General features: G+C 46.6%; 1 protein-coding gene across 1 annotated transcript; it reads right to left on the bottom strand.

Annotated features, from left to right (window-relative positions):
- Positions 1-71,699: 71,699 nt before the first annotated feature.
- Positions 71,700-118,632, bottom strand: LOC119147169 (RING1 and YY1 binding protein). The gene is made up of 5 exons (XM_037385808.1): positions 118,416-118,632; positions 117,368-117,493; positions 80,203-80,379; positions 79,995-80,093; positions 71,700-75,763 (listed from the first exon to the last, which is right to left on the bottom strand). The coding sequence occupies exons 1-5, from the start codon at positions 118,445-118,447 to the stop codon at positions 75,511-75,513; spliced, it is 687 nt and encodes a 228-aa protein (XP_037241705.1). The 5' UTR covers positions 118,448-118,632; the 3' UTR covers positions 71,700-75,510.
- Between the last annotated feature and the right edge of the window lie 3,264 nt (positions 118,633-121,896).

A 121,896-nucleotide genomic window follows, 5' to 3' on the forward strand; every position in this document is an offset into this window, starting at 1 on the left:
GCTGTGATGCATCACACTGTGCTCTAATGTCTCACTAATCTGCAGCTCAATCTGCTGTTAAACGGGCTCGTGATGCAGAAGCCGCTCACTAAGGCTGCTTGATATTCATCTGTTGATTGAATCATTTGCTTCTTGTGATTTTCAAATGCGCCAAAGAGCCAGAAGCCCTTTTTCTTCCAGAAAAGTTAATTGGATCAGCATCCTGCACTGGCAGGTGGTACCCTGCTCCTACCCAGTCCTCCACTGCCTCCAGCAATGCAGAGGGGCCACCTAGCAGGACAGGGCTATGGGGCCAAGGACACCGCAAGGGACAGATTCCCCAAGTGACTGCTTTCTGCAAGAACGAAACTGCACCGATTTCTTGCAGAGGCCTCCAGCGGCCCAGCAGAGATGCGAGTTGCTCTGCTCCAGCAAGGAGCGATGCCCCTGTCCTTCAGTCTCATTGCAGCACGGGTACCCAGCAGCAGGGCTGGCCACCAACAAACTTCACTTCAATTGCATGCTCCCTATGATGAATTTACCCCTCCATACTTACACCCTTATTTTTGAGAGCTAATCATTACCAGCAGCCCCTTTCGACGCATCCCACCCAACTATGCACAGGTACCACTACTTCATGGCCTGTAAACGAAGATCCTGCTTCAGCAGAACTTGGTTTTAGCTGGTTTTTTAATACTCCATCATGCAACACACCATTTGCTATCTTCCTCAATAATTAAGCAGTTAGTGCCATTGTCAAAGAAGCACTTAATGACATTTCTATGAGGTTTCCAACCAACTGAGGTCCCAAGCAAGGACATATCAGACACCAGGACCGCAGGGCTGCATCTCTGTGATTATCTGGCTGTAAACAGCACCTCAGAATATATGGTTTATTGTGGTGATAACACACATTTTGTAGGTTACATAAATTGGAGCAATCCTGCTGACAGAGGAAAAATAGTGGTGTGTGATGGTTTCCTCCAGTTGCTAGGAAATAGAGTTAGTGCTCGGATCCTTACATGCCTCGGTGCACACTCGTGACAGATGATAGATTTGGCACATGTGTGGAACCCAGCCTGTTAGCAAGCCCTGACTGAGGGGAAAACAGCAAAGCAGTGACAGCAAGATCCATTTAACAAAAATATATGCATTTTTCATTAAGAGAATTCCATTTGTTTGCCCAAGGCATTTAGGAAAATGTAAGCAAAGAATGAAGTTAGATCTAAAGAGACAGGTGGTCCATGTAGACAAACCCAGAGTGGCTACACAGATGCACAGGATGGTCTATGTTGAGGATTTTAACACCTGGCAAAAGCCCTAATGCGAACAAGCCGTGATTTTTCAAAAATGGCCTTTTATATCAATGAAAATCCCACAGAGCCCAAAGGGCCAGAGCCAGCCTCTGCCCCGTGGTCTCCCCAGTGCCACTGGGGCTCAGCACAGCCGTAAGGCAGGTCCCTCCCCTCCGTATGTGGGGGTTATAATCTCTAGCACTGAGAATCTCAGCCTGGCTCCTGCTTCTGTAAATGTTTGCTAAGACAAATTACAGTTTGTTCTATAGGTCTCGTGCTCCAATTTGCTAGAAATAGCACGGCACTTGGTCAAAGCACATGGAAAGTTGTCAGAGAGCGGCAAACTGGGAGCACTTTTATATATATGTGTGTGTGCGCGCATCTGCTTTTTAAAATATAAATATATAAATACATATATATACAGATGCACACATACATACTGGTAGGTCAGCTGATCTACCACTCTCCCTCAGGGCAGACGCAGCTAGCTCTACCAACCCATCTAACCTGCTTTTAACCACAGCAAAGATGAATTCTAAGGACAATGTTAAACCATACAACCAAAAATAAACAACTGTCATGATTACAGCTACACCCTGCCCACAGACAGGGTGTTTCATACACAGCCAAGGAAACCGATGTGTCTTCCTGTGCTGTTCTTATTGCCTATATCACGGTGTTGCCATGTCAGGACCACGCTGTACCAGCAAAGTGTTCTACAGGTGCAGTACTGGTGGCATGAGCCTAATTTGCTTTTTAGAGTGATTAAATTCTCCTAAGAGTTGTTCTTAGAGTAAACTGGTCTCTCTGTGCTCTGTCACCAATGCAAACCAGGCATCCTCTGCCAAATTCAGCAAAGCAAGTTCAAAGGAAATAAAAAAAGGGTTAGCAGGGTTGCAGGCAGCTTCGTTCCTATAATTAACTATTTGGCACAGATTGAGGGTCTTTTCTTTAAAAGATTCTTAACGATTTGCTGAAGTGCAAATGCAACAGTGGTGTTTCCTGAATTCCTGGTGCTCTTTGGTGTAAAAGTCCCTCACTTGGAATAATGTCCCAGGGCTAGGCACCGCACCATGCACGGGATGCAGCGGCTAAAGGCTGTGTTTGGGCTGGGATGGAGTCAGAGATCGGTTAAGCGCTTTCTGCCTCAAATCCAAAGGGTTTCTCTAGCTCACCACCAACTAGAACTTGGGATCTCCCAAGTTCAGTGTCCAACCGAGGACCAACCTCCTGGCAGGACTCGGCCCCATGCCAGCTGGGGCTGTCACACGTTGGGAGGCAGCAGCAGAGCCCACTTCTATAGCCTGATGAAAATGTAATTTAATCCCAGCAACACAAAACACTTCCCTAAACCTCTGAAAGGCCTGCTAATCCTTGATTTGCCCTCAAAGCTTGAAACTCTCCTAAAGAATGAAGGGTGCTTTGTTTATCAAGTGCCCCTATGCTTAATGAGGTTATTAAGGCATATTAGGGTGCACAGAAACACATTCTTTCCTGGCTTTGGCACAGTGGAGATAAGGGCTTTTGTCTCCCCTAATCCAAGTCCTCCTAGTCTTCTGCTCTGCCACTCACAGCCCCCACCCTGCAGTGCCTTGAATTTGTCCCTGCTTGTTGGCAGAGATGGCCATCGCTTTGCGTTGACATCACTGGAAAGCTCCCTGAGCTGACTTTACCATAGTGCTTTTGTTATTATGCCTTCAGGTGTTTCTGAAGAGCATTCTATGCCTTTTCCTCCATGGCTGGAAGATGAAAGAGGTCCACAGACCCAGATGTATACCTTGGGGTCTGTCAGCTGATACAGAGATTTATTTAATTTTTGTTAAGCAGAAATTATACTGTTTCCACAGAAAGCACAGTGCTTTTGTGTACTGGCATACACCAACACAGCAGCCCCAAACCCTTCACCTCCTTTAACAGGGAAGGAAGCAAGGGTCTGACTCGTGCCCAGCATCAGGACAAGAGGACAGCACAGATCCACGTGTCTGGCTTGCCTCCATCTTCCGTCACATCCATATGGGAAAGGGAGCGTGCTTAAATAGCTGGGGGCTTGAAGCAAGCATTTGCTTTCAGCTAAAGTGAGACATATCATTTCCCCAGGATGCACCATTAAAGAAGAAAACCTTTGCCAATGTTATGCTTTATAATGCAATGATTTTCATAACAGCCCAACACGGTTCATCAGCATGTGATCTGGCATGGCATCGGATTTCCCTTAAACCATCCGAATGGGCTGCAAGAGGTGGGGGGAGAGCACAGACACGGTATCTGGTTGGGTTTTCAAGCAATCCTTACAGCAACCTCAGCGCATCTCAGCCCACACCAGCTCGCACCTTGCTCAGAGCAAAACTTAGCCGCAGCATCCCATTCCTGCCTCAGGCCAGAACTGGGCAACCTCACCTCAGCATGCCGTGGGGTAGGGGGGCACACCCCTAGCAAGCCTGGAACCCCAGATTGATAGGATCTGTTTCATTCTCAGCGAGAGGCTTGTCCCCAGGTGCTTATCTCTGTTTAAAATGACCACAGTTAGCTAACTACCTAGCATCTCCTGAAAATTCCGGTTAGCAACCTTAAATAATTTAATCACTCAAGAAGGAAGAGAAGGGCTGCAATACCAGCCCTGGTAGCCGCAGTGCTGGGTCCCCTCGGTGAAGCCTGCTCTAGGACCACTGCCAGAGCTGCTCGGAGACACCACAGAGGTGTCAGCACAACAGCATCTTCTCCTAGGGCAAAGCCCATTGAGGATGTTCCTAAGCACCAAAAAAAAAAAAAAAAAAAAAAGGAAATTTTCCTCTCCCTTTTTTTTTTTTTAAATTCAGCTCTTTTCAGTCATATGATTAACAGAGCAGCTTGCAAACTATTGCTGTGACATTAATGGATGGGGTGGTAAGGTGTGAAAAACGGGTGAGAGAGCAAGGCGCAGGTGGTGTCCCTGAGGCCAGCCCTTCTGCAGTTACATGGAGCTGTGCCCTGGGCTGTGTCTGGGGGAGCTGCCAGCAGCCACAGGACCTATGCACACACATGCTCCTCCACCACTTCTGCCTTTGCATCAGGATGATGTTTTGGGAAGCAGGAGAGGGAAACCAGCTGCTGGACTTCCTAGAATTAAACCCGTGCACCTTTCCATGGTGCAGGGTTATTTTAAATCCAGATGATGTCCCTGGCTCAGCTGGATTTCATACCAGTGAGGGAGGGTGGGGTGGGAGCCAGCACCCAGAGATGTCAGGGGAAAGGTCCTCAGGAGGGAGGCTAAGGAGGGCTGGAGCAAAGCCCCAGCCTTCTAACCCCCCCCCCCCCCCCCCATTCTTGGCTTTACAAGAGCTGGAGCGTGCTATGCAGCACGGTTTGGCATGCAGCCCCATGAAGGCTTCAGCAACTGGGAGACAAAATTCCCTGAGGGAACAAGGAGCTTTAACTTTTGTAGCACAGCAAGCATGGAAACGCAGGATCTTGAGGGAATAAGGAAGATAAGTTATGTCATTTCATCACTGTTCTTGGAACGAAGACAAAAAAGCAAAAGAAAACAAAACAGAGCACCCCCTGGGATCCATAAAGAGGAAACTAAAAAATATGATAAATAGGCTGGACCATTATTTTCTGAAGATGACATGTTGCAGCTCATGTTATATATCTAGATTCCTATTGTCACTAAGGATAAAAATTTTGGCACGAAGTAAGTAAAGGAGAAAAGCTAAATTACTGCCATACCACAAACTAATAACTACTGGTAAAGAGCCATCTACTAAAAACACAAGCCAGAAATTCCAGTCCTGCAGGACACAAGAGGAGGAGGAGAGCACCAGGTTTCCCTGCCAACAGCAGGCAAAGGGTTAAGCAAAGGTGTAGTTCATCATGCTAGCTTAAACATTAAGAGAATTACAAGATCAGAAAATAACTGCAAAGTGTGTAAAGATAATCATAAATTCGAGGGAAATAATACATGCTAATAAACGCTCAGGAGATTATGCTAAAACGCATTCTGGTTTTATAATCGAGCAGTAAGAGCAGCCGGGTACCCCACTGCAGCAGGGAACACCATGGCCTGCGTTGTGCTTTACCCACAGAAAAGACTCCCAAAGGAATCTGGGGATAAAGCAGAAGAGCGGAAAGATGAGTAATATTAAAAATAAATTCAGAGAAGGCAGAAAGCTGGAATCCTTCATGCAATTTTAAAGGTACAACAGCCTAACAAGAACGGCAGCTGACAGGGATGGGAAACCCCTCTTTTAGAGCTGTTTGGCACCAGGTGTGAAATCTTCAATTTCAGATATTGGGGAGGAACCTATACTTTAGCACATTGTGACAAGATTCAACTTCCCCTCTGGCATTCCCAGAAAATAGGGGTCATGGAGCCAGCTTGTACTTGGAGCTGGGGAATTCTTCCTCATTTTCTTCCTGACTCTGCTAAGTTATCTTGTAGCAAAACCTCTCAGTGTAACTGCTGTTCCCGAAATGGGACTGGGAAGGTTGTGAATTTGTGGGGTTTTTTTGGTTCCTAAGGCTTAAAACCTGTTCCTGCTCCTTCCCATCCCTGCTTGGGGAAGTGGGTGGGTTGGAGTAGAGCTGGCAGGATGCTCTGGGGCAACCGGCCAGTCCCCAGCCTCATCCTGCCCCAGAGCCAAGCATCACGGGCTTCACATGGGCTTTTGAGAGATCTGCTGAACAGCCAGAAAAATCTAACTTCTTATAACCTGAAGTTTTAGCATCACCGAATGGAAAAATAGACTCAGGAGTTTTGGCTGCATTGGCAAAATGCCACATCAAGCACAGGTTAAATTAGAGCACAGGTTTGGTGCTGAATGTGAAGGTTTTGCAGTACATCATGAAAATGCCTGTTCAGGTTGGGTTAGGGTTTTTTTCTGGATTAAACAGCTCTGAGTAAACGATCCGCTACCAAAACCAGCATGCTGCCAGGTGCGATACAAGTAATCTGATTTGCAACTCAAAGGTAGCTGCACACAACACAGGGCTGCAGCTGCCCCAGCCTTCAGTAGATCTCCTCCAGCAGCACAAAAGTAGACACGATGCACAACCTGCATGTGAGCACCAACCAGGTAGCCAAACCACCCAGGACAGAGCAACCGTAACGTGAGCGTTCCTGCCACCACCCTGCCATCCAGCTCCTCTAAGAGGCACGCAGCCAGGTCCCAGCAAGCTCAGACACACCGGCACCACCGAGAGCAAGCCAAGCCGCTTACCCAAATGGGAAGGAATGAATGCAGGCAATCACCTTTTTCTCTTCATTCTGGTGTTTCTGAAACCTTTCTTTGCCAGACTCATGCATTTCAGAAACACGTATTTCACAAACAGCATGCATGGCTAAATAACCCATTTAATGAATGGGTTAATGAAACCCATGTCTTTGATTTCCCCAGGCACTACGGGTGCGGCAGTGCTAATTCCTGAGGGAGAGGAGACGCACAGAACACATTCCCCTAATGAGGCTCCATAGGAAATCCCACCCGCGAGTGTTTTTCCCCTGGCGCAGAACAGGCAGTTTGATCCCCGCGATGGGAAGAGCTCACAGAGCCACCAGCAGGCTCAGCCCAACCTGCAGCTGCATCCTGGGCACTCACGCAACACCTCCCCTTCTGCGTATTAAGGAAAAATCCCCAGGTTACAAACCAGGTTACAGCTACGCCTTTGTCTCGGGGAGAAATGGAGTACCACTGAATACAGGATAACCCTTGAAGTAAAGGTTTCAGCACGGTTTGGTGAAAAAGAGCAAGGGGAAAGAAAACAATGAAGGAAAGGAGATGACCAGCTTCTTAAAGTAACTCCTGTTTTCAGCCTTCTCCTCCCACCCACTTGAACCAGCTCTTACTCACCTCTGAATCCTTTTAGGCTTTAGGAAAATACATGTACTACAGCCTTAGCAGGCTCCAAAGAGTCACATTTAATCTGGGAAGTCTGGAAAAAAATACAACAAACCACCAAAAAACCAACCAACCAAAAAACTCCAAATCCAAGTTGAGTTTTTGCATTGAGTCTAATACCTGGATAAATCCCTATGAAACATCAAGGGAAAAAAAGGCAAAGCAAGATGTGTAATAAAGTTATCTCATGTAAGCCATTGTTGCCCCTTTATCCCTTAATTTCATAGCAAAAACACAGCCCCTATTCACACTGCAGAGTTTTTCAGATGAAGTAAATACTGTTACATCCATCCTTCATTCATCAGAAAAACATGGACCTGCAATTTTCACGGGGGTTTACTTCCAACACTATGGCCCCATCCTGTCTTGGAAGTAATTTCTTTTCTTAATTACACCTATAAAATAAAGGCTTACTCCTTACATAATTAAAAAGGGCACAATTGATAGATATCTATTTCTGGTCAGTGATCTCATTTTGTTTATGTAGGAAAATTTCCAGAGGGTTAAAAAAAAAAAAAAGTTACACCCCCCCCCCCAAATTATTCCCAGACTTCTCCAGTCTGAATGTATTTATTTGCAATAATGATTGCGGCTTTATGCGAGCAGATGGGCAGTCCCTGAGAGGATGATTTGTTTCCCCTCTTTTCTTACTTCATGATGTATTTCATGATTTCAGCAGGTCAGTGGCTGCCATGTGTTTCTTTCTAATCTGCGAGTGCTTTTCGTTTGCCTCATTCTTGGCAGCCGTCGTATTTACCAAAGAGATCAGACACGGACAGATGATGGCAGAGATCCAGGCTCCTTGAGAGTTCAGCGCTGGGATGTTGGCAGCAAATAAAGATATATGGATTGCTGTTGTTGGTTCAAACTTACAGGGGCTTTTTCCCTCATATTTCAGTTTATATGTGCACATATATGTGTGCATATATATATAGATGCGTGTGTGTGCTCACACACATGTCTTTAAATTCTCTTTGTAATACCCTCGACCAGATAGAATACAGATGAGCTGTTATACAAAGAACAATAGATGTCAACTAGATTACTACCCCCTCCTTTTTTTCTTTTTTTTTTTTTTTTTCCTCCTTCCCCCCCCCTTTTTTTATAGGCCTGGTTTGTTATAAATCCTCCATGCCCATTAACCTCTGAACTGCACTGATGATATCTCTTCCAAGCTAAATTGCCTGTATTTCCAGACATTTGTTTGTTCACTTAGAGGTCTATTGGCAGCAGGAGAGGGAAAACAGCCCATTGCTGAATAGGTCTCATGGATTATAAATGAAAATTCTTTCTCTCCTTGTAAGACGATGCTTTGAGATGTGTGGCAAATGTACAGCTTTAGTTTATAAGCTCACAGGTGGAAGCCAACAGTAGAAACCTAATCACACCGATACCAAAAATATCCCAGCAGCATAGTGGGAGTACTGGATCCATCCCCATAGCTGCATCCTAACCAGCAAAACCTCTGTGCCAATACATGAGGTCACCTGCTGTCACCACGCTCTTGCCGCAGCACTCACGGCGCAGGGCCGAGTGGGGCCAGCCGGCTGCCCTGCAGAGCCAGGGATGGCAACACAGCCCCTGGAACAGTCCAGAACTGGGACACGCTCCTGTCCCAGGGGCACTGCTGGATGTAGGGCTGGCCCCTCGCCACCAGCAATGGGAAAGCTGCAGGTCTGGTCGGTCTGAGAAATTGGCTCTCCTTATCGCCCAGGAGCGAGCAGCCTGCTTGTCCCTCGGGGATGCAAAGCTGGCCGCAAGGATGCGGCACACAGCATTGCCACCCTCTGCCCCTGCACAGGACCCCAGTGGCTGGGCACAGCCTGCTGCCAGGCTCCTCGAGCATCTCTGCCCCGGCTCTCCCTGCCGCCCACGCTTTGTGAGGTTACCTCAACTCCTCTGATCACAGAAGCAGATCACAAAAACGTAGAAGCCTTTTTCTTCTACCAGGAGGAATAATGCCTTGACAGCTACAGGGTTGGTTGGGTGTTTTTTTAAAAAAGAACAAAATAAAATGTACAATGCAATCACAAAACTGAGAAGCAACATTAGATGTCAATTTGCTTTTCCTTCCCTACAGCACAGTATGCCTCTGCTAAAGCACAGGCTTGGTGTAAGCCACAGGCTTTGTCCTTTGGGTGGCTTTGCACAGAGTTAGGGCACCGAGCTACCTAAGATAAAACTCTTGGAGCTTCCAGTAGCTCCCAAGCAGCCTCCAAGAGGACCTACCATAAAGTTTCTTTGTAAACATGGCCTTAGCACTTCCAGAAGGGATTTCAGCTCATTGGAAACATGGTGAACAGCATTTCCAGTATCCTGACTTAAAAATAAACCTTGGAAGCAGCAAGTGTGCTGGCATTTCCAATGCAGACCTCCTGCTTTCGTTACTGTTATATATATTTAAACGTGTGGTTCCAAAATAACATTTTACTTCCATGCATCACTACACTCATTTAAGCACGTCTTCCATCTGATCTGTTCTGCAGCCAATTCCTCAGTCTTCCCTGCTTGCCATGGGTGTGGGTCCCCGAACGCTGTGGGTGTGGGAACAGGAGTAGCTCCCCCAGATGCTCGAGCACCCTCCCAGCCCCCAGGCTTTGCATCGAGGACATCCTCCACCAGCCACTGATGGCTTATAGAGACCATTCCCGACTTTCCGCCCCGGCCTCCTGGCTCACTTTGCTCCCTGGGAACAGCTCTGAAAAAGCCTTCCAGGTGGGCTACTCACAAATAATTTGGGAATTTCGCCACCTAGGGTTTGTCACACCCTGCTCAGATTCATATCAGGCGCTTCCCAGCTAATTTCCATGTCCCAGTTATAGTTCATAGCTGCTCTGAACTGGCCAGCGAGCCAAAGCCAAGAGCTGCACTGAGGAGCGTAGGCTGCACGCGCCCCCCAGATGTACGTACAACTGCATACCTGCTTCTCCACGCAGCTGCGGCAGGAGCACACACAAACCTCTTGCCAGCAAGGAATTAAACAATCTGGGGTGGGCTTTTTTGCATAGCACAGGGTAGGACGCTATAGCAATCCATGGTTTTTCAGATCATTCATGTTTTTCCTGGTCTTTCAGTAACAACTCCTGATTTCCATGGCAACCCTTGCATACTTCAGTATGTGGTACTTTTTGCTTATGTGAAGCACTGTTCCCACATCCAGGGGAGACCAAGCTCCCCAGACAGCCAACAGAAAGCTCCTGAGAAAAACACTTTGCCATCTCCATCCTGCTGTCCTGGCCGTGCATCTGCACATTTCCCAGTGCCTGGGAGAGAACGGTACCACCAGGATATACACTACTGTCTGTTCCCCATCCAAAAGCTCATTTTAAACTTGGCCGTGGTTTCTATTTTAATCCCACACAGACATTTTTGGAAACACTTACTAAACCATTAACACATTTATATGAAAGGAAAGATGGTGATTAGCATTTCCCCCCCATCATTTCTTTTTGTGTCAATTTTTTGGCTCACATGCTGCAGCAGAACATGGTTACAGCCGTGCACACAATTCTAGCGGGTGTGAATTCCTTCACAGCATAAACTTGATTTACCTCTGCCTCACTTTGCTTTTCCTCCATTTCTACACACACTATTTCACCAACACTCCTGTGCTTGTAATAGGATGAACATCATGAGCTTTACCCAAAGGGCACTGAAGCCAACACGAGAACTTTGGTTTCAGTGTGGTTTTTTTGATAGGCCTGTGTTAATGGTTCATTAAGACAGACAGTTGATTCGCCTGGCCGGCCCTTATGCATCTCCTTTCTACACCTATTGAGATATTTCCCTAAGTCAGAATAATTTCCAATGTAAAGAGGCAGCAATTAGTACATTTATTTATTTTACGGTAATTCGTACCACAGCACTAGCCAAGAATAAATAAAGTCCACTTGAACTATCTTAAATTTCTCCCATATGATGGGTCAGATGAAAATCAAAGCTGCTTTGGGATCTCTGACAACACGAGATTGTGCATGCAAAGATGTAGTCAATAGGGCTGTAAATTAGTGGAGAGGGCTGGGGAGCAGTGCTAACAAAGTGCAGCAGCTCAGAGCTGGGGAGGTAACCCAGCCTCCAAGAGCTCCGCAGAGCCTGCTTCTTCCTTTTGACTTAATTTCCAGTTGCATTTTTAGTTCGCTGCACTGAAACCTTGTTTGACGCTTCCTAGCAGAGGAGCAGCAGTCACGGTGGAGGTGGTACCCGTGACTAAGGGGTCGCAGGCACAGGCAGGGTACTGCATCCAGAGACAGCAGAGGAGGGTACAACACAAGATTCTGCCCCAAACAAGAGCACCACTGTTTCTTTGGGTAATGATGGCTCTGAACATATCCCAAATCCACACTAGCTTGAACATGGGGGCCAAATCTATTGCCTGTGAATTTAATATAATGAAGTTATGCAGCTTACAGGTGGGGTTTGACCTTTTGATTTTGTGGGCGCTTCTAATTTTGCCGGTAGAGGCACAGACCACTGGATTTTGGATTCCCAGCAACAGGTTTGCTTCACTTAGCTGCCTTTCATGGGCTCCTTTAAAGTTCCTCCAGGTCCTATGGGACATGGGGCTGGGCCAGCCTCATACTCTTGCTTCCACAGCAAAAGCTCAGCTTTCCTTAGGTTTCCCACTCTAACTCCCAGGCCGGCTAGTAGAAAGAAAGAAACATCTAAGAAAACAGCATCCACCCACATCTCTTGGTATTGGCACTCACCTGAGATGCTGGGACACCCTAGTATTTATGATTAGCATAGGAAATAAATGCCCTGAATTGCAAACCGCATCGTTCACCTGTAGCACTGAGCTGGCAACGTATAACTAGGAGTACAGGCTGGTTTAGCAGAGGTGAATAAAACCAGGTGCACCCAGCCAAATCCCATGGTCCGCCATCAGGCATAGCCAGATGTGAGCGTGTGAAGGTTCGGGTGGGAGTCTCTCCATCCTGCATTTTCTGTGAGTGCAGCCAGACTGCTCCTTGCGGATGGACAGTCCCTTCAGGACAAAAGGCCCGGGTGGCCAGGAGTTTTATCTGCAGGGGATTTCCAGAAGAGACACATCACGCAAACGCATTCTAGAAACAAACCCCTAATTCTGACATGGAGGCTTCATCAGAATAGTCTCTTACAACCCTGAGGCATCTTTTTTGTGTCCAATTTTCCCCCTGAATTTGATGTATAGCAACAAGATAGTAAGAAGAGGTGCTTCCACATAAAGCCTACTACCTTCCCTTTCATGAAGAAAGGTTCATCTATTCTAATCATTGCTGAGACAGCAGAGCAGTCAGTACAGAGCCGAGCAGCATAGTGGGGAGAAAGCCTACCGCTCTCCTTATGGGTCTGCACAGGGCAGTGCAGAAAACCAATGTATTGATTAAAAGCTCAAGGTCTTTCCCTTGACTTACATCAACTACAAGAACAAACAAAAGCAAGCTCATTTTGTAATAAGCCGCTCTCAACATCTCTCATTTGCTTCTGGCCCTGGAGGGCCTGGACTCCACCTGCATCCTTTGAAAACCTATTCCCACGCTGTTACATTGGGTGCCGTGTTGTCTCCCACCTCCCCTAAGGCTGGTCCTTGACACTGGGAGAAATCTCACATATGCCAGTGATCCTCAGAGCTGCACTGGCAAGGAAGGACGACTTCAGAAGCTGAACTTCAAGGAAAAGGTATAAAGCTAAGGACCACACAAGAAATCATGCTCTTTGGGCTGGGGGAGTTGAGAGACAGGCCAGTCAATGCGCTGTAGATCAACTCTTTTAGATGAGAGTCAGCAAGGCAGCCAGCAAACGTTACTGCAGACAGGGCTGACAGAGCCTTGTCATAACACATTTCTTAGACAGAAAGGAGTCACTCACATTTACACTGGCATTCAGACAAAGAAATGTGGAGAGATGGGTCTGTATGGCCTCCACGCACACATGAGGCTCCAGATCACGGCAAGAAATCTCACAAAGTGGAAAACAAAGACAGAGGTTGGACTTCAGAGGTGGGAGTCTTCGGCATGTTACCACCAGCTACAGGTGGCCACCACATGAGCAAGTGGAAACGTGCCTGCCAGTGGAGCGATGACAGGTCTACAGTCATGAGCAATTTTCTCCAAGATGCACTTAGGCATCTGCTCTAGATTAACATTGTTTTACTTAAAATGAGCATTCTGGAGATATTTAAGCAGGTAAGTGGCTGCACTCAACCGTAAGGAAGAGACATTAGTAAGCAGACATGGGGACATGATGAGCTGGGTGAAGCCAGTCCCATCACCAAGATAAACACCAGAGCGCACTGCGGACCGAGACTGGGGACATGACGAGCAGCAACGGCTCAGATCGGCGGTACAGGATACAAACAACAAAATACGGAGTAGTGAGGACTTGGAAGAGTTTTGAATAAGATAAAGAGGATGAAAATTGTTGGTCTGCTTCAGCTAGAAACTGCGAAACCCAGACTTAATAACTTGGAGGCAAGAGTCCTTTGTGTTTGTGGCAGGAGAATGGTGCAGACTACTTGTTCTTTGTAATTAAAAGTTTTGCCAACACAGCCTGGCTGGGAAGGGGTCGTGAGCTGGTATACTCAGGCTTTGCTTACCTCAATGTTCTGCAATATCCAAGTTTATTTTTAAAGCCCTATGAAAAAATCCTAAAGCCTAAATTAATAACTACAGCATTCAGACTCACATAATACTCAAATACAACCAATAACCGTGCGGATGAAGGAACTAGACTCAGGTACAGGACAGAACAGCTTCAAAGGCTGAGTGGTAAGATATACACAAACACCTAATAAATATGACAAAAACCCCATTAGACCAAGAAGAGCCGACCTGACCTTGAGGCCGAGGAAGCCGCTCACGTGGCTGAGCGAAGGGGATGTAAAAGCAGGCAAGGCGCTTCCTGAGGGCCAGCGCTGACAGCGACGGAGGCACTCGGAGCAGGGCAGCGACACAGCTCGTCCTCAAAGACCAGAGCAGGTTTGCTCCTCTGCCAAGTGCCCAGTCAGAAGCGAATGCTTTTGTCAGCCAGCGGCATGCCATACCGGGGGGAGAGACAGGCTAAACCTAAACCCTTTTTCTGAGACAGAACCCAACAGAAGGGGACGGGTTTGCACCCACAGAAACAGTCCCTTCGGTTTTCAGCATCAACTCACCCACAGCCACAGCAGTAACACAGCCTCCAAAATCCAGCTCCTCCACCTGCACCATCCGACTGCCCCAGCGTGTGGGGATGTCTGGTCGTAACACACACTGCCACGCACTTGACAAGGGAGGACGACTCCAGGGACCGATCGCCCACGTTGTCTCAACAGCACGGAGGCACCGGACAGCACATGGAGAGGTGGCCAGCCATGGAGCAACAGGTCTTTGAGGCCTCTCTGCTCCTCCCACCCTAAGCCCATCCAAGCACAAGCAAGAGATAAGGTACCACTTGCTATAAGATCACTGCTGCGCAGCGGCAGGGGCCGTGCCAGGCTCTCTGGCCAGCCACCATGGTGTGGGTGGCACAGGTCCTGCAGACTGGGCTGTGCAGGAGTTCAGATTTTAAGTTCTCAATGGCACCCTTCAAAACCCAACTCTACAAGCACATGTAGAGCCAGTGGCTGCCAGCAAACAGGGAGCAGCTCTTGCATAGCCCCCTGCTGTCAGTCTTTTTGTTTCTTCAGCCTGAACCGTAGGGCACGGATGGCAGTCCCAGCCTGCTCTTCTTCAGAGGCCAGAGCACAGGGATTTCACATACATGTTCTAGTTCATGTTTTCCTCTCATTTCTTTAAGAAACTTAATTCCTTCAGTGCTTAGATCCCAGGATTTTAATGGCTTTAGCTCCATTTCCCCCTTTCCTGCTCTGCATCTAATACTTCAGCCCATAAATCTCTGCAAGCACACAGCACAAAAACAGATAAGGAAAGCCGTGTAGCCATAAAGCATGCTGGAAAGAACCAACATAAACCCAGTACAAGGATTATAACCAATGGAAGAAGAGGCAGAGAAAGTCAGATTAAGTGCTGCTGTCAAAGTTTAAGTAAGTCTCAGTAAAGGTGTTGTACGATAGTTTAATTAAGCTACAGTAGATCATAATCAGCAATGTATAATTTTGTTAATGGAGAAACTTCAAAAGAGCAGATGAATACAGGATAAGGTAAGTTTGGGATGTGTTTTTAAATATGTAAAGATGTAAGTTTTTAAATATGATGCTGTGCTAATGGCTGAGAGTAGTAGTCATTGTGTTCGGTCCATCCCCCCCCACCCTCCCCGCCACCTCCCACAGCCCTGTACAGCCCTCTCCCAGGGACACACATTTGGAAGGGGTCTGATGGACCCATCTTATTTAAGGAGGATGTAAATGCCCATGCCCATCCCCATCCCATCAACCTTCCTTCAGTACAGTACACATGCAAAACCTCACATAGCATGGCCTTCTGCGTCTGTGCAATGATGGCCACAATTAACATTAATAACTATCTCACTCCATAGATTTAGTCCTTTTCCTCTGGGTAATTATGATCTTTCTTCTTCTCCCCAACACTCATTTCAAATCCTCCTGGGTAATGTGCAGTCAGCTGATTTGACATTTATCTCGGTTCTATTTGTTTGACACATTTCAAGCAAGCTCTGCTGAAAAGTGCTACAAAGCCAAGAACTCCTGCTCATTAATAACATTCACATCACCTCCTTCTTAGCTTCTTTAACATGCTGCTTTTATTTGGTCTAATTGCAACTCTCAGTGTGATTAATCACAACATTTTTGCAGGGAGCTAGGGAATTTGATATCCCTGTCCTCATATGGATCTGATCACATTCGTGCTGAGAGTCCAGGCACGTTTCCTGCAATCTTAATGTAAAAGCTTAGTGTCAAACAATCCTCCTTGTCTAGTACACACTAATTACTACTGCTGCTACATTCACCTGGGTCCCAAACATAGACTGAAGATTGAAGCTAGATAATGTGGTTCTGTCCCAGGAGATGAAGCTTTCCTCTTACAAAGGTCTGTCTTCTTGTATGTAGGTCACCTTTCCTCAGTTTCACCTCTTGGACCTAGACCATTCACCAGGTAGAATCACAGAATCATTTAGACTGGAAAAGACCTTTAAAATCATCGAGTCCAACCGTAGGATCAGCAAGTCCAACCATAATAGGTTAGCAGAGATATCAGAAGTTTAAAAAACTAAAATTATATCCAGGAAGACCCTTGATCCAAGGGGCTGAGTCTCTTCGGAGAGAGGCAGCAAAGATGGTAACAGGCGCTATGGAAAGCAAGCTCAGAATTAACACGTTAAGTTTTTACATGCAGAAAGGGAAACATCACCAAAGAAGCCTCCACAAAACAAAGTTTGATTCTTGTAATAGTTACACCTTTAAATAAAGTTGGGGGGTTTGTTTTCATTTTGTACTTCTACTGCTGAAAAGTTCTGAAATTGGCGAACTAGGAATATCAGCTTTTCCTTATAGGAGGCAGTGGCAAAGCTCCAATGGATTTTAAAGAAACATGAAAAGCATCCGTGTACATTTCTGAAGCATCATCTAGAGGTCAGACATTAATATTTGAAGATAACACAACCTTGCTTCCCACTGTACTGGTAGGAGCAGCTCAACTGTTGTTAGCTTCTCCAGTACAGGCTGAATCTTGCCCAGTTAACTGGTGATGTAGTGTCTTACCTACTCCTCACTTTCCAAACCCCCTCTTTCCCCCTCCCCAAAAGAGCTGGAGAAAGGTCCCAGGTTGTTGCTGTGAGTGGACTTTCCACCCCCACTGGCTTCCACCGAGGCAGACTGTCAGACCAGATCAAAACCACACAGACACCAGCAAGCTTCTCCTACCCACTGCTCTCCCAGGCTGCATATTCTCCACATCATTTGCTTTACAAAGCCTTTCAATTAAACAGTAAAGGCCCACTGATTATCACCTGCTCTAAAAACGTTCGAAATAAGGGAATTAACCGCAGACTCCTACTCGGTAGATTTGGAGTTTCATCTTTTTCCTGATGCTCTCCTACAAGTGCTATTCCCCTTTTGGTGTTTCAGCAGATGTTATTACCACTTCTATGCTGAAAGGCTGAGAAAGCAGAGCTAAACGTGGGGTACAGCATGGCGTGGGAAGGAAGGGGCCCTTTGGCATCAAATCAGGTTGGGTACCTGACATTGCTGAGCCCACCGGTGGCTGCACACACGAAGGGGTGGCTGGTGCAGCATGGGCAGGGAGCTGTGCTGCTGGCCAGCGCCTGTCCTCGCTGAAGCCCTCAGGACACCAGTGGCACACAAGGGCATGCAAATGGGCATGAAACCTGTATTTGAAACCAATCCCAGTGCTGCAGACAGGTGCTCTGCAGAAAGGCAGTTCCACTTTTCCAAGCAAACATGCATGAAGCTGGCTGGCAGCTGGCTGGTCACCCGCTTACCATAAATCACCCCTGCTCCAGCCAGAAATAGCTGACGGGGTGATACCTGCACAGCTGCAGAAGGTGACAAGCGTGCAATAACAGGATGTGATGCTCCTCAAATCCTCCACCTGAAATCTCTGGTTGTTTACTGAGTCTCTCTCACACACCCACATCTGCAATTCTTTGTAGCCCTGACAACAGGCTGCATATGAAATGGTATCTCCGGGTTTAAGGTGACAGGCCCCCCAAAACAAAATAGAAATACAGGCTCTGAAAAGCCCTGCAGAGAACAGGGTAGCCCTGCCAAAACCAGCACCTCACAATTTCTCACTTATCTCAGCTGGTCTCTGCACCAATGCCTTTTCCAGGTGCCCAGCTCCCAGCCTCCCCCCACCAATGCTTAAGAAGGATTTGACTGTAACAAACATCCCTGAAAAAGCACTGCTGCTCAGAAATCACGTAGTTTTGTTTGTGCACTTGAGTTCTTTAAGAAACAAAGGCTTTCCTCCATCACATTTAAAAACAAACAAACAACTGAGTCAGCAATAATATTCTAAAATACTCTTCAACTGCATTTACACAGGTATGTATCATCATGCTCTTGACCATTACTTGCAGAAAGGCAGAATCCATAGAACCAGCTTGTGTCCCTTCTACCCAAATAAGTTCGAAATAAAGTACAAATAAAATAATCAACATTATCTAGCTACAAGGAATATAAGGATCTGTAACTCTCCCTCTCTAGCCTGTAATTTATTATCCAGCCATCCCCCATCTCAGAGTTCCCCGTTTAGATCTGCCAGGTGTAAGGGATGGCACGAGCCATGCATCTTCTGTTAATGCCAGGCAATCGGGAGGGTTAATGGAAGTTTTTGCATTCACACAGAGCAGCTGCAGGTCAGTGCCTCATCTCAGTCACACCGTCCCCACCACTCACTGCACAAAACACAGTCTGAGCAAAGCAGGAAAATCAGCCAAGGCTGGGACTTTTTTTTTTTCTTTTTTTTCCTGCTTTATGTTATGCTACACACGGTCAGAAAATCTATCAAAGTAAATGCCTGAGCAGCCCATTTCAGCTTTTAATGTTGCTTAATATAGACTTCTAAGGAGTATCTTCAGTTCAGACACTGCTAACTCGAGAGCACAGCATGAACGTTAAACACAGGCAGCTTTGAAACACAGCAGCACGCGGAGCGGCAGAGCCCGGACCAGCATCAGTCCCTGTCAAGCTGGAGAGCTCTGCCAAGCATGTCCCTTGTCACCACCTACCCCACCGCCAAAGGGCTCGTTCCCCCTCCAACGGGCAGGAAAACACCTGTAGGTACACTATGTGTCCTTGTTCCTGCTACACACCACATGCCTCTTTCTGCTGATTTTATTCCCCTCTAACCACTCAGACAAGCACATTCCCAGGTGAGTTGTGTCTGGAAAGGAGTGCAGAGGCAGCAGCAGGAGGTACAGCTCTCATAGCACACCGATGGCAAATTCAGTAATGGGCGAAGGCACGAGATGTGCCCTGCATGCTGCTCTTCGTACAACCAAAACATCCTCCTAAAGAGACACTGGAGCTATCCTTCCCTGGATAAACATCAGGGCCAAAATAGATATAGATTACTGAGAGGATATCCTCAGGGATGGCAGCACAGACCATACACCAAATTTAGCCTTCTTTCCTTCAGCTCAGCACAAAAGGAACCCAAACAAAACAAAACACCCAACACATCCTTCCTCCCCACCAGCACCCAGCCCACGGGGCTTCTGGCAGATTTTGGATGTAAAAACACACGAGCGGCATCCGTGTTTCTCATGGATAGAGCTGTGCACCTCGTCCAGGCTGGTGCAGGCACTGGATGTGGCCGCCTGTGAGTGGAAAGGATGCTGAGCAAGGGGGGGGACTGCGAAGGGAGCAGAGTATACCTGACCCTCTCAGCACAATCCGGGTGGAAAACAGCTGTTATCATCTGTCCCAGCACACTGCAAGGGTTCTTGTGGGTTTTTGTGAAACACAGGAATGCAGGTTGTGTTGGTTACAAGTAGACAAGAAGAAATAGCCAAGATAAAAGCGATGCTCAAACCAAACCTTTCCGATTTCTCTGCACAGACCAGAACCTTCCCAAGCAGCAAGGATACAGGCAGTTTATACCAGTTTGGCCCAGCATTTTAGCTGGAGCCCCACAGGAGCTCATATTGTTTGCTCCATCCTGGCATGTGTTCAGACCATCCATTCACCATCCGCACTGCCGGGCCCTGACTCACCTCCCCGGGTTCTTCTCTTCCTGGTGAGTTCAAAGAAAGTTGCTCCTTCTCAGGCAATTAGCACATCAAGCAGTCATTTCTGTCCAAGCCTCTCCTTTTATCAGTAGCCCCTTTCCTACAAAACAAGAAAGAAAGAAAAAAAGAAAGAAAAAAAAAAAAAGAAGAAAAAAAAAGAACATCATCAAACTGCGATCTGGTTGTTCTCTCTTATCTTTAAAATATTAACTAGACATTGACATACTGTAGTACTTGCTGCGTGAAACCTGCTGCAATTGGGGATAACTGGGACATTACAAAGGGCTATGAATCAACCCAGCTACAGAGCCTTCAAGTCCTTTTGCTAAGCAAAAGTGAAATATGTTCCCTTACAACCAAGTGACCATTTCAGTATTTTTTCCAGTTATCTCCAGAACATTTATTAGATTAAGAGGTTTTATTTATGGACTCTGAAACTTTGCTGTTTCCCAGCAAAGAGGGTATTATCTGCTAACGTTCCTTTTGTTCTTCTGGACATTTGCATGTATTTATTTTGATTCATTGCTGCACAGGTACCAGGCTCCAAGTACCTGCCGTTTTATATACACTCACAACACACACATCTTTGACGTTTAAAATGTCTTTCCCCTAATAGCCTCCCTAGAGCCAGAATATCTCCATTCCCAGGTGAAACCTAAGCATCCTTGGATCAAAACTGCTTACATATGACAGCTAACACTAAACTTTCAAAAACACTCATGTGAGCCTAGGCAAACATGTGTCGTAGTTCGGCACATTTATGGGGAAGCCAGAGCTTGTTACAACTGATTTATTTGATATAAGGCTTCATGGATAGGACTTATTTCTCCAGTGCCTCTCACTAGGATGTTATTTATCCCCCAGATAAACCCAGCCCAGTCAAAGCTGGCCTTGCTGGCAGGGAAATTTCACCTGCTCATGGGCCTTTGCCCGTTGGCAAGGTGAAAATGTTGCCAGTGTGCCTCCAAGTGATTTGAATTTAGGACTGAAAGCAGAAAAATTTTGCCTATACCCAAGCCCTCAAATGTGCACACAAGTTTTAGGTTAAATGATCCATTTAACACTGATGCAAACCGAAACCCAAATCTGAACTGTACCAGAGGACCAGAGCCCAAGCAAACAGAGCACCTACTGTGCTTCTGCCATTAAAAAAAAAAAAAAAAAAAGTGTGGAGCAAGTTTCCAATGGAAACCAGGCATGAAGAATGTTTCCACCCCAAAATACTGGGTTTCAGCTTTTGCTGGATTCAGGTGAAAGCGTAATGTAACTGAGCATCACTCATCAATCCAACAGTGCTCAGTAGCAGTTTTCCTTTGAACGGGTGCGATGGGTGCACATGCATGCCTGTGCCTTACATTCAGACTTTCTTAGGTGCCATGTGCACTACACCTCTTTAATGTATATTTCAAATTTTAGAGGTGTTTTTAATGCCTCTCTCAATTCGAAAAAATCTGGAACCAAATAATACATGAGTACAAGCAACAGATACAACATGGGATTTGCAAATTTTGGTGGGATTTGGATGTAAACTCTGGGGATCCTTGATGTCAAAGTTATTTTAATTAATGTAATTAATTAATTTAATTAATGCAACCAATGTATTTGGAAAAGCCCTGTAAAACAGTTGGAAACTCATTATATCAGGCTGGTTTGGAGGGCTTTTTCCCCAGCATGACTACCTGTGGTTCAACAGATGGTCATTTGGAAAAACAAGCAGGAAAAGGAAGGCACAAGAAGAACGTATTTCCCTTCCCCCAGACCCCAACAGCAGGGAAAAGAGAACACAAGGACAAGGATTTCCAGGGAACTGGGATGTGCTGGAAGTTGCCAGTCACCACCCGCGTGCAGGAAGGGCATCTCAGGAAGACATTGGGGCATAGGAGGGCTCTCTCCCCATGGGGTGAACCAGGAAAAGGGCACACTGGGAAAGCACGCCTAGGGCTGGCAACACCAGCCTCTGCCTTATGCTAGCAGCTCGAACCCATATTATCTACCAAGAATACCACCTGGAAAACCACTAATAAAGCAAGCCAGGCTATTCCCCAGAGGGGAAATTAGAGCTAAGCACAGAAAGGATGCCTTCCCTGCCCATTTCAGATTGTGAGCACAGGCAGAAGCTGCTCACTGCAAGTTTTGAGTTTACTACTGTCTCGGTCTCTGAACAGAAACTGCAATTGCTCTAATTTCTGTGTTAATAGCATTCAAGCATCACCCCACTGCACAAGGAGCTGCCGCCCTGACATCAGCAGGCAATGCCACCAGGCCCACAGTCACAAGGATGTAACCACAAACAATCAGGACATTAAAGGAGTGGAGTATTACAGCAGAGGCATATTAAACCTTAGCACTTGGTAGACGTCATCCTGCTTCACAGACAAAATGCATCTCCTGCTTTTCAGGCTTTCTCTAAGATCTCTTACTATCTTTACCAGCACGCCAGGCACGCAGCAGGACGTCCTCTATAAACAAAATCATCCTTAGCTGTGATGATACCAGCTCTACCTTCGTTGACTCCAAATTCTGCTTTTGAAGATGGCAAGGAAAGAAAACACGAAGATACAATCCTGGCTGCTACTCTACAACCATCCTTTTTTCCCCTGCTTATCACATTTTGCATATGTAAAGAGCTACAGGCAAGATATCTCTGAAAGCGAACAGACATGAGAACATGCTGTATCCCCTCAAAATCAGTGGCCAGTGCAGGCAGTTTTCATTCAGTCAGCAGCAAGTTTTTAATCTGTGTAAAACTTAAAGTAGGGGGGCTAGGGACCACTTCTAGCACTAAGGATCAGGGAGGATCTACTGAGAAGCTTTAGCTCTGCCATGATCGGTGATGGCTGTGGGATTGGGTGCACTGCCCACTTCCAGGTGGGGAAAGCACTGCTGGTCCTTAAGCATCGCCTGAGCAGAAGCCTCACCGCCGTCTTTCTGACAAAACCACAGAATGGGCATAAAATCCTTCACTTGAAAAAGACAGGAAAAAATCCCCCTATACAAAACCAAAGGATTAGCTTTTGAGCCCCTTTAAAAGAGGAGTAGCTTTTACAACGTGAATAACGTGGCTTTAGATGGAGAGCTGTGTATGGACGGATGGGACTGAGGTTGTCAGAGATGCAGGTGGTGAAGGAGAGTGCCTGAAAACGAGCCGTTCTCCATGTTCAACGTTTCTCCAAACGTTTTCATATTAGCATATCTCTAAGTGCATATAATTTTCACATCAAAGAGTAATTTTTTAGGTATTAAAAAAACAACAAAAAAAACCCAACAAAAAAACCCTAGGATTGAAGTAGAGCGTAATTTCTTTGCTGAAGTCTTTCAAGCAGCTCCTCTCTATGGTATGACAGAAAAATTACAGAGAAGACAAGCATTTAGAAAACTCTTCCCTGGAATTCAGATTATTCTTTAAGCATACAGTAAAAAATGTTCAGCCAAATTGTGAGAGAAAATGGAAAGAAATCCCTGGGAGCACCAGCCTCCTGGCACCTTAACTCAGAAGCAACCTGCATCCTCAGCCACTTGCTTTAGGGGCTGAAGTAATCAGCATCTAGGAGCTTGTGGTGGGGAGGGAAAACTGGAGACAAGTTCGAGCCCCTCTTGTTTTCCACCAGTCCTTCCCAGCTGGAGCGGTCCCTATGCAATAGCCCAGAGCATGTCTCACCCCTTCCCTCTACCCTGCTCAGCCTCTGCTCTGCTTTCTACAAAGCCCTTTTACTCCTCTGGGTCTGGACAAGAGCAGCATGGAGAAGTATCAGGAATTTCTCTCCAGCCCTAACCAGGTCCTTGCAGGGACTCGTTTACTCCCCCTGCTTCTTGCAGCAGTTCACAAGGCTGGCCTTTGGTGCTCCCTTCCAGCAATCTCAGGAACCGGGCTTGGGCAGGAGCTCTCCTTTAATGAGATTTTATTAAAAGACTCTATTACAAATAGCCACTTAAGCAAGTGAACCTTTGGAGCCTTTAGTCCATGATGTCAGTCCTGTGGCTGGATGTTTCCTGGGAGTATTAAACCTGATGCTAATATAGGGCTGTTCTATATGACAGCTATAAAGCTGCTTAAGCATACCAGGCAGGAGGCCAGCAGGGCTTTTTGTTGCCTATCAAGGCTTGGCTAAAGGTCTCCGGCAACAAGGCAGCAGGAAGCAGGGATTCAGCTCTCCCTCACAAGGCTGGAAAATCCCCCGAGGCTGGAAAAATCCACGTAGCAAAGACTGCGCAGCAAAGCCTTTGCACCCATACCCACGTCTCCTTTGCTGGCTGAAATTATCCATCACTGTGCCCAGCATGTGGGGCTCCAGCTGGAGCAAGGAGGCCCCAAAGCAGTGCTGCATCACCACCGTGAAGTCATACAGCACACCTCTCCCTCCACATCCTGACCGCAGGCATATCCAACATTTATCCTGAGTGGATTTATTGACACATCCAGTAGCGCCATTTACACAAGCCTGACTTTTAGGTCTGCCCTCCCCTGCTCTCGGGGAGCAGGGCAGCCTACCTGCCCTCTCTGCACATGCATCCCCAGAGCTACACGTGTCCACCGGCAGCTGCCCGCCTGCAGCAAACCCGCTTGTTTGCAAATCACACCCAAGGTACATGAGGAATGCAAACCATGTTTGCCTACGGTATCCGATAGTAAAACTAACAGTAAAACTGGTTCGACCCACCTGTCAGCAGGGGAATGATAAGCAGAGGGCATAATAACACACATTAATCACGTTATAATCTGCAATTTTCCACCAATAGGTGGCACCAGCAAATTTTGGATACGCTACAACATGGTACTTCTGTTCCCTTGCCACAAGGCATCCAGCCCATCAGCCTCCCACGCGAGATGGATGGACCATCTATTGCAGTGGCAGCATCTAGCCTCTCTCTTTTTTCATTCGAGTTTGGGAAAGGTTAAACCCCCTGCAAGACAGTTTTTACTTCCCCAAACATATTTTCAGGTATATAACTTGACTGAGTCTTTCAGGGCACATGACTCTCGAAGCTATATGCAAATAGATCATAAAACTTTGTTAAAAATGGAAGCACAGACCGAGCCTCCATAGAAGGCAAACAGCAAGCGTACAATTTAACACAGCAAAAGCCAAAGCTTTTCATAACTGAGTCTGGCCACGCATGTGAAAACATCCAAATTACAGTCTAACACAGTTTAAATACATGTGGTATAAATATGTTACCTTGACTCCAGCATCCCACAGAAGAAAACATCAAACCACACATGTGTCCAAGACACACATCCTCAATCCCTGCGCACAGCGTAAAGGAGAAGCAGCCCCAGCCGGGTCAAACCGAGCCTGCAGCCAGCACAACTCTGCCAGAAAAGCCCCCCCCCCTCCCTGCCCTTCCAGACCAGGCAAGGCTGGAAACCACCGACAAGCAAACTGGCATTGGCTGTCCCACACCCACTACAGGTGCATGGCATCTAACGGCTTCAGCTTACAGCTCCACACAGCTGAAATCAGCCTGTATAAATTATTAAAGAGTCTGCAGAACATTACACAGTTCATGTAGTTAATGATTATAGTTCAGTGTCTAGGTCAGATATAATTAGATGTTACATTAAAATAGCTTCACAGAGCCATTTATTCTGATTTAATTACTTAAAATGATAGTATAATGAGCATGCTTTCAAAGAAAAAAGAAATCTTCTAATGAGCTCATTTTAAGTTAATATAAGGCAAATTAATCATTTAACAAAATGCAGCAAAAAGACAAGTTCATATTTTAAAACATGTTGTGCCTATGTCAAGGAAGTTAGTTTATTGCCGTACTGGGAGAGATACACAAACGGGTTGCTCTTGAAACAGCACAACATCCCAAATACCGTACATCTGGAACATCTTTAAACCATGTTTTCTTCCTTCCCCCGATATACCTGCTGCGTCAAACCCCTTTGAAATATAACCTGAGCAGCAGATTTATGACCATCAAAGTGTGTCTTTATCCCAATGTGAAACAGAGCAATAGCCATGCAAAACAGTTACCCTGAGTAGGTGAGCTTGTGCTGAAGGGTTAATCGTGGGTTGGTTCATTAATCATTCATTCGCTGGCTCAGAAAATTAGCTTTCACTTGTTTGTTTGCTCAAGAAGTGATAAGCCCATTCCCTTGCTAGCTCATCTATTTTCTTCCCTTTGCATTGTTTTAGAGATTTTAATCCTTTCCAATTTTTGTAATCAGTCATTTTGGTCTTTTAGCAGGAGCATTTCCAAGCAAGCAGCAATTATTGGAGTGAAAGCAAGCAACTCTCTGCAGGGAAGGCAGCAGGCTCTGGTTCATAACCTTGCCAGGAGCCACATCCCTGGCCTTGCCACCCCGCCTGGCAGCTTGCACAGCGGCCGAGTGGAGGTGTCCTCTGCAGAGCCAGAGCCACCCCGCTCCTACTGCAAACAGGGCTCCCTGCGCTTGCACAGGCATTTCAATAAACATCTCTGTCAGGTTAAAAAACAAGTCAAGACATACTGAGCAGTTTGCAGGTCCTCTCTCAGCCATCACCACTCACCCTTTTCCATCCTCACCTGAACCCACAGCCTCCTTAAGCTCGAAATGAAAAGCCTAAAGGCATTTGGGGAGGAGGTAAAAGGGGTCCTACTCCCCGCCCTGATTTTTTTCTCTACATAAAGGATAAAACAGCAATACCACAAACCTCTCAATAAAACGTTTGCAAACATTTCCACAGTATTGCCTGCAAAATGCATGGTCTTGGAGTCCAGGCATCACTTGGATACCTTGGTGAGGAAGGAGAGGCTGACCGTCAAGCAGCAACTGCACTACTTGCACAAGGAACATAAATAATTTGGGGCTACACATTTCTTTCTTAATGTATCATCTCTGTTCCCAATTAGGTAAAGCCAATGGCTTGCAGCAGCCACGCTTCCTCAGCAGCTGATGCAGGAGTGGAGTTTGGTGCTATGACAACACCGTGGGTGCCATCCATCTCACAGGTGGTACAGGCAGCCTTTGGGTGCACCCACCCGTGACCTTTCCTTCCCCTCCCCACCAATTACTGGGGCTTAGGCAGACTGGGACTGGGATATCCCTCTCCCTTGTCTTTTCTTCTCGGTTATTTTCTTTTTTTTCCATTTATTTCACAGCCCTGCCCACCAAGCTTTACAAAAGCAAAGTCACCCTGGCCATTGCCCACATATGGTCAGCAACAGTGGACCAAAGCAGGATGCGTGCAGCCGAGTGCAGCCTCAAACACCACTTGCTGTCACTTCCCTTTTTCTAGTCCGAGACCTGGATTTCGAAAGAAAATACAACATCTCTGAGCCGCAAGGCCCCAGTGCAAGGCTCGTGTCACGCAGTCATTAATAAGGCTTTCCAGACAAATCTGACTGGAGAGATAATAGGCTTAAACAATTGGGAAAAAAACCCCCAACATTTTCTGTGATGGAGTATTTTTCTAGTCCTATTTGCTGTAATTATTTTCTAAATGTAGATCATTTTATACGATGCAGGCAGCAGTGCTCCAGAGCTAATCAGGCCATATGTTTTCACATTTTGAAAAGAAAACTAATTTAAAAGAAATGAAAAAGTAAAAGGAAAAAAAAAAAAGAAGGTTTGTAAGGAGGACTGGTAGGTTTGGGTCAGAGAGGAGTGGTGAAGGAATCCTTCAGGAATGTATACATTTGCTCCGCTCGGCTCTGCATTTTGTTTTCAGAATTGTTTCTGGCAGAAACCTAAAGAAAAATATGAACCAGATGTACAAGGAAATAGTTTCTTCATCAGAAAGAGAAGAATAGCTCTCTGTCTGCCAAGAGATTTTTAGCCTTTACGTTTTACCAAGGTGATGTTAAAAATACCTTTGTGTGATGGCTTCTCCTTCAGCGGCACCAGGGGCAGCCTGGCCGTGGGGAGAGCATCTCTGGGCACAGGGATGCCTGAGGAGAGCGATCGTCCATGGGGGTGGTCTGCAACACCCAGGTGCCTTCAGGTCTGGAGCAAGCAATGGCAGGCCCCTGCCGCACCGGTGCAGCCCATCTGCCGGCAGCGACCCCCCGATATGGGTGCTGCCGGACGGGCAGCCAGGGCGCCGGGCAGGGTACCTGGCAGGCAGCTGCAGCAGTTGCATTAGGGTTTTTCCAGCCGCTCCCAATGATTTAAAGTGCCAGGGGCTCAATCCTGAGCCACGGCCTCATGGCACTGGGTGCTGCATACAGCCCAGCTTTCCTAAAGGGTTTAGGGACTGACCAGCCGGGGACACCCTGTGGTTCTGGCAGGCAGAGGGACCCCCAGCCCAGTGCTGTGGCCATGGGTCTGGTGGGGAGAGGGCAGGTGGCTTGGCAAGGGACTACGGCAAGCTGTCCCCTACCTAGGGCAGCCAGGAGGGAAACTGGAAAGAGCAGCTGGGAAGTCTTATCCGAGAGCAGCCCTTGACAGAAGGGAGATGGGGAGAGCCCAGGAGTGCCCTGCCTGCTCCTCTGCAGGAGGGATGGGTGTTTAGCTGATTTCTTTTTCATTGCCCCTCTCTTTCATTTGCCACATGAAGCAAATCCCCTCCAAGAAGAGAATGCTGCTCCTTTCTCCTCCGCCCCAGGGCTGCCGGCGCTGCCTGTGCTGGTGTCAGGCAGGGTGACGGCTGCTCCCCCAGCCCTGGCATGGCTCCCCACGGGGAGCTGCCCTGTGCCGCTGGGGCTCCCCGTGCCCACCCCCCCGGGCATCTGCACCACGCGGGGTGGAAACATCTCTGTTGAGAGATCTTCCTCTAGCTATGCTGGAAGACGTGGGGAAGGTCCCAGAAACGGGTCAGCAGCTTCACCACATCATCTTAATAGAGGAATGGGGAGGGGAGGAACTGAAGACCAGGTGATGGGGAGAAGAAATAAAACCAAATTATTCCCTCTGCTCCAAACCACTGACTTCTGACAAAACTAGCGACAGGCAAGAGGGCAAGTACTTCAGAGCTGAAGTGCCTCCCTACCTTACCCCGGGGCCGGGGCTGCCCGAAGCCCTCCTCCCCTCCAAGGCTGGGTGCTGCGTGTCCCTGGGGCGCCGCGGGGTTCTGCTGGGAGAAAGGGCCCCCCCCACACCAGGTGACCTACCTGCAGACACCCTGCGGTCCCACACTGTCACCCGTGGGTGCTGCAGGGGTGCAGCCACCTGTCCAGCACAGCAGGGCTCCCACAGGCATCCCTGGTGCCTCCAGCAAGGTCAGCGGCTTGGGAGGGAAGTTCAAGTGGAAGTTAATTAGGACAAGGAGAGACCAAGAGAGAGTGACTAGGGAACTTTAATCTCATTAAATATACCTCAAGGCTCAAAGTAGCCCTACCTGCTTATTAGTAATTTTGCCAAGAGGAGTCTTTTTCTCTCCTTTAGCCTTCCTCCAGCCTCCCTGCACCAGGATCAGGCTTCGTGGGGGCTTGTCCTCTGCTTCAGGCAGGTCAGAAACCACTCCAATCCCTCCGATGTGCTAGATTTGAAAGGGGGGGGGGAGGGGGGGAAGTATGTCATGAGCACTGATCTAGTGAAACTGTCTTATTTGAGGGGAACCGGAGCAGCCCCAAAGAACAGGCTTTCTGACGAGGATCTCCAGCGGCAGCAGGCGGTGGGTCTTCTGTAGGTGTTTGTTGTTCGGAGCAGATGAATTTCTGTCTCTCAACAGTTTTTAATTCCAGCAAAAAATTTCCCAAGGTTTTGTAATTAAAGGTAAGGAAACCCAAGGCCTCACTACAGTAGTATTATAGGATCTTTGTTTTCTGGCCAGCTCTACTTAAAAGCAAACAAATGCTGCAAGCTCTGAAGTTGGCTCAGCAAATTGGCTTAGTCCTCATAGGCGCTAGCTAATACAAAGAGCAAGAAGTTCAGTTTTCTGCACTGAAAAAGGACAGTTTCATCTGTTTGAAAGCCAGCAAGCATCAGCTTCCTAGGTCTATCACAACTCCCTATAAATTTAAAAAGCTCAGATGTATTTCACAAAGCATCTAAAGCAGCCGAGATTCCACATGGGACACCCAGAAGAGAAGTTTAACAGTGCATGTTTCATGGTGATTGGCAAATTATCAGGTCATTTCTCCAACTTCCACAAACATCATCAGCCAACAGCAATAAAAATACAGGTTTTGGTCTCAGGAGCCTTCAAACTATTTTCCAGAGTTCAACTTCATGACAAGATGCTCACTACGACACTACAGAAGCACTGAGCTGCTTAATTAGAATAACACAGATGCAGTTTAGTTTTTAAGTCAATCAGAACAATAAATATAGAACCACCAGATTTTTGCAAGAATTACACAAACTTTTTGCTTGCTTTGTGTTTTAAATGCAATTTTTCTATCTTTTCAGTAAGAAACCCTGAAGAATCACATTTCTTCTTAGGCAGAGTGGCATAGCTGTAGATGGCCGCTCTTCAGCTTACCGGGGATTTGTTTTATTCAATGGTTTCAGCACTAGGAAAAAAACTCCAGCATCCCCATTTGTTTCGGCTCCCTCATCTGACAGGGGAGCCAGCATACGTACAGGGTGGTTATCTCCAACCTCAACATTTCCCTGAAGACGATATCAAGACAAAAAAAACTCCAGGGGTTTTGTTAATATAGAAAAACTTCAAACACCCTTTATTCCTGGATTTAAGCAGGCTGTAATCCTGTAGGGTTGATTTTTCTCTCGCTGGTGAGAACAGATACCAACGAGTGGTTTCCTGAAACACTCACAACTGCTACTGATGATTTTTTTTTCCCCCTTGCTTGAAAAACTTTGAGTTCATCAGAATAACCATGCACCAGGCACTCCCACTCATTTCTCACCCAGCTTTGGGGCGGCTGCTGCCCACACTGGAGGCGATGGGGCACAAACCTGCCCCATGTCCCCTGATCCTGCAGGGGCTGGGGCTCACCCTGCCCCGCCCATCTGCACTCCCCAGTCAGCGATGGACAGTGTTTTGCCCCAAAATGCACAGCTCAGTGCAGCCCACCTGCTAGAGGAGCCTTCAGATTCAAAGCATCCTCCTTTCCGGGCTCAGCGGTTTGTACTCGCGCCTCCGGCTCATGCACTCCTGGCCTGAACCAGGGCTCTGCCCTGCCTGCTCCTGCCCTGCTGCCCACGCTGCCTGGCTCTCCTGGGGCTGAGCAGCACTGCCAAGGGGATACGGGGTTGTGATTAGGTACTGCAATTCCCTGCTCATGTGGGCTGGCAGAAAATTACCGCTCAACCAGAGAGGAAAATAACATCTTATTTACTGTCTCTCCTGGGACTTGTCTGAGGTTTGAGCAAGTGCTGGCTCACAGGCTGCAGAGAGGTGCTGAAATGCAAAATCCAGCTGTGAGCATCCTCACACACTCCTCACCTTGCCTTTGCCAGAGCCCCCCACTGGTACCCACACCCGCATCGGCATCAGCTGTCCATCCTGGCGCTCTCCCAGGGCAGGCTGGCAGAGGAGAGGGATCTCCTGCCTCTGGCCGCTGTAGGCAGATGAAGGCGGTTTGCTGGGGGCAGCGGGTGGCTGCCCCTCCGCAGGCAGCAGGCGTGGGCACTGGCTGAGCAAACACCCTTGGGGAGCTGGGGTGCGCTGGCCGGGGGCGGCAGGGGCAGGCGATGAGCCTCTGCACGCTTCTGCCCCACAGCACTGCCAAGAGAGCCAGGAGTTTTAGAAAAGGACCCTGCCTTCCCATTTAACTTTCCTGCTGAAAACATCTGGTCTGCTTGGCACCTATGCCGCAGCAAATATAGCAGAGCATCTTGCTCACGGGCACAGTGCCACCGCGACAGATGGGTACGAGCGCAGGCGGCCAAGAGACCTTGTATCAGCATCAAGTGTGTTTGCTAAGGGCAGGATTCGCAGCCAGAAATGTCAAAATGGCTGAGGTTCCATGCCTGTAGATATGAGGGAGGCGAGACTGTGCTGAACCGGCTCTGGGCAGGATTAACTCCGAAATGGGGGGGTAGAGGGGGGAAAAGCTAATTTCTGCGGCTACGGAGCATAAGTTTCTGGTCGCGTGGAGCTGGATTAGCTACTGGCTCGGGAATGTTCCTGCTGCCTCATCCCATTTCCAGGCGAGAAAGCCTACAGATCGTCCTGGAGCGGGTGGGACACCAGCAAGGAGAGAAACCCATGATACCACAGCCAGGAGGGACATGGGCAATTAATTTATCTTTGCAAAATGGGTTAAGAGACCTGCTCTCGATTAAACCCAGGTCAGCTTGGCGGGCACGGGGAGGTGCCAGCACATAGTTTCCACCACAAACACCCTGGCAGCCCTGGGCAGAGCTATGCCTGGCTTCTGTGGGACAACCGCTGCCTTCATTTTTCCATCAGGGAAAGAGCAAAGGACTAATTGCACTAATTAGTATTGCCCTCATTTCACAGCAATTTCAGGGGCTAGGCAGAGCGCTGAGCCCCGTGGTGGTTCAGGAAGCGAGGAGGGAGCGGGGAGGTGCAGCAGAAGAGACACGGGACAGACTCCCCAGCCTTGGCTGCCATCACCCCGGGTGGCACGTGTCCTCGGAGCAGCCACTGGGACCAGGCCCCCGCAATGCCAGCAACAGACGCAATGGGAGCACGGCCAAGCATCCTCCATCCCCGCAGCTGCTGCTGCCTGGGGGTCGCCCCACACCACAGGGGCTCAGCTGGGGACACCCCGCCAGCCACCATGACCCATCTTCCACCGGCATTGGGCAAAAGAATGGAGCAGCGCGGGGGCGAAGAAAGAGCGAGCTGCCCGTGCCACGCACCCCACTGCGCACAGCCCGCCCTCCGCCGCCTGGCCCCTTGTCCCCGCTGGCTGTAATGAGCCCTCTCTGACAAGTGATTGACTCGGCCATTATATTCCTGGGTGATCAGAGAAACAAACACACTCCATATAAAAATCTCAGCTTTCTAATCCCAAAGGCGCTTCCTGTGGGAAAATTTGGCTGGTTGCTCAGAGCAGGACAGAGCGGCATGGGATGAGCTATTCAGAGAGGCTGGGCAGAAATGAGGAGTAGGGCAGTGATGTGTTTTCTCCCCGCATTGTTGTAGCCTGCCTCGCTCTTCCTTCAGCTGGTACTTTAAGAAAAAAATAATACAACACACACCCTGCATGGCAAAGGAAGGAGAATTGGCAGGAACCAGCATGTCTGCACTTGGTTTAAATTTTTATATTTATTAAAATACTCTTGAAGTCTCTTACATTCCAGCAGCCTTTGGAACAGCACTGAAATAAGTTACATACTGGGAAATGCTTGTTTTCCAGCAGCTCCAGACAAACTCGTCTCCTGAAGAGACCAGCAAGGATGGGCACAGGAGTAAGTTATCCATGCTTAACCCCATCTGTGAAATGTCCATATTCTCCAATTTGAGCCCTTCTTACAGAAGCAGGAGCCAGCCTCAAGCTGGCCTCAAGTCTAACCATGAGGGTGCTGGGACTAGGGTATTTAAAGATCATTTTTTAATTATTTTTAAAAAGATTTAACGTTGAGCACTTGTGCAATGCTGCACTTACACAGATGCCCTTTCCTCCTCTTCCATGAGCTGGGCAAGTTGCATCTTCCCCAGTGTGAGCAGCTTTTCCAGACCCAAACCCCAGTGCCTGTCCCACGGCAGGAGGGCTTAGGAGGCACGGCTGTGCCAGGCAGGGGGAGGGGAGGGCACTTGGAAGAGGAGGGCTCTGCTGGGCTGCATCCAGACGCCAGTGGAGTCAGTCAGAGTCTTTCCATGTCAGGCCAAATCCAAAGCTCTATTGAAGCTGATGGGAGTCTTTCTGTGGGGTTTTATGGAGTATTTTGGTCCCAGGCAAGCTGTTTCACTAAACTTAAATGAGGCTTGGTGCCGGTGCCTATTGCTGCTTTCTGTCAGCCCTCCTAAAACACTTCAGCCTTCACTGCCTCATCATCCTCTGCCTTCACAATCCAGGGCTGGCAGAGTATGGAAAAAAAAAAAAGAAGATATTACTTTAATGCAGGATATTAAACCTCCAGGTTCTGAGCTTGCAGTGAGAAGGAGGATTTATGGTCTCTTGCAGTCGCCTTCCTAACTCCTAAGACGCAGCTATGTCTGCCAGGGAGACAGCCCTACCTGAAATGCTGGGTACCCAGGACTGCAGTGACCACCCTGCTACTGGACCCCATTTCCAGCCAGGGGCAAGCAGCCAGCTAACAGGCACTTGGATCGGCATCCACAAAGCATCCACCACCTCCAGTTGCTCCGACAACCTCCAACAACCAGTTGATCTCGGAAAGATCATGAAGAAAGTAGTTAAATACTAAAAGACCACCAAAAAGAGAAGAGCTGGCAACTGCTAGCAGTGCCCTTGTACCCTCTCAGCTGGTGCCAAGAAATAGCCCAGACCACAGCAAACCCTGGTGAGGAAGACAAATGCTGCCCAGACAGACCAGTTTTAGAAAAAAAGTGCCACCAGCTTCTAAATCTGCCTATGAGCGGGACACCAGGGAGGCACAGAAGAGATCTTTAACAGATCAGGAGCAAGCGTGTTGCCCAGCACCCATCTTCAGCCACTGTCTCTGATGCTTTAGGGAAAAGCAGAACAAAATCTTTCTAAACTAAAAGCCAAGGGAGGACAAAATGCATCTCTCCTTTCTTCCGGTAAGCCGCAAAGGATGCGAACTCCAGAATGCCAATGCAGTGCAAACCACCAGCCCCCCCCCCATCACATTTCAAGTCCCCCCAAAAGGTGTTTCAGAGCATCCGCTGCCCAAGTGCACTACTACTGGGGACCGTGGCAGGCATCATGCATCTTGCCCCATGCAGGAGGGTACCTGGGGGAGTGCAGCCACATCCAGCGCTGCTGCCAGTGGCACAGTCTTGAGTGGGATTTGCTCACCAGTCACAGCAACCCATATGAGCAAGCGTGGGGTTTTCCTTGGAGAGGAGGTAAGGGGACACACCAGGGATCTTCATTTCATCCCATCCTCCAAAACTTTTCTGTACGCTCACACATTGTTGTTGGCCTTGCACTGAACCCATTTCCAGGTAGAAGGGAGGTCTGGGCATGGTTTTAAAGCTCAACTAAGCATCTCCAGCCCCCAGTGCTGGAAGAGGCAATGGGGCAAGCATTGTACTTCCTCATGCCCCTCTGGGCTGGATGTGTGGCTGGCTCGTCTCTTGTATGTTCATTGTGGGTACCAAAGGAAAGTCATGGAAGGAGCACAGCTTCCCTAGTCCTTCCCAGAAAATGCAATGACTTCTGTCAGCATCCCTCTTTGGAGGCTGAACTCTGCCTTGGAAAGGGGTAGGGAGCGGAAATCTGCTTGTGTTTTAAATAAAGGAGATTTAGAGTGGGGATTGTAGATGAAAATGAACATTTTAAAAAGAAAAAGTTTCATTAAGGCCTAAATGTTCTTCTCCCTCCTCTTCCCCATATGAAAAGGGCTTGGCTAAAAGTCACCAGCCAGCTCAGGGACTCAAGGACAAGGGACACAAGCACTGGTGACTCCCTCCACCCACTGATGCTTCAGGAGCCCATCCTCCCTGCCAGGGCGCAGGCTGCTCCCTTCATCCCTTGAACTTTCTAGCCTCGAACCTTCAAAATACAGTGATGTTTCCCCCCCAGCAGCTTGGAAACTGCCCAGTGCTGCAGCTGGTGGCACAGATTGCTGCTGGCTGGAGTGGGCAGAGCCAAGGCTGGCACCATCGCCAGAGGAGCTGGCTTTGGCCCCTGCCTGCAGCTGCACAAGGGGCGAGCGGGACCGGCTGGGACATAGAAATATTTCTTTTCAATTATGCTGAATGGGACCGGTGGGTGGCCAAGCACGCGTGAGGAAATCAGCTTGAGATCAAAGCAATGCAACGATGTGAAATCCACTGTGAAAATAACCCCCTCCAAAAAAGAGGTTTGTAGGAGGAAATCCAAAGTGGACCCAAGGGAAGGAGCGAAGGTACATGTGGGAAAAAAAGAAATAAAAGAGCAGAAACTCACTTAGGCAGCCGAGGAGAAGAGAACGGGTGGGGATACGAAGTCTGTGCAAATACTGAATGAGGAAGGACTATTTTACACAGGAACAGGGTAAAATGGTCCATACCTGAGAGATATGGTTGCTCAAGACCTTCTGATTTGCCATAATCAGATTTAAAACAAACATCTGCTATCTGGAATGTAAATCCAATGCTAATTTTTAAAGGACCTGGCAGCTTTAGAGACAAAAGCAAACAAAAGAGCCTGGCTACAGGTACAGGGGGAAATGCACCTTTCACCTTTCATATCAGGGAAAAAATGCAGGCGTCCAGAGAACTGAATTCCCTAAACACACACAGCTGGTTTATATACACCCTGCAGCTCCAGCTGACTGCCAAAACACACTCTGATTATCATGAAGTGTCATAAAATATAGAAAGCATGTATCCAATAACTCTGTCCTACAATGAGGACACAGACATCCTTTATCCCCCTGCAATTACCTTCACATGGCTCTGTCTTATTCAGCAGCTCTGTACTCTCCAGACTTTGGAGATTTACCTCTTACATTTACTTTTTTCTTTTTTTCGGTTGTGAATATTACAGCTTCTGAGATAAAAAGAGGCTGGGAAGAAAGAGAACTCTTTACCTGGGAGGAATGAACAAGAGGAATAAGAGAGCACAAAAAAAGCAGAGTTTCTCTGCATACCTTTTTTGCATCCTCTCTTTTCCTCGAGATGCGATGAAAGTGGGAAACCAAAAAACCCTGGTCCAGGACATACTTCCACACAGCATCAAAAAAAGCCTGTGGTGCTCATAGACCCAGAAAATTAGGAGCATCCAGCAAAGACCTAGAGTTTGTTGATGGTTACCAGAATAGACCCAAACATGCTACTGTTAAAAAGCTAAAGAAATAGAGACTTGGAAGGAGCTATAATCCCTCCAGCTCATTGGAGAAGGAATCTAACTCAGCTTCCTTCTGGTGCCAATAATTAGAAGGACTTCTGAGGCCTGAGGGGGAGATTAGGTTGTTTACAGTTTTGCCTTTATCAAATAAATTAAGGTCTATCTGAAGCCAGCGGAGATTTCCCAAGAGGAACTTGCCTCCTGCTGCACAGGTTCTCTGTGCTCTCCGTGGCAGCAAGAGTGCCCCCTAGACGGATACAGAAAACAGCTTTAAAAGGATAAAAAATGGGAAACAGACTGAATTAGCCCGAGTGAAAAGATCAATATCTGTATAACAGCACTGAAAGTCTATACCAAAGCCATGCCTGCAAAAGAGAGGGGGGCTGGAGCATCGTTCCTGCGTCTGCAATGGGACCTCACCATGGATGAAATGATAACGGTGCCCCTGGTCTGCTAACGGCCTTTCCAAGCTGGAAAGAGGGAGGGGTAGAAACAGAATTATCCGTTTCAGTTCTCCCCTCCTGGTTCTGAAGGTCTGTACTGTTTTGTCCTAAATGATGCAATGTGGGGCTTTGATAAGACAGATCTTAGGTGAGCTTTTCCCTGAAGGTGACAATTAATGCCATCTGAAGGGCTGCCCAAAAAGGGTGCTCCTGTCTCCAGCTAACCTCTCCTCCATTTTAGTACTTCAAAATCTGAAATTTTGAAGCCAATTTTCCTTTTACTGGAGCTTTAATGAAAGAAGCAAATTATTTATAATGGCAGTTGTTATTCTGGGAAGAGGCAAACGAAGCTCTTAGGACTTCTGCCCTGGACCTCACGTCACTCTTTTGCACTGCAACAGGCACGCGCTCACATTTTTTACTCCAGTGGACAATTTATTCCACGCAAATTAACATAAAACCTCATTACAGACTGGTGGGTCACCTTGGTGAACAGGAGGGTCTTGCACAGCTCCGGATGGTCTGCAAACATCAGGTCTGTGACCTGGCCAAGGGTGGCCCTTGAGAGCAGGCACCCATCAGCCCCAGTCCCATCAGGTTTTGCCTTCTTGTTGTCACCAAGCCCTGCTGTAGCGCTGCCTCATTCCCTGATGCAGGGCACTTCTTCTGGGTGCCAAGCACCATCCTGCTCCATCCAACAGCCCAGGCGCCTAATGCAGCTGGTAGCAGAGTGAGAGCCTTTGCAGCGCTGGACCCCGGGCTGCCCAAAGGGACTCATTTAATCCATTATCAGCTCCTAAAATGAAGGCATTCAGGGACAGGAGCAGCTGAGAGCAGAACACCCATTGCTTGTGCATGGGAAGGTGGCAAATGGTGCTGAGTTCACCCAGGGGAAGGCTCTGAGCCTCTGGAGGTGTACGGTAAGCCTACAAAAGTTTCAGCTACTGTGAAAAGTTGGATTATTATTATTTTTTAAAGTAGCTCTGTTGAAGCACTGCTCAGGTCCCAAGATGGGTGGCCAGGACATAAGCATTCATCTTCTCTCCTGGTAATTACATGCAACAGCATGAGACCCCTAGCAAAAAACAGACAGTAAAGGAACCCAAAATGGTAACATTTTTAACTTCTGACCTTCATAACAAACTGTTTATTTTATAAGCTGAGAACTGACAGTAGGGTAAATATTATTTGGGTTGACTTAAATATATAGGTGAAAAAAAATCCAGTGACGTAGGAGAGGGGGTCTGAGAAGGGAGAGGCACTGAGGTGGGAAATGACTTACTGCTTTGCAATAAAGCTTTTAAAGAGAAGAGAAAGGCATGGGGGGAGAAGGAAGGGAAAGAAAAGAGCAGCAGGAGGCCATCTAACAAAGCATATTCTGCCCAAATTGCCATTGAGGGGCCCACAAGTCGGGAGGGGGGCTCACGATGAGGGGAGAAAAAAGCTCCAACAGCCCTAGGGATGTTGTGAGAGCTGGACAAAGCCCTTTGCAAAGCGGGAACAGCCTTCCCTATTGCTGGGGTCCTTTCTTCATTTCCTCAGCTCTGCAAATCACTACCTAGATGTTATTTTGCAAAGGCAGCCCTTGCCTGGTGGGTCAGGCTGCTGCTGTCCCCAGCAGCCAGTGTCATACGGGGTCTGCATCCCCTTCTGCTCTGAAATAACTCCAGGGCAGCTGCACTCCCGGTTGCCCTCCGTGGTTTTCCCGTCAGACCCTGTGATACCAAACAAATCCTCAGGACATAGACAGCATCTTGTCTGAACGCCGCATCCTTTTTATGAATAAGACTTTGACGAAGCCAATGAACAAATGCTTCTTGAAAAATCCCACAAGTTGCTCCTCACTCAGTGCAAACCAGCAAGTCGCTTCAAAGCTCGTTCCATAACCTGCTGCATCCTCCGCACTTGCAGCCAGCACGCAGCTATTGCTCCAACAGATCTATTACCCTACAAGTGTGTTAAATAACTTGTCACTTTCTTGAGCAGTGCCTCAATTTACCAGCCAGTCAAAACTGGCAGTAGAAGCTGACCTATAAATTCCCCGTTTCTCACCAGTGGCTGAAAATCACTGCGACTCAATGCTGAGCACTTTGGCACTATCAGAAGCTGCAGCACCCACAAAAGAGAACTCCTGGCCAGGACCAGCCTCTGCGGGGCAGCGCTGCAAGCGGAGACTTTGAAGTCAAGTCCATTCTTCTCTTTCAAGGAGCGATTTATAGCGGCGCTCCCCTCCACGAGATTGATGGACAAAAGGGCTGGATCAGCTACTGTATAGTCAGGAGGTGAAAGCCTGGATCCATCAAGGTCAGTGGCAAAACTTTAATTGACTTCAATGGGGGCAGGATTTTAGCCTTGTTCTGCGCTTCACTGGAAGCACTTTCACAGGAAAACCTCGCCTTGCAGCGAGATGGATGTTAACTTCAGCTTCTCCTTCAGCACGTGTACTAGGGTGACCCACTAAACAAGGTGCTTCAGATCATCTGGGCTTGGAGTCCACATGCAAACACACACCCCCTTTTCCAAAGGATTTTAAATCTTGCAGAGCTGCAGGAAAACACAGTACATGAAAAGAAAGGAGCATAAATTATCCCAGCCTTGGGGCAGCAGTGACTTGCCATCCTGCCAACAAGCTCTGTAGGTTTTATGTGTTAGTTTACTCTGGTGATTAATAAAACATTCGGTACTTAATAGGACTTGTCAACCTCTGTATCCAGGAAAGCACACATCTCTTGGAAAACAGCAGCGATATTCTTAATTATAAGGCTGGTGCCTGAGCAGGCACTCAGGACTTTGTGCAAGGCTCTGTATGCACATTGCCGAAGGAGGATCACCCTCGCACCTTAGGTCATAGGTATGAGACATTGAGAGCACCAGCCACTGATGTGAAGCCAGGCGAGGTTTGAATGTGCTGTGGGTACTAGAAGCACCCTGGTCACAGGACAGATGGCTCAGCCCAGGCTGGCATAGCTGGACAGTGCCTGTCACCCAGCCCTGGGTGACGTCCCCACACCGAGGGCAGAGCAGTGAAATCTCAGTGGGGACTTTGCTGGAGAAGTACCTGCTCGCAATGCTATCCGCCTGTACTTTTTCATTGACCATGTGGTTTCCAGCCACATTTCCCCCGTACAAGCATTCATCAGCCCCACACTTATCTGCATCCTGGCTCGTGCTGACTTGGCATTTTAAAGATGTCAGTGGAAGAAACATCACACACATGTGCTTTACCATCATCGTGTGTCAGAAACTCAAGGTCCACAAATACGTTTCCTCCTCTCTCCTGCATTTTTTATGCATTTCACCAAGTAAGCAGTTTTCCACTTAAATTTTCCTTCACAAACACTTCTCTTTGAGCTAATCTTAACACTTAGGAGAGATGCACAGCAGACAGCACGGGAAAGTGAAATTTTCTACTTCCAGAGGAGATAGCGTGCTCCACACCAGCAGGCATGCTGGTTAGATGCCCCTGTGATAATTGCCGCGGAGAAGCCTCCCAGAGATAGCCTGCAGGGCAGCGAGCAGTTTTTTCTCTCACTGTCCCACTAAGCCCACGCTCAGGGAAGTAATTCTCCTTCACCATTCCCACTCCCTCTGAGCCATCTCTGTGTGGACAGAAACCTCGAGTTCAGGTTTTACAGGATGCCCAGGGCAGCAGCGAGAGCAGCACCAGTGCATGGAAGCAGGTCCAGTTCCTCACCAGTGGGGAGGAAGGCAGGAGGGGGCAAGAAGCCAGTGAAGAAGAAACACACTGGATTTTAAAGACTTTCAGGACTCCCTAGATCCCTCAAGCTGGACCCTGCAGCTGTGCTTTCTGGCTATGCCAAACCAACAGTCCAGTCCCCCTTTTCTGCAAAGCACCCGCAGCCCTTTGGCACCCCAGGAACTGGCCAAGCTGTGCCCACTGGCAGCAAAGCCCTTTTCAGATGGCTTCGGAGGCTTTGAAAATTAATTTACAGGCACTAAGGTCTCTTGGAACCTATTGCAAGACTAAATCAAGCAAGGGGGCTGGATAACATTCACAGGCTATGACTTTTCAAACAGGGCTTCATCAAATGTGCATCCTGTAAAAGGGAAAGGTCTGGGCAGATAGTCTTGGTAGCTCCAGAATAAAGCACACTCCATCCAGATTTGAATTCAAATTGCATTTTCTAATGTACCACCAGAGATTTTTGCTCTGTTGTTACTGTGCAAAAAGATTTGTAATAGAATGGAGATTTAATCTATTATTGATTATTGCATTATTAAAAAAATAAAATTAAGTCTGTCTCTTTGAAGGGAGAGGTAATATACTTTAAAAAACTCTCAAGTTTCATAGTAACTCTTAAAAAAAGTCTTTATTGCTTTTCCTGTTCCCCAATACAGCCAGAGACAAAGTTTTACTTTTGTGCTGTTTTATATCTCATGGTTTTATTCTGTAACTGTCCACTATAGTCCCTATGACCAGTTTGTTTCCAGTACCACCCAGTTTTTCTCCCTTTGTAACCAGACAGCACTCCCTTCCTCTTGCATCTGTCTGGGGCCACATCTTTCCGCTCCTGAAGTATACTCTAACTTCAATTACAACGTGGGGCTCCCTTTACCCACCCACAAAAAAACCCCAACCAACAACAACAAGAAAAACCCCAACAGACACATATAGGAAAAATACACCTGTACTTTGATTATAAACTACCAAATTATAAGCTCTTGTTTGGGGACATTTGCAAATGTTTGGGGAAAGGGCTTTTTGTCCCATACCATGGTGCTACAGGACATGGTTTTAGTGCTTTAGAATTGCAAAATGGTGAAACCAGGAGGTTGGGATACCAAACCAGGCCAACTCTGATGCATCTTTGTAGGCAGGCAGAGGGATGGAAAGGCGGCAGCGGAACAAGATAGCATCTGCCCACAGATACCTGCAGAAGTGAATCTGCACATGGGAAGGAGGGAGCGCCTTGGCTCAGCATGGGAAGGGTCAGGTCCACCACGCGTGGCTATGCAGGACCAGGGATGCTCAGCTCAGCACTGCAGCTGCCAGCCCGGTACTCCCCCCCAGCCAGGTTGTGTGTTGCTCACATTTTATGGAATGCATTTTTACAAGCAACTCAAAATTAAACCCAGGGTTTTTTTGGTAAAACTTAGGTATTCGGGTTCACATCATAAATTACACACAGGATATGCAACACAATCAAGCTAACAGTGCTGGTACTTTACTTTTTGGTATCTTTTGTATTTTATTATTTTAACTGCAAATCTAAGTCTACTCAAAAACCTAAGTGCTACTTTAACAGAGGTTTTATTTTGCATCTTATACAATTAGGCTTCTCAGCAGTGGTTTGGGATAAGAGTGCATTGGAGATCAAAGCCTTGCAGCTACATTTACCTTCATCACCTGGAAGACCACAAACAAAACTATGCAGATGTAGATTAGTTTACAGAAACCTCGTTTAAGGTGAAAAATCCTGTTAGCTATAATCACTAGATTCTTAACAGATGTTGTGCTGGAGCCAGCAGCTCCATGCTATAGCATCTATTGGGGAAGAGCAGTGTTTAGTTAGGAGGCATTTCTTTCATGGCACGCTAAGATGCTGGGAAAAAAATAATTTAATTTGTAATACATTTAAAAACAACCTTGAAGCTGGAGTTGCTAAGAACAGACTTGTCACAAAAGCACCTAACTATAGAGCTGTCAACCCCCTCCCTGCCTCTCCACAGGCCAAGGAACCCAGTCTGGGCTGGGGAAGTGGAGTGGAAACACAGTGAGTCACGGCAGCAGCAGCAGCTCCGTCTGACCACGCGGCCAGAGGGTGTCCGGAGCAGAGCGGGACAGGCAGAAATACGGGCACCGCGCTCAGCGAGCTGCGGCTGGTGCATCCCGGTGTGCCAGCTGCAACCGAGCACTAGCTGCAGCTGCTGCAGCTGCTGGAAGGGAGCAACTGAAATGCCCGTGATTTCAGAGACAAAAGTGGAATGAAGAGGTTGATTGAAAAAAAAAAAAATTTGAGCCAGTTTCTAGACAAATTTTAACGTCAATGGTCAGCTTTGAGAATGGACACGTGTCAGGCATTCTGTCAGCTGGGAAAAAAATAAAACACCAGAACCAGGCAGCGCTGCAGGCGCGGGGAGGAGCGGCTGGGAAGGTGCCCGGAGGAAAAGGGCCTGGGGGAGCTGGTGGGCGGCCGGCTGACCGTGAGCCGGCAGTGTGCCCGGGTGGCCAAGGCGGCCAGCGGCACCTGGCTGGTGTACGAAGCAGCGTGGCCAGCAGGAGAGGGCAGCGCCCGTCCCCCTGCGCTGGGCGCTGGTGCGGCCGCCCCTCGGAGCTGGGGCTCAGGTTTGGGCCCCTCAGCCCCAGCCAGACCCTGAGGGGCTGGAGCGTGTCCAGAGCCGGGCAGGGGCTGGGGCACAAGGCTGAGGCGGGGGGAGCTGGGGGGGTTCAGCCTGGAGAGGAGGGGCTGGGGGGGCTGATCGCTCTCTGCAGGTGCCTGACGGGGCGGTGGGGGGGTATCGGTCTCTTCTCCCAGGTGACAAGCGACAGGACAGGAGGGAACGGCCTCAAGTTGCGCTGGGAGGTTTAGGTTGGATATCGGGAAAAATTCCTTCGCGGAAAGGGTGGCCAAGGCCTGGCCCAGGCTGCCCGGGCAGGTGGGGGGGTCACCGTCCCTGGGGGTGTTTAATGGCCACGCAGACGCGGTGCTCAGGGACATGAGTTAGCAGTGGGCTGGGGCAGTCCCAGGTTAACGGTTAGGTTTGATGATCTTAAAGGTCTTTTCCAACCTAAACAATTCTGTGGTTTTGTGATATGCTTTCCCAGTCACTCCAGACACCACAGAGACTTTGGAAATGAGGAAACTCCCAAATGCAGCAGATGGAAAAATAGCCCTAAGGAGCACACCCTCAGCTCCAAAACACAGCGTGCTGGAGCTGAGCACCTGTGCAAATTCTTCCCTTATGGATGCACTGGCAGCAGCAGTGCCACGTGCCATCCATCAGCATTACATCCTTGTTGGCTCCCTCTTGCTCTGTGTGGTCCAGCCCTACAGCGCCCGGATCATCCCCACAGGTGGATTCCCAGGCCACCCTCACCATGGAGCCACACTCCAATACAGAGACACGGGGCCCTTCCTACACTTGCTGGCCGATAAACATCACTCGCTTTTAAGATCTCATAAATCAGTGTCAGGCAGCTTTTACAGTCTAATCGAGCCTGGAGTCCTTTGAGAATAAGCCCTTGCAAAGCAGGGGCAAGTGAGCATTTCATAAACCCCAGCCCAGCAGGGATTTTACCCTTGCTCCCCCCAGGGCACTTCTTGACATCCAGCAAAATAGCAACCCTGGGCCAGCAGTGATTAAGTGTCAGGTAACTACACACAAAGAAAACAGCGCTCACCCATAGTAAGAAATAAGTCACTCAAAGGCCAGAGAGATAAGGCAAATCCTGCTCTGGAGTCCTCTCAGCTCTCACGTGGAGATGAAATGCTACAGCCTGTTAACTCCCCAAAGCTTGGAACAAGACAGGACCTTAGAAAGGGAAGGAAAAGGACTTTCTAAAGAGAGAGATTACAAGACTAGAGCTACCTGATCTGAGTTTGAAGTTCTGCCTTGAGGGTGGTTGGAGTAAGCGACCTTCAGGAGATCTCCACGCTCCGCTCTGGTGTGATTCCATGAGAAGGGGGAGTGGGGGGTGGAAATATCACATTTTCACCTGACCACCCTCACCTGCAGCCAGATACCCATTCCCTGCCAGGCTGGAAGCACAAGCTCAGCAGAGAGATGACCCACCACAACCCTGGGTGCATCAGCCACAGGAAAAATTGCTAACATCCAGGGCAAAATGACCTCATCTTCTCAACCAGGCCCAGCTTCACCTCCCATCCATCAGAAAGCATCCCATTGATCCGGGAGATTACCTTGCTCCCAGACATGCTCATTAACCTCTTTACTTTGATAGATAAGGAAGATTGAACTCCTTCAGTTTTTACAGACTTCAAATCAGTTCTGGTAGTTCTCTACACTATTAAGCATAAGTAACTATTATTTTAAAATCACAGACACTGAAGCTTAACGATCGATAATTGATTGACAGCTGTGACAAAACCCAGCAGCAATAACATCTCAGCACCTTCCAAAGAGATCTCAGTAGATGCTCACCTTGGCAGAGGCAGATCCTAGCACAGAGACCGCAGTCCTGGATGAGCCTGAATCACTTGCAGGGATCGGGATGGGCGTCACTGTAAATTTAAGGACCCCTTCTAAGGCCCTTCAAGAACTTCTATTTAGAGCAAAAGGAGGTGGGGGGAGAAGACAAGCTGAATGAACGGAGCAATTGTTTGCAAGCATGCAAGGGCTAAAGTAGGTAAGCAATCAGAGGTGCCAGGTTTAAAATGAACCACACCTTTAAATACTCAATCAGTTAATTGTTAACATTTGCTTCAAGCAGTCTGTTAATTACTCCATGAATGGCTTCTTTCATCATTTTTTTTTACAGAATTTCTCAATTCCAGCATCCTAATTATTTGCCTTCATATTGAATCATCTCAGTGAGAGAGAAAAGTCTTTCTTAAGTAGCAAGAGTTTTTCTCTTTTTTTCTTTTGCAGCATGTAGGGTTTTGTCTTTTGTTGCTCCTCGTCCAAGAATGAATACTTACTGGAACAGTGCTGGGAGGTTTAGACACGATTTTAGGAAATTCAGAATTACTGAGACACTGGTATATAAGTATGGATATATGAAATAGGAAAGGATTTCTTCTATCTTGTGTATATGTGTTTGGAGCTAAATTTCTTTACTATTTGACCATTTGCCCATGAAAATCAGTAGCATTCCTGCAGATGGAGAAGACTGCTGCAAAGATGTACTGAAAGTGGACAGTCCAGAATGCAAGGCCATGGGAATATCATGGACAAATTGGAGAGTGTCACTCATACCCTGATCGTTCTTTCCTTGACATTAACTCAGCAGCAGAAGGCAGCACAAACGTTCAGGCTCTGCAGTTAAATGACTCTCCCTCCTCTTGATGAAATGGCTTACCAGTTGTACCAGGTATGTCAGACTGCCGAGGGCTGAGCTCACCTGCTGCCAGCACCCCAGGATGCTTGACATGGGCTTGTGAGAGACGCCCAAAAAATCAGATCTTTCCATTGACTTCAATGAAGTCAATGTGCAAGAGAAGCCTGCGGCCAAACCTCTCCAAACCCAGCAAGCGCTGGCTGGGAAGGAAAGCTCAAGTCAGCAGATCCGCTCCCATTCCAGGGAGACCAACCTTATACGTTCGTGCACATCGACGAGCGATAACATCGATGCCTCTTCTGAGGCAGATTTAAGGTTGGCGTTGGGCCCAGGGATTTTGAAATTCACTTCTATTCTGCACAAAGTACTGCCTTGAAATACGTTCCCTCAATAGATATCTAAATTTCCTTTTTATTCCAACGTCAGGTACAAACACTTTGCAAGGAATACACCCCCCTCTCTGCTTCCTACCATCCCTCCTCTTTCCTGCCTGCTCGGTCCCCACATTACTCAGAGCCCTGGGTAAAGCTCTTTTCCATGCTAAATATGCATCCAACCACTGTTAATGAGCTTTGGCCAGCTCGCAGGAGTTTTGACAGGCCTGTTGAACCGGTGCCAAGCAGAGATGAATGTTTGGCTTGGACCAGCACAATGCTCTGTTTGTCTCATTGTTGCATTGGAAGTGTTAGCAAACTAATGTGACAGGATGGAGACGTGTACAACTGAAAAATGACTGAAAATGTAATTCCATGTCAGCAGTGACTCCTGAAGGATTATTTGTCTCCAGTGACTTTCAGGGAACTTTTCTTTACGGGCTCAATATAAAGACAGGTCTGTGTGCTCAGGGAAAGCGATCAATTAGTTTTAAACCTTGATGTAAGGAGCTGCACTCTGCTCTCGCTTCCTAAGATTTACTTTTAAATCAACCAGGCACTCTACTGCAATTACTTTTTTTTTTTCTCCTTTCCAAAAAAACATGTATTTGGCTGCTCACACAGCCCTGCAAGAGCCTAGACCCTGCTCTGCTCCCCGGTGTGTGGATGAGCTCCAGCAAAGCCCCTAACGGGGACCCTCCGGGGCTGCAGGCAAAGGAACTGCCGGATGACAGCAACTGATGCTCAACCCAACCAGTACCAGCACTTCAAGATAGACCATTCACTATGGACCATTACAGAATCAGGCAAAGTATAAGGAGTGAAGAATGATCCTTACCATGAACCTTTTTGTTCTCTGGCACTCTGCTGTGTAGAGAGACCTGTGGAGCTGGAGGCTATCAAACCATCATGTTTCATAGCCCTTTCAGGATGCAGCTCCCTACTCTTTCTTCTGGGGTCTTTTTGCTTGTTTGTTAGTTCTGGATTAGATCTTCATTCTCATCTCTGCAGCATCATTTTCCCCTTTACATCAAACGAAGAATTTTACCTTTAAAAAAGCAGAGTTATAGTCAGCCTCATGTTGTTCTTTCCCATTAGGAAGGCAGGGTCACCCAGGAACCCGTTTAAACTTACCTTCTGATTTTGGCCTCTCCAGACAGGGAGGAGTGGGCTTCCCAAACAGTTATGGTGCTGGGTTTGTATGTTTATTTGTAGGCTGGTCTGTTGGTTATAGAATAGACATGGGAGTTCGTTGACCGAGATTCAAACACCTGCTCAGCTGCAGATGTCCTGCAGCTTCACCCACGTACAAGATACTCTTTGGTTTTGGTATACAATAACATTTTCTTACATGCTTATAATAAAAATATTTTCAGAATTATTACCTTAATGGCAGGGACCCACTTACCTGCTTAGAAAACATTTCTCCCATCCTTCAGGCTATCAAGTTTTGGTTTACGCAATAATAGGGCAGGGACGGTTTGTTAGATTTTAAAAAAAGATGCTTAGAATTCTAGAGGTGCAGGTATAATAAGACTTAAAAAAGGTACCTAATTCCTGTTGAAAGTCAAGAGGAGCTGAGAATCTCACTTAGGCTTTTCTGTAAATCCTAATAAATGCTTACCTACCATTTTTGAGCCTTATAAACCTTTGTAAATCTGGACTGTAGGTGATACTGGTCATGTGCCGTAAAGGTGGATACCACTCCCAGCATTATGACTTGTGCATGTACCCACTTACCTAAAGGAATACTCAGTTTCACTGTACATTTTATAGTTTGTTTCTTTCATTTTTATAGCTAGCACTGCACTGATAAATACAGCTGTTTAGCCAAAGTCAATGTACTGGAGGCAGAAAAGAGATAAACCATGAAATTTTTTTTGGATTCCTGGTGCAATAGTATAAATACTAAAGTTCATTATAAAAATCAAATAAAATACACTGGCTTTGCAAACCCTTCTAATTCTATCTGTATTTTCAACTGCTTGCATGTCAGAAAGAGATGAACTGGTGCTAAACACGTCCAGTTTGTTGGGATTTCATTCAGCTCTTCCTATCACTGAAAGATTTTTCAAGAAGTTGAGTCATCTTATCTGGTCAGGGACTATTATTTTTATTTCCATGACAGTTTACTAGCAACAGAGAGTCTAAATATATATTTCCCTCTCAGGAAAATTGCTAAGATCCCTGTCTAAAGCTCTCAAAGGGACTGACAGGGTCAGCAAGTTGTCATTTGGAGAATTCCGTGTGCAGGTGCTGTTGGCTGTGGGTCTTTGGGGATAATGACTTGGTTGCTGCGCATTTTGCTCATGCAAGGAACCAGCACAAACGGGATCCACTATAACCCCACTAGAAAGGACTACAAACTCGGAAAAAGATTTCATGAAAGTCTTGTTTCCATTTGGTAAACCTCTGGTCCACTTCTGCGGAGCTTTTCCATGCTCTCCTAATGAAAAGTTGTTCCCAGGAGCCACATATTGCTGCTGAAAGCTGGGGCTTTGGTAAGCACAGGAAAAAATTGATATTGCATAAGAAAGATAGTGATGGAAAATTTTAACAACGCTGATTGTTTAGGCTTTCTTCCTCTTTTCAAAATGAAACACTTTTTAAATCAATCTTTTTTTTCACTGAGAGCTTTGTGAGCACGTTTTTTCACCTGGTTCCAATCTAGTCACTGTTGCAACACAAACAAGGAGCAAGAGCATCCAGCGAGGGAGCAGGCTTCCAACACAGCGAGGCTCGCTTTTCCCGAGTTCCCCATCAAATCCTGGGGCTTATCACAAATGAGCACAGAATAAATAAGACTCAATACACGACTTAAAGCCTCCAAGGCACAGAGCAGCTCAGAGGCGTGGTAGCAAAAGGCCTTCTCTCCAGACTGGTCGTTTGGTGACTGGAAAGCACTGAAACCTTTTTGTCCCTGCTGATGGCTTAACAGATTTACACCAAACAAGATGAGGTCCAGTCTTGTTGAAGAAATGACTCCTTCAAAAGCTGCTCAATGAGATATCATCAAAGCATAGGATGGGGGGTGGGGGAGCTCAGGAGGTGTGAAGAGCATCACTGATACCCCTGAACCCCACACCAGGGGATCTGTTGAACTGTGCAGGTGATTCAGCCAGGACTGTGGCACAGGCTGTGGAGAAGAGCAAACAAACCAACCATCCATGGAGCAATGCCACCCACAGGGACAAGGCTGTCCCTGCCCGTCCTGCTGTACCTGCAGGGCTCCGTGCCCCAGCTGCCAGGCACCCACCCTCACTGCACCCCTTCTGCAGCTCCTCAAAGGAAAAGGGCATGAAAACCAAGCCCAAAAGTCAAATATCCACCCACAGGACAAACCACAAACCCCTCCTGGCACAGCTCATGAGCAGTGGAACCCTGGATCCATGGGGGAAAGCAGCAGAGCGTAGATGAATGAGGTCCCTCCCAGCCGCTCTGAATTCCAGGACATGGGACCCAAGACACCATTCCCTCGCAGCTCCTCGGTCCCCTCCACTGGCTTATCAAGCTCTGTCTTGAAACAATTTTGGCCTTGAACAGGTTTGTTAAACACTATAATATGAAGATCAAGGAATAAAGATGAGGAAAGGCAAAATTAGATTCACGCTGTAGATAGCATTGAATTTAACTAATGCCAAATAGCCAGAGGGCAACATGTCAACAATTTAATAGGGCCAACTTAAAATAATGTTTTCAAAACAAGCACTTCATTGGATGCTTCCCCTTTGAATCAGATAAAGTGTATCACTACAGAGAGATTGGCTTTGATCTGTTCTGCAGCAGAAGGTCAAGGATGTCTAAAGCAGCTATTCAGAGCTTGTGAGTAATAGAATTAAGCAACTCTGATCCGTTGATACATCTCTGAGCTCTCGGCATCCCCCAGATGTGGGGCTGGCCCCTGGGGGGAGGGGGGAGCAGGGCCCCATGCCCTCAGCTGGCAGCTGGAGCGAGTGCTGGCTGTGAGCCCGGCTGCCCATGCCGCCCCCAGCGCTCCCACCGGAGCAGCCTTTGCTGCCCACTGGCGTTGGCAGGGGTCGGCATCGCAGGCACACCTGAGTGGCAGCCCAGGGACACTGTTGTCTGGCACAGAGACCAACCCAGCTCACCTGTACGCTCCCATCAGTTAAAACTAAATAGCAGGAAGGTGTAAAAACCTGTCGTGAGGTCTCTCGGGGCTGGGGAAGGATCTGAAAGTCGAGATTTCTGCACAATTTGAGCAGAAAGCATCACTATTTCCAGGAAGCCAAAGCAGCACCCACTTCCATAAAGGATTTATCCTGCACAAATTAATTCACGTTAGCTCTAGGCATAACTAGATATTTATGAAACCTGATCACCGTGAGGATGATTTAACCCCAAAGCAGTTTTCCACCCATGCTGATGGTAACAAGCCCCGGCTCTGCCATGCCTTTTGCTGGGTCTTGCAGACGAGGCAGTCAGGGGGCTGCGCACAGGATTTCACATTCGGTGACCCATCTTTTGGTGGCCAGCAATGAAGACAACACAGCAGTCAGTGCCGGATGGTATAAAGGAGAGATTGCATAGGTGTAAAGGAGGTATAAAGGAGGGTGCAGCCAGGAGCCCTACCTTTGGGTGCAGCACAGACCAGCAGGCAGTGGGTGAGCAGGCAGCACTCCTGTGGGCTCCCCTGGAAAGAGCCAGGCCACAGCAGATCTCCTGTTCATACATACACCCTGGCAGGCAGCACAGGGCCAGGAGCCAGTTTTACCTGTTCTTTTATGCCAGTGGGCGAGAAAAATGCTTGCAGGCACAGTTCTCCTCTCCCCTGCAAAAGGGAAGACAAGGCGGGGGATGGAGGGAAATAATAGGGGGAAAGGTTAAAACAGAGCCTCAGATATATTTCTCATGGCCGCAGTACACAGCACCGCAGCATGCCATGGTATTTTGCTGCCTAACTCTCCTCCCCCAGCTGTGAAATTTAACTAGAGGATTAGCCCATCCAGTGCACACATGGCCAAAGAGATGCCACCTCCAGAAGGTCCAGCCGCAGAAGATGCCAATCTCCCAACCCAGGAGACAATGGCATTGGACTTGCTCTTGGTAGGGATGCTGTGCAGTAGTCTCAGAACCCACCCAAAGCATGAGTAGGGATTTTAAGAGCAAGATCAGATTAAGAGCGCTTGCGAGCACCACCTGTGTGAGCAGGCAGAGCCACACCGCAGTGCTGCGAGAAGCCCTGTGCACCTTGGCCACCCTGCTGCCAGGGCTGCGGCGGCCTCGGGGGGCTGCCCGAGAATGAAGGCAATAATAGGACTCATTTATCTTCAGGATGTCACCCCGATAGCACACTGCTGGCATGGCACCACCATGTGCTGGGTAACTGTCCTGAGCTCGCTGACTGCTGGTACCCAGTGGGAACGGGCAGCTGGCACAGGGTCCTTCTGCACAGCTCCTTGGGGATCAGATGGCTTTTGGAGGATTATAACCTTACCTCATTTCAAAATGTTGGGAGCTTTTTGTTAGTTTATTTTTTATGCTTCTGAAGGGAGAAATAGACTCTATGCAGCCCTGTTAAGGGATGCAGATTCATCAGTTCAGCCAGGTATTTCTTCTTGTTGAGTTTCAATTTACCTCAGGCACAAGTTCACCATTTCTCTTGGGATTCAGGATCACTCTCCCATCACCCACTCATCTTTCCCTCCCAAATCACCTGACGGTTGTCCCAAACTGTCTGCCCACTTCAGCCAGTGCCCCTGCAGCCCTCCGGTGCCCAACAGAGGCTTCTCCCAGGAGCCAGCCATCCCCCACCTCCCCAGCACCCAGGCACCAAAAAGTCCAGGGCTTTGCCAGGCATATGCCCAAATTCCCTCTTTGCACACGGGAGCACCCAGCCCAGTGAAGCCATGGCTGGAATAAACCTTTGCTCGTTCACGATGCTCTTCCCGGAGCTTCTCAAAGCGACAGGTTTTGCATCTGTTAATCAGCTTCGCTTCCTCTGACAGGCGCTGAGGAGTAGTTTGCTGTCACAGGCTGTCACATCTCAATTAGCTCCGTACCTTTGGGGTGACAACAGGCCACAGGCTCTCCACAGCTTTGTAGCTTTAGCATGGAAAGGTAAATACACCTGCAGCACCCAGCGGTGCTAAGAGCTGCCCCCTCCCTGCAAGGGACTGGCCCTAGACCGGGGACACGGCATGGTGGGTGCCGCAGGGACCCCTAAGATGAAGGCAGGGGCCTCTCCTCATCCCAAACAGAAAGGCAATTCAACAGAGGCAACACTCAGCAGAGACCTGCCTGGACCACATCTAACAACAGTCCTTAACTGCAGCCCTGTTAATGAGATGCTGAAGACAGGCAGGTCTAAACCTTGCGCCGCCACAGATTTTAGTGCTTTCTGCAGAGCTGCCTGACAAAAGAGCCTCTGCCCTGGAGACCAGCATTTAGAAGAAAAGCAAATACCAAGAGGACCTATAAATCCTGCACCTCCCGCTGCTGGAGCAGCCCCAATTGCTCATCCAGCAGCAGCTTGTTCCAGCTCCCAGCTCACCCCTCCTGCAGCCCAGCGACCCCAACCTACCGGCTTCTCATAACGTGAACCCCTCCGTATCTCCCTCTCCAGCACCAGGATAGACTCCTCTCATTACCCCGACAGCTCCCACGGCCCCACAGCTCTGACCCTAAAGCCAGGGGCAGAAAACGGGCAGGCAGAGACAGAGGAAAGCCATGGGCTGCACGCCGCGGGGCGAGCTCAGGGAAGGAGAACAAATTTAGCCCTGACTCATCTGGGACAAATCTGCCATCTTCAGAGTGGGGTTTGTCAGGGGGTGTGCCGGCTGTGCGTAGCTCTGGGTTAACGGGGGTGGCTTGATTGCTGTGCCAGCCTGTGCTCAGCAGCCCTTCATCTCCCGGGAGGGAGCCCCCGAGCGGGGGCTTCACCCACCACCTGCTTCCAACATGGTTCTGCACATTTATTTTTTTTTTCCCTGTGGTTTTCCATGGGGTTTTCAACTGTGGATGCGAGGGGTGGGACTAGGCTGATTGCTAATTACTATAGCTTGTAATTACTGAGAGGCATCACTAAGGTTTCTGTACCCAGAAAGCTCCAACTGGCTGTCCTGACATTTTGATGCCAATTACTGAAATGCCCACGCTAGAAATAGCTATAATTGTTAAGGCAGGCCAGCAAGTGTTACCAAAGCTGAAATTTAGACAAAAATGGAAATGAAAGCTTGTGAAAATGCAAACAATTTTTCCTCTCACTCTAATTGTTGGATACAACTATGTGTTATTTATGGCTGGTTTTTCAGATACAGATGCTGAGGAAGAAATTAATTTCCACTTGGAGGTATGTGCTCTGCAGAGAGGAGCAAACAGGAGCACTGCAGCTTGGGTTTCCCCTCCGCCACAGCAGCTGGGCTCCAGTGAAATGCGTTGCTGGGTCTGCTCGCTGGGACCTCAATGGTTGCTCTTCACATGCTCCTTACCTACTTGCTCCTCATTACAGTAATGCTCAAAAATACTGAAAGGAGAAAGGTAAAAAAAGCCATTCAGAGAAACTTCATCTGAGCTGTACAGCAAAATTCCTGAAGTCCAGATGTAACCTTTTAGCTTCTTACCTCTCCACCTCAATTTCCCCTCTTACACAAGTAAAGCGCAGGTTTTATCCAGCTCCAAACTGGATGCCCCCTTCAACGAGGACACCACCACCCCACCAATAACTTGGGGATAATTTAGTTTTCTGGGTGACAGCCCATCGCTCTTACAGCAGGACAAAGCGACAAGCACAGGGGTATGGAACACTTGTGCTCTCTAGTTGCTAGCTGCTACCTAGCTGTTAATAAGCAAAACCTCTTCCCCCATAGCCTTTCCCTGCCAGCAGCAGGGCAGGCAGAAGGATGCTCGCTCCGCACACACATCCCTGCATCCTCAGCCGTCGTCGAGGTGGGAAGGACCCCGGGTTAGGGGCGAGCCCTACTGGCACCATTGCTGATTTGCTACTTGTCTTATTTTAAATTATTTATTACAAAAGAGTTGCCAGAGGGCACCTGAGCTTGAAACATTGGAAATAAAGTACCAGGCAGACGTGTACCCACCTGGCCTCGTGGGCTCAGCACAAACCCTGGGGAAGGGGGAGCGCACAAGCCTTGCCAGATCTGCAGCCCCCCTGCAGGACCCCCATGGGGTGAGGCCTGGTGGGACAGATCCCTGCCCACCACCACCTCCTCATCATCCCAGCTAGGACCAGTTCTGGAGCTGCCAGCATGGTCCTTTCCAGAGCTGAGCGTTGTCTCATCCACCTTTAATAAGCCCATCCTGAACAGGTAGGTCCAGCTTTTCCCAGCTGTGCTGGGGCTTTCATAGCTCCCCAGGCTCCAGGCTGGCTTCATACCCTTGTTCTCACTGCAGAGTTTTCCCTGCCCATCTCCTCTTGCCTGCTCTGCACAACATCTATTTGTAATGGTTTAATACAAGATCTCTGAGCGCAGCCTTTGCCCACCCCCCCAGGAGCAGTTTCCTCTAACAATTCACAGCCAGAGCCATGTAGACCCTGTTTGTTCCAGCATCGGTAAGTCCTTTGAGTCAGTCCCATCTCACGGCTGTTGCGATTCACCCTAAAAGCCAAATGCAGAGAACACAAATGAAGGCAAATAAAGGGCAAGGTACTGCCCTTCCCCACCCTCAGCCCTACCCCTGTGTCCCCAGCCAGCTAAAAGGGCATGCATCCTACCGCTCCACGGCATTCCATACATGCGGCGTTGCTTGTAGGGGTTTGAGGAATCGTGTGGTTTTGATGCACAGTGTTTGGTGTAGGTGGTTTGGAAAGGTGGAAGTTGGGTGGCTTGACATGCAGGGTGAGCCCACCAGCAGCCACGAGCTTGGCTTGGCAGCACCGGGCAGGAACCGTCTCCGTTTCAGCAGGAGCCCTTGGCTAGGTGGGATGACGGGGGGTGGGGTGCACCAGGCTGAGCCCGCTTTCTGTGAGGCATTGGCAGAGGTGCCACTTTTTGCATCCCATGTACTGGTCCAGACAAGGGAGGGCAGGACCCAGCCAGTGCCCACAGCCACCCCGAGCATGTGAGGCCAGGCCAGGTCCCATCCCCACCCATCTCACCCTGAGGTGCATGGCACAAGGGAAAACAGCCAGGGCAGTTTTTTTCCTCCCACAAACCAGCCAAGGAACAGATGGAGAGGAAAATCCCTGCTCTCAATTCCTGCTAGACTAACATTTTACCTGCAAAATTGAGGTAGGAGGCTTTTAAATGACTTGTAGGTGGATCTGGTTCTAGAAGCAGTTCTGTTTTACAACAACTCTTTGCTGTTTGAAGAAGGCGGGTGTAACAGCAAACAAGGAAATGGTTAACTGCAGCCTTGGGTTTGTGCTTGCTTTCCCCAGGCTGCTGAAATGTAGGGATTTGGGGTCACAGTCACAAATTTGCCATGAAAGCAAGAGCCCATTTCATTTGTTTTGAGAGTGGGTTTTCTTTAAAGCTTTCATCCTGGCAGAGATGTTTGAGGAGCTAAAAATAGGCAGCAAAGTCACGTGAAAACCTCCGGATGTGAGAAATCACATAAAAGATACGAGCATGAGTCCCCGTTTCCTTGGAAATAATAGTAGTAGTAGTAATTCTTGAATGCAACGTTGTAATGGCAAGATCTGAAACTGGCCTGTTGTTCTCAGAAACCCTCGGTGAGCAGCCAGGGCAGGGTAAAACCCGGGTGCCAAGAGAATAAACTGCCCCGGTGCACAGTGCTGTGTGAGGAAAGTCCTCCCTTGCAGAGCTCTGGAGAATGAGCTGGTGCCAGAGGTTTCCACGTGTGCAGGATTGGACCCAGGGCCGCTGGATGGAGGGGATAGGAGAGCTTGGGCAGAGGGGGTGGCACAAAGCTCTCCAGACCCCCAGCACTAGCTGGTGACATTTGGTGGAACGTTTCAGGTTGGACTGAGCCCAAAAGAAATCCCTCAGTCACTGCACCCTGAGATTCTGCGTGTGGGTCTGATTGAAATTCAGATCTTCAGCTGGTGTTGGATGAGAGGGCTGGCTCCGAGCCTGGGACTTGGATGCCTCTGGAGGGATTTCAGATCGGGAGCGAACTCTGTGGCACGAGCCGTCCCTGGTAGGAGTCAGCAAGCTCAATGAAAGCACTAAAGGGCTCTCACCCATCTACACAGAAACTGCGTATATATAAATAAATTTTAACATCCCCAGGCTGAGTGCTCAAAATCACTGAACACACTTAACTCCTGCTGATCGGTGGGGACCTGGGCGATGCTGAGCATCATTACACACAGCGACCAGGGGGATGAGGTGGCCAGTTTCCCGCAGCTGCCGGGGGTGCTGGCACAGAGCTGCCCCCGAGCCCCAGGGGCTGCCACATAGGGCATGGCAGCAGCACTACAGCAAACTGCAGCCCCGGGTCCCACACTCACCCATGCCTCCGCTCTGCTTCCTGTTCCTCCATTGCCAGCTTGAGCTACACACCACCTCCTATAAATCCTTTCTAAATGAGCACCAGCATTTAATTTATTTCAAAAAGACATACTGCTTTGTCTGTGTAGATTCAGCATGGGAAGCAAGGGTGAAGACCGGTATGCAGATCCTGAAGCCAAATGCTTACAGTCAGTAAACGCCAGAATTAAGGTTTCATAACCTATCCTACCAAAGCTTTGCATGTAAAGACAGCAGTACTCAAACTTCCTACTACATCAGTTCACAATGCCAGGTGTGTTACTGGGCATCACTGTTAGTCACTTATAGACATAAGAGCAGATACAAGTAAAATCCTTTCGCTGCTGTGATTGCAAGAGTCTACTGGCAGTGAAAAACTGCCAAATTTTTCAAATTTTTGAGCTGGAAATTTTGCTCCCCTGGGCTAGAGAAATGTCACTCTTGTCCTCACTCCTCTTTTTTCTTATTGTTGCCGTCACAAACATCATCACATTCTCCCATTCCTTTTACCAGAAAACAAGGATGAAAGAAAGAGGAGCAGGGGAGGGGTTGACCGTGCAAATACTATGGGGTGCATGCAAGGCCCCATAACCACACCACTGCGGATCCATCATTTCTGTGTTTCAGCAAACACCACACCCCCACCCTGCCCCCCCGCCCCCCACTGACACCCAGGGTTATCCCTTTGAACTCTCCGCTGCAGCCTGGGCATGCGGTACCCAGCGCTCGGCAGGGCTTGCAGGGGGATGCTGCAGAGCCCTCTCACCTGAATTTTATACTCAGGCTCATCAGAGAGACCTCAAAAATCAGCCACAAGCATGGGTTTTGCTGAAATAATCACCATGCCTGATGCTCCAGCAGTCCACCACAGCCTGTCCGTCACTGCCAGATGCCTACATGAGGTTTGTTCTGGATGACCAGAAACCGAATTAGGCTGCATCCAAAGAGACGGCGCAATGTTGCTAGGCAATTACGTCTGGCTGAAAGAAGCTGACAGTAGCGAGTTACTGATCTGTGCAGGATGCGGCAATAAGGTTATCTAATTCTGCATATGTGACTTGTGCATGTTCGTGCTAAATGTGACTCCAGCCTCTCAGGTCAAGAAGACTCCAGCTCAACTTTGAAACTGATGGAGCTTGGGAGAGGCGGTGGGATGGTGATGCTGGCGGGGCCATCGAGCAGCGTCCACAAGGAGAAAGAAATTGTGGGACAATAGAAGATCCAAAATCAAATCCCACTCCTAAGTTAAAAAAACAACAAAAGAAACCCTCCACCTTTGATGTAAGTTGAATTGCTTCTCTGGCAGGGAAAATGGCTTTTCCTCCCCCTCAAAGTAGTGTTACTTGAACAAAACCTCTGTTCTGCCTGACAGCAGGTACCACCCCCAGCCCGGGATGGGCGGTTGTGATGTCTGTCCCCAGATGGCTGGTTGTCCTCACCTGGCTGCACCAAGTGCTGCATCTCATGGTAGCGTGCAGGACAGCCACTGTCCCTTGTCGCCTGCACTGCTGGCAGGCGCTGGGGGATGCTACAGGTTGATTAGCACTTACTCATTAGGGCTGGTGCCAAAGGCCTTTGTGGGGAACAGCAGGGAAATGAAAGCAGCTGCAGGAGCTGTCAGGGCTGGAAGGGGTGAAGGCAGGAGGGGACCAACCTGGGGGATTTCAGCTGGGATTCAGAGAGCATTCCTTTGAACTCTAATAAAATGATACTCTCCCAAAAATTGAATTTTGAGGCTTTGACAAACATGCTTGCTTCAGATCAGGCTGGCCAGGGACTACACTAAAAAAAAACATTTTACCCTTGAAACCAGCTGGTACCAGAGGCAGAAGCCAAGCAGAAGGCAGCTGTTAAGGCAGAGAAGGGGGTAAAGGACATCAAAATGAATTCCTTGGCAAGCTGCGATGCACCAAAGCCTTGAGCACGCGCCCATCTGCAGGCGTGCAAGCTGCCCTGGTCTCAGGGCAGTGCTGGTGTTTCCAATCCCCCCAGGGACTGCGGAGATGTTTCAACAGGTTCCTGGAGGGCTGGGGCAGGCAAGCAGCTGGCGGTGGCTGTGGCTTTGCAGCAGCCTCCGCTCCGAAATCAGCACAGCCGGTTGTGGCAAAGGCAAATCAAGCCTTAATTCATCATGTCTCACCATACAGGGCACATCCAGCTTCCTCATAGACCCCAGCTGAGAGGGCAGGAAGATATATATGTACACATATAATTTTTAAATAACATACCTTATTTCATGCACTTTTGGAGCAGAGAAATTTTGACACCGATGCCTAGGAGGAGAGGATTTCAAGCACTGCCTTAACAGCATCTGAAAAGCTAAAACGTGCTCCTTTGCCAAGGCAGTGTAAGACCAAGCTCTCGAGCATCCCTGACCAGCCGAGGAAGCGTGCCCAGGTGGCGTTCGGGGGAGCTGTGCAGCACCTCGCTTTCTGCTCCAAACCTCAGGCTGAACGACAAGGGCCTCCAACTGCTGAGGAAGCAGGAATGTGCTGCTCCTCGCTGCCTTGCAGGATCTTGGCTTATAATAGCAATTGGCGCAGAGTCATCCTTATCAGCTAGCACATTAATCTTAATTAACAGATCGACAGCAACAGTTCCTCCCTGAAGCTCCCCTGAGCATTCGCAGCCTTTGCTGTGCTGCCACTCCAGCATCAGCACCGTTCCCGCCGCGGGAAAGAAGGCCAAATCCTGCACAGAACTGAAGCGGCTCCGCTGGCTCCAGCCCTCAAATCGCTCTCCCAGGAGGCCCAGCTGTACCCAGCCAAGAGCCCAGAAGCATGTCCCCTTCTAGCTGGGACCAGGACCATCGCCTCCATTCCAGCGCCCCAGGTCCTGGCTTTGGCTGTGATGTAGCATCACCGCCCTGAGCTGCCCCACCACCTTTGTCCAGGGACAGATCCCAGAGAGAAAAGGTTTCCCCATGTTTGCAAGTTACTTAAAAGGGTGATTAAAAAAAATAAATTAAAAAAAAAAAAGGCAAAACCAAACCAGATGATCTATGAAAATGTGGTCAGATCTCTCCAAATCAAACCTGAACAGCAGGGCCCCCCTCGCCTTCTGCTCCCTGCTGCTGTCAGGATGGAAAATCGGTGCTGACTGTCCCAGGATCAATTCACACCCTCATACCCAGAGCTGATGTGCTCATCATGCACGAGTAGCACTAATGGCAGAGGGCTCTGGTAAGCAGGGAGCCAGGCTTGCATGGGACCATAGACACACACACACACACACCCCTGCCACAGGCTGGGTTCAGGGGGCACGTGTGGACCCCTGGTGTGGGGCCACGGGGAGTACAGCTCCAAGCAATCCTAAGTCCAGGTGGGCAAAGGCTCTAACTGGGCGCATATGAGTAAAGAGAAGCAATGAAATGGCTGAGGCTCCATTGCAGGTGAGAAAAGTAACAACCCCTGGCTGCCACAGTGTGAATTTAGTGTGAATTTAGTCATTCATGCCAGGTAATTCAAGGGTATGGGGACGGCATCCATTGCACCTTGTCTGAAGGCTGCCCAGGTCGGATGAAAAGCCAAGACAGCTCAGACCTGGCAGAGCTCAAAGAAGAACAGCATTTTCCTAGGAATAAAAAAACAAACCACAAACAAACAGCAACAAAAAAACCCAGTTCCCTTGTTGAGGTCAGCAAATCCCATCGGCTCTGCCCAGACTGGACCCACACGCACCACAGCTGAAGGAAGTGGTAAAGCAGCACATTTCCCAGAGCAGCAGGAAAAATCACCCCCGTTTTGCAAAGGCTGGGCCTCAGCTGCCTGGGACCGAGCAGCGGCGGCCGCTGGCACGCATGGCCGCAGCAGCGACCTTGGAGGACCAATAATCATGACTGTAGCAATCAGCAGACTGAGCCTCCTGGATAAACACCATTAATTCACTAACAAAGTTGTGCCTGGGATAGCATGTGGCCCCTCTGCACCTCTTGCCCCCCTCCCTTTGGATGTCACCACATTAAACCCTTGAGCGCAGCAGCGGCCGGGGTTAGGGATGTGTTGCTTACCGAGGACACCCAGAGGGGCTCGTTTTGCATCCTTGCTTCTTGGCCTGGGGCTGGTGCCAAGCTCGAGGCGTCAGAAGGATGCCACACATAACCAGCCGGGTTTGCTGGCAAGACCAGGGGGTTAGGCAGGGCCGTGGGGACAGGCAGGAGACAGTTTCATTGGAGGGTAACTCAGACCTTGCCATAGTGCTTTCAGCTCCTCATTATTCCCCTTTTTCCTCTTGGCAGCCCAAGGCAGGACTGAGGAACCAGAGCCAGGAGCGCGCTGGAAGAGTTGCTTTATGGCACGTTGCTTCTGCTTGACACTCCAAAGGCAGCCAGAAGGTACAACCCGCCAGCGGAGGCTCCAGCCCTGCAACAGTGTCCCTGCGGGTTAGGAGAGGATGACCCAGGGGGTTTAAACTGGAGGCTTAGACTCAAGATTAAGTTACAGCATCTTAATGACTTGGCGCAAATGAGTGGGGCTGCGGAGCCCCTCTGCCCAGTGCAGACCAGCAGTGATGGGCAGCGATGTGCTCCTGCATCCCAGCATCAGCCAGGGAGCACAGCCCTGACTTCACTCTGCACACAAGTCCTTGAACATGGAAGGTGTTTTAGTTCATCTTACACCAATTATTTAACTAAATAAACATGCATTAACCTTGAAGACAATTTTGGAACTACACAGAAATTTCATTTTCTTAAAGCCATAATGTCCCAGCGCAGCTTAAGACCCAAATATTTTTAAAATATGAACCTGAAGTTCAGCTTCTCCATTTGCAGAGATACTCCTAGAAAAGCAGCCTTGTTTTCAGAAGCTCCTTTTGAGGAGTGCTCAGTGTTTGCAGCAGTTACACCAACCACGTCAGAGCAAAGAGGTTAGCTCCAGGCATGGGCTTCTGAAAGCACTGACCTAAGCAGTTTTCCAACATAGCAGAGGGGGGAAAAAAACCCAACAAAACATCTCAGCTGAAATACCAAGGCTTTAAAAATTAGTTGCTGTTCATGTGCAGTAGCTCTTGTTATTAAAAACATCATAAAAGTTTTACTGTGCTGACTTAGGGTGCACGTAAAGAACCTAGCTTGTCTTGACAGACCATAAAGGAACTTTTATGACCTATTGGGTCAGTGATTTGTGAAGAAGGATTTACTTCACCATCCAGGGCTGGGATGCACTGCTGGAGGAGGAACACACCAAAATGGCATGCAGCCCTGAGAGGTGGACCTGCTATGGTCTGGGCTGGGTAAAGAACATGTATATCCAGGATGACGATGTGTACGAGCATTGCTTGTTATATAGTTTGTGTTAACTCAGAGGGGCACGGGATTACATGCTGAGTGGATTTAACTGATCGACCTTTGTTATTTTGGGGTCACAAGCGAAGCTTAGGAAGAAAAAAACCTTACCCATGCATCAGTTCACTTCTCCCCCAAGACTAAAGCTCTGAAAACCCAGGCTGAAGCCCCAGTGTTGCAATTGCTTTATCTTCTATTGCAAGATGTCAGGAAAACATCAGCTTCACTGGTCCAAGGTTCAGTGCCAACACACTCCTAGAGTAACTCAAGGAAGAGGAGGATCTGACTCAGTGAAATAATATCTTCTTGGAAAGATGCTGCCAGGTCTGTTCATGACAGATGAAATGGTGCAGAGCAAACCCTGCCATGCCAGCAGCCTCGTATCGGTGTCAGGGCTCGTTTACCCTTAAAGCACTGGTGCCCATGGACACGCACAAGGGCAGAGCACTGCAGCTGCAAGCAAAGCGCTAGTGAGATCCAAATACGCAGTGCACCTCCAGCCTTAGGGACTGGTGAGAGGGGCCCAGGCCCACCTGGGAGTGACCAAAGCTGCCCTGGAAAAGGGACTAACCCCCAGTGCCACCCTCCTGGAGCAGCACAGTCGGCCACACAGCCACTGCTCTCCTGGCTTGCACAGCTTGGGCCACCCCAGTCCTCCCTGTGGCTTTTGACTGACCCCCAGCCCAGGCTGCCCAAAGCCATTGCTGGGGCTGGAACCATCCCCAGGGCTGGGCAGCAACTGGGACAGTAACCCAGAGCACCTGACCCCCTCCCTGCGCTGGGCTGTCCTGCACGGAGGGCACGCTCAGCCCGTGCCAGCAAGCCCCCAGCCTGGCCAAGGAGGGAGCAGGAGGATGCCCGGCAGAGGCAGACCCTCAGGGAGCTGTGCTCCAGAGCCCGCTGCCTGTGGGAGGGAGACGGCAGCCCAGAAAGATCAAACACTTCAAACGTTTCTCTCCTGAGCGCCAGCGTGGGCTGAAAGGAAAAGTAGTAAAGTCTTTTAAGTGCGGGAGGCTAGCGGGATCTTCCAACCAGGCTCTCGCAGCCGGCGGCACTGCTCCCCAGAGCGATGTCTGGAGGGTCTCTGAGGGATGAGGAGCTCCTCGGCTCACCCAGGTGCCCATGCTGCCATGAGGATGCTCTTGCAGGTCAAACAGGTGAAGCAGACCGGGAGCCTTCAAGCCTTCCCGAAGAGCAGCACCCACCCTGCCACTGCCGGCTCCCGGCCCCGTCCGCGCAGTCAGCATCACTGGCACCGAGGTGGCTGCACCCTGCAGCCTTCCTTCCCCAGAGCCCTCTTCCTTCAGCCCTCGACATCCAGATGGATCAAACCTGATTCGCTGCACACGTGGCAACCAAATGAAATGGTTTCTTTGGCAACAATAATGAAAGCTCAGAAAAAAAATTTTGCTTTCTATCTCATGCGACTTCAGCAGCCCAGGTAACGCAGGCCGGGAAGCAGGGAAACTGCAAGCATCTGACTTGAATTACTGCCTCTGATAAAAATCAGACATGCACTCCAGCATGTCTGCTGCACGTTTATTTATTTATTTGGGGGCTGATTGATTTAAAGACTCCCTATTGCCCGAGCAGCAGCATGGCACAATAATTCACTCGATCTCTGATTTATATTTCATGTTCAAGTGAAGCAGGATGCTTCTGCCCAGCTCAAGACTAAGCTGTATATGCCAACACCACGCTCGGCAGCTTTGGGGAACCTGGGCATGTACAGAAGTAAAAGCTGAGGCTGCAGAAGGGAGTAAGCACAAGGTAAAAGCCCTGCTAAACATCCAAACCTGCAGGGCCAGGTTCACAAACTGAAATGAGATCTCCCAGACCCCGGTCCCTATTTGCCCCTTTGCAGGATGCTCAGTCCCGGGCTGCGTTTTCCAGCTGGGATCCATTGCGTCTCGCCTTCTGCCCAAACTGCTCCCCTCACCCCACAGCTCCAGCAGCGATCCAGGGGTCAGCGATGCTCAGCCCCGAGCTCTCCGGCCTTTGTGGGATGTTTTGCTGGAAGGCTTCGAGCCTTTTGCAGTCCAGGGCTAAGGCCTCCCCCAAGACACACACGTTTGGCCCCGGTGGGCTGTAGATATCCTACGCAGCTCTGGCTGCGGCGGGTGAGGTAATTGCACCTAATTAAGTCCCTCTGCACTTCTGTCTCCCATATGGGGAAAGGATCAAAGCGCTCCCCACCGTGCTGCAAAGGCAAGCAGGGCCCCAGGAAGGGTGAGACAAGAGGGGTCTCCTGGGCTGGGAGGGCGTGTCAGCCAGAACCCCCCACACTTTCCCCCGCCAGCATCACCATTACCCTCAGAGACATCCCTGGGTGCTTGTGGCTCCAAGCAGAGAGGCAGAAGCTCGTGAACCCCACGAGAGAAAGCGCCAGCAGTGACTCCCCTCCATGTCCCACCACCCACAGGGTGCCAGGGGCTGCAGGCACCTCCCACGTGCTTTGCTACCACAGTGGTGGTACCAAAAATAGATATAAGCTATTTCAAACATTCCTCCTTCCTTTTTACAGAAACTGTAACACGGAGCAGAGTTAAGATCTGCTATTCTCTGCTCTGCTTCCCACTTGGAAATACCTTCTAGAATTTAAGGAGGATAAAAATAGTAGGATTCAACGGGAATAGGAGCGAGCTCTTCAGAAGGTACCGTAATCACACAGAGCCGGAGCCCAAGCCCTTAGACACCGTGAATAGCGCTGCCAGTTGATCTCCTTCAAAGTGTTGTTGAATGAGGTCTTAGCCTCATAATTTAAGGGGATGAAGTCCTTCCTAAGGTTGTGAAGATTTGGTCTTTCCAGATCTATTATTTTCTGTTAACTTCTCCTGGACAGCCTAATTGGACGAGGGAGCAAGGGCTGTTCCCTCCTTCCCCCATTATCCAGGGCCCTTTCTCCTCCCACAAGAGATTTTATTTGTGCTGCACGAAAGATTTATCAGCTGCCTTTATAGCCCTCCCTGCACTAAATCACACTCCTAATGGATAGCCTGAGGTAAAAGCACTACTGTTTATTTTATTATTTTTTTTTTTTAATCCATTGAATAGTGTGGTTACATGCACACGGAGCTGGCAGGCTGAGCTCTGCTTCCCGCTCCTCCCTGGACAGCACAGCACACTTTAAGACTCCCATGTGGCCTTGGTCAAAAATCACAGGGCACGGCTTGTGGAAGCCTCAGTAGGAGCATCTCAAGGTCCAAACACTCATGACAGCCTGGGGATGGCTGGAGAGGAGAGGCAGTCGCCCCTGCTCACCCTCCGCTTTGGGGGGGAATTCACAGTGGTGTCACCAGCTCCGGGCTCCCCAGTCTGTCCCCCCACAGGAACAGATGGCCTCAGTCTTTGCCGGCGACTTGGAAATCAACCAAACACAGAGGTTAAGTTAAAAAATCCCAACCATTTACCCTAATCCAGATGTTAGGAGTACCGTTAGTGTTGGGACAAAGGTGAGGGGGTAAAAAAAACGCAACGCACACTTAAATCCAGTGATATTTGAGAGGCACTCTGTCATCCCAGCTTTCATGAATGCCACCACCCTTCTGGGAAACCCAACTTGCAGGAGAACCCATTAAACACCAGAAGAGTCATTAACTCACTACAGATAAGCTGTTAATCTGCTGTTGGGAAAACACCTCCCGTTGTCCGGTAGGTCAAGGCGCAGACCCCCTTCTTGCACAGAGACATAACTCCTGGCCATAACTCCTAACCATGTGTAAAATACATTAGTCAACACATCAGCAAGAATAACTCCGGTAACTCATCACAGGCTCCTCCCCAAGACTGGGAGCGATGGTAGTCCAGGTTCTCCTGGTTTCAGCTAGGAGACCAGGGGTCTAACGGCTGGCTGCATGTCCTGCTCCTTCCAGCTCCTGCTCCCCAGCCGGCATATGAATTTGGGGTGGAAAGGGGCTACCAACCTGCAGTCCTTCAGATAAAAAAAAAAATAAATTTCTCCACTGGTTACAGCTGTCTGGCTGACAGGCAGAGCACAGTGAGCCCAGCTCAGGGGAATCGCCACCGGTATGAGAACGCATACTGGCTCGTCACTGCTCTTGTCTCAATCCATGCGCTGCTGAGCCAGCCCTGACCCCCCTGCTTCGCACAGGGCAGAGCAGGTACAGCAGCCTGCTCACCCTGCAGCTGCTCCATGGGCAGGGGAATCCTGGGGTCACCTCCCAGTTGTTCTACCTCATCGCCTTTAACTCCATCTTTTGACCAATGAAGACTCTGGCTGTATAAATCTGTGGGATTTATACCTTTGCACAGAAGGAAAACAATGATTGGCATCTCTAATAGGGCTTGCAAGAGGATAGACCCACCTGGGGGGGCCCGAAGCTCCGCTGGTCCTGCTTGGTCAGATAAACTGATGCAGGAAACAAGTGTAAGGGTTGGCAGATCTGTTGGTGAAGGGTGGTCGGTGGGGCCATTCCTGCTCTGCGATTGCTGGAGCAGCACTGCAGTGCAGAGCCGCTGGATTCAGGCTCCTCTCCTGCTGCTTCGAAGCCCCCCTGCCCACACGGCAGAGGCCCAGGGGGACAGCAGACCCCTCGGGAGCGGTGGGCAGGCAGAGGCAGCCAACACAGGCAGCTGCCAAGGCTGAGTCAGAGCCACCAGCATGCACGCAATTCCCAAATCCTGGCATCCTCATCACCCTCGCCGTGCACCCGCCTCTCCTGCCCCCGGCCCAGGCTTCCTGCCCCCCCGAGCGCCGTCACAGTCTGGGAGCGTTTGCAGTCAGGGGAGTTTCCCATCACCCATTTGTCCCAGTGCCATTGTACGCGGTGACTCCCGGTTCGATCGCTGTCAGCTGTCACACACTCATCACGCCCCGCACCGCAGTCACAATTCAGCCCCCCAGGAATCACCATATTCCTTTTCCAGGGAGCATTTCCGCAATTCCAGTCCACATTTTCCTTCCTTAGCTTCACACCAGCAAAACTTCGGATGAATAAGGAGAACAATAGGAGCAGCTAAATACATTTCCATCCCCTCGGTCTCCTGGTAGCAAGCACAGATCCTGGGCTTGCAGGGCTGCTGCCAGGCTTTTCACTGGCTCTCTGCTATCAAGCTTGTTAATGCCTGGATGCAGCTCTAGCCCTCAGCCAAAACCTCAGTCTCTTACAGAGGCTGCACAGAAAGATTTGGAGACCACAGAGGATTCTCCATCCAGTCTCCACAAGCCTCTTCCAACATCTCTTCACATCTGGGGCAAAAAATCTGGGTATATAAATAAATTGACCCTCCCAGTGAGTAACATCAGCCTTCAGCCCTAACCAGGTTCCCTCTGCCACTCCATAATTTTGGCTTTCTTGGATCAGGAATAAATTAGTTTAACGGAGAGATATGTTTTTCTTGCTTCATCTTATTTTTATAAACACCATTGGGAAGTAAAGCATATGAACAGAGAGAGAGACAATGTACTTGCTGCTGAAGTCAATCTGCAGAGCAAGACAGTAACAACCACCTCAAAGGGGCGGGAGGGATCGTTGGCCCTATTCGTACTTGGCTTATGCTGCCAATTCCTCGAGAGAGTCAACAAGAGTCAACCCTTATCAGAGAAATCTTTTGACAAGTCATGCCTCTAAACTTTACCACATCTTTAGCCTGTCACGTAGAACATCTCTAAAACCTACATAAATTCTAACATACTTAAGATTATATATTATACGTATTAGACAAGTATTAATTTCTGGGTGAAGGCAGAATTGCTGTCTCAGTGGCTCTCCTGCTTGCCTACACTGCTCTAAGCTTTAATCCCTAAAATACACATACAAACATGGAAAACTCCTCCTGCCAACTCCACGCCAAACTCCCCAGGCAACGTGAATCATACAGGCCGACAGCACAGCTTGAGGAGGAACAGAAATCGGTGTTATTCATTCCCCTTCTTACCTGGGCGACTATGTGCTGTTTCTGCAGCATGCCAACTTCCTCCTGCTCACGGGGATGTTTCATATCCAAATTCAGCTCCCAAATTTTTTTTTCCCAACACTTGAGAGCAACTTATAGCAGATTAAACATTTCAGACCTCCTCCCTTCAACTCCAGCCAGCTCCAGTAGCTGTGGCCAATTAATACTTCGTAAGAGCTTTTGATGTGCTCTTATCAAGTGTGTATTACACTGGGAATTTCACAGCATTTAAGCGAAGGCCATCAGCCCGACAGGCTTTGAAGGCCTCTGCCTCACCTGCTGGCAGGAGGAAGGGACGATGGCCAGAGCACGGGAGGCAGGGCGAAGGGGATCCTCACACTGTAAGTCCCCAGCAGCTACTGTGCAGTTCTAAGTCCTCCTCCAAATGGTTTTGGAGGAGGCAATGTGCATGCTGGAACGGCCTCTCAAACACGTCACAATGGTTTTGACAACTCCTAATGCTGGAAAAAAAAGTTGGAAAAAATTAGAAATGTTAGAAAGTCATGAAGTCTTTGGGATCCTGGAAATAATAAGTAGTCATGGTGGAGAGGAATTTCTTTTTTTTTCCTTTTTTTTTTTTTGTATGGATGACATAAAAGAGAACAAAGAAGTATTTGTTCCTTGACTCCCGATCTAGGAAGCATGACCAGCCTGTGCCTTCCGTGCTTCCTGCGTAGCCAGGGCTGCCAGCTCATTTATTGCTCTGCAAGGAGCGATCCCCATTTGAGGAGCAACAAAGGACTTCAGGCAGGTACTGTGAGGCTGCAGCACAACAAGATCTGGCTGCAAAAAGATGCTATTTTCTAGCTTCAGTATTAATATTAGGTGAAGAGCAGAGTCAGGAACAGAGTGCTCTTTGCTGCTACAGGCTCCTATGCTATGCCATAGGGAAGTTTTGCAAGTGGGGTAATTGCACTGGTGTGGCTTGAAATGCTTTGATTAGGAATTTCCCAAACAGCCTTTTGATGTTACTGGTGACTTCTGCGTGCAGCTTTTTCTTTGCAGAGACATCCAAATAAACAATGAGAGCGCACTGCAGGAGTTTCTGATGTGTTCTGATTAGATGGGTTCAGCATTAGCCTCAACCCTGTCTGGAAAAGGGCTCCGTACGAATACCGAGCAATCAGCCCTCGTAAGATGGAAAAGAGCAAACAAGCCTCGCTGCACCAGCTGACAGCAAGAGCAAAATGACAAGACTCATGCATGTAAATATTCCAGAAAGAAACAGCTGAGAAAAAGAAAGGCAGAAAGACCTAATGTTTCTTTGCCCTTATTACCACTCCAAAAGCCATGAAAGAATCCGGGTGTTGCAAACTGCAGCCCTTCTCCCTCTTCCTTCCAGATCCTGCTGGTTTTCCACAAGCAATCGGGACATGCTGGCTCCGCTGTGGCTCCCTTTGAAAGGCTTCGCGCCCCGCTCGGGCTCCAAGCTCACGAGCCTGCACAGCCACAGCGTCCGCCCCACAAAACCCAGGCTGCCAGCGAGCACTGCGAGGGGATTTAAGAGAGGAGCAGAGATGCATTAAATGCAACCTGTACCATGCTCGTGTACTTCATTTCCCTTCTGGGGGGTGAAGGGAAAGCAGCACAGGGAAAAAGAAGAAAAAAGGTCTGCAAAACAAGGATCCACGTGAGGAGACCTATACACTTGTGATTTTTTAGGGGGGGTTGGTGGGTTTTTTTGGTTTTAGCTTTTCAGTTTGTGAATCAGAAGTGATGTTTCATAGCTCTGCTCTCTTTAAAAAAAATAAATCATAGACTCAGGTTTACCTTTAAACAGCCAAATAAATGAGGCTGCAGCAGTCCATCCAGCCTACTGCAAGGTAACACACTTGCCTGAAGCCAAACCTTTGCACTCTGGAGGAAGCCACACTCAAAACCACAAAAGCAGAGCTGTGCATCATCTTCACACCCCTCTCCCACAGCAAGTGGCCCCCAGTTTTCCAGCCAGATTTTTGGTGGTTCTACTTTTGGTCATGCAAACAAGGAAAGATGGGCAGCAGCTCTGCGATCACAAATGCAGTTTCTTCTTGAGGGAGCTGCCTCTGAGAGATGGGAAGGAGCCTGCCCACAGCTGGGATCCAACACAAGCCGGGTCCCAGGGCACTTGGCTGCCTCAGCATGGCACTGCACAGTCGCATGCTGGTGGGATGCGGTTGGACTGGCACGGCTGTTCATCACATCTGTAGAGTCTTTTGCAGACAACTTTCTGCTTTGGAAACTCCCATTGGGACCTAAATGCAATAAAATGCAGTTGGACGTCCACAGCTAATTACTGCGAGGGCTGCACAGCTGACAGGTAAGGAACAGGCACAGCCCTGCCTGGGTTCCTAAAGCTCCTTCCAAGCTGCGGGGTGTAGCCTCTTCTTGTTTTAATTGCCCCCAAACTGCTGTGCCAAAGAGCTCAGATTTAAATAAAAATAGCTTAAGTCTTAAAACAATTGGCTGTTTGGCCCAGAAATAAATTTGCAAAACCCTAAGGAGCCAAGAACTAGTTTTCCCCATCCAGAGCTCCCCAGCTCCTTCTGTATTCCCTACAGGTAACAAACACGACCCCCCCAGCACAACACCCAAGTCCAGCACACACCTTGAAGCAGCCTCAGTGCCCTTATCCCTGCAGCCTCCGCTGACCGCAGCTCCAGCATCGCACACGGTTCTAAGGCAAAGGATTTCCAGCAGACGGATCGACCGAAATCCCAGGGACGTGGTGACTGGGCAGGCTCAGCGGGCACCTTCCATGGAGTTTGTTTGCTGGCTGCATTCAAGCCTCCACCTGGTGATGAGGCAGGTGGATGCCCATCTCCTCCACTCTTGCTGCCGTACCCTGGCAGCGGCTCCGGCACCTTCGGCTGCTGTAGGCTGAGGACAGGGACCGTACGCTCCGAGGCAAGGACTAGTTCCCTACTCACCCGTCCGGCATGCCAAGCAAGTGCTTTTCAGGTCTATAGAACAACCACTACCTTTCCTGTTTCTTCTTATTCTTGGCACAAAGGATTCTGAATCATTTCCAACTGAGGTTAAAAGCCTTTAGGAGTCTGTTTGCACAGTGTTGGGGTTTTTTTAAACAACCTCTAATTGTAACACATGCTTCTCCCAGCACACACAAAAATATCCAAATAGCTTTTAGTTTAGGCACTGTCCTCATGTTCCTGAAGAAAAGCTCTAGAGTAAGATACTTTTTCTTTTCCCCTATGCATTTCACCTATTGCTTGCTTTTCAAGTTTCAGCTTCATATGTGAACAGTTCAGTCACACATCTCCTGTCTCGGGTGGGTGGGGGGGAAATACAAACTTAAAAAAAAGCATAGTAATTCACATCACCTTGTTTCCTAGGCAGAGGACCAGCATACTGCCTGCAAAATACCAGTATTTTTACACTACAAAAATACAATTAGGCTCTCAATTAAATTTTATTAGTTTTACTCGTGGGAGTTCATTAGCACAAGACAGCTGAAGGAACTCCCAAGGGCTCTCACTGAAACCCTCTGCACTAAGCCTCACCGTTTTCTGCAGCTACAGAAAAGAGAAAAAAGATTTATCAGAACCCAAATTCTGCAGACACATGTGCCACAAACTCTCCATACATCGTCAGTCCCAGCGAACAAACTGGGTTTACTCACTCGACTGAAGTTTTCTGTGTGCACAACCCAGTGTTTGCAGAACTGGGTGCTCGAGCGGTGGCTCACGGGCAAGACGTACAGACTGACAAACTGCTTCAACAACAAGACTCTCCACTTCTTCTCAGTACTGGCATCTCCCAAAAAAGAGAGCTTTCAGATGTAATTAAATTTTACTATTTTATTTGTGAAAAAACTACAAGCAGAATTCATAAATAGACATTTCTATTTAAAGCAGGAAAATGATAAAGTGGCTTCTAATAACAGTCGTGCACATGCCAGTAACAGGAATATATTAACATCTTTTATTTGCTAGACAAAGAGCAGTGTCCAATATAAATTTCCCAAAAACATTTAAGACCTGTGAATTTCTGACCAGTTCACAAAACCACCATTGACACTTTAGCATGAAGATTAAAACAAACCTAACAGGACTGTCAGCTCTAAAGACTTTACAGAGCGGAAAAACTTTCAAAAGCGTTATACAAGCTGTCTTTCTGGGCAAATGAAAAATATAGCTCGTATAATACATTAACATAAAAATCCACAAGATAAGATTATGTTTTGACATACTTAAACAAGCATTCTATATTTGTCTCCAACAAACAAAGCTAAGGAAATAATGTAACCATCTTTACACAGTAAATTAAGGTTACAAGTCATACACAAGAACAGAACTGCTTGCGCATTAAAAACTGTTCAGCTCCATTGTCATACTCTAAATGTTGGCTCTTAAAACCATTCGGTTACATACAAGCAAAGGTTATTATATAGTCAGCAATTAATAAATTTTCAATAATTTAAGTTTATGGTAGAGCTTAAAAAAGTAGACTGAGAATGATCTTGGTAAGGCAGGTGAAAACATCTCAGTGGAAATAAACTCACGGAAGCTGCTGCCAAATTTTTGATCTGTCCAATTTGAAACAAGCAAAGTGTTCCAATTAAAATAAATAGCTTGGTGGTGTAAAACGCTGTCATTTTTCCTTTGCAGAACTACGTCAAACTGAGCAAGTCAGGCAAGCTGTGTTGGTGTCTCTGTGTGTGTCTGTGTGTGTGTGTGTGTGTGTGTGTGTGTGTGTCTGTGTAAGAGTTGAAACTTCGCAAATGTAACACTGTGCTTTACTTACCTGCTTTCTGTGCCACTGAACACCACGAATCTGGTCCTTCCCCTACACTAGTGTTTTGGTTGGTTTGGCTTTTAAACACGTTCCCCACCAACAGCGGGGTATCCCACAGACACAGCGCGGAGGGAATCCCACCCGTGGATGCGTGCCGTGAGTATGCTAACTTCAGAAATCAAGTGTAAAAGCAAACGTTATCCTTCAAATCCACAACACAACAGCTACGGATGAGGCTGGGGAGGTTCAATGCTTAGCTAGCAATTTCTATTGAATGCAGAATTACAGGTCACTTGCTCCAAAGAAATTTTCCTACTTATTTATAGCAAGCTACTTTATTGAGGAGGCACGCCCAAAAGAGATAGATGTTACTGACTTTACCAGTAGCCATGAGTAGCTGGTTACGGCGTTAAAGCTTTTTCAACTGATCTACAGGTCCATTTTCACTTGAAAAAGAAGCAATTTCCTGGTACACACAATGCTTTTTTTTTTTTTTTTTTTTGCACAAATTCCCAGATTCAACGAAGAAGGTGAGTGCGCGGTTTGACTTGAAGCACCAGAATTTGCCCTGCTGAAGCCAGAGGGACTCGCCGCTTGCTCACACTCTTCACTGGATCGCGGCCAAGATGCACGCAAGCCTAATTGATAATGGATCATTTATAAAGCAGTGCAAAATATACAAGTTCAGGGGCATCTTCAAAAAATCTCTCTTAAAAAATTATTCCAATACATTTCAGTAAAATAAATAAATATGGCTGACCAGTTTACCCTCCCTGAGACCCTTAAAGGAATAGTAAAAACTGGAAAAGGAATGTCTTTGCAATATCCCACTAATGTTAAAATGTGGATTGAGAAATTCATAGTATTTAAAACTATGTATAATAAATTGTCTTGATGCTCATAGGAAGCATCTGGTTTCCTTTGGTTCTTTAATAAATACTTTAAAAATGCTTAAAAAGGTAAAGACAGCCTATACTGTGAATATAAGCAGAATTAAGTCGGGGTGCCCATGCTAACGTATCCAGAATAAAACCACTGCTGCAAAGGCACTGCCACTGCACGTACCCTCGAGCAGTTCTAACAGATCCCTTACACGTTTCTGTCAGCAGTGTAAAAGGAACCTATGTCTGCTACTCAAAACCACACAGATTTTAAAAGAAATCTTAAATCAGTTGCCTCCACAAAGAGAAATTACTCTTGCTAAGCAAATAATTCACAATATAACAAGCTGGCACAAAGTTGTCAAAATGTGGCCCTCTTTCCTCACGCCCAGAAGTTATGCATTTGATGTCAAATGAATGCCACAGCCTCTGCGCCTGAAATTACTACAAAGCACCCTGGGGCCACTAAATAAAGATGAAAAGCCAAAGAGGTTCGGGTTTTGTTGTGTGTTTTTTTAAAAAAGAAGTTTGTTTCACCTCTTCAGCCTAGTGTTTTAGCAGGATAATGCATGGAAGGTAAACTGCAAAGCAACACTAACAGGCCAGGAAAAGAAATTACAGTCTGAATAGCTTTAGAGCAAGAATGGAGATGCTGGTCATGAGCATGAGCCACGCATGTCGCTCACTTGCCAGCATAAAAGCTTTTCCCTACTTTTGCTCCCATAGCAGGAGACCCAGAAGCATCCAAATGCTGACAAGCCCAACATCATCCCTGGACGAGATGCTGTTCAGAAATGGAATACAGATGGACTTCAAGAAGAGCCACCCCAACAGCACGGCCGAGACAGAGAGAAGGGGGCTGACGACCACCGACCCACATGCCGCTGGCTGGAGTGAGCGCCTGTTCGCTCCCAGTCCTACGGCTCCCTGCTGCCTTCAAACCGCTCCAGTTCTAGTTACCTTGGTTACTGATGCAGGTGGACAAAATTAATTAAATCTAAAACCAACAAATATCTGTGGGACTGGCTATGCACAACATAGCAATGCTCACGTTACCAAAATACATGACTCCGTGGCATGCCAACACCAGTCTGGCTGCGAACGCTTATGCTCCAGCCGGGCACGAACTTGCACATCACCAATCCAAGTTACCCTACTGGAAATACAAGCTACCTGGAGCAAATCTTTTCTCATTTCAGATCCCAAGCTATAAAAATCAAAACTGTGTGTCCAGTACATTTTAGCCATTGCCTAGGGAAGAAACGGGGAAGGAACAATAGAGAGAATGGATCCCCATCCAGGTTCAAACCTTCAGGAACGCTTTTCACCTAAGACCAGTTCCATTTCAGTTTCAGTACTTTCACAGAAGGGGACTGTCCCAGATCTTGAATGGTTCAATTATTTTTTTTTTTCACTTCACAGTGTTTCAAGCACCAGCGTTTCCATGTATTGGTTTCAAATAACCCTTTATATATATTTATTTATATATATATTTATATATAATTTATATCAAAACTGATAGTACACAGTATAACTGGAAGAAGAACTGAACTTAAAAAGGATATGTTGAAAGAGGATGGAGTTTGTGAATGCAATAAATAAAGCTCCCTTCCCTCCCCACCCACTCCCGACCCCAAAACAAAAAGTTGTAATGTTCATGGAAAATTGTGCACAGCAGATATTATAAAAAAGTAGATTCAGGAGCACATCCAATTATAAATGATTGTTAGGAAAATCATATAAAACAATGGAATACATAAAAGTGTCAAGAGTAATTGTTAGGGTGAGAAATTCCTTGGTGGCCAGATGCCCACGGCAAGCAGAAATTATATCCTGGTTGCATCGGTAAGAGGTTGATGTCCAAGAAAGTGTGTGTTCAAGCGCAGAAGAGGCTCTCCAGGATTTGAACAGCATGGGCAGGTGGAGTGTTTGAATTTCATACCCTGATTCATAGTTTCCACAATTCCATGTGCAATTTTCAGAAAGATTCATCGTTGACTGCCGACATGTCCCCCTTTGGCGTGGAGGAACGGGACGAGCCCTTGTCTGTGCTCTCAGAGCCTGAGCTGCTCTGATTCTGTTGTTCTGATCCTGCACTGGAGGTCACTGTAGAAGACGACGTGGAAGAAGAGCGAGTCTTTTCTTTAAAGTCTGTGATAATTACTGTGACATTTCCCACTGTGACTGCCAGCTGCTGCGCGGTACTTCTGTCCACATTTTTCAGTCTGGGTCTAAAACAAATGAGAAAACATTTATAAGAAGGATAAAAACAAACAAGAAAGGAAAAGTTTATTAGAAAAAGCATTTGACAACAAACTCAGTGTGACTCGTCCTCCAGTCGCCTGCACAGATGGCAATAACTGGGAAGAGAACCTAGGCAGCGGCAAGCGCTGCACAGCAGAGGACAAAGGTTTGACCTGCTCCCTGTGACAGCCCGGGCTGCCAGGGCTGCAGCAGCATGCTCAGCCCCAGAGGAAAGACCTGTCTTGCAGAGCTCTGCAAAGGGCATCTGCTGTAGACTTATCCCTAATCCAACTCTGCCAGAAAGGAGGACACTACAGCAGAGCCAAGCGGCCAGGAGCCAGACAGACCGAAGGATCTCCTCCCCAAGCGGCAGATGAAAGAGTTCTCTTATCTAAATTCACCATCTCATCATGTGCCCTGATGTTATGAGACAAGGCTGTGACTCTGCAATACAAAACCACATGAAAGCATTTGACCACAGCTCTTTCATTCCCATATTGGAACTCTGCAGCTGCAAACAACACAGGCACTGGGACAACTTGGCTTCTCTCGCAACTGCTTTGAGCTTATACAAATCAGATGCCCAATCAGCCTATGTATAAAATTGCTTAAAATGTTCCCTCTGGAACCAAGGTTATTGTAAATAAAATCCAGTATGTACAGCAGTATTTCTTGCAGCTAGTGCTTTTGGTTAGAGGAAGGGAGAAAAAGACTAAAAGGGAAAAAAAAACCACCAGAAAAGAACACATTGGTATTTATTGCTCAGGATTATCTCAGTAATCTGCATGCTGTGCTATCATTCAATTAGTAATGTAGCTAATAAGGGTCTAGACTCTAGGAAGCCAACATTCATGCACATTTCAGGTGCTGGTCCAAAGCTCTGATACAACAAAACTTGGACACTCCTTCAGCTACCAGCAAATTCCAAGTCATCCACAGCAACTGCTGCAATTCACAGCTTTTACTCCTAATTAAGGGTCAGGCTTAAGCAGCAGAATATTCCCAAAAGGGAAATTAAAAAGGAGAGTCTTTATACATCAGTGAAAAGTAGCTTGCTGAAAACTGCCTTATTCCAAGGGATGGAGGGAAGGTTAGTTTACTTTGGGATCAAGCTCCAGCTTTTAAACCAATCTGCCTTTACTCCTCCTCATCTGCAGCTAGGCTAGTGTGGTCGAAACGAAAAAAAAGAGGAAATTAAGCCGACTTTGTATCGGCCATGCATATTCAGTGGCTTGCAGCGGTAAGTTAAGGGGACAGTCCTTAAGTAGTAGGCATCCAAGTGGTATTCTAGAACTGGACAGAATATAAAAAAGTATTAAGGACAGATGTACGGCTTCAAAAATAGAACAATGGTATTTCTGCAAGACTCCTTACCAAAAATGAAGTTACCACACTGAAAATAGTATTTTCACATCTAACCTAGGAGACTGTTTCAATTTTTAACAAGTACCACAGCAAAGGCATTTCTAATAGATAGAAAATACAACTAAAATACTGCTACACTGGGATAACCATCAGTAAAACCTCCTACTTGAAAAACAGCCCCTTCGTTTAGTGACCAGCCTTTTCAGCCCCATAGCCGTGCTTCGTGAATTCCCGCAGCAGTGTGACACACACCCACGCGTATGTGTTGTACATACATGCTCACGGGAGTTGGGAAATTCAACACGTAACCCCAGGCTAGGCTAAATGATGTCACCCTGTTTGTGGGCAACAAGAAAGGCCAGCTAGCTCAGCGAGTTTTGGGGTTTCCGTTGGCCTTCAGATAGCATCTCAGCAGACGCAGGCTGCCCCCAAAGCATCGGCAGCAAACACAGCACAAGCGTTCCCGGAAGCGTAGTACGCGTACGTATTTTCCTCCCTAAGCCCCGAGTTCCTCTAGGAAACCCAGTTCTTCCTGTAATTTGCCTGGGTCATTTGTTTTTTCTTGTACTCAGAAACAGCCAAAAAATGCTGGCCCAGATACCGGAACAGACCTTATTGCCTCCACCTTTCTGTAGTGTTGAACACGCACTCCCGCTATTGCTTGTCAAAAGCCAGTGCTGATAGCCATAACTGGGGGGGGGGGGGGGGGAGGGGAGAGAAGAAAAAAAAAGAAAGAGAGAAAGGAATTGATGTGGCCTAAGCTGCATTACATTCTGCCCAGAACAGCTCCCGCTACCAGCAGCCTTTGAGACAAGCCACGCACTGAGCACCTGAATGAAACTGCCCATGCATCCCTAAATGCCATGACAAAGTAACATGGAAGGACTTGGGGGGAAGCAGAGCTGAGGTGCAGGATTTGTCCACAGTCCTGTTCACAAACACATTCTCAATGTCAGTTTTACAACTGAGCCCTCCAACCATTTCTGCAGGAGGTTTTAGGGGTCTCCCTGTGCAAAGAGCTGATTAAGCACAGGTGGAGGTCTCCAGACAGTCTCTTCAGCACATGCATGTTTTTTGCTTCCTATAGAAGGCAAAGGGATCAGCCCATTCATGTTATTTTGCAAAATTAAACACTGATGCTTCACATTTATAGCTAAAAAGGTTCATGGCCAAATAAGAAATATGTTTCAAAATCAATCTGAACACATGCACAGGAAGGCATGGAACAAACCAAGATATTTTGTCAGAAATAGGCATAGTATTCAAGAAGCCCAAACCAGATTTCTTAAAAATCTGGAGAACCTTAAAAGACAATTTACAAAAATAACAAACAGTTAAGAAATCTGGGCATGAAAAAAATCTGAACAGATGTGACTCTGTAAAATTCAGATCCTTTAAAAAGACTCTTGACAGTACTCCTGAGGGCAGTGAGTTGCAAGTAAGGTTCCACTAAACTAAATACTTAAAAAGAGTGTTTAGGAACTGAAGGAGATGATGTATCCCTTAAAAATACCCAATCAGACTTGATACTATTAAGGATTAATAAGGAATGACAAAAGCTTGCCACAAAACATGGACTAAAAGACTGCAGTAGACAGAGTGACTCCTTCAAAGGAGTAAAAACAATTATTTTATGTAATCTATCAATTTAATATTATTATATCATTAGTCAAGTGCATCAAGTACCCTGCATCCTAAGTCTCAAAATAAGTCCCATTAAAAAAAAAAAAAGAAAAAAACCACAACAGGACCAAAAAAACAACACTGCAATAACATTGTATTTCTCTAATCAAATCAGGAATGGCAACTTCAGTGTTTGGGGGCTGAGGAAGAGTTAACAGTAGTCCCGGCAAACAGCTCAGTCTTCTAGCACAGCAAGTCTCACACTGCCCTCGCTACATTCAAGCAAGTTCCTGTATAAAGGATATTCACTCTTATTAAAGATTTTCATGCCATTACTTAAAAACTACCAAGGTAACAGTTTTCTGTAGAGTCATGTCTTGCCAAACTGAATGCTAACAGCAGTGTTAACCATATTTCCCATGTGCTTTACAAATGTTTGCAGCTAACTAATATTTTTTCAATTCATGTGGCTTCACTGTAAAATACTTACTACAGCCCATTTTAAAGAGATGCAATTCTCATATAGCCCCTATAGGCAAAGCACCCAGTTGAATTCAGCCTCTTGTAGCTCTCTAAGTTCAGTAATATAAAAACTGTTCTTAGATGCTGAATTTTTCATTTTAGAAACAGAGCACAAGACACCGCTTAAAGAAAACAAGCATGCAGTATAGGCAAGGCCAGGAATAAACCTCTCTCCATAGACAGCCACTCATTTGAAACTTGGACAAATAGGAACCCAACCATTCATGCTTTTTGTTGATTGCAATGTTCTAGCAAATTTGTTCATGCAGACTGAATTCCTGTATACTTGGAAAATTATCTTGACAATTACAGTGACTGAACTATGGATATGGAACTGAAAAAGTAACCTTTGTTACTGCTATCAAGTGATGCTAAGAATTTGATGAAGACCACCACAATTGCTGGTTAATGTTTTTCCTCCCACTGTGGCTTTAATGGCCAATTGACAGTACCATTATTTTAGCAGAGAAGCAAAAACTGAGTGGACAACAGAACTAATATTTCCAATGCCTGAATCTCTTCTCACCAGCATTGTTTGAGTGCCTGTACATGGAGAAGGCTCATAGCCACTGATGGTCTTGCCATACTGACACTGGCAGACCCTGTGGGTTAGACAGTACTCTGCCTCTGTCCATTTAAAAAGAAAAAAAAAAAAGTCTCTGTTCTTTATCTAGTGCTCAGATACCAACAGCTTTATACTAAAGTTACCTTGAAGTGTGATTTGAGTCGCTGGTCTTTGTTGTAGTATTCCCAGACTGTATACTGTTTGCTTCGCTAGGAGGATCTTTCACAATATCTGACTTTGGTCTGTAAGAATTGGAGGGAAGAAGTAGAGTAAGATGTTAGTTTAACTGCACAATTAATCAATGCACAGTGCTACTGAAATCACATTTAACAGCGCATCCTTCAAACTTACTTAGTCTTCTTGTTAGTGTTCTTCTTTGTAACACTGGGACTGATCTCCTTCTCTTTGTCAGGTTTTTCTTTGTCTTGTTTTTCCACTTTCTCCTTCTTCTCCTTCTTAGGCGGCGGTGGGGTTGCATATTGCTGGGCAACTTGTTGTGCCACCAACTGAGAGTTTATTCTAGGTTTTCTATAATGACAATAAAAAGAGAGATCTATAGTCAATTTTACACAGTAAAAATAACTGCACCAAAAGCAGTATGAAGATTTATTTTAGCAACCAGGGAAGAATACTCCACTTATAAAGAACCAAATGGATGTCCTTATTTAATGCGAAGTACTACTGCTGCTACCAAACGAGATAGAAATCGTAAAATTAAGGAATACTCTAAACTGCGTCAGTTTTTAGCCTTATCTAACGTTCTTAAGTATAATGCTCCCTTTCTTCCATCCATGTCATGAAATTACAGCCAGTTTTGGGGGGACAATAGTGAAAAAGCAGCTTTCAAGAAGTTGCCAGCTATGAACTGTGGCTATACTTTAAGAGAAGGAACAGAGAGAGTAAAAATAAGTTTCCTGATAAACATCGGTCTCTTTCCCATCTTTCAATTTAATTTTTCAAATGAGCTTCTGGTTCCCTGAAGCAGCAAAACCTCACACTAACAAAGAACAAGAGAAGGTAACTGAGATGACTTTGTCCCGAGGGCCAGGAACGAAGCTCTCTGGCAGCAGCACAGAAGACAAGCGGGCATTCACGCTTCCACGGGGCAACAGCCGTGCCAGCCTCCGACACACCATCTTCACACCATTGTCTGCAGTCCCCGATGGTGCTCCGGCAAAATACACAAGCAAGCTGTCTTTCAAAGACTATTTCCATTTCAAATTCTGAATGACACAAAAAAGTAGCTTCGCACATAACCAATACCTTGGTTACTGGTCCTCATATATGCTGCAGAGATCTGTACCTCCACCACTTCACACTCCTCATCCAATATCTAACGTCTTCTCAGCTTAACAACTCAAAACTTCTCCCTCCTGGCCCGGCATATCACAGCGCGGTTTATACACTGAATACTCTACCTGTTCATGATCGATTCAACCCCTTCAGCCTGCCAGAAAGATCTATGCTCCCTACGTCCACAGTACTGGGGGGGGGGGGGGCGGGAGAAAACCTGGTTATCAACTCCATTAGTCGTCCGTTACGAGCTTAGTATCAATTGCAATAGTTGCTCAAGCTTGTCTATAGCTATTAGTCATAAATAAGACTCAAATTTTCTACATATATCAGACTATAACAGATTTTCAATGAAAGCAATGCGCAAGTATCATTAAGTCTACAACTGGCACACAGAAACCCAACTGCAGAGCTCTGTACCTGTGCCCAGTTTTTACTACAAACATCTAGAGAGACTTTAAGAAGCTACTCAGTGGTTTCATGTGTTTAAGAAAAAAAAAAATCTACAAACCACTAATCATTCACATGTAACATCTGTATTTAGCAATGATACACACTATGAAACACCCAGAGAAGTTCTACTCCCTGTCACAGGAAAATCCAAGTATCTACTAAGCCCCTCTTGGCACTGGTTTTCTGCATAATGGTACCAAGATGTTCTTACTGAAGCCAGTTACACCCAAGTATTTAATTTCACTACCACAGCTTATTATAAAGGCTATGCAAAAGGTTGTAATTAGGCCCCTGACCCATCTCAGCACCACTGGCATTTGGATTTTTCACCCAACATAGAAACTACAACTCATTTTATGCTACAACCTGCATACATTTTTGAGTGACAACAGATGACTGGTCTTCAGCCTTAAATAACTATGATGCTGAAACGTTCTGCAGATCAGATCAAGCAGTTACCTGTTCCATAGAACAGCAAAGATATTTAGCATCCTTGCATTTAAAATCCCATATACAGCAATTTCCGTCTGTATGACTAAGAATAAGCACGCAAGAAAAAGTGTTTTGGTTACATGGGATTTTCAGATTGATGCAATGACACTAAAAGCTGACAACAGTAGCTTGTGTCAAGTAACCTGCTAATCACCTACTCAAAAAAGAAAAAAAAAATGAAATAAAGCGTCAATACATGTTCAAAGAGAGGGCAGATACCATCTCCATACATGATTATACATGATTAACCTCACTGCTTGAAGTTGCCACTTCTGCCCAGACTTACGGTTATGTGCTGTTTACACTACCAGCTAAGTCAGAAAACTGAGCCATTCATGGAAAATCCCAATTCAGGAATCTGAGAGCACCTTCAAAGTTTTTCCACTTTGCATGAGACCGATGTGCCTGCTTGTGATGTTATTTCCAAGCCTTATGTCCAGCCTCCGCAGCTATCAAGCTGTCGCTCCTGTTGCTGGAGTACTGCACTGCTTGAATGAAGACGCAAATTTTAAAATGGAAACTTCAACTAAACTGAAATAAACCCCGATATAAATAAGTCACATGCATTCCCCTAGAGAAGGTTGGAATCCAAAAGAGACCAGCATTAAAGTGCTCCTGCAGAGACACTTTGCCCTGTGCGCTCCCATTCCTTATCTGTGCCTGTGACAGCACACCACATTTATTAAACTTTATCATTTTCTGGCCAGCCACTGACATAACTAGCACAACTTCTTCCAAAGCCACATTTGCATATTTCTTCTTCCCAGCCAGCCACTGCGGCGGGTAAGGGCAAATCCAAAACTGAAAGCGATGAGAGCAGGCAGTAACGTGTGCGGGCAGGGGACCTGCAGGAAGGGGGGCCAGCCCTACTGATGGGGTTTGTCCTGCCACACCAAGGAAGGGAATGGAAAGCTGCTGAGATTTTGGCCAACACCGAGTATATTTCAAGATCTGCTGTGTTACTAGAACAGATATTATTTTTTTAAAATAATACAAATAATCCAATTGCTTTCCAATTCCTAATTTCGCCATTTCACTCGCTAGCAGCAAGCTTAGGAAGATTAAAAAACAGGTAAGTTAAGCACCTGGCATGCTAATAGTAATAAACTCCTTCAAATAAGGTCCACGCTGCCAGCACAGCCAGGACACACTGGTTACAAGCCCTTTACAAAGAAGCCAAGCAAAGCAAGCAGAGCAGTGCATTTTTAACCACAGCAAACCATGACCATAGTAACCGCAATCGAATAAAGTAGCTGCAATATCCAAAACTTGCTCCGAGTTTCCCAGCCTACCAAAAATACACTTCAAGGGCTAACACTGATCATCTAGCACCCCGACACAGATCATCCCTCCAGACACTGTTCCTGCCTCTACAGCCATCCGTGCCATATCCTAGTCACGCTGTTTGCCAAAGCAGCCACCCTCCTCATGAGCACGTGAATTCCTCTCCCGCTGTGGCAGCGGGTAGCTTGCACTGCCTTCTAGAAATAAGGAAAAAAGTAAATTCAATAATGCTTTGCAGTGGATACTAGTCATCGTCCCTTTCAGAATGTGAACAAGGAAGGAGAGAGGGGAAAAAAAAAAGTATCAGTGGAGAGATACAAGCCTTATTCCCACTTGGGCTACAGTGATTTAACATGCTCTGGCTTCTACTACAGAATGTAGAGTCATAAGAACAGAAAGATGCTTTTTTCCTTTTTCTGTTTTTGAACATTACAATGTGACTGAACTCCCTGTCCCTAATTTTGTTCCAACTGGCTTTTTTTTTTTAATTTTTTTTTTGTATGGGTTTTTTTTCAGTCTCCAAAGAACATGCTTCAACCCAAAGATGCAGCTATTATGTTAAAATAAGCTATCATTCAGCAGAATCACCTGAACAGAAAGTTGGACCACTTCTAAATTTTTTTGTAAGAATAAACAGACACAAAAACAAGTACTAACTGGTTTTTACCTCCAAATCCACTCATCAGCTTTCTTCCTGTAACGTTAAAATGTTCATACAAACAAAGACTACATCTAAGTGACAAAAATCAAACCCCAACTCAGCCTCTTCCAGGCTGTCCAACCAGCGCTCACATTTAAGGAACAACTGTATCATCATTTACTAGAAGGTTTAAAGTATCAACATTACACCCAAACCACAGCTAACAAGTCTCAACTTCCAAAAAATTATTTGAAAAGATGTAATACTTAATATCATACTTGGTTCTTGAATTCCTAAGCAGGTATCAAATGCTGAGCCACAGCGCTCTGCTGCTTCTTGCAGGCCACTGGGTCTTCCCGACAAGAGGAAGGAGACACATGTTTTCCTTATCTGCTCCCCGGTCCCTGCTGGGACCCCTCCAACAGCAGTGGCACCCAACGTCTCCTATAAAAGAGACTGCTTGGTTCCCCTCCAACCTGTGTCCCTACAAACTGAGATGTGCTGTGACACCTTGGTGGCACCATTAACTTACGCCTCCTGCACTCAGTATCGGGCGAGTGCTTTCAAACACAGAGAAGCCAGGAGCGTGCAATACACACACCAACTGATAGTGCCAGCAGAGGAACACTGTAAGAACCAATCTTCAATGCAAGTACCTGAAATCGGGTCATTTCCTTCTATCTGAACATTAAGATGAACTTATGCTCTGCTCAGACAATTTCCCCCCTAATTGAAACAACAGCCTGGGTAAAGACTCCACCATCAAGATCCAACACTGATGTGACAAATAAATAAACATTCTCCTCCTCCTTTTTTCAACATGAACAGGATTGTCTTCTCCCACTATAAAACTGACAGAAATTAAACTAAACTGTGCTTTCCGAGTTATGTTCAGCCAAGTAAATTGTTTCACATTACTTAGAGTGTAGTTTACATCACAGGAGCAGATATTTGCGGAACAATGATCTCTGCAGCAAGGACATACCAACATGTAAAAAAGCTGAAACACATTTCTCTATTAGGAGCATGGTTGTGGCACTTAGGTCGTTATCACCAACTATCATAAACAATGTACATAACCACTCTTTACTACCTTTTAGCAACAGGCCTGCACAGAAAGATTATGCCTGCAAATACTATACCCTCAGATTGTCATATGAAGTGACACTGGGATGTTTGGCTCATGGGAAGCGGAATAAGCTCAAGACATTTCCTCAAGGGCTCACTGCCTATACTACTGTGCTCTTGAAATAAAAAAATAAAAGTTTAAAAAAATCCAACGAAAACCAACTGTACTTTTAAGGTTCTGGCAAGCATCTTGCACTATTTCACAGCTTGCGTTTTCTTCTGTATCTCAGCGTTTCCCGTTACAGCTTGTCTCAGGACCAAATCCAGAGCACTGACAACCCAGGAATTCTGCTGCTCTGCTCGCAACCCCTGCAACTGGGCTTAGGAGTAGAGTAGCGCAAATCACCACACATCCAACACATGGTAGTTACTCAGACCTGGATTTCAACAGGGATATAGGCGGATAAGCTGCACCACATTTGTCATGTGACCCTAATTTCTGTATCTGTTTGGGATTTCTTTGGTCCCGGCTGCCTTGGGAAAAGACCAGCCACCTGCCTCCTGCAGACACTGCGGAGTGGAGACAGCGGCTGGCTTTATACCCACAGCAACACAGAGACCTTGAGGGACTCCAGCAATCCCCAGAAATGTGGATCTAATTACAATTGCTCTTACTTCCCTACAACTATGTTATCAGAAGAATGAAAGTGGCATCGAGTGGGATTTCAGAGTCAAAAGCCTCCTGTAACATGAAGTACCGAGGATTTGGATAATTTCATGCTGTTCTGGCTTTGATACAAGTGGTGATACCAGCAGACCTCTGCACGGCTCACCATTTCTTTGAGAAAATTTGTTTCATACACTGTGCAGTGTGAAGTACATGATTACTGTAATAATCCTAGTCACACATGAATATATCTTTGCTCAAAGAAAACCAAGGAAATAAGACTAAAAGTATTTATATGTTTATAAAGCAGTTAGTGCCAGAACAATAACACAATAAGCATACTTCTTATGTTAAGCAAAAAGTTTAAAGCAAGGTTAGAAACTAACCCATTAAAAAAAAAATCTCCTTAAAAGAGTTTTACAAAAGAACTACCAAAGCTTTGGAGAAATTAAGCCATAAACATGACAGGATGAGCACTCATTCTTGCATGCATATTTTCCAGCTCATTTGTGATGACCACACAGTCCTTTTTAGCAACAAGAGAAAGGATTAATGGAGAAATTGTCCTTAGTGTACAACTGTAAAGCAGTATGGAAGCAGTATACATTTATCTGGGAAGTTCTCCATGTAATACAAGACCACAAGGCAACTACAAAACAGTAAAAGATGACTTGGATGAACAGCAAGAAATATGTGACCGAGCAGTATTTTGTTGAAAGAGAAGAATCTTCCTTTAACACTGATGCGTTAATGCTGTGTTTTCATTTAGAAGACAGATGTTTAAAAATACGTAAGTTACTCTAAGGAACATCCACTTCTGGGCTACAGGTGTTAGGCACAGCAACATGTTTGAAAGATTCTGAGAGCTAAGTCTGAACATTTTGGAAAAAACATGAAAGAAAGTTAACAGCTTCACACAAACAAAACAATTGTTCACCACAAAATAAACTAAGTACATCTAAAACTGTACAGCCACCTCCAGAAAGCCTCCAACAAACTGTCCTCCAACAAACTGTTCAATGTCGTTCTCAACCATCCAGCCCACTGTCTCCTATCTCCTTGGAAGAGCCAAGGATAGGCAACGCAGAGATAAAGGAGCCTCAGCTTCCCAATAACTATTCCTGGCCCTGACAACAAACCTTGAGCTACTCAGATTTCAGAAGAGTATTTTAAACTTTGTGTTTGGCCATCAGAAGTTTTCAGACTTCAGCTTATTTCTCACAGCTTGAACACCTTCCACAGTACTTATGTTTTTAAACTTTAAAAAGTTCTAACATTCACAGTACTTAATATTTAGTGTTCTCACAAATCTGCCAGCTCCCTGCTTTTCTTCAATTCCACCTCCCCCCCCCCCCCTCCTTTCTTTTGTAAAGTCAAATTAAGAATGGGAAAGTTATTAAATTAAATGCAAGCTGTCACCCCCATTTACACAACATGACAGGCATTACTGTTTGCTGGAAAGCAGCTGGTCACTGCCTCTGTGCCACTACCGGCTAGCTGAGGCTTTTTGAATGACGCCTATAAAAAGAATACTCAATTCCTATTTGTTACAGAAACCTTAGTATTGCTTACTTTTAATTATTTGGACATATTTACAAATCAAAGTGTATAAATCACTGAGTTTTATTCCCAGAGTTGCCACTCCACAGATTCTGCAGCTCACATTTCTGGGGGTTTTTTTTAGTGAAAATAAAAACCAGTACTAAGAGAGTCCTAGAACCGATCGAGGAAATTGTTTCAGTATGGCTGTTAAAGAGCATAGTGTAATAGGTTTTTCAAAACTTTCATGGTTCTTTTTAAATATACATTATTTCATATAATCCCAATTGCAACACAGTCTGAAGTCAGGCCCTTAAGATGTTTCTGGAAGCAGCTAGACCAGAATTTTTCTATCCCAAAGTTGATTAGTCACATGATTCCTCAAAACACCTGTTCTAACACAGTACAGAACTGAAAACTGCAAATACCATTTGCAGGCACTACCACAAATCCATATGTGAAACCAAGTCAGGACCATTCACCTCCTTTTAAATTAAGGAACATCGTATATGGTGCTCCTTGCACAGCCAGACTTAGGACCTGGTGGGCCACCAGCAGGAAAGGAGCCCCAAGCCAGAGAACGTGGCTATTTGGGAATTTGCTGGAAAACTTTCAGTGAAGCACCACCACTGTTTGTATTTTGCAAGTATAGGGACTTGTACAAAACTTCTCTCTTTTGTTGTTTGGGTTTTTTTTGTTTGTTCCCCCCCCCCCCAATGGAAACTGATGAATCACAAACTGGACTTTCCACTGAGAAAGTACTGAGACTGATCATAAACCTGGGTCTTTTCCACCCAGTCCCACGGGCTCCTTTTCCCTCACTGCCCTGGGTCTTTGTCCTTCTCTACCACACAACCCTATAAAAATAATTCAAAAAGAGATGCCTAACATTGTATGATGCACATGTTTTGGACTACAGGTTTATTCTGATAGGCCTCTGGAGAGTTCATGATACCAAGTGGTGTAAGACAGCAGCAAACAAAAGCTCCTGTACACTATGGAGAACAAAGAGCCATCCCTATAAGGTGTCCTGAAAAACAGCACTTCAAGAGCAACAACTCTCCCCTTTTGCTGCTATTTAATTTGAAATCACAGGACCAAAAAAAAAAAAAAAAAAGAGTTAAACACACATTGCTCTTTAGGCTTCTTTGATACCACAGCATGGACGAAAAATAGCAGTGATGGTGCATAACAATGCAAAGTACCAGTTATTGGAAGAGAGCCTGAGGTTTACTTAACCACTAGTACCGCAAAATTTAACTTACTAGGTCTGCAAGAGGCAAAACAAAAGTCATGTTGAAGGTTTGGAAGAAATACTGCTCTGTTTCTCCTTGTAGAGAAAGAGCCTGCCTGGAAGCTCACACAGTGCTGGCAGTTTGACCCATCCTCTCAACCCTATCACCTAAGCTGCAACAGCAGATAATTTCATATCTAACCTGCAGCAGCCCACAAGTGCCAACGAAAGCCCCAAGGCTGTCCAGCAGATGCTCACCCTGCAGTTGCTTCCTCCGCCTGGTCTGAATCCCTGGAACAGGCCCGCTCCGATGACAGCGACTGCTCCCAGCTGGTCTCGGCTCCATCCCTGAAGCTACAGGCAGAGGCTGCAGCCCCATGCCTGTCCTTACCAGCTGCGGGGTGCCAACCTGCACAGCTCCCCACCCGCGGGCACTGCAGGAGCTCGTGGGCGGCTGTATGTGGGTATGTGTGTGCATACATATACACACACACGCACACCCCAGCAAGGCTGTGTTGAAGAGCTGTGTAGCCTGAGCAAGGATCGTGCCCGTGTTCATCTGCTGGAATTACTTACAATAGGAACATCTTTTAAGGACTAGAATGGGGAAAAGCCTGATTTAGGCTTTTTCTGCTTTCATTAAAAAAACCCAAAACCCTCACAGCATGTTTCCTTAAATAAGGAGTTCAACGCACTTCTAATTAGATGTAAAATTAGTAAAGAACTGGCAAAACACCAAGCTCACAACATTTAAAGCACGTTTTCTCTTGTTTGATGGGGAAGCAGAACTGTCCAATGATCACAGCTTCTTTAAGCTTTACAAATATTATAAAGCTACTTTGGACTCATGACTACATATATAATCTAAGACAAAAGTACATGGCCAGAATTACAGTTTTTCAGATGCTTTCTTGCTCTGCTATTTTATGTAAAAAATAGTTTTCTACTCAAGATTCTTTTAATGGTCCATTTAAAAAAATGATCAGAAATTAAGAAAAAAAACAGCACAACACATCTCTCCTGCTTGAAACAACATTTGCAATATGTAATAGATTAAAATAGCTTCAATTCCCAATTCCAACATCATCCTAAATTCCAGCTGAACAAGAACAACTTTACAGCTGCCCTTTTTGCTCTTTGCCTAAGCATTTGCTTACCACCAGTAGTAGTTAGGTTCACAGCTACGCATACAGAAAAAAACCCACTTCCTATTCATTTATTGCATTTTGTAAGGAAAAAGTTCTTCAGCAGTAGAAAAATTTTGTTAATATATACAAAATCCACAACTGTTTATGAAATGGGATGAAACCATAAATGTAAAAGATCACACCAAGCCCAAACCTGAAAAGATGGCCTTGAGATTACAAAATCATTTTTCTTAGGTGTGTGAATTTCTTTGGTCACCGATAAACTTCAGTCATATGTTACAAGTGCTGCACAAGCTTCATTTCTAGACATTTATTGCAACCACCCTCATCATGCTATTGACCCACTTGCTGACCCACTCGGAGCTTCATTTTAATCCACCACTGAAAAGTCAGAGCAGTATTTCAGCAGATTGTACATCGAAACAGTGAAATTTGTGGTGCAGCTGCTTCTGGTGTTTTCATCTACGGACGTACCTTACTGCAAAATACCAAATGTTCCATGATTTACAATGACTTACAAAATTATTATGGAAAATTCACTGATCGCAGCACAAAATTTACTTACCTGCTACCACCAGAACGATGATAAAACTAAGGCATTTTACTCGCTTGTCAAAAATAAGCTGCTCTCACTAGCAAAAATTTCAAAACAGTTCATAAAGCTGGCAGCAACCAAGACATGTATAATAAAATACTCAGATTTACAACAAAAACAATTACTTAAATACTTCTTCCTATTTGACTGTTTATTAAGCTATGTATAATCCTGAGGAAAGAGAACAGGCTCAACACTTCCTGTTGAGTAAGAACCTGCAGTTGGCAGCACGAGGGTATAAATGAGCCTGATGAAAATTTAACACATGGATTCTCCAAAGCAACTGCCCATGGTAACTGTATTATAAATTAAAGCAATGAAAATCTGAAGAAAAGAATAGTTTTAACAACACTAACTAAAGCTAAAAAAAATAGGAATGGCAGACTTGGTGTTATAGAAGTGCTCTGTCACTGCTGCTAATATATGTATTTCCATTTCAAACACTGAAATCTTGAGTAGTAATGGAAATTGATATGTCTACACCATCCTTTAATCCAGCTTGAGGTGTCCTGTCCACAAGCATCTGCCTCCAGGTTTGGGGGTAGTTAAGTTTCATGCTTCAAAATCACAGCACAAGAGAGACCGAACTTGGAATACAAGCAGGAAAAAGGAGAGATGCTGAGAAAATGAGCTCCATACCAAAAAAGAGACATCAGTGAAATTCTGAAGTTGATCGCCTCCCCAAAAGCTTGTACTAAAAGTAAAATGCATTTCCAGAAACATCCTTCTTAGAAGTGTGCTATTGAATAAGCACAAAGAAAAACCTGTACTTTTATAGGAAGAGGAGTTGTAACAGCATTTTCTCTTTTACCACACTCAAGCATCTCCACCAAATCGGAGTACGTATCAGCATACAATGCCCAATAATGTGGCATCGGATATATAGTACCATTCCCAAAGAACATGCCAATATTTTTTTTAAAAAGAGAAAATTTAATATGGTCTAATCTATACCTGGGGGGAAAAACCCCCACATTTAAATAATGAGTCTAAAACATCACCTGTTGTACATCTAGAGTTGAATGAGATTTAAGAATTTGAAACTGCACACCAGTATCATTGGTCCAGAATTTGTGTTTTGACCACATATTTCCAACATAAATAACTTCTTTTTATTAGCAAATTGAAGGCAAATTTGAACTTTGAAAAAATGTGAATTTCTATAAACTTGGAGACTGAAAATTTAAAACTTAGTACCTAAGTTTTAAAATCAGCTCTGATTTTAAAATCGGAGTGATCGAGTTTTAGGGGGGCGGGGGGGTTTTTTGTTTTGTTTGGGGTTTTGTTCATTTTTTTTTTTCCCCCCTCCAAATACTGTCACAGTCTCCAATGCTGTCCTAAGATCAGTACTGACAGGACTGAAACAGCCTACAAACCTGGGAGCGATAGGCACTAGCAAGAACTACATTAACAGGGTTTCCAGTCATTTAAGCAAAATGCTTAAATGTACCTAACACTTTTTGAGAAAGGCAGATAACCTGAATACCTAACCTGCAGACAGAGAGGCAGGTTAGCTTTGCTTAAAAACAACGAAGAAACTTCTACCAAGTAACTCTTTTGTGGAGTCCCCAGCAATCCAGGGGTGGGCTGGTTTATCAGAGTAAAATTTCACTGTGCTTGCATGACACTGGAACACTGTACACGTGGGGGGGGGGGGGGGGGGGGGGAGAGAGAGAGAGAGAGAGAGAGACTTCTCTATCATTTATCAACCAGTCTAAATTCACATAGAAGCAAAATGAGAACTACCAATTGTACAACAGAAGCTGAATAGACTCAATAGCCCCGAAATCTCTAGGGAGACCATTGGGGGGGGAAGCCCAATTGAGTAAGGCAGTAATTTTAATTCTGTCACATCCAACAGTGCAGGCTCTACCTAAACAAGAGAAACCAAGGTTTTTTCCAGCAAGCAAAACCTCCTTTTTATTTTTTTTTTTTTAAACCTCCTTTTTATTTTTTTTTTAAATCAGTTATAGGATTTCCTTTCATAAGAAAGCAACATTTCAAGAGTCCTTGAACAACCAGGAACGTAGCTTTCCCGACTGAGTTCCCACCTGCAGCAGCTATGCAATTTAAGAGAGACGTCAGGGCTGCGGCAAGGTGGAGCGGACACTACCCCCCAGCACCCTGGGAGGCTCACACAGCACCAGGCAGCCGGCACCCACCGGCACTGGTAAATGGTACCTCACCTAATCCTTCACACCTCTGTCCCAGCACAGCCTGCGGTGAAATTGTCACTGCCAATGGTTTAAGAAGCAGCCTTGCTGTTCAATAAATCAGTTTCTTTTCTAAACACAACAAGAAATAAAAGACACTCTGAAGGATGACAAAGCAGGCAGACATACATTTTTCAAAACATCGCCATGTGCTCAGAGGAGCTCTTTTTCCCTGTTGTGTCCTCTGATCACAGTGGTACAAATGACATTTTGGGGTGTCCGGCTCCATCCAGGTGGCACGACACATGGCAATCCTGCACATGCACAGCTGCCTGGGAAAGCCGGAGAAACCAGGCACTGGGCTGCCATTGATAGCTGCTGTTCAAGCACCGTGGGAACAAGACATCCCGAGAGCACAGAAACTTTTGCTTTCAGAATTAACGCTCCTGGGCATGAGGAACTGACCCAGATGGTTTCAAAATTCACTGGGAAACAACATTACAATACTCAATTCGGAAACCCTTCCTCCCTCTAAGTAGAAAGCCTTAGAAGTAACCTACTTAATAAACTATTGGTTCCCTACTTGGAGAACCAGTGCAAGTTATCTACATGTGCCCAGCATGTTGTAGGATAGGGAAACAATACTTTTTACCAACAAAACTAGCAGAGAGCACTATCCTACATAACAAAAAGCCTGGAATAATTATTTAAAACAAACATTTACGAGTCCTCTGCAAAGCCAATTCTGATCCTCAGATAACAATGATGATTAATTGTCCAGACAAACTATCATTTTTCAAGAAAAGTTCTCAGATAAGGTAATCTTGAACTTAAAATGCTCATTTTATTGTATTCTTGAGTGTCCCTCCCCTGTTACCATCCTGATGACTACTATCTGCGGCTTGCATACGTTCACATGGCTTGCATTTATTTCTACACCTGCAGACACACACGAAAATACACAACCAAAATCCCGAATCGCCATCATTCTGGTACAAGCCCCAAGGAAGGAAATCAAGCAAATGCAGTTACAAGTTTTGGGGTTGGGTTTGGTTTGGGTTTTTGTTTGTTTGTTTGTTTTGTTTTTGGGTTGTTGGTTTGTTTTTTTTTTTTTTTTTGGGGGGGGGGGGGGGGATGTTTCTTTTCTCAATTCTTCAGAACAGTTCTGGTGCTCTGGTGCTAAAGAAGTGGTTAGTCTCCCTGAAAACTACCAGTTACACTGTGAACCTGTGCCAGCTGCAAATCACTCCAACTGCCCTGGCACCATCATTTTAAGTCATTTTCCATTTAAAGAGTCTCACATCAGCGCCAGCACAGCCTTTCATTACCCATCCCACTTAATACCCACAATCTCTCCACAGCTCGCTCACTCGGTCTCCACTGACCAAGCAGCACACAGAGACTGATGTGTGGATTATTGGGATTCCTAATGCTTTTTCTCCCTGCTGGCTGAGTGCTTGGCAGCCTGCCTGACCCGCAACACGTGTGGGTTTGTCAGCCTAATGCACTATGTCATCTGGAGAGTCTCTGGATGAAGCAGGACCCAACGGCATCCACATAGCAACGGCTGAGGGCTCCCAAAACTTCCAGCTACTACATTTTCCGGCACTGGTGGAAGAAGAGGTTCAGAAGTGAGTGTCTGGGTGTTTGCCACCGCTTGCTTTCTGAGAGGCGAATGTGCAGAGTAAGAGCAACAGCATTCAGCACGATCCTTTAACCGAAGGCTGGAGAGTCAACACAGGGCTTTCCCGTACAAAACATGCATCCTCGCTTGATTGTTGTCTTGCAATGACTCAGATTCTGCACATCAAGATTCTGGATTTGAGTAACTTTTTTCACGTACCCCACCTTCTCTTAACTAAATAATGACAGTGAAAATTCAGAGATACAGGCTCAAAAATCAGTTGTGACCAAGTCAGCTATCACTCAGTTGCTACTAAACTGTACCTACGCCCAGCATTTAGGCAGGGCAGAAAGAGATGAGGCTTGCACGTTTTTCTATATGAAAAGGCATACCGAGATACTTTCAAGGTGTGAGGCAATACATCAGCCCTGTAAACCCCACTGTAAATTCTTACAGGATAAATACACAAAAAGAAATACCACACAACATGCAAATAGAAAATAAACGCAAATTTAACATTATGGCTCACTAAAAAGTGTAATGAAAGTGAAACCGGTTTGTAGATGAATGAAATACAGAAACTGGTGGAGATCTTACTTGGAAACGGAAGATAAGAATATGCAAAATGCAGCTAAGTTTCACTTCTTCTATGCAACAAAATACGACAAAGCTCAAGCACAGCACATGGCACCTCCTCTCCAACCTCCTCAGACAACACACGCTGTCCATACACACCAAGATTTTCAACTTTATATCTGATGCCAGATTAGAGAGTTTTTTTAATTATCTGAGCAGAGAAAGATAAAGATTACCAACTATATAACTAAATACAGGAATGTTCAGACAACATATTATAAACCTAACATTTTTTGCTAATAACCACATACTAATTATTTTATAATAGCAAACACAGTAACAGAACTAAAGGGAAATCACTGCACTGGGTCTGGTTCCAGTTTAAGCGTATTATCCCGCTCTCAGCATCACGGGCACCTCTGTCTAGGGTGTATTTATCAAGACACCCCTTGGTTTGGTTTATTTCCAGTTAACTATGGTGAAACTGATGAACAACAAGTTGCTTGCTTAAAGATGAGTACAGCAGAGGAAAATAAATGACATTTTCCTGAGCCCCAGAACTATACCACACTGGTGATACACATCTACTAGATTAGAGAAATTACTTGCTCCTAGAGATTTAAAAAAATGACTCCGTGAGATTCTACTATGTTATGTTGCTTCCTCCTCTAATTTCTTCCTGGATTTGTGCAGCTAATTGCTTATCACCAGAATTTCCAAGTTAAAGCAAGCTAAAAACAGAACCTTGTTTTTACTCAAACGCATTGCGGAAAACGGTGTGGACAGAGTTGAGCAACCACTTCCTAAGGAGCTCATATCCTTGCTACGCACCAAAACTGGGGAGTAAAAAGAGCAAAAGCTTTCGGGGCTAGAATAACTTTGTGAGCAATTACACATGTACAAACCACGTAGAGGAAAAAACCAGAAATATTTGCTCCTCTATCTCTTTTCATAATCTCTGGGGTCGCTTGCAGCAGCACCAAGTGCCAGGATTCAAACCAACATAAAACTTCCCCATCCGTCTGCGCTGCCCACATGAGACAGCCCTGCCTCCTCCCACCACCAGCTTCTCAAACCCACCTATTCCCCTTCGCCAGCTCTTGACACAGCCGCAAAGCCAGCCAGGCTGGCACCTGCGCAGGGGCAGCTCCAGAGCTCATGGTGAACAGCAGCGAGGAAGGCTGTGAACACTGAAGCCCCGGCACACGTATTTGCAGCCTGACCTGGAACCCCAAAATTCTATTTTGGAAAAGCACGTAGGTTCGCTAACTGAAAATGGTCACTTCTGCTAGAAAATTTGGGGGTACACAAGGCAGGAAAGGTTGAAGCAACCACCTTAATGCTACAGTAACACCACTGCTCAATTTTCAGGTAAGTTTTCTCAGAAGAAACTGAAAGCAATCAAATAACACAGAAAAACACATGGAAATTATCATTATGGCACAAAAACAAAAGCAGAAAAGCTTTTATGTGCCTCCTTTTAACAAAAGAAAGTGTAATTTTGAAACAGCTGCTTCACTTACTCAAGCCCCCGCCCCGAGGCAGGGGCTAGGTTTGGTTTGTTTCTGTTTATTTCACAGTTTCCCTGTTTATTCAGCTTCTTTCCTCTCCCGGTGGCAGCCAGGGCAGCACAGGGCAAGTGGCTCCATCCAAAACCAACAAGCAGTCCTTGACCCAACAGCCGCTCCATGCTGCTCTTCAAAACACAGGTAGCTATGTCCTTCTGAACTTAGAAGGAGCTTCAAGTCTTTTCTAAAGGAAAAGGCAGCAAACCATCTCAGAGCTTGTTTAAAAAAAAAAATACTTCTTTTTTCTTCCAAGTAGCATATTAAACTGGAAGAATGTAGTAAAGGTGAAGAGGGAATAGCCAACAAGTTACACAGTCTAAGCTTGATGTAGCTTAAATGCTACTTACATAACTGTTAAAAAACCACCAGCACAAGTTGGAAGAGAAGTCTCTGCTCCTTCCCTGGAGGCTGCAGACATTTCCTGGAGATGCTGGAACGGTCACCAAATGCTTGGGAAGCATCACACTTCTTTGCTTATGGACAAATGCATTTTGGTGGTGTTTCTGACTATCCGTCCTACACTGAAATTTAACCTCAGTGATACCAATTCCAACTTCAAGTGAACTACTTTTGCCTTACACAGGCAAAGGACTGACTGACTGGGCAATCAGGGCTGAATGAACATTTTAAACACACATTTGTAGCAGGAAACCTGGATACCAGACATCCTTTATAAACAAGCACACTCATTTTGAAAACAGTAGAGCTCTTCTACAGGGGTTTCCACAGAAGGCCAGTATTGTGACAGAGCACAAGTCTTGCCTTACTTCCTTTGGGAACAGTGTGCTTGCATTAAGGTGTAAATCCAGGTCTATTGTTCTCCTCATCTCAGGTACACCTAGCCAGCAAAAAAAAGGAATTGGACTGCGATGTATATAAAGTACCACACAACTTGTGATACTGTAAGGTGACTAACAGTAGCAGTGCTGGGATCTAACATATCTGGCATCGGGACAGGACTTCAAAGCCCCACACCAACCACAGCAGAAGCTGTGTGAGCGTGTGCTCCCACTGGTGCTAGCAGTGGTGGCCATAGCCAGAACACAGGTGAGCAGTCACACCGGCTGGCTGAGCACATCCAACACGCTCAGCAGGCTGTAGTCCACATTCACCATGGTGTTTTACACAGCAAAATAAAGCGGTATGTGTCACATGGGGAAAAATGAGCTGCAAGGACTTGATGGTCAGGGACGCAGCATAGGCTGGAACAGGAATCACGCTGGCAGAAAGGCACACAGATGCTGTGCTGGTCCACCTACAGCATCATCAGGAACTGTTCTACAGCCATGTGTGCACTGGCTGTGTGGCCACACCTTCAGCCTGAACACCACCCTTCCATCACCATACCACCACACCAACAGTCCCCCTGTCCTCTTGAGTAAAGGTCTTTACAACAGCAGCTAAAACAAGAGTTTCACCAAAACAGACTCCTATCAAAGTATTCGATAAAAGAAGTCACCAAGAGAAGGTGTTTCACAGAAAAGTGGATTGAAACAGTTGTCTCTTAAAGGCTACCATATCAATGACTGACACGTACTGATATAAAATACCTGATAAGCTTATAGAAAGAACTTTGAATCATCAAGTCTAACGAAGCTGGCCCGTTAATGAGCAACAGACAAAGCACGCCCACGCAGTGCTCACTGCAAAACCAGGACCCAGGCCTTTCACAGATTATTTCTTCACTTCTTCCAAAACAAATAAAACCACCACAGCAGCTTCACAGGCACACTCATCCCCTGCTTTTGTAACAGGTTCCAGCAACAAAATCCTCTGTGGCATTTGGTTTTTTTCACATCAGCAAGAACTTCAGGTCATTCATTCCCCTTTGGTCCATTCACAGGAGAAAGTCATTCAAGTAACACAGTCTAAGGCTTTTTTTTTTTCAGAATTTTTCAGAATTTTACAGCAAAATGAAGTTCTCCATGCAGTTTAACTGTTTTAATCTTATATGCACACACCCTCCACGTTGAACACAGGCACACAAACAACTTGCCTGGGTTACAAGTGCTCAGCGATGAGTAAACCTTTTGGATGCTGCAATACCTGTAACTGCATTTTACAGAAAGCAGCAGCAACAGCAGTACTAGGGTCACAATGGTGTGCTGGCTTAAGTTCAGCAATTTCTACAGGAAAATATAAGCTTAGGCTAAACCAACCCCATGACGTTAAAAAGACAGACCCTCAGCCTTGCAAGCCTGCTTTCAGGGCATCCATGCAACACCGGACAAGTTATTCTAAATACTTCATGCATTATTGCAATCACAGCGTCTTTAAATTCTTTCAACCTGGATGAGATATTTTTACATCAGCTGGACTGATTTTCGTACTTATTTAAACTCTCCTTTTCACAACTGTAGGGAGCAGCCCGTTACACAGCTCTCAGTGGGTAAGGATCATCCCTGAGGCTACTGGACAGAGGCAATGGCAGAAGACTGGTAGACAAACACTCACTGTCTCTTACTTTTGCAGGGAAGAGGCTGAATAACTAACACCTGCCTACCCGTTGAAGTGCACTAATTATGGAGAATAACTGAATGACTGTTTTCCTTACTCAGGTCTTCTCATGCCTTGGATGTGAGTTTAAAGCGCTCTCAGTTGGCAGCAATGCACAGAAAAAAAGCCACCGGCTGTGACAATTAATAGCTTCATTTTAAGTCTCTTTTGTTAAAGTGATGAACTCTTCCACTCAGACACACTACATGAAACAACCCTTTCTCAAGTAAACAGGTATATTCAAGGCACACAGCTAAAACCTGAATGTAAAACCTGTATGGCCGACACTGGGAATCAGCCACACTGTATTTTAACGCGGTGGAGTCCAAGCTTTGCCAGTCCTGCATGTGCACACAAAAGGTGTGAAGGGGACAAGGGCTTGCTCCAGTGACCTCCTACAACCCCAGTAATATTACAGTTATCAACTCCTGCTTTTTAAAAACCAAATTCTAGGAAAACTCAAAAACAAGACTATGCACCAGCCTGCAGAGGAAAAGGAGAGATGTCTGCAAAGCGAGGTATTTCAGGACATGCACAGACATGTGAAAACGGACCTAGAACTTAAGAGCGTAAGCAGTAAATCTGTAAATGAGATGTTCTAAAGTAAGGTATGGATAGATTTCACGGAAGTTGTTGTTTACTGGAAATATTCCAGGTAAAATGTATTTCAATTTAATAGACCTATGTTAATTTTATCCACAACACAGTCTGTCCAGTCAATCACCATTTTCAGAATCGGATGCATGGTAGAAATTGAATTTCTTTGTGGAAACAGGTGTGAATATTTGTTGGAGCTGCATTCAGTTCTGCCTTACCTCTGTTGTATACAGAATACAACCTTCATTAAACCCTCTCTTCATTAAAACATCTCCACTTGTGGGATTTATTTTGTGCCACTTGCTGCCTGCTTTTAAAAAAAAAAATTACACCTTTTTTTCTATAATACATTTTACACAGCAGCTGAAAAGAGACTGCTTGCATAACAAGTATTATGCAATTTCCCAAATAAATAATAACCTTGTAGGGGGGAAGATTACAAAGTCCCAAATCTACAGCCTTGAAAATCTTCGGCTCCAAAAGCAAAGAGGCTGTAAAAGCCACATGCCATCCCCAATCTTCCTGATAATTATTGACATCGCATCAGCACCCAAAGATCCCATCAGGAACAGTGCCCTACTGTGTATTAACAAAAGACAACCTGGCATAATACACAATTTTCCACCACAGCGCCATCTCTAAGGAAGGTGAAGAGGTTGACAACAGTCAAAAAAAAGGAAACCAACACTAGAAAGCATGGATGCAGTTATGCTTATAAAGCTGTGCTTTGGTCTGGATAGCTTCTAGTCCTAAGACTGTTTTACTAAATCAGGAAAAACACTCCCAAAAAATACCAAACAACAAGAAATCCCAAAATGCAACTTCACCTTTATTACTCATCTTCAGCACAGAGTACTTTGCCAGCACAAATACAGTAGCAAAGCATCTCATGTGGAAAACCTAATCTAAGAAAAAGCCTACCAAAATACCACGAAACTTCATGATCATCATGGAGATGTTTAAAAAACCAATGGCCCTCGCACTGCAAACAAACATGTTCTTCAGGTCACAAATAGTCCAAGTAACTCATGGAGAAGAAACACAGAAGTAAAAAACAAAGTCCAAGTGGCAGCACAGAGAAAAATAAAAGAGCAAGGGTATTTGGTAAACAGACACTAGTGCCCACCAGTCCCCATCTTCAAATTTTGGCAAAGTCCTTTCACAGGGCTGAAAAAAATTTTGCTTTTCCTTATCTTTTTTTTTTTTTTTTTCCTGCTGTTATGTTTTGGCTTTTCCTCTCCATTGCTGTTTCTCTAATCTCCACCCAACCCCTCAGCACACAGAGCTGGCAGCCCCGGCACACTTCACCTCTCAACAGCCAACACTGACACCAACCCCATTCTAGAAGAGGAAAGTCCCTGTGCACCAACCCCTGCTCCAGCCACGAGTCTCACACACACACCCCCCACGCCAGTGCACAATTGGAGCCTTGTATTTGCATGGGAAATAGGCTGACAGTGAGAAAATGATTCAGTAAGTAAAAGAAGCCCATACTAGCTTAAATTAGTCTTCACTGAAAATTGAAGAGGTCTATTGCAAGCTTCAGATCTTAAGAGTCCTGGGAGATTTTCACCAACAACTTCAACTGGGTATCAGGGAGAAGAAAAGAGGGACACCGAGTTTTGCAAAGGCAGCATCCATCCTTCCAGAAACTACAGACATAAAATTACACTTTTACAACTGAGCTGATCAGCCACTTTCCAAACATAAGCTGCATTTATCTCCCCAGAACAGCAGACTTTTTTCTTAATTATGCAAGGTCAATGGCAGTGAATATTGAGCTAACTGACACTCAAGGAAGCAACGTAGATACAAAACTGGAGGGCAGGCAGCCCTACATTTGCTCAGCAGTAGTATCACATTTTAATATAAAGTTGTTCTTCTTAAACATGAGACTTACTGTCTAATTAATCACCCATACGTCTATTACGGTACCTTTTTAGAAACAGAAATACCAAGTTCTGTACCAGCATAAACCTCCCTTTTTCACATAAGGTTGGAAAAGACCCTTAAGATCATCCGAGTCTAACCATAAACACAACACTACCAAGTCCACCACTAAACCATGTCCCCAAGTGCCACAACTACATGTCAACTAAGAAAAAAAAATATTGTTAAATATTGGAGTAGAGCGTAAGGGTTTAAGACAGCTGAAGCATCCAGTCAGGCAAGGGAATATTACATTAATTTTTTAATCAAACTCACCCAGAATTATAGCAACACCTCAGAATTTTGATCACCATCTCTGTGCGCTTAAGATATTCACAAAAGTTAATATAAACAACTTGAAAGCATTACACCTCCAGTTCAATACCTACAAGATGGGAGGTCTCAGGCACAGTCTCATCTACTACCTTGCTGAAATACACAGTTTTTCCAGACAGGTTTGAGCCTGTCACAAAACAGCTAATTTGGAAATCTCAATAACTATTTCAGCTTCCCTAAAAGTGGTGAAGGGCCGACAGTTTTACTAGTACTGTATAAGAGATGGGTATTGCATAATTTCCCTGAAATTTCTATTTAAAAATGCAACAACAAAAATGCATGTTATTCTCATGAGCTGAAGAGTTATTTCATGTAGCACCCATAATTACACAGCAATTTAAGATTCCTGCAGAGAATAGCTCCAACAAGCCTAAGGTGAGCAGAGTCCTGGCTTTGAGCAGGTCCTGATGAGAAAGACATCAGAGAAAAAGAAGGGAAGGGGAAAGGTGCAGAAAGGTGCTTCCACACATCTTGTGATGGAACCAACAACAGCAAACCTGCCCTGACTATAAGCAGTTCCAGGAAGATAAAGCATCATCCTTTAACTGCACAGTGGTCCTCAGGCAAAGCAGAGATTGCATGGGGCTATATTTGTTTCCAAGTTACATTCCAGCTTCCTAAGCCTGTTGGTGACATTATATAACTATTAATTACACCGCTGCTTGGCATGCTTTTAACTGCAATCATTCAAACTGCTTCCAGTAGCTCACTAATCCAAAGTACAATCCTCTTGACAGCAACTGACAGATTCAGAGTATTCAGTTCTAGCTGAAAGGAAGAAAAATCAAACCCCTCATCTGTCCACTGGAAAAAAAAAAAAAACAAAAAAAAAAAAACCCAAAAAAACCCCAAAAAAAAACCCAAAAAACCCCAGCCAATATTCCTGCTGACCAGACTCACAGCTCAGTCTGGGGCTGGGACACACTGCTGATGGAACTCCAAACCTTGTGCTAATGCGCTAAACAGCACTCCCAGCCCAACAAACAGCAGACGAGAAGCAGCCCACACCTACAGAGTGGTAAAACACAGAATGAGGGTGAAATACAGAGAAGAACAGTGTGCCAGGCAAGGCAGCAAGCCATGGGGATTGGCATCCTGATGTGGTGTCACCTTGGGGGTTTTCCACCCTTCCGCCAGCACAGCTGGGCCCTGGCCGGGTGCCCAGTCTGCTACTCTGGAAAGTGACTCCCCCAAAGGCTGGCTGTGCTTGTGCCCCAAAGCCCAGCATCCACCCAGGAGGATTTCTTCCTAAAACGCTGTCTTGAAATTGTAAGAAAAAACCAAAACACAACCACAGAAATTGGGTCTCTCTTGCATCTTCATTATCACATGCACCGAAAGGTTTCGATCCTCAGCTACCGGACCTGACGGACCCTCTCCTTGGACCTGTGCTCTGCCTTTGCCATTCCCATCCACTCAACCAGCATGAATCTTCCTTGCAAGCTCCAACACAATTCTACATGCATTATTTATCCCTCTTGCTAAGTCATGCAGTGGGATAATTACTTAACTATTGTAATGATATTTTGCAATGGCTGTACTCTATTATTCTAATTGATTTTCATGGCATTGCTTTTGCTGCATGTTTTGAGCAAAAAAGTGTATTTTCCTGGAGTATAAAAAGCTAAGTTTAACATTCATTTTAAGCCTAAGCGCTAGATATCAAAAGTGAATTTTTAGGAGAATATCAATGTATTCTTAATTAAAACAATGTTGATTTACTGCTCATAATTTTGCCATCTCTGCTAACAACCACTGAAGACATGTTTTTTCATAAGTCTAATGAAATATAAAAATAGTTATTAACTATTTGCAAGTGTAATCACAAAAGCTTTTCTCTCCAATAGGATGTTGTTTTCCTTGTAAGACTTCACTTAGCATAATTACTAAACATGTGAAAGGTGAGAGACCTGCAACATTTTTATTTACAAACTAAAAGCTTAAGTCAAAACACATTTGCACGCCTTACTTAACACCACCTTAAATTTACTAAGATAAATGCTCAGCTTGGGACTAAGAGAATTGTTAAAATAAAACACTAAACAAAATCAGCCCTTCCCATGTACTCAATATGATATAAGCTACAGAGCAGAGCAGCCCAATTAAACCATTATTTATGTCTCCCTACCCCCAGGATATTCTTCAGGCTTATGTGTGATTCAAAACATACTTTCAACAGTTTTGTGAAGCGATGAATAGGATTTCAGAAAACACGAGTGTCCCGGTAGTTCAAAACTGGTAAGAAAACTTTTTCTGCCTTGAGCCAGAAATTCTTCCAGGAAGAACCTTCCTTTAAAAGCTGTTAACGATAATACTCTGAACTAGAGCAGGAGGAAAAGCAGCAAGCCACTGATAATCGACTGTCTTACCTACTAATAATAATCTGCCAGCTATATAAGTAAAGGCACGAATACAACTCTATGGAGAAGAAACATAATCTTTTTGATCCAAGTGAGCAACAGGTATACGAGAACTAGCATTATATGTACGCTAACATCAAAATTAAGATTTTTATATAGCTAGCAGTAAAAAGGCTAAATTTTAGACAAGCCACATTGAGAACTATAGCCCTGCAAAATTTGGTTAATATGTTGCGACCTTCTGGGTGTTTTGTTTCTTTCTGCTTAAAAACAAAAAAAGTTTGGTCATGATCTATGACACTTACTTTGGAAAAAAAAACCAAACCAACCCAAAAAAACAAACAGATCCAAAGTTTTCTCAGTCTCAGGCTTTGTTTAAGCTTCAGAGGCTCCAGGACAACTGAGCAACAAGTGGCCTGAGTAGTCCCCTGCTTACATGGACACACACTAAGTTTCTCCCAAGTCTCATTTAGGTCTTCATACAACTCATTTCTCAATTCTTTTTTATCTATCAATAACATCTCCCTAGGAAAAAAAAGTCTTGGAACAAAGCAAGATCACAAAAGATAACCATGTTAAGTTTCATGTCAACTTATTCCTTTTCTTCTCGATGCATCAGTCTCAGAGGCCTGATCCAACCCTTGCAGCTGACCACCAACTGCTTCACTGACTTCTGCAGCCTCTGGACATGATTCAGAAAAAGCAATGCAAAGAGCAAAAGGTCACATTCTCCACAAGCATCAACTATCTGTCAAGCCAAGAGAGATTTGCAAATGCTAGCACACTCAGAAATAAAGCAATCAACTGTTATTAAACTAATTTCCTAGCACAGCGTCCATATTCCCACACCTGTGACTAAGTAAACCTGTTCCTTACACTATATGCCGGGGGGGGGGGGGGGGGGGGGGGGGGGGGGCGGACACACGACCACCAAACAAAACCCAAACCACTCATGCTTGTGACAGGCTTTAAAAAACAAATAACTGTAGTACACAGCTGTACAATTTCATAGCTTTGAATTCAGAGTGCCAGTGGGAAAGTCAGTCTGGCTTACAACACAAAAAAGAGACAAGAAGAGTAAAACAAAAGAGATGGAAAGAAAACCAAACTACTGCTAAGTGTTATCCTTTACCTTCCCTGCACATTTGGAAAAACCCTGAGAACTGGCACAAAACTGTAACAGGTACCTTATTACGGATCTTTTCCCATTACTGGCTTGACACGCCTGGCCATTGGCAGCAGTAAATGCTTCTTCCAGGTACAAGCGGTGAGACTGTCCTCACGTTTTACATCATAAATACATATGCTGAACACGAAGGTATGCTCTCCCATGCATTTACAGAGTAGGTATGCAGCAATACAGGCATGATGTTCCACCACCCTGTGCACTGGTGATTTCTGTATCAATAGGTTAATTTGTAATTGGAAAAAAAAGTCATCCTTTTCATACAGACAGGGAAGCTTTTGTTTATGAAAAAGTTTCACTTCTCACTTCTTTGCATGCTGGTTGAATAGTAGTGACTCTCGGCACAGCAGCGTGAATTCCCAGCACACAATTGCACATTCCCAGACAATGCAACCTAGAAGCCTTAATGAACCCTTCGTAGCTCTAAACTTCTGAATGCAAATGTGTGGTCCCAGCTTGCAAAACTGTCACTGTCAACAAGTCATTTAATGAACCTCAAAATTTCACAGTCTGAGCTCTGGTATTACAGACTGTCCCTGTGGATAGTCCCGCAGTCCCATGGACACTAATAACACTTGTCTCGGATGCATTAGATCCTCCTGACCTCAGAAGTTAAGCAACTTACAACTAACTTGAGTCATATCCTGCAATAAGTACTTCTAATTAACGACTCTTAATTGCTGCCAGGGTGCTGTATTCCCACACCCATGATTAAGTATGTTCCTCACTCTGCTAACCCACATGTAAAATTGTGCAACTCTAACAATCCCATGTCTTTAGTACCCATACAGCACACAGCTGTGCCATTCCTCCAAGTGCTTTTAGGAGCAAAGACATCGCTGCACATAATGGTGAAACAAAGTGTACAAAGTCTACCCACCACACCATTCCAGCAGATGTAACATCATTTGCTTTCTTGCTGCCTTTGCTCTTAAGTGATTACCTCTACAGTTCAGAGAAAGGAAGAGAAGCATTGCTTTTTAAGTCTGACTTCACCTGCAGTTTTTGAGAAGACATTTCAGAACTTCAAAGCACCTTCCAAGAATTAACTTTACCTCCTATAAGCCATGTATGGTAGGGACTTCTTACTGCATTTGCTTTACAGACCGGTAACTCGCGCGTAGCTTTACCTAACTGTCCAGAGTCACAGCAAGTTAAAAGGGGGGAAACAAATCCCTGCAACAAGCAGTGTCCCAGCTCGAGGCCCCCTGCTCGAAGCATAGTCGCCAGGTACACAGAAACACCCAGCAGCCATCCAAGATAATGCTCTTCGCCAGCATTACAGTTCCATGTGTGTCACGTGGGAATTAACCACGTGAGGTTTGCAGCCCTGTATTCCGTAACAGGAGTGCTCCTGCCCACCCCAGGGAAAGCCCCATCTGGTCCCGATGGGACCACCGCTACGCACCTCTGAGGAGGGCACCAGCCCGGAACAAAGCAGCCATCGAGGAACAGTTGCTTGCAAGTTAACTCACCACTCCCTGGTCAAAGCTGGTGCATACCAAGCTACCTTTAAGCTAACTCATTACCGCTGCCCCCACAACAGCACACCACCCACAGCCGTCCTAGGACAAGCCACCCGCCGTGGCTACCACATGCTTTGCCTTTTGCTTTAACAGAAACCCCATGCTGTCAGATTGCTATAGAGTAACTTCTCCGGCCCACCAAGCTTAACTTTCAACACTTCTCTGATTAAGACACCACACTGTCCTTCGAATCCCACACTGGCATTGGGCAGACTGCCAGTCTTTCTACACAAGCCAATCTACTTGCATGTAAAAACCAATAAGACACACATAACTGCCCCCCCCCCCCCAATAATTAATCATTTTTATGACAAGCAGTTTTACGTGATACAGGTTTATGAATTGCTAATACTATGCTGAATTGGAAACATTTCCTAGACCTTATTAAATATTTTTGCTAAATTGATCCACACCCATGACTGTTACAGATAACAAATGAAAACGGTTTTGTTTCTCCATAAGGCACCTGTAATAACGGAGCAATAGCAGCAAACAGGCACCAGCCAGAGCTTCCTCACCCTATTAGCATGACAGAGGAAAACCTCCCCTTCTGCTGCTAATGATGTGCTCTACCCTGTATCCCCAGGAGACAAATGACTGTACTGGCTGATTGACTCCATCACAGGGCCATCATCCATCAATGTATTGCCTCTCTTACTGAAATCTCATCTTGGGAAGAGAAAGTGCTCAGTACCACTTCCGAAAAAAACAGTGAAGCACTTTCAGAATAAGAGTTCCAAGATACATAATTAGAGCCAAATGTTTCAGCAGAAACACACATTTCCAACAACCTGAACATATATGCATGCTTTGTACAACCATGACAAGTAAGATTTATGTCCTTCTGCTAATCTAGGCATTTTTAACAAAGGAATGAAACACCTACCATAGACATAAATTTCCTGATCAAATTAACACAGACACAGTGAATACAATCGTACAGATTTAAAAATGGCAACTTGAGGATATTAAGCTAGCTAAGGGTGAATTCCAGGCTCTTACACAGGCTCAAATCACACTAACATCATACTATCCCCATTTATACCTGCAAACAGAAGTGAAAGAAAACACGTCTTTCCATTTATTTAGTACATAGATAATAAAAGAATTAAAAGTAAACGAATTAAGAACTACCTTTATAATTTAAAAAATGCTGCACATTTGGGACAGGAGCACAGAGGACAACCCATGGTCAATTACTCATCAGGTAACATTCTAACCCATTTTGTATCACTGAAACTACCAAACCATAGTACTTCCATATCCTCTGTCCAGCTCGCCAGTTGGACCATATTAAATCGCACATGATTTACCTGGACATAGTTCCATGCACACAAAAATAATTTATTCCAGGGAAAAATATTTCAGATTCTTATCAGTATCACGTCTGTCTACTCAACAACATAAATCTAAAGGCGGCAGCTTTATCTCAGGCAAGATACTTTGTCTCACTTAGCACCTCTGCACGCTACAAGCAATCCATCATAACTCTGAAATCCCAAAGAACAATTTCTTGAGAAAACAAATCTAAATATTTATTCCTCATTTAGCCCCAAAACAGAACCCAAAACTGACTTCTTTTGCTTCCACTTTATTTAAAGACAACCAAACTGGTAAGATCCTCAAACTAAAGTTTCCTGAACACAGAAGCACAGAACGGTTTGGGTTGGAAAGGACCATCTAATTCCAACCTCCCGCACTGTGGACAAGAACACCTTCCACCAGCCCAGGTTGCTCCAAGCCCCGTCCAACCTGGCCTTGAACACCTCCAGGGATGGGGCACCCACAGCTGCTCTGGGCAGCCTGTGCCAGCACCTCACCCCCCTCACAGTGAAGAATTCTTCGTAACACCTAATCTAAATCTCGCCTCTTTTAGTTTAAAACCGTCACCCCTTGTCCTGTCACTACAGGCCCTACTAAAAAGTCTGTCCCCATCTTTCTTATAAGCCCCCTTTAAGTACTGAAAGGCCACTATAAGGTCTCCTCGGAGCCTTCTCTTCTCCAGGCTGAACCATCCCAACTCCCTCAGCCTGTCTTCATCGGAGAGGTGCTCCTGCCCTCTGAGCATCTTCATGGCCTCCTCTGGACTCACTCCAACAGGTCCATGTCCTTCTTAGGCTGGGGGGCCCAGAGCTGGATGCAATACTCGGGGGTGGGTGTGGGGGGGTGTCTCACAAGAACAGAGTAGAGGGGGAGAATCACCTCCCTCGACTGCTTTTCACACTGCTTTTGATGCGACCCAGGGTACAGTTCACTGTCTGGGCTGCAAGTACACATCAAGCTTCTCATCAACCAACACCCCCAAGTGCTTCTCCTCAGGGCTGCTCTCAATCCATTCTCCACCCAGCCTCTATTTGTGCTTGGGATTGCTCAGACCCACATGCAGGACCTTGCACTTGGCCTTGTTGAACTTCATGAGGTTCACACAGGCCCACCTCTCCAGCCTGCCAAGGTCCCCCTGGATGGCATCCCTTCCCTCCAGCGCTGCACTGCTTGGTGTCATCAGCAAACGTGCTGAGGGTGCACTCAATCCCACTGTCCATGTCACCATGTCCATATCCCTATGCAAATTGTAAATATAGTCTCTGGAAATTTGCACCTCCATATGGCAACTGACATAAAGCATACACTGTGCTTACTTAAATATGGAACATTTCAGCTCTCCGCAAATTGCCATAAAATGTATGCTTCAAAATGTTTATCAGTCAGAAGGTTAAAATCAATTTGACTATTACAAGATTTCTGCTTGTGCGGTAAAAAACATAATTACAAATTTTTAGTAATGTCACCCTTGTAGCATAGGAGGTTACTCCACAATCCCAGGCCAGTGTCTCAAATAAGACCACATATGGTTCAACATCAGGTCTCCTGGTTTTACGATCCATACTTTAGATACCTACACAACCCCTTTTTCTCATGCATTCCCAATATTACTTAATAGAAGATTGTCTGTAGGTGCACTTTCAACTTTCAGAAACGCAGGCAGCAATCCAATCATAAAACACTATCGAACAACGACCAGTTTTAGCCAGTTCATTTTGTTTTTTCTAGGAAGCAGTTGAGATTCACCTGACTCTGAAGATACCAAGTTACTGAACAATCAAACAAAACCCACCAGGCCAGCAAGAAGTGATGCAATGCTTTTTCCTCTCATTTATATTTGAGCCAGTCAGACTTTCCCCATGTTTAACAGGCAGTGAATTTGTTGATGAACCAATTAGCACTCTGCTACAAAGAACATGCTCCTAATTAATAGCTGGCTTATGGGAAGAACAATGTTAAAGATTTGGTTGTACCTCCAGATGTACCAGAAAAGCATGAAAGGAGCTCTGGTTGATGTAAAGAAAATCTGTCTGCACAAAGAGACAATCAATGTACTTAGCATATGTCAGCTGTAAAAGGAACTTACATAAATGTAATGGAGGCATTTCCACATTATTTCCGTGGTATCGTGTAATCCTGGACATCTGCTTAGGGTAGCATGTACAGGTTACTCAGTGTTCCTGGTCTGCTTTTTTGCCATGTCCTTAACAAACATGAAGTGGCAATCATGATAACTTGCCCTTACCTGTCTGAAACACGCACAGTTACATAAATACTCACAAACCCTCCTGTAAGGCCTCTTCCCTCTGGAAATGTCCAGATTTCTCCTTTTACCTTGTGAAGAAGGCAGCCAGTGCAAGGCGAGACGTAAAGTACAGCTGCAGCCACAGCCAGAGTTTGTATGAATCTTATTTCAGGTCAGAGCTACACGTTATGAAACTCTTAACGCACCTCGTGAGTGACCTACATTGCGGGACTGGAACCCACTAACCTACAGAACCACCCGAAATCCCACAAAATAGGTCAGTGGGTTTCCTCGTAAGAAGAACTACGCAGACAAGGAGAGATACACATATTAAAGGACAAGCAGAGCACATCCTTCACCTAATGCAGGGGCACTCTGCAAGCTGCATCTCCCGCCCTGCTGCCATGTTCCTGCACATGGGCAGGACTCCCCAGAAGTGCTGTGAACTTCTGTGTTTCTCACCAAGGGGCCCTGGAAGGACCTGTCTGCACATTCAAGCCCAACAGAGTAGGAAGAAAAGCAGCCACACCGCAGCAAGGAACAGTGACCCTACCAACAGCAAAGCCATTTAATTCACATTGCTAACACAAAGCAAGTCTCATAGCAGCTGGAGTACAAGGGACACCCGATTCATGACCAGCAGCGAAGTAGCCTGGAGTTACGGCAGGCGTGTCCAAGCTACAGCACAAAAGCTGGATATAGCCAGCCAAAACAATGCACCTAGCCCACAGCACATTTCTTGACTTCTTTCACTTCGCATGGGTCTTGGGTCCTGTGCATTTTTTCAGGGACCAAACAGTTTGGCCAAAACAGAGCCCCACAGCACTACAAGCTGCCGAGGAACACGAAGGTGCAGCACAGGACAGTCAGGCAAGATCCCACAGGAGCTAAGGGTGGCCACAGAGAAGCACGCTTTGCATCCATCACTTCCCTCCTCTCAACTATTATTACTCCAGGCAACACTTCCTTATTTCCAGTTCATGCGAGGTTCCACTTACTAGACAAGCCACATCAGGGTGCAAATACCCATGCCAACTGTGCAGATGCAGCAGCCCCTCTGCAGCCAGCTGATGGAAACATGAAACAATCAGGGCAATTAAGAAAGGCACGCAGAGAAGGTTGCTCCGCATTCCTCTGCCTACCAGTTCCCCACGAGGACCAGCTGAGAGCAATGGGTCAGCATCCCAGTGGCCACGTCGTCTGCTTACAGGAATAAAAAAAGTTGCATGCCCTCTCCTCCTACACACACATACATACTTTGATTTAGATTCTCGTCTCCCAGAAAAGAAGTCCATGGAGGAAGGGAAAAATTAATAATATCCATGCTGCATATTATCAGCAATAGATTAACACGCTCGGTCATAGTTTATCTATCAGATCTTCACAGTCTCCAACAGAAATCAGAGATTGATGCTAAACCCTACCACCCACAATTATTTAACTCAAACGGGTAATCTACATAAAAAAATTATAACACACTTTATCCGCATTAAAGATTTTAGTATTTATTTTAACAAAAAGATCTTTTTTTTCCCTAACAAAAAAGCATCAAAACAGGTATAGCTATCATCCCTTAACAGGACCTTCAGGAACAAAAAGTGGTAAAGCAAAGTGAGTCACAGCAGCCACTGCACTACCTACTGGGTTTGTCACCTACAGCATTCCAGGTACCCAAATCTGACAATCATAGCAAAGGCACATTGCATTGGTCCTGCATGTCAATACCGAGGATCCTCCCTGCTGTGAATGATTTCCCAGAAGTGCTGAGACTGGGGAAAATCCTGGGGCGATGGTAATGAGATCGTTAATGCCAAAGACCAGGAAAGAGCTAATCAGGACACAACTCTATTTCTTTCAAACAGCCAAAGTGCAAGACGCATATCTTCTCCCAGGGTTAGCTTGCACCAGGATGATAGATAATAGCTGATCTGAAGCTGAGCAGCTTCATCTGCTTAGATCAAGTCTCACGGTCTATGCTAGTTAAAAAAGTAAGCATAGCACAAATCTGTACCAGTAGTCAGTTTATAACGGATCAATACTCCAAGCCACGTGGCTGAGACACCTGGGGTCCAGCAATATGGGTCATGAAGTCAAACTTAGCGTATCATCAAACCACAACCCCAGAATTCAGGGCTTGCTGCAAACCATCATCATTGACTGCTTGCAAAATGCTAGGTTTGCAAAAGGCTCCTCCTGTCCTTAGCTCCTGGTGGGTTTGCCAGACCTAACAGAAGTACTCCTCATCTACAAATTCAGAAAGTAACAGCTAATTACTTTCAGACAGTGCTGATAAACAAGACAAAAGAGCTCTCAAGAACCCCCTTGCACGTGGGCAAACATTTTGCAAATAGGCATCGTGCATTCCGGCACTCAGAACTACTCAGGCAGAATTACCTGTTCCCATCCATCACCAACAAAGCAGCCCCAGAGGGGACACAACCCTGGATGGCCCCACAGAGCACTGGCACAACTCCAGGCTGGTACCGACCATGCTTTGCTCCACCTGATCCAACTGCCATTTAACTTCAGGGAGAATAGGGATGATTTAACCATACAGCTAAATGGCCAATTAGTAAGATAAATAATCTATAGTAAAGGCACAAACATCCCTTCCACAACAGCTTTTCCCAAACGAGTCACATACTCCATTTTTATACAAAATAACCCACTTGAAGGCCAGCTATGACACTAAATAAAACCCACCTTAATGCAGGTGAAAGCTATTTAACTTGAAAGAATTTAATGAAACCACTTTGCTTCCAACCTACACCACAGCTACACACCAAAGCAAGTGTTTTTAGAAGAACAGTCCTGCAAATACATGGTGAATAAGCAGGGCATATATTAGTTGTATGGAGGTCATGATCATCAGCCTGATTCCTCATTCCAGGAATAGCAGGACTATCTGGTGTCTATTCTGGTCAGCCCAGCCTGGACGCAGAACAGAACAAGAGAATACTTTTCAATGGTGACATGGACAGTAGTTTACATCCTTCACGGCGCTTGCTTAGATCCCGCAAACATGCAAAGGAATTTTCTGGAGAACTGAATGGGAACAAAGGCCAGTATCTATCCAAGACACCTGTTCCACACAAGAGAAAATTAAAATCATTTTGAACAGTCTCAGCTTGGCCGCCTCTCAAAAATAATGGCAAAAGTGTGAAGCACTACTGACATACACTCCTTGAGCACTCCACAACGAAACACAGGTTCAAACCACTTGATGCAAACTCCAAACCATGCATTTCAGGCACACAAGTACTAGCAACAAATAGAACAAAACCTTATTAAATGTGTGTCTTGCAGAGGACATACACACTACAACTTGTTAATTTTATACTAAATAATCCCATTGTTTTGTTAATTTGCATGTCAGACACCCAGTTGTTGCGCTCTCATCTTCCACTGACTTTTTTTTAGTGCACTTCTCTGTAATCAAGGCACATTCATGATACAGGATGTGAAGTTCGGACAAGAAAGCATTTATCCTAAAGTTAAAGCAAAATTAACACCAGAGAAGCTCCACCACATTGCACTGCTTCCCTATTTATCCAGAAGGAAAGCTTCAGAAAATCAGAGGGAGAGGGTAGATATTCTTCACAGTGATGCGTGAATGCAACCCCATGCAGAAACACTCTGTGTGGTCACACCTGGGAGGAGAAAGGAAGCTACAAGAAGACATGTACACAGGAACACAACATACATAAACCATCAGAGAACTGAAGCGGAAGAGAAGCAAGAACACCATTAAGAAAAAACAAATGGAAACACAGAGCTCCATCACCTACCCTCAAATAGGAACATACAGCTCCCCATAAAGGGAAATACGAGGCCAAATTCTGCCCTCATATTCCTAGGAAATCCAAAGTAAACTTTCATTCCACATTTGAAGAAGCAATGGATACTGGAAGGGAACATGCATCCGTGGAGCAAACTTCCCAGCAGAAGTTTTCATTCGAGCCTTCTCCTGTGTGCTGGAGCTGCTGGGGCTACACCAGAGTAAACCACCAGAAGAGCCGCATGACACAAGTGGAAGCGATGGCCAGCACCAGTTCCCTGTGCCATTACACCAATACAAAAGAAAACAAAAATATATTGTACACCCCAGCAAACACGTTACCATTGCTCACTCCCAAGATAAGCCAGTTAAATCATTGTCTCACTCATCTCAATGTTGTATTGAACATAGCTTATAGCTTTGCCATGATCCTCACAGAAGAAAAAAATGTAGAAAAACTCACCATACTTGCCCAAATAGAGCATAATAAAGTTTAGCCATAAAACAGCAAGATAAAGTTGAGGAAAGGGAGTTAGTGACATACTGTAACAAATCCAGTATTCAACTAAGTACTACAGGTTTAATGTAATCTTTGCACGACAACTCCCAATACTCTTGAGATGGATTTGACCTCATTTTTATTTAAAAGTGCAACTGAAATATTTATAAACAGCCCCTTGAAAAAGTATTCAGGTGCAATTTAACTGTTTAGCATCTACAGCAATTTGGACTTGGCAGGACAGTTCTAAAACTCACTGTTTGAAGCTCCTTTTATGAGATCCTAGGGAAAAGGGATAGCTGGATCTGAGAAAGTAAAACTTAGAACTGCTGCCAGCCACCCCTCCCACACACCAACAGACTACATTGAGTCTGAAAAAAGTATACACACGGTGAGAATTAGCTAACGTCCTAACTAATTACCAAATCAGAGAATATTTATCAGCCAAAGCAAATTCTACATCAAATTAGTGGCTTAACCGTGCAGGGGGGGGGCGGAAAGTAGGTCATACCAGATCTTAGTAAAAAAGCTGGCCATACTGTAGTTGCACACAATTTGACAAAAACCAGTTGCCTCACCATGTCTATGATGCCTGTCTTTCACTACTTTGCTAAGTCTTTTTAAAAATTGAGTTTGATAAATTTCCGATAAGTGTTACTGAAGTAAGCCTTAAAGAAGGCAAGGCAGCTTTAAATGTGGAAAAGTGTCACCAACTTGTCAAATTGCAACTTTAAAAAGTCAAGCACATCAGACACCTTATATTTCATGCAATACGTTATCAATCATAACTCATTAAGTATCTTTACATCAGTCATTTGTTTTAAAAAATTCTGAAGAATTTCCCCAGCATCAACTCGCACGTCACATACTGTAACACTCAAAAGCAATACCACAACAAAGAACTCTGACCTCCCAGGTCTTATCAACATACACACTCCCTCACAACGTTCAATCACTCCTGCTTTCGGTTATATTTATTCATAAATTATATAAATATGCAAGAAGGCATGATGGTCCATTGAATATTTTAAATACTTTCTCAAATTCTACAAACAAAAGCCATTTTAAAAGCAGCAAAAATGAATAGAAAGCTGATGAATTAAATGAATTAAAATTAGAAGCCATTCATAAGGGTCCATTAAAAGCTAAACAGAAGAACAATGTTCTAGAGCAAGGGATCACATCTGCAAGTAAGGCTACAGCTCTTAACCTGAAATCATCGACTGCTATCCCTCTTAATGGCCCTTTAAAAGACAAAACATCCTACTACCTCAACAGTTTGGAAATCACAATTTTTTTTAAAAAATAAAAAGTAAGGGCATGTGAAAGCAAGCTGCTGCTCTCAAAACAAATATCAGCATGGTGGCCAAATGAAAATGATCAAGTCTGATACAAGATACAACTCACGTGGGCTCCTACATTGCATTAAGGCTCTCCTCCTACAAACACCCAAGCACAGGCTTGACGTGACGCTGGGAGAACTTGCTGTGACTGCAAGGCTACGCACTGTAGCAGCACAATTAAAAGGCCAGGCAACTGCAGGATCCAGGTTTCACCTGAGCCCACGGGGAGGCCAAGGAAACAGAAACCCACAAATCAAGCATGCTGTGAAGGTTTAGTTGCATGACAAAATCAGACTGAACAAAACATGAAGGATCAGCTCTAGGTGCATACAGAACACCGCTGTTCGATCTTAATTCAATGCTGTAACTACACTATTTAAATTGAAGTTCAACACCTCCGTTTATTTTGTAAAAAGCGTAGAGATACTTTGTAACCAATGTGCATCACAAAACACACAGTAAAAGCACTACAGCACCCTGTTACTGTAACTCAGTTTCCACGGCCCAAAAGCATGCTCCCCATTAAAAATGTAGGCGCTTCACATCGCCTAAAAGCACAGTGCGAACAATAACCAACCGAACACGCTTTCGCCTCCTTTGTCAATCAAGTCAAGACAGCCAAGTCATGCAAACAGCCTGCTGATGAGAGCATCGCAATACATGGCTTCACTCAAAGGAGGAAAACGATGCCTCTCACAATGGAAATCTTATGGACTACTTCCTTGGCAGGGCAGAGCAATGGAAACTCAAATTTGGAAGGTACAATACGAACAAAATCAGAAGTCAACATGGTAGAACAAATCAGAAAAAGAAAGAAAAAGCAGAGCACCCCACGCCTCCTAGTGCCAACTGATATTTCCAGGACAAACTTTCTGAACCCATGAACCGGGAAAGTGCAAGGTTTTGGGTTGGGGTTTTGGGCTGTTTCTTTTTTAAATTAACTTAATTACTGTACATCAGCCTCACCATCTCAAAAAGACTTCCACAGTTACTCAGCGCAAGGCAATGAGAGAGACATGACAGCTAAAGCTTTCAGAAATCCGCATCATTCCCACACCGAGCACAAAGCCGATTCCTTTTGGATGACAACAGACACCGAGAGATCAACATCTCAGGAAGGGGGTGGTTGTTCTCATGGCATCTTTAGTTTCAGCCGTTTCCTTTCTCACTCCCTAATCCACAGCCATTCCTACCCCTGTAGAAAACACACGGTAAATCTCCACCTAAACCACAGAAAACAGTCTGCCCCAAATCAGGGTCAGAACTCTTCTGGCTGGCCACGGATCTCCAGGAGGTCCACTGTACGTCAGTGACAAAAAAGCACAGAACAACAACAAGATTCAGGTCCATGCCACATCCACGAAACATGTCTTCCAGCTCAAATTAAACGCTTGAAAAGAGAATTTTTTAAATCCACAAGCTTTTGAGTGGGGACAGAAGGGACTGCATCGGGGAGAAGGGGGGACGCGACCGGCCAATATCCAGGCAACAGCGGGAAAAAAAAATCAACAAGTCGGCGCAGCCCAGCGTGGGGCGAAAGCCACGCCGAAAGGTGCGGACGTACCTTGTGGAGGTGCCTTTCCTGACATCGCAGATGCTGCACTTGAAGGCTTCGGCGCTGTTCCTGAAGGTGCAGACACTACAGTCCCAAAAGCCTTCGTCGGCTGCAGGTTTGGCTTGCCTCTTCGGCCTTGAGGAGGGGGAGGGCGAGGGGAAGCGTGTGTGTACGTGTGTGTTTGGGGAGGAGGAGAGAGGCGGCGGGAGGAGGAGGGAGAGGAGGAGAGAAAGAAAACACACACATGAGAGACCATGTTCCCGAGCCCCCAAGCCCGGCGCCCCGCTCTGCCCGCCGCGCTCCCCCCGCGCCCGGGAACGGCCGACAAACACCTACCGGGGCCGGCACCCGGCGAGGTGCTGCGCCGCGCTCCGCCCCCGGCCCCGCGCCGCGGGAGGGCCCAGCGGGCCGGGCCGGGCCGAACCCAGCCGGGCCGGGCCGGCCGCGTCCCCCGGCGCCCCCCGCACCGCGGCGAGGGCCGCCCCCCGCCCCCGGAGGGAGGGAGGGAGGGTGGGTGGGAGAGTTTGAAGGCTGGGAGGCGCGTTCCCTCCTCCACCTTGTTAAACCTCCCTTTGTCTGGGAGCAGCGAGTGCGCGGAGCGGGAGTGCGAGCGAGCGGAGCCGCCATGGCTGCTCTCTCACCAGACCAGCCCTGGCACCGGCGGCGGGCAGGGAGACACCGGCACTCCTCCTCCTCCTGCCCTTCCACGCTCCCTCCATCTTAGGAGCCTGCCTCCCTCCCTCCCTGCCCGCCCGCAGCCCCCCCGCCCCGGCCCCCCGCGTACCTGGCGGGGCGGCGCGGGCACGCCGCCCCCCTCCCCGCGCACTCCCTCCATCTTAGGAGCCCCTCGCCGCCGCGGCCCCCCTTCCCCCGCGGCGGAGCACACGCACGCAACTACCAGCCAGGGGCCTACCCACCGCCATCCCCTCCCGCCGCGCCAGCGCCGAGCCGGGCCCGCCGCCGCCGGGGCAGAGGGGCAGGGGCGGCCCCCGCCGCGCTCCCTCCATCTTAGGTGCCTCTCCCCGCCCGCCCCCGCGCCCCCCGCGCCCCCGCTCACCTGGTCGGGCTCTTCTTGTCGCCCATGACCATGGATCGGGGCCGCCCCTGCCCTGCGCACAAAGAAAGAGGCGAGGGGGAGGGGGACGGGGTGCCTCCGTCCAGCAGGCTCCGGCTGCTCCTCACCCCCGCGCCGCCGCTCCTGCCGCTGCCAGGCTCCGCTCCAGACTAGCAGCGCAGCGCAGCCCGGCGCCCTCCCTCTCCCTCCTCCTCCTCCTCCTCCTCCTCCTCCCTCCTCTCCCTCCCCGCGCCGCGCCGCTCCGGCGGGCGGAGCTCTCCGCCGCGCCGCGGCCAATGGGGGCGGCCCCGCCGCCGGCCCTGGCGGGGAGGAGAGCGGGGAGCGCCCCCCGCGCCGCGCCGCCTCCCCGCCGGGCCCCGCCCCCGCCCCCGGCCGGGAGCCCCCGCGGGCCGCCTCCCGCCCCCTCCTCAGCGCCGCGGGCGCTGCCCCCCGCACCGGCACCCCGTCGCGGCGGGAGGGCTGGCTCCTCTCTGCCGGCGGTGGCGGGTGGCCCCTTCCTTTCCCGCCCCTTCCCCCGCGGAGGGCTCGCTCGTCGCCTTGCCCGGCCCCGGGGGAGCGGGGCTGAGGCCGCCGCCGGGCCTGCTGCGGGGCGGGAGCCCGTGAGGGGAGAGCGCGGCCGGGCGGCCCCGTCCTGCCCGCGAGGCGGGAGCGGGCTCCGGGCGGCGGGAGGGGCGGCAGGTACCGGCGGCGGTCAGCGGGGCACGGGGGTGCGGCAGGCCCGCTCCGTGAGGGGAAGGGCGGCCGCAGCCTGCCTCGCCCCGCCGGGCTGCGCTGGAAGTTACCCGGTAGGGCTGGGCAGCCGGCGGCCAACTCCTGCTGCTGCCCGGTCCTGGGGCACGGGCTCCCCGTGCCAGCGCCAGCACCTCGGCTGCCGCCTTTGCCGACATCCTTTCTGCTTTGTGTCTGGCCACTGGCCCGTACGGAGCCAAAGGTGTTTCGACGGCACTGCCACAGTCTTCCCAGAAGCGTCCTCATCTAGCCCTCGGCAATCCATCGACTCCACCAAAAGCACCAGCTGTGGTTCTGCAAAACTCCAGAGGTGCCAAAGAGTGGCATTTCCCAAAAAGCAGCAGGCCTGCCCCGCATTTCGCCCCAGCCCCGTCAGGCCTGCAGAAGCACTGCCATGGCAGGCCAGGCAGCGATGTGCCAAGGGCCAGCCCTTGCCATCTTTGCTGAGCCGCTTTTCACATGGGGCCGGTTCCTCAGCAGCGGCTGCCGGAGGAGATGAAGGCAACGAACAGCCGAGGAAGGGCAGGCTAAATGAGCGATGAGTAAAGACAAAAGTTGATTCAACCACTCCTAGCTGCATGAGCACAAGCCTTGCAGGGCTGACTTTTTTTTCACTGTGCTTTCCCAATTTCTCTGGCGACTAAGCCAAGCTTACAGCTCCCACCACTGAAGAGCAAACTTCGTCCCCAGGCAAGAACCAGCACAGGCAGGAGGGACATCTGTGAGCTGCAGGGGCTGTGCCTGACAGCGTGGCAAGCGGGGCTGCAGAACGAGGGCAGTCTGAACAAAGTTAACCTATGGCTGAATACAAGGGGGAAAAAAAGAAAAGCGTTACCTAAAAAGCAAGCTAATGTAAGCAGCTTAAGGCAGGATATGCTCCTACCATGGCAGGAGGCAAGCGTAACCATGCCCTGCGCTTTGAAGCGATCTGGACTCACACGAAAGCCACAGAGGCTTTTTTCCCCTCCACTGATGCCCATTTTAAGTCAAATCATGCTGACAGTCACCTCCCCATATTTAATAGCTGCTGTAATCCACTTACCCTACCCAGCCCCCTCATCCCCACACAGGTAATTTAACCCTTGCTGGCACCTCCACCAACTGCTTTATCTACGATTTGCAGAGACGAAGGCTTCCAATGACTTTTTTTTCTATGCCACACAAGTTTCCGAACAATACAGTGAGAAGCAGACATACTCCGAGGGCAGAGTTAAGGTTGTGCAATTATCACATGTAGGAAGTGTCATTTTCCCATTGCATCTGCTGTTTTCCAAACATTTTTGCTCTTTTAGATTACAGCAATAGCGTTTGCTTCAGGAATCTGTGTGGGAACAGTAACTCAGCAATGCTCATGGGGTCTGGTAAGCGCAGAGTCCTGGTATGCAATCGCTACCAGAACTTCATGGCAATGGTGCTTATGGGGGCAACGAGAATGCTGTGTTTGGGGATGAGGTCAGTGGAGAACCTGAGAAGCACAGAAAGGCAGAAGGTGCTGAAATGTTGCCTCAAGAGGAGAGCCAGGCAAGGACTGACTCCCGTTTTCTGCCACAGCTGTTTCCCTTAGCTCCCCATTGCTGCATTAAAGCAGAGCGACAGCCACCACAGGCACAGAGTAAGTTATTGTGGAAACACCAAGGAGCTACGGCTCATTTTTAGAAAGCAACTTATCTCCTTGAAAAAGTTTCAGGGTTGCTGTTTTCACAGCGAAAGTTGTTTTCTTTCCAAAAACCTACTACATCCTTTGTTATCAATTCCCCTGGAAACCTTCCTTCCTCAGCAAATAAAGTTTTCAAAGTTATGTGTTAAAAGCTTGGCAACCCAAGTATAGCATGACTTCATTCAGTCACGTACGTGCAATAGGAGATGATCATTCCCAGTCTGTTAAACACCCTTCAAGCCACAGCTGAGTGTCTCTGCCCTCATGGACAGTTTCTGGAGGAGCACCGTGACCGCTGGTGGGGTCACACGTTGTTCCAGCCAGAGCTTTTGGGATGCTGCAGCCTGCAGGCACCACTTCCCTGTTGACCCGCCCTAGACACCAATGCACCAAGACAAGAACCATTGGCAGGAATCAGGGCTGAAAATACAGTCAAACTAAATGACAAGTGTCTTGGTGGGTTATTTCCTTCACACCATGGTGTGTTCACACCATAACTCATATGTTAGCACAGTGAGTTATCCTGCAGGCCTCAAAATCCATCGGGGTGGCACAGGCAGTAGACTCCGCTGAGGATCTGGGGATTTTTAATGGAGTCTGGGATCTCATGTGCTCCTAAGGCAGACTTAGGCAAGTCATTCAGCACTTCTTCTCATTAACTCCAGCAGTCTGGATTTGAAAAGTGAAAGGAGTAAATTTCTAGGCTTGCACATGAATCTGTGGCACGAGTTTTCAAACCAAACTCATTCCAGCTAGATGTTTTGGACTCCACGGTGCTGTTCAGCTGGTGGTAAATCTACCTGAAGGAATTCCCACCCTTGCCTACAAAAGATGCCGCTTTCTCATCGATGCGAACTGTGTGCAACTGCTTGCTTGAGAGAACTCTCAAATGCAAGAGGATGCTGTTAACCCACTTCTTTCCACTTCTCCCATTCCCCCACCACATGTATTTTACTGACAAAAAACTTGTCAAGAGACAAGACACTGCTTGCAGAGACTTCCAGGGCATGACAAGAGACCTGGCAGCAGGGCAGACACGGCACAGGGCAGGCATGCTCACAGCAGCTGGGAGAGCAG

The sequence above is a fragment of the Falco rusticolus genome, chromosome 4 (genome assembly GCF_015220075.1).
Source record: "Falco rusticolus isolate bFalRus1 chromosome 4, bFalRus1.pri, whole genome shotgun sequence".
Classification (NCBI taxonomy): domain Eukaryota; kingdom Metazoa; phylum Chordata; class Aves; order Falconiformes; family Falconidae; genus Falco; species Falco rusticolus.

Excerpts from the sequence above, each read along its gene's own strand:
- LOC119147169 (XM_037385808.1), bottom strand. The coding sequence starts at position 118,447 with ATGGTCATGGGCGACAAGAAGAGCCCGACCAG. Across the intron at positions 80,094-80,202 it reads AACACTAACAAGAAGACTAA|ACCAAAGTCAGATATTGTGA; the intron begins GTAAGTTTGAAG and ends CAATTCTTACAG. Across the intron at positions 75,764-79,994 it reads GACTCAAATCACACTTCAAG|ACCCAGACTGAAAAATGTGG; the intron begins GTAACTTTAGTA and ends CATTTGTTTTAG.